This window comes from Oryzias latipes, chromosome 9, assembly GCF_053564925.1.
Source record: "Oryzias latipes strain Hd-rR chromosome 9, Olatipes_Hd-rR_3.1".
Classification (NCBI taxonomy): domain Eukaryota; kingdom Metazoa; phylum Chordata; class Actinopteri; order Beloniformes; family Adrianichthyidae; genus Oryzias; species Oryzias latipes.
Window position 1 is genome coordinate 34260304 of NC_136245.1, and position 141444 is coordinate 34401747.

The following is a 141444-nucleotide window of genomic DNA, read 5'->3' on the forward strand; positions in this document are numbered from 1 at the left end:
TTTAAATGTGGCTTTTTGACCAATTTAGTTGTTTAGCTGTTTTACTGTGTTTTGTAGTTATTTTGTCCTGTTATGTTTAATTTTTTTCTGCACCATGAGTGAGAGGGAGGGAGAAGATGATGAGTTTATATAACACCACTAGTGCTGCACACTGTTGCTAGAACTCAAGTCAGAGTAACAATACCTGAGTGCATGATGTGTGTTGTAACTTCATACTGTATGATTTATTTTAATGTTATAAAAATTAGAATATCTGAGCCTCAAACTTAGACATATGAGAGTTCATGAAGTACAATAAATTAAGATGGAAAAACATTTAATTGAATTGGAGTAATATTACATTTAGTTAGATAAATATGTAAATTTGAGTTGTAAAGAAATATTGAGTTGGATAGACGAAAGAAATTAATACATTCAACTCAATTACATGTTACCAATTGAAGTAATTTATTTAAGTTGGAATCATAATATAATTGGAAATAAGATCAGAAACTCGTGCGTTTACTTTGTCCGTTATTTTTCTCCAAGCAGAAACTCTTTCTTTTGCTGATGATGCAGCCGTGTCACTTTTTTGATGGTCGTATAATCTTCATACGCCATCATTAAAATCTCAGACTCCGTCTCACTGAAGTATAGCCTCTCTTTTTTTCTCCACGTGTTTCCATGGTGACTCCAGAAATCTGCGATCCATTGAGAATGTCTTTATGTATCTGCTGTGCACGTGCATTAACCCAGGGTTACCAAGTGGAGCGTAATTACGTTAACTCATATCCGGTCTTTTGGAACCGACATACCCAGAGTAAGCAAGTTCAGGCGGATTTCAGCCAGAGTTCAGGGTTAAAGTCAGGGGAGTTTAAACGCCTTCTGGAATACCCCCCTGCTGTTGTATTGAATCTGGATGTGAATTTGGATATTTGCAACTGTTCATCACCGAGAATGTTCATATCTACTTGTATATTTAATTATTGCAAGTTTCAGGGGAAAGAAAGCAGCTCCAAAACTATTGTATAATACTCACATTAAACATTAATAATAATTAAAAAGCAAAACAGTAACACATTAATGTTCTTTAGATTCTAAAATGTACAAAAAGGAAAAAGGTTTTCTGTGATGAAGAAGTATTTTATATTATTTTTTTAATGAATTTTTCAAAGTCTAAATATTTCGTGACGACAAAACCCTTTAATCTCCAGATAAATGGTAAAAGTGAGATTTGATAAATAACATTGAATTAACATCTGTAGGTGTTAAGACAGCCAGTAGCAGCAGCAGAATCTGACAGTCTCTGTCATGTTCATGGTTCAGTCGCTCCTCTTAGCCACAGCTGCTCTGCTCAGTCCGTCTGCCCCAGGGCAGCTGTGGCAGACGGACTGAGGTGTGGCTGCCCGCCACCCGGACATTCATACACATTCACACACCAGTGGGGCCACGCTGGAGTCTTGCCCAAGGACACAATGGCAGTTGCTGGAAAGGTCGGATGCCGGCCTGCTCAACCACCTGAGCTACTGCCGCTCAATAAGAGGAGACCCAACATCAAGCCCTGTGGGACTGTTACAGGTGTGTTATTTATTAGTGTCTAAAAGTTTAGTGAGTTTAATAACTGTATAACTGGTCTTGGCAGAAAGCAAAGCTGTGGCGGCCGTGGTGCAGGGGTAGAGTGGCTGGTCGGATGATGTCCGGTTTGGTTCCTGCCCTGGTGTGCCCATGTGTTGACGTGTCCTTGGGCAAAACACTGAACCCCACATTGCTCCTGGTGGTTACAGGTTGGCGCCAGTGTTTGCCATCAGTGTGTTCATGGGTGACTGTGAAGCGCTTTGGGCCTTCAAAGCAGGTAGTAAAGTGCTGTAGACACCATTTATGGATCCGGTCTGGAGGTTTTAGTTTCAGAGTTATTTTGTTATTGTCGTTGTTTCGTTCAGGTAAGCTGTGACCTCTCCTGGATGCCCCGCCTTCTCCTGGGTTCTCCTGGAGATGGTCACAGCTTCCTGGAATATTTTCATTAAGACTTCGACATAAGGAGGTGTCTGCTCCGCCCACTGCACCAATGCATCTTGGGTTTTTGTGATTTCCTTCTGGTATCATGCTGAGTTTATGTTATTTGACCTTTTGCCACACTTAGAGTGTTTTTTTAAGTAAATCTTTTGACCCTCTGGAGTCGCCGACTCCTTCCTGCACCTGGGTTTTCCTTGACCGGACAGCTGCAACAAGGACAGCAAAACCATTTCGTGCTTTCCCATAATTCACTTGGTTTCGGGAGAGCCGTGCTCACACAGGTTCAGGGAGAAAATGCAAAAGTCTTCCATCAAGATTTCCAAACAGAAATCCTCTGGTTGTTTGGCAAAGCCAGAAATGATGAACGTGGGACTGAACGGAGCAGTTTCTTCGTTTCTGTTCAGGCGTCCTGATTCCAAAATAAGGACTTGGAAAATTGGGAACAATAATAATATTTTATTTAAATTAAAATGAAAGATCAAGATTCAAGTACAAAGTACAGACATTTCTCATAAATACATAAATAAATAATTTAAAGCAAAAACATGTCAGTGACAAAGACAGTACATTGACACCACCTTGTGGTGAAATGTGCCCACGTCAACACGTGGACCCTTCCTCTCTCTGTACTTGGTACATACAGGAAGCACGTGCACGTGTCTTTTCAACAGACAGTGGTTGTGCTTGTTCTGGAGTAGAAACTTTTATTCTGAAGATGGCCGAACGTCGGCCTCAGAAGGACGTCCGCGGCTTTAGCTCTGGCGGATGTGGAAGGTCCTGAAGCGGCTGTCGCTCTCCTGGCACATCTCCACGGGTTCACTGTCGATCGCCGCCGTGCTGATGTACCAGCCGGGGAAGCGGGCGGACGCCAGGGTGCTGAGGTTTCCACCCGTGTCCTGTTTGTAGAAGAGGAAGCGCACATTCTCGCTCTCCTGGCCAATTGTGGAAAGGGTGCTGTTGTCCTCCACCTCCTGAGGAGCGAAAACGTCAGCGTTAGAGTCGTAAAGGAAACCGCAGAGTTGACGTATATGAAGCCACAACTTTACCTCCAGAAACAGAGTTGGTTTGTCTCCTTCTTGGTGGCAGGACAGGTAGAGTTTGGTGTCCTTGATGCCCAGAGCCACCGGCCTGGCCTCAGGCGTGCGGTCCCGGTGAAGGTAAGTAGACATGTTCAGCTGGACTGAGGAGAGATTTGAGGGTTAATGTTCGTGACCAGCATCGGCGGTCAGAGAAACCAAAGATCTCAGGCAGGAAGGTTGGTTTTTACCTTTGCGGCTGTCGCTGCCTCCCTGCAGCATCACGGCGAGCAGCTTCATGCTGTTCTTGACCAGAACCAAGCTCCTCTTCTGCTTGTCCGTCACGCTGCACTGATACTCCCCGGTTCTGCTGAACTGGCTGGGAGCAGAAGACCTCTCAGCAACATGTCGCTCTGAAAGGAGAAGAAACCAAACTGATTAGTCGTCGTCGTCGTCGCTGCCGTTTCTCCCGGCTCACATCTACTTTTGATTTGGGTCGACAAAAAAACGTCCTCAGAAGCCGTGAGTACCTTCCAAAATGCTCTCCAGCATGACGCTGAGAAGGTGCTCGTCCCTGAAGTCAGTACCCATCACCTCCTCCATCCTGCCGGCCTTCAGGCGGTCAATGGCAATGATGAGATTGACAACGCTCCTCATCGAGTGAGGATGATGCGAGATCTCCAAATGCAGGCCGTGGGACATCTTCATTCTGTACGTGTCGCTCTTGTGGCACGCCATCTCAGATTCCGTGGTGTTCAGAGAAAAGAAAGACCTGCCGGCAAACAGAGACATTCTTAGTTTCAACAGCAACCTTCTTTGCGGACTCAAACCTGCAGATGAAGGCAGAGAGGTCCCGTTACCTGTCAGATCCTGTGTTGCTGTGTGCTTGCTGTGAGCTGTGCTGCGGTTCTGCCTGCCTGTGCTGACCTGCAGCCTTTTATATCCGCAGACGGGGACGGGCTACCAGCCGCTCTCGCTGCGATGATGAAATGCTGTAATTGCACATGTTGCTTCACTGCAGGCAGCTTCACACTCACGCTTTTTTACTGCAGACAGGTTTCATGGATTAGAAGATCCGGCTTTGAACCACTTTCAGTCAGTTCTTTGGGACAGACGTTAACAGAGAATCATCACAAATGATTCCCAATAAACTGTCAGGAGAGGAAGGTTTCACTGTCAACAAAGCAGAGAAACTGAAAATTCAGACCCTTTAAAAGAGCAGTGAACTCTGTTATGACTCTTTTATGGTTGATTATAATTTACCGTTGGTCACATTTCTCCTTTAACCTGGAAAAACAATCTTTTACGATGTTTGAACTAAAAAAGACCTTCCTGGAATTATGTCCTGGATACGTCCTCCAGTCCTCCCTAAAGCTCCACTCTGTTGGAAACAGTGTTTTTGGGGTTTCTAACACATTCTTGTAGCATTTTTCTGATGACGGAGGACATGTATGAAGAAAATTCAGCTTAAAATCTGCATGTCTGAGTATTTCTTCTTTAAACGGTCTAAGTAATGAGCTCAAACAATATTCAAATATTCAAGAAAATGTAGAAAGAAACTCTGATTTCAGGATATGAAGATAAGAAGATTTAAGGATCAACAGGTGTTTGAATAATTCAAATCCATGTGTGAACTTGATTGTGGTGAAATAATCAAAGCTGTTGTAATTACAACCAATGAGTATTAATGTGTAATGTGCATTAATGATTACTGAAAGGTTTGAATTACAACCAATAACTATTGATTCTCTTTTCTTGATCTGCAATGTGTAGCAATAATTACTGGTTTATTGTGATCATGTGTTCTAATGATAATCAATGATCATTACATAATGGTTACCGTTTACTGAAATCATGAAAGAATGTTTTCTGAAGATCATCAATCATTAATAGCCACCGGATTTTGTTACTTGAAGAGAATCGGATCAGAACCGGATTTAAAACACTGTAAAACTATCAAATGAATGAATGCAGTCGGGGGGGGGGATTATATAATCTCACTTCTTCCCGCTCCTTTTCAAGCAATAAATCAAACTCTACTTTACTTTAGTTAATTATGGCTGTATTTAATTAAGCAAAGTGATTTAAGTGATGTTTTTGTTTTGTTTTTTTCTTTCTTTCTTTTTAATCTATGCATTTCATCATTTCTGTAATGAGTTTGATAAATATGTGTATATTCTTTATTGCTTTGACTACAATGCTTGAAAAAGATCAATCAAATCAAATCAAATCGCTGTGAACCAGGAGCAGACGAAAATAATGCAGTTTGAAAAAGATCGTAGGAAATACTCTGGGCGGGGCTAAAGTCTCCCTGCTCCGCCCTTTCTGATCCTCCACCTGCAGACCAACAGATCCATGATCGTCTTTGTTTTCCTCGTCTGAGCTGGAATCTGGATCAGAACTGGACGGACGGACGGATGGATGGATCTGATATTGCAGCCATTTTTGCTGCACCGCTAATGCTAGCTTGGGGTTCTGAGGGGCTGTAAGCTAGTGGGTGAAAGTTTATGCAGATAGGTGATGGAAAGAGGGGCGGAACAGTCCTGTTCACAACTCAGAGGTGAATTTCTGATAAACTCCTGCCGCTCTGCAGAAACTATGTCCTAAAAAACACCTTTTTTCTTTAATTTTGGCTAAAAACAGCGGCATCATCATCGTGAAAAGACGACTGGGACCGGTTTGGGAAGAGATCAGAAGATGATCGGAGTGGGACTTTAAGGAAGAAACCAATCTTCTGGTGGAAATGTTGCCTAAACGACACCAAGGCGTCGTCAGGTATCGGTGAAGGGGGACCCAAAACTTCAGGAGACTGTCAACATGCATAAACTCGTTTAAATATGAACAAACTACACACACAGCATGATGCTGCCACCACCGCGCTATTTCTCTGGTGATCAGGAGAATTTAAACTGTTCAATCTTTCAAGACTTTATTTAGTGGTATTTCAGAGTTTGATTGGGGATGTCATCCCATTATTGGAACTTTAACAGTAAAGGGAGAAAAAGGTTTGAATCTAGAAAAAGGAAAGTCAAAAACAGGATTCTGCAACAGCCTTTATTTTGGATCACATTTGACATTTGCATGAACACTTTCTTGCCTTTTGCAGCTCATGCTAATGAAAACCTTTCTGCATGGTCTGTGGTGCAGGTGTTTGCACGCCATATGACCTGATCGATGCAATCGTTCGTGGGTGCCTCCAGCAGCACTTATTCCAGAATATTTGAGAGACACAAATGGAACAACGGGATGGAGGGTTTCCAGTGCAGAAAAATGTATGGAGCTAATAGCAAACTCTTTCTAAAGATAAAAAAAGAGCATTCTGGATTTGATTGGTATCCTGGGGCACGTCTTAAAGTTCTTTTACCTCCTGCCTACCACAAATGTGTCCCCTGTAGAGGACATTTCCACACCTGAACATCTCCAACCACCGCAGATTATTGAATGGACTCCTTTTGGTTTCTGCAGAGGACATTTGGGGCTTTTCAAGACTCCAAATGTTAAAGTACGGGATTCTGGGAATTGTAGTGGACAACTTTTTTTTCCATCTCTTGTCGTCAATAAAAAATTTTTTTTTTAACATATATTCACATTTAGTGAGATGATCCATTTGGTCTAAAGGAAATAAAAGTTTGTCAAATGTTTTTTTAGGGATATTTGTTGATCCAGCTGTAGAACTAAAGCTCAGCATCAAGACTTTGAGTAAATCTGTCATTGCAGTTATTTTACTGATGAAAAGCCGAAGGATTCTTTAAATTAGTTTCTGTGTTGATCAAAAAGATGTTTTTTGTTCTGATCGATTGAAAGAAACCCTTTCCATTACTATTGCGTGTAAAAAAAAAAACACTCCAGATCATCTGAAAACACGTCTTGCAGTGAATTTGGAAATGCTCACCTAAAGAAATGAGACTTTTTCTTCTGTTATTTCCAAACTTTTCTCATCTCTTTGGTTAACCCTATGGAGTTTTGTGGTTCTTTTGTTGTGAGAAAAGTTTTCACAAGTCTTCAAAAGCTTGTTTGTTGCACAACAGCGGCTGAATCTCAGATTTCCTCACATCCTCGTTAGTGTGCGACGAAGGAGAACTGCGTCAGCAGCAGAGACCCGGTCTGGTCCAAACGGCTGGATCTGTTCAGGAAGTCAAAGCACGTCACTGATGAAAGTCCTCAGAGCGATGATCACACAAGAGATGCTCATCTGAGTCAACAACAGGGAGGGGGAACAACACGGAAAATACAGAGTTAACCCTTTGATTTATTTTGAGTTCAAAATGTCCAACTTTAACTTTCAGTTCCATGAACCGGATCTTCAGCTGCTCCAGTCGACCACAAGCTGGAGAAGTCGACATTTTAGAAAGATTCAGATCAACAACCTTTTCACTTGTTGATCCTCAGAAGATCCAAATGAAGCACTGATAGGACCATAAAACAAACATTCACACATCGGGGCGACTGGCTTCATGACTGCAAACAGAAACACAACAAAAGACGCAAAAGTTAAACGTTTTCATCCAAAAAAAAGGACAAACAAGTCTCAGGTTCATTTGGTTTCAGATTTATTCTTCTGAATTGTGGGAAACAGGAAGACAAAAACTGCACATTTGTATTTTGAAAGAGAGAAAAACCAAAAAAAAGAAGTAAAAGTGTCACTTTTGTCATGTTTTTCTGGTTTCAGCTTGTTCCTCCGTGAGGTTCAGAATGATGGAAACAACAATAAAGTCACGATATGAAGGCAGCAGAAAGCAGTCAAACTGAAACGTTCCAGTCTGAAGAAGTATTCAGTTTGTTTACTTGGTCTGTATATACTTGCCATACTTATACTCAAGTGTACTTTACTAAATAAACTTCTGGTTTTTGTGAGGGGGGGGGGGGGGGGGGTGTTCCTGAGGTTTTAAAGCTTTTCTTTCCTTTCACAGCTTCAGTCAGACGTTTGATGAGAGGATTTTAGAAAACTGTTTCCTTTAATCTGGGTCAAACACAGAACTGCCACTCAGGAATTTCCCACCACACCTGTGCGAGTTTGTACCTGTGCATCCTCAAAGGCCTGCTGGACAGCAGTCCTGCTTATTTTCTGTTTTTTCTTCTTCTTTGTCACAGCTGCCCTGTTTTCTCTCATAAACGTGTTTCACACCCAGACTTCCACCGTCTGATCGTGTTTGACCTCCATGACCAGGGCGTGTTTGAGCCTCATGGCGTTTGCATGAATTCCTGAGGTTTTAATTGCTCCTGACTAATACCGCACTTCCTGTCGGCTTCAATCTGCAGCTGATTTGAGCGCCGGAGGGACACTTTCGCATCTGCATCGTGCTTCAGGGCGGAGGAGGAAGTCCTGTGACGAAGAGACGCGACTGAATTTACACGCCACTCTGTCTGTGCTGCGCAGTGATTGATTGATTGATTTGATTTATTGATTTATCTCAAGCATTGTAGTCAAAGCAATAAAGAATTTACACATATTTATCAAACTCATTACAGAAATGTTGAAATGCATAGTTTAACAAACAAAAGTCACTTAAATCACATTTTGCTTAATTAAAAACAGTGATCAGTAACTAAAATCTAGTAAAGTTTGATTTATTGCTTGAAAAGGAGCGGGAAGAAGTGAATTTATATAATCTCACCCCCTAATTCATATTACAGTTTTAAAGTTTTTGTATCCGGTTCTGATCCGATAGATTCTTTTTAATAACAAAATGATTATCTTCAGAAAACATTCATTAATGGTTCAGTACTTCACTTCCTGCACGAATGGACAAGTCATCTGGATTTTGCTCTTGGACTTTTTCTTGTAGAAGTCCCTGTTTTTTTTGTAAGGACGCTTCCAGGATGAAACCTCGTAAACTGTGTTTAAAGGAACAAACGGTTTCAACAGCTGAATGAAAAACATCCGTCGCTAAATCTCCGCCCCAGTTTTTCTAAGACAAAATGATCCTGTTGAGATCAGCTGCAGGACATTCAGGTTGGACGAGGCAGGTCCGTGCAGGCCCACGCCGAGGAGACAAAAGCTTCCTCTATTCTCCTGGAGGAGGAAAATAAAAACCTCTGAAGCCACGGCTCTAGACTCCAACATGCAGAGGCCTAAGAACAAAGGATCAAATAGACACTCCTGTCCCGGAAAAAGACAAAGACAGTCTTCTACAAAGACGAGAACATGAGAAGAAAGACACTTTCTTCAACCAGGAAGAGGCAAAAGCTCAGCATTCCCTTTCAAACTGGACCAAATATTCCAGTGTGAAAGTGGCCAAAGACCGAGTCAGAACCAAAGTCCAGGTCCTCATCAGTTTAATGTAGAAATCAAAATAAATCTTCATTGTAACGGCAGCAAAATGGATCTGATCTCAGAAAAAACCCAAAGAGGTCATCTAAAAATCCAAACCTAGTAAAGCCACAAAACAGGAAGAGAAATGAGAAACTTTTCCATTTCCATGACTCAGCAAAAGCGCAATGACGCGTCTGACTCAGTGAAAATGATCAAATACTTTAACCAATCAGAGCGATGCTCCAGAGAGAGCAGGACCACCACCTTAAAGGAGCAGCTTCAACCCGGAAGCTGTAAGACTGCTGACCCCCTCACCCCCCTTTACCCACAACCACGGACCAACACACCCGTTTATATTTATAGTGTTGCTTTTCTACTCTTTTATGGCATCTAGCTCCGTTTTTTTAATCATATTTTTATTTGCTCTGTGATTGGCCGGCCCAGAACCAGAGGGACTCGTTTAGTTTCACCCCAACAATTAAAGATCCTTGAATCTGTTCAGAAATGTCTAAGGAGCCAGGATGTGACCAGAACCTTTGAAACGTTCCTGTTTGGAACTGAATAAATGAACCTTGCAGTGTAATGAAGGCGGGTGGAGTCTGAAATAAGGATCATTTTCCAGGAAAAAAACTTTATAATCAAGAACATTTCAGAAGAAAACAAAAGTCTGCAGCGTTGTCCTTTTTGTCGAAATCTATTTTGGAAAAGTGAAAACAAATGTAGAAAACCAAAATAAGACAACAGCAGACAAAATTGTTTGACTTATATAAACAACAAAAATCTATTGTTCAGTCCAGTTTTTGCAGTTTGGTTCATAAACTTTATTTAACGCCCGGCTGTTCACACTTCTTCCAGATCTGGTCTCAGCAGGATCATGGAGGCCCCCACAGCGGTTTGACCTCAGGGTCACGTCACAGCGTAACTCTTCCGGTGAAACTCCGACTCGGAGCAGAGTTTCCCCCTCAGCCAGAATTCCTGGAACGGAGCCGTCAGGAAAAGCTGTGCAGGTGAGCATCGGCCTCTGAGCAGCACACGCCCTGATTCCCTCCCCGATCCGTTTCAGCCAGAAAAGTCCCCGGTGCGTCTGGGAGGGGCTGCTGTGGAATTTCTCACCTTTGGAATTGAACCCGAGACAAAAGCGGCTCACTTCCGGCTCTGCTCCCGGCCTTTCAGCGTGTCGCTCCCTGTTCCGGTGCAGGCGGTGGGAGTGTCATCATGGTGGCTTTTAGTTCCAACTGGGTTTTATTTTCAGGCCCTCAGAGAATTTTGTTAGGACAAAGGAAGATTCAAAGATGGAGAACACATTCAGAAATGAGGAAAAACTACAAGCAGATAGAAAAGCAAATCTAGAAGAAAAAACTGCTGACAGAGTTTAAAGTAGTAAAAGAAGACCCCCCTCCCCCACACACACATTAGTCAGCTGACTACAGATCATAAATGATTTCTGCTTCCTCCGCTCTGGAACTTCCACTCCTCCTCCTCGCCTTCCTTTTTTGGGCTTTTCTTATCGACTGTGTGTGAGAATCGGAGTGAGTGGCCCCGCCCCCTGGCGTTCCGGCAGACTCCAGGAAGCCATAATCCCACAGACGTCTGTAGAGAAACAAACAGCTGATACTCCGTCTCTCTATTGGTCAGAGGACCGTTCTGGATCTGATAATTTTTTTAAACATCTTTTATTTTATATTTTTTCTGTAGCTCAAGCTATAAACTGACCAGATGCCTCATAAAAGTAGGTGGGGCTTACTGGCCCCCAAATCTAACGTACGAAGTGGTGATTGGAGAGAGCGGTTGCCATAGAAACACAGACTCGGATCAATCACTGCTTACTGACATGGTCTGTCCGGCTCAAACATGGCGGTGCCCGTGTCAAAGAAATGGCGTCCGGATTGACTCGATTTGCTTGGAGCCGGAAGAAACCATTTTCTATGGGGGACACCACTACAGCTCTCTGATACGATTGGTGGTTTTTAGTTTTCTAAGCTTCGGAGGTTTGACGAAAAAATCCTCATGTTTTGTACTAAACCGCATTGGTGGCCTCGTGGTAGAGCGTCTGCCCTGAAACTTGGAGGTTGTGGGTTGGGTCATCCCACAGACTCTAAAAATAGGATCCGGTGCCGCTTCCCTGCTTAACTCAGTATTAAAAGGTTGGGGGGGTTGGGTTAAATGTGGGGAACAAAATTCTCCCCCCCAGGTAGGAGAGTTAGGACCTCAAACACCTGGAATAGTCCGTCCCGTGTCACATCTGTGTTTTCTGGGTCCCGCCTCCAAGCAGTGAGCCAATCGGACAACACCTAGCAGAAATGTTCAGATCTACAAAATTGGTGAAATTGTTTTAAGGAAACAGAAAACCCCTTGAATAATTTTTGGTACCAATAATTTACCATTATTTTTATGTTTTTTTACAGTGTGCGGAGGAGAAAGTCGACTTTTTGCAGTTTTGGTTGCCATGGCGACAAGGAAGTCAGGGCTATGAGCCTAAAGTGTATCAAGTGACATTGTTCAATCATTTTTACATATTCAAGAGGATTTGTTACTGAGGGAGTTGCTAACCTTAAGGCTATGAGGGTTTGAAATCATGTGATCTCATTTTATTTACAGATTTATTGATTTCTATTTTTAATTAAAGTTTAAATCCTGGATCCCTGACAGACTTCAGATTTCAACCACAAAGATTGAACAAAAGCATCGTAGAGAAAATATCTCAACTTTATTAACAACTTTCTTCATTTCAAAATTCATTCAGACAGAAATTATAAAACAATATTTACAGCCTTTGTCTGTCTTCTCTTAAATAAAGCATCAAAGGAGGACATAAGTTTCTCCCAACGTTCCCAAATTCACGCCAAAGAGGAGCGAAAACGGAGGCCTCGTCACAAACGCCGATTAAAAAATGCAGGAATGAACCGTGAAGAAAGCAGAACTGGGATTTACAGGCAGTGAAGGCACCACGGGTGTGAGCCGCAGAAAGCTGCAGCGTCACGTTAAGGAGCGTTTGGAAATCCTGGTCGGACTCCGAGCCGCCAACTTTGACCAACTTCTGCTTCTGGGGGGAAAAAACGGCGCTCCTTCGCTGAAGTGCCTCTGAAGTATGAAGAGGAGTGAGAGCTCCTGTTCACCGGAACGTTCCACCAGGGTTCACTCAAGGTCAAGTCTGAGATTCCCAGAAAATAAACCCAAAGTTCCACCAAAACCTGCAGGAACCTGCGGAGAACCGTCCTGCAGCTCCCGATGCAAAGGCTCCAGAACCGTCCACAGTGCAGACGAAACACCACAGATAGGAGAAACTGCAAGAGAGCTCACTTTGATGCGTTCTCAGTGTAAAATAAAACCACGTGGAGTTTGATGCAACAGTGAAATGAAGAAGCTTGGAGGCAACAGGAAGACACGATTGACGGCGTTTTTCTTTGGCGAGCAGCTGCAGAACAAAAAAGTAGGAAATAAAAGCCACTTTATGATTCAGAGGCCAAAGTGCAGAGCAGATGCTGCTGCTGATGAGCAGAGACGGCCAGGTTCCCGCCCTGAAGATCCACACTCAGAAAAGGTTTGTCCAACAAAAGCAAAGGAAAGAGGGAGGAGCCTGAAGGCGGGCGGCTCAGTGTTTTCATCTGCGGATGATGTCATCAGACTCAAACCAACAACCAGAGAAAATCCCTGCTCTCCTGCGCTGACATTTCCACCGCTCTGAAAATGGAAACGCGGCGGCGGCGTCCTCTGATCAGGCTGGATGAGCTCGGCGGTTCCTCTTTTCGGGGCGGGTGGCGTCCCGCTTTGGTCGGAGCAGCTGACTCAAAGATCTGCCTTCAGTTTCGCTTTCAGCTGATCGTTCAGACGACTTGATTGATCTGAACTGTGAAAACACATGACGGATGGAGCTTTGCATTCTGGGAAACGTAGTGTGGTCGTTCTTATTCGCAGTCTACGGTGAAAGTGAACGTCTGACAGGCCAGAATTCATTAAAAATTCCCTCCCCAGGAGTGAGCGTCAACAGACTCCCGATTTTTCCCACAAAAGTGACGAAGCGTGGCGTTTTTGGCGACGGCATTGCACAAAAAAAAGAGAATTACAAAGGAGGGAAATCACGCCTCCTGCCCCCCTTCCCATCTATAAAAATATTTACAAATATTAAAATGAATAAATAAAGTCACGATTGTTTCTCCCCCCCCCCCCCTGCTCGGCTTTGGTTTCCCCGCCGTGGAGCGGCGGCAGCTTTTGGTCACGAATGCAAACAAACTCTTCATCATCGTCATCCTCCTCTGTGAAATGTGGATGGGGGGGGGGGGGGGGGGGGGCACCGTTCCCATCAGCTGACAGCTCCCGCACCGCTCAGCTCTGGAGGAGGGGGGGGGGGGGGGGGTTGCTACACACGTGCCGTGGGTTTGGTTTACGGGGTGGGAGTGCACCATAAGGGGTGGGGGGGTGGGGGTCGTCCCTGAGTCTCTGAGATGGAAGCAACATGGAGGGAGGGTCTATGGGGGGGTTAACAGTGAGGGGTGCAGAATTCTTCATGGGGGGTATAGAGATGAGCCAAAACATGAAATGATGTCAGCTGATGAAGGACAGAACTAGGAGGGATAGAACTACAAAATATATAGAACTCTGAGGGATGGAATCACGAAGGATAGAATTCTGAATAATAGAATTATTTATATAGAATTTGGAACGACAGAACTATGAAGGATAGAATCATGAAGGATAGAACTATTAAGGATAGAACTAGGACGGATAGAATTATAAAATATTCAACTGTCAATGATAGAATTATAAACGATAGAATTCTGACTGATAGAATTAATAAAACAGAACTTTGAAGGATAGAACCATTTTGTAGCGTAGAGTAATGACAGATAGAACTGTGTCTGAACAAACAGCAGATCTGTGGTTTTAACGACAGAAGCAGGAAACAGAAATGTTCAGAGTGATGTTAATGTTTTCTGAAAACCATAGAGGATCTTTGCTGCATCTGAGCTCCCTTTCAAAATAAAGCTCGGCGGATCAGCTGATCTTTGCCATGTTTTGGCTCATCCGTGGCGGGCGTTACGCACCGCCCTCCTCCTTAGCGCACATGGGGGCGCCGTAGGGCACACGTGCGGGAGCAGCGAGGGCCGTGGCGGCCCCCGGGTCAGATACTTTCCAGCTGGTTGTGGTGATTCGCCGCGTGCGGCGGCTTCTGCTCGTTCAGGAGGAGCAGCGTGGTCTCGTCCGGCCCGTTCTCCACTGGGCCCGAGTCTCCCACCAGGTCTGTGATGGCGGGGGTGCCGGGGGGAGTGGTCTGCTCCAGCCGAGTGGCGTTGTGGTCGTTCTCCGGGGACTGAGGCGAGCTGTCCAAAAGAGACGCCATCAGGCCGTTCTGGTACTGAGCCCGCGTGATCTGAGGAACCAGACAGAACAATGAGGTTCTGCTCAGTGCGCTAAATATGACCCATTTTTCAAAATAAAAGCCTGATTACATTTACATACTTTTTCTTCTAATGAAAAATCGTTCAAGCGCAATGCATTGTGGTCTATATTCCCCAATCCAGTGAGCATCAGTCACAGAACCAGAAACCCGGTTCTTGGTTCTGTTTGGTTCTTTCCAGGTGTGTGTTCTTCTACAGTCTGAGAAGCGTGACGACGCGTAGACGTGCCAACCCTGACCTGTGAGGACCTGAACGGACCTGCAGGAGCTTCAAAGAGGCGACCCGGTCTGGTCCGGTCCGGTCCGGTCTACACACCTTAACAAACTGCAGGTCTGAGAGCGCCCGGACGTTGAAGTCGGGGGTGTACTGCTGCAGCGGCAGGCTGTTGTTCAGCTGACTGTTGCTGCCGCTGACGGACAGACACTCGGACCGATCGGCGCCGCTCAGAGAGGAGGTCCGGTTCAGCCCGCTGAGGTGAGACGGAGACCGGAACTCTGCGTGGGGGAACCAGAGAAAGGTCAGGAGGAGGTCAGGAGGAGGTCAGGAAGGAGATGATGTCACACAAACACAAACACAACAAACACAGACGGAAAACAGACACACAGACTGAAAACACACACACAACATTTACGGACACAACAAACACACACACAACAAACACACACAAAACACACACCCACAGACAGAAAACACACACACATGGAAAACACACACACAACAAACACACACAACAAACACACGCACAACACACACCCACAGACAGAAAACACACACAGACAGAAAACACACACACAACAAACACACACACAGACAAAACCACTTATTTTAAAAACTCACAGACCTACCAAAATACAAAAAAAATTTTTTCCCACACACACAACTTAACACAAGCACACACAAACTGACAAACACACAGGAACACATAAAAACAAACACACAATAACACAGGCACATACAAAAAACAACAAGCACACACCAGTACAAACACACACACTCACAGAGAAGGAAACCATCAACAAGCAAGACACAAAACAAACACACACATAAACAAGGTCTTTCAAAAGTTCATTTTTATTTATAAAACCATAAATTAAACAAATCCTTTAATGATTTTAATGTATTTCACATTAATTTACTAAAGTTTTGACTTTCCTAAGTTTCTAAACTTTGTTTCCGTCATTCGTCCTAAAAATATCTTTTGTTTTTTTTTTTCCATCAACCGTGAAACGGCAGACCCACACAGGTTCCTCACACACACACAAACCCACAACCTTGTTTAATAAGTCACACACAAATACGCAACCTTTTGTAATAACGGATCACACACACGCAACCTTCTTTAATCATGAGTCACACACACAGACGCACAACCTCGTGTCCTGAATCACACGCCACATGCTTCATTATTACCGGTTGGTGTGAGTCGTCCAGCAGGGGGCCTCAGTGAGTCATAGGAAATAGTTTTACCTGCACGGCAGGTAACTGTTAGCGGTCAGGTAATCAGTGAACAGCTCATTCCAGCTAAACTACAGCGAGCAGAGAGTTAGAAACCACTAGAGGGATGTTAGAGCTTCTACGTCCAGAGAACCACTATTCTGTCAAAAGGAAGTTCAAAGGATTTAAAGAAACGTTTGATGTTTTTACAGCATCACTTGGAAAACGGAAATTTGATTCTTCTCCCTTTAAGATTACAAAGATAACACAAAGAGGAAATCTACCCTAAATTCTTATTCAATTTATTTGTGTGGAATAATTGATATAATTGCAGCCATTAAAAGTGAACTATTAACAAACGGACTGAAACCAAAGCTTAATGCTGCTGTTAGAACTAAAGATGAGGTTAAACTGAGATTATGATCAAGCAGCTGAATCGCAGACTTTCCCATGATTCCCTTTTAGTGTCCGGACACGAGTTCGGACTAAAAACAAATATGTGATGAAACGCGGCCGGCGCCCTGCGGCGGCAGATTCTTTGTCTCAGGGAGAAGTCACCGACTGGACGTCTGCGGTGGAGGTTTTTCAGGGAACATCTGCAGGGCGTGAGTGTTTCAGGAGACGCCGCTGGGGACGCAGGAGCTCCGCCTCCTCACGCCCTCTCATCTGTGGTAGATCAGCAACAAACTCCTAGATTTCTTTGAGTTTCTGCAAATTTGACGTCACCAAAGATCCTTTCAAGAATCGGCAGAAATGGATCTCGTTACATCTCAACCAGATCACCTGAACCAGGTCAACTGGGTCAGGTGACCTGGTTCAGGCGTGTTCGTCGCGTGACGCCTGAACGTCTGGCTGCATCAGCTCCAGACGTCTTCCTCACAATGACATGAAGAAGGCAGACGGCGTGAAAGAGTTAACCAGATGAGCGGAAAATGTAGAAGTGCTGCTACAGAACCCTAATCTAAGCCATTTTCCATCTTTAGCTCCACCCACCCAACATTAGCCCCGCCCATCCCACGTGTTAGGAGACCCAGACATGCCGGCGTTTACCTGGCAGCCGAGAGAACAGAGAAAACCTCTTAAAGGAGAGGAGGCGAGGGCGAGGAGCAGCCACTGAGAGGACAGGAGAAAAGGAGGAGGAGGAGGTGAAGGGGGACAGGAGGAAGGACGACCACGCCTCAAACCGCTTCACTGGACGCAACCTTTGACCTCTGCACCGGTTTGATCAATGATGCCAAACACAAAGTCACCAAACGTTTTTACGAAGGTCCTGAGAAACGCAGAAAATCTGTTTGTCCTGAACGACGATCAGAGACGTGTGGTTGGTTTTTCTCAGCATTAAAATAGTAATCTAGGAAAAAAACTGCAATGCCGCTTTTATGGAATTATTTACAAATCAACAGCTTTGTTTCATTGAATCTTTGTCATCTGTAAAATATAAAAAGAATAAGAATCGGCTCATATTTTGAGATTTTTACATTTCTTGTAGCATTTTAATTTACAGAGTCCCTAAAGTGAAACTGAAGAAGGAAACACTAACTAACTGGTGCATCAGTTACTAACATCCATTAATACTTCAGTTTGTCATAAGAATCCATATCCCAAATTTCATTCGGACACTCTGCAAAGTAACTGCGGCGATGCAGACGTCTGTCTGTTCAGAGTTTTTGTCTTCTACACGTTCTGGTAGAAGGAGACGGACATGTTCTGTCCTCACCTGCAGCCCCTTTTCAACACGCATCATCCAACATCCGTGAAGTTCACCGCATGGTCCTAATTCTTCCTGAATTAAAGTGGTAACCTGATCTAAACTGGTGGAACCCCCGCGCCGAAACAACCCACATGACTTTAGAGCTCGCTAAAGACGCCGTTCAGAGACGATGACATTGTGACGGTGAGAAAGCGAAGCTGCAGTCTCTGTGTAGACGAGTCCAAAAGCAAAGTACAACTTAATTGGCTCACGTGATGCTACTTCCAGGTAACTGCCTGGTAACTGCACAAACGGCCGGATGCTCACTGCCATCCAGTCACTAACTGCTATCCAGTATCCTGTTTTTTATTTTGGGTTTTTTTTCTTCAATGTCTGGAACTGGAAATTCTTAGCATTTTATTTTGAAGTTCTTCTGTTTTTAACAGGGAGACAACGTTTCCATTCCACCGTCACCTTTCTGTCCGACAAAAATGGAGTTTTCCTTCAAACTGGTGAAGAAAGGAAGACGTCGTGGATGTTCCTGTTGGGTGTGTGTGTGTGTGTGTGTGTGGGTGGTTGTGCGTGTGTGTGTGTGCGTGTGTGTGTGTGCGTGTGTGTGTGTGTGCGTGTGTGGGTGGTTGTGCGTGTGTGTGTGTGCGTGTGTGTGTGTGCGTGTGTGGGTGGTTGTGCGTGTGTGTGTGTGCGTGTGTGTGTGTGTGTGTGTGCGTGTGTGGGTGGTTGTGCGTGTGTGTGTGTGTGCGTGTGTGTGTGTGCGTGTGTGTGTGTGGGTGGTTGTGCATGTGTGTGTGGTGACGCCTCAAAGGCATCAGACGCCGTTTGGCTGCAGAGATGCTTCCACATGTTCAGATGTTACACCTCTAGATGTTCTCATTCATTCCTTTTTTAACGAAATGTTTCTGGTTTCAAAGTTTCTTTCTGACGACTTGAATACGATTTCTTTGGTTTAAAACAGCAACAAATCTGTAGAAATGTTAACAACAGGAAGTTAAAATTCTGAAACATTGAAACAATGAAGGAAGCTCACCAAACTTTAATTTAAGAAATAAGTGAATGTTCTGGAACTTTTTTTTTGATTTGATGGTTATAACAAATAGATCAATAACATTATTAATAAATAACAAGAAATCTATGTGAAATAAAGGAAACAGTTTAAAAAAATCCTTTTTTTTTGTTGAACTAAAAGCCACCAGATGGCAGAAACGTAAACGTATAGATGTGAGAATGAAGCTGGAGGAAGCTGACTGGGTGATGGGTGGAGTGTGGGTGGAGCCACATGGATGGATGGATGGATGGATGGATGGGGGCGGGGCTTAGACTCACCCAGTGTGGGAGCGCTGAGCGCCATCACGCCATAATAAGAAAACGGTCCCGTCTCAAACTTCATGTTCTCGTTTCCGGCCTCCACCTCCACCCGACCCTGATGGATTTCACGTGCACACACACACAAACACACACACACAGATTTTCACTACAGATGTGACAAAAACTACAACAAACACCTGAACACAGCACAGGTTTTCTCTGAAACCTCAACGGAGACCTTGAAGGAAAAAAGGGTAAATGCCACATATTTGCTCAAGGACACTTCAACACATGGGCGGGAACCGAACCTGTCATCTTCCCATCACAAGTCGACCGCTCTACCTCTGCACCACGGCTGCCACATAAAGCTTTGTCTTTTCCTCATCTGTCTTTATTTAAAAATGTTCACAGATTTTCAGTTTTTAAGTTTTTTAGTCAAAGTCTTGATGTAAAAATGAATTTATAGTTAGAAAAAACCTAAATATCTTCTGATGTTTTCCTGTTACGTGTAGATTAAATATCTTAATAAACATAAAATCTGACACGCTTTCTCTCTAGTAATTTCTGAACATAACAATAGTTACATTAAAATTTTAGATCCACACCTTGATGATATAAATGAATTTTTCCTTTCAATATCTTAAATTCAAGCAAACAAATTATTTTTTGACCCGTTTTAAGACATTTTAGAACTTTATTTAAACTCTGGAGAAATACATTTTTATTTCAACACAAAGAATACGTTTTAAAAGAAAACCTTAAAACAAAGCAAATATTTATTCAAATGAAACTTATTTCAATTAGTAAAATGCATATTTGTTCAAACAGATAATGTATATTATTACTAGATTATTATCTTTAGGGTTATTTTAATGACATATTTTATTGATCTTCTAAAATGTCCTCAAACTTTAGAAATAAAAATCTTTAATTCCAAGTCTTTTTTTAAAACAATGCCTGAACTTACACGTGTCGGCCTCTAGAGGGAGCTACAACCTCAGAGGAAGCAGAAATACTCGGACACCCTGCAGAGAAGCATCATTTCTGTGAGGAACCGGGTTTGAAAAAGGAATAAAAACCTACAGGAGCTTCTTCATTAAACCAATATGAGGGCAAAGTCGGGGTAGAGGGGCAGTAAGGAGCCCCCCCCCGTGTCTGCCCCCCCCCCCCCCCCCCCCCCCCCCGCTCGGCCTGCAGGAATGTGTGAACTGCATCAACAACGGCACAGTTAATCCACGCCGCCTCTCCTCCACACAGGCGGCGTGCCAACATGGAGACACAAACACACAGAGGTCCAACAGAAAGTTCTACGGTTCTGATCGCTTTTTCACACACAGGAAACAGAACTTCTCCCCCAAAACTCAAAAAAAAACAAAAAAAAAAACAAATGGCGTTGACTCTTTAAAGGATCGATGGTATTTTTATTGGGTTTCACTGGCAGCTTGCTGGAAAAATCAGATACTTCTTTACATTATTTTGTCCTAAATCAAACCAAATCAAATCCTGGAAACTTTGGGATGAAATCCTAAACGCTGCAGATGAAAAGTGAGTCTTTCTGTGAACGATGAGATGGAACCAGAAACAGATTCTTCGAAGCTCCTAGAACACAAACGCGAGCAACAGGAAGACCCAAATCCTGTCTCATTTTCTCTGACATAGTGTCTTTAGAGCGGCAGGAGTTCATCACGAGTTCACCTCTGAGCTGTGGTTGGGACTGTGGGCGTGGAGAAACCCCAGCCCCACTTCCCATCATCATGCATCCTCTCCTGCTAGCTTACAGCCCCATGCAAACGTTAGCCGTCCAGTTCTGATCCAGATTCCGGCTCAGACCAGGAAAACAAAGACGTTCATGGATCTGTTGGTCTGCATCAGAAGGGGGCGGAGCATGGAGACTGTAGCCCCGCCCAGAGTATTTTCTACGTCATAAATACGATCTTTTTCTTCTCAGCGATTTGACTAAAGAAATACTCAGAAATGCAGATTTGATCTGAATTCTCTTTATATCTATGTCCTCCATCTTCAGAAAAAGGCCAGAAGAACATGATAAAAACACAAAAACATCATTTTAAAACATCGAATCTTTCAGTCTTTCACCTATTTGTGATGATTCCTGACAGATTTTCTCCATGGCAGTGAGACATGTCAGCTGTAGTGCTTTAGGGTTATTTAGGATGTAAAAATGTTCCCTTAATCATTAAAACCCTTCAAACTTAAATAGAAAGTAAGAAAGTCTTCTTTTTTTTTGCCTCCACATCAGTTTTCTTGACATTTTCTGATTTCCAAAGGCAAAAACCGTTTTAAATGTTTAAAAATCCGCCTTTTTGGTTAAATGTGTCTTTAAACCTGCATCTATTATTCCTCTGTGGTGTTTCAGGAATGTCTTTCTAAGTTTTCAGACTTTTTTTTTCTTCACACACATCCAGACAGTGAAAAAACCCAAACTAACTGATAAACGGAGAGAAATGCGAGTCCAGAGCAGCTACTGAGCCGTGACTGCTGGGATGTCTGGGAGGTTGAGGGCTGTCTGCGTGCGCTCAGGTAAAAATGTGCGCCGTCATGCCTTTGGCCTCTGCAGGCTGGCAGCAGACCTGGATGTGGGCGGAGCTCCGCCGTCTGGATGAAAATGCTGACGTTCCCGGCGCCGTGCCTTCATGTCAAACCTGCGTCCGTCCACCGGTTCCTCCGGGGAACCAAAGCGGCTGCAGATTTACTGCATGTGCACGAGCACGTGCACGCTGCAGCTCAGCTCGCCTCCCAACATGCCTCAAGGTGACTCCCATTTCTGCAGGAGTCTGAATGTTTTCATTCCAGGGAGTCAATGAGGAGGGAGGGGACGGGGGGGGGGGGGGACACCAAAGGTGGTCCAGTCTGCTTTTTTTATTACACTTTTTTACTTACTTTTTTTAATATTTGCTTTTATTTATTCTCTGATTAACCAAATTCATTTTATTTCTTCCTGTATTTCTCTCCATTTCTCCTTGCAAAGCAAATGATAATTACTCTTCAAAAAAGAGGTTATTTACTGTATAGACTATTTGTCTTTTCCATGTCATCACACAGATGTGAATGACATGTCAATATTTCATGCTAAGCTAAGCTGTATGTTCATTTGCTCTAAAGGAAAACAATAGAAAATAAGGATACAGCTGTAGTTGGTCCAGTCAGACCGGTTCTCCCTGATCTGTGCTCAAAGTTCAGGCCGCTAACACTCAGACCCTTCACCTGCAGAAAGCCGGAGAACCAGAAAAACCCAAGAACCGGGTTCTGACAGAGCTGAACTCCAAAGCAGTTTTTACCCCTCTATGCAGGATCTCCGTCTCTGTAACCCAGCTAACAAGCAGGACCTTCACACTTTGACTTCCCGTCTCCCTCAGGGGTTCGTTTGTCCTCAGGGGTTCTCTGAGGCCTGAAGTGGGTCGGCCACAGCGGTTGGAGTTTGCTCCGCCCACCTTAACAAGGTTAACGAATGAATTCATCTTTTGACCAAATCCGAACGACACATTTTATGTTTTGGAGCTTTTGAACACGAGTGAACAGGAAAGCACTGCCTCCAGTGGTCATTTCAGGAACAGCAACATTTCACATTTGGCCACTGTCTTCTGAAGATAAAAGCGTTGATGGTTTATTAAAGAAATACAATTAAATACAATTAAATAAGTTTTTGGCAAAAATTGTTCCGACGCAATGCATTGTGGTCTGATCGGTGGGCCGATCGTAAACGATGAGCAGCTGAAAAATCTGGTTATGAACCAAAGATTTCCCCTCTGTCATTTTCAGAACCACGAGGGGTTAAAGGTCAGTCCTGCAGTTTGCTCCTGAACACACCAGCCTTAAGAAGTCTTCGTACCTGCAACACTCGGCCTTGTGGGAGGAACCGCTCCTGAGCTGGACGTCAGGAGACCTTCCTGTCTGACACACGCTAATTTAATGTACACCTCTGCTCCTTATCTGGTGACCACACGATAAACCACTCTGTCCTCTGTACGGGACAATGTTATCTTTATCAGCTGGGAGTTCAGCGGGGGAGTGGGCGGGGCTTGGCCAAAGTCCAGATTTGGTCGTTAAGACTCAAACAACAGGAGTGAAAACTCTGTTCCCGAGGACCAGCAGAAGCCGCTGGTGCCCTGCAGCTTTTGCCCCCCCCCCCTCTGGGGAGGTTTTCACTCCAGCAGCAACACTGAAGTCAGAAAGGTGGACAGATGAAAGAGCGGGAAAGGGGAGGAGCCTAGGAAAGTACAGCAGCGGGAGAGCAGTGCGGCGATCGTGGGAAGTTAATTCTATTTTAATGATTTTTTTTTCCATTACGTTTTCCAAAGGCATTCGGGGCATCAGAATGACCAAAATAACTCACATTCATGAGATGAGCCGTCCAAGCAGCCATAGAATTTACTTTTCAAAATAAAAGTTGTACAAATCAAGTACATAATGCTGTATTGGAGAATCAGAAAGAGTGAAAATAGTTTGGATTTCAGCTGTGAGAGTGAAGAGGTTTTTGTCTTTTCTTACGTTATAAATTCAAATGTGTCATTTCAGCCAAATATAGGTCAAATGTTCTCAGTGAGTCAAACTAAACCACGTGATTCACAAACCTGATTACTGGATACAAGTATGTGAGAAACACAGAAGCTTTGGAGAATAACTTTCCAAAGGAAACGGAAGGATAAACAATGATACTTTAGAAATCCCCCCTGATGAAAATGGTTTTTTCAAGATGGTCTGTAGAGAATTTTCTGATAATATATATAAAGAAAATTAAGCTTAAAACTGCATTTTTTTAGTATTTCTTAAAAATCGTTGTGAATCAGGAGCAGACGAAAAAATGCAGTTGGAAAAAGATCGTGTTTGTGACGTAGAAAATACTCTGGGCGGGGCCACGGTCTTCCAGCTCCGCCCCTTTCTTATCATCCACCTGCAGACCCACAGATCCATGAACGTCTGTGTTTTCCTGGTCTGAGCTGGGATCTGGATCAGAACCGGACGGATGGATCTGATGTTGCTGCTGTTTTTGCTGCACCGGTTGTTAGGTTTGGGGTTGTGAGGGGCTGTAAGGTAGTGGGAGTGTAAATAGAGAGCTCTCGGCAATGGGGGGGTTGGGTTCGAAAATGCTTTCGGTTGTGCCGCCCACACATCAGAGGTGAATTTGCCGCTCTGAAGAAACTATGTCCTAAAAATGACACCGGTTTTTGGACTTTTGATAAAAACGCCATCATCGTAATGAGAAGATCACTGGGAACTAGGGCTGCACGATATGAAGAAAACTCGCCATATGCGATATTAGAGATTAATATTGCGATAACAAAATCATTTGCGGTATCTAAACAAATAGCAAAATAAACAAAAACATCATTCACATTTCATTGCAACAGTTATAATTATACTCCAAATGACCCTCGTCGACATAGGTGACAAACATCTAACATAATAGGCGTCCATCCGATTGGTCAAATGCATAAAAGGCATTTATTTGATTCGTTAAATACTTCAAGCTGCCATAAGATTGTTTTAGCACATTTAAGGTTACGATTTATTGCGATTTTTGCCGTCTTTTGCGATATGCATATTGCAGAGCTGGATATTGCGATAACGGTAAATTTGCGGTATATTGTGCAGACCTACTGGGAACGCTTTGAAAATCGATCGGAAGACGGTCGGACTGGGACTTTGACTGGGATGAGGTTCTAGTTGGCTGAATTCAGGAGAAACGAGAAGCGACAGACGTAGCAGCAAACAAGGAGCCGTCGTATGAGAACCGCTGGGAGGCCGTCCCGAGGGAGACGTAAAGGTCAAGGTGAGTCCTGGCAGTCGCACGGAGCTGCGAGCGGATTGAGGAAGCCGCCGCCGCCGCCACACCGCGAGCATCTGAGGGAAGCTGTGGCCTGGCGTTCGCCCGGCTGTGTGCGTCAGCCTCCAGTGTTCAGCATTGTGTCAGCGTGAGTCACAAAAACAAACACGTGACGCTGAACTCAAACCCGCGGTTTTCACTGCGAGGGTGAATCAGCAAACAAGACTGTGAAGAGATTTTGGTGTCGGGTCACAAGCGCACAAACTGAAGCTGCCTCCTTTTAAGGAGTCTCTGCTCTCCTCACAGGATCCCATTTTCTCAGCTCTGGTTCACAACAGGAAGAGCTCCTCTGGAGTGATGCGCTGATGTCACTGAGCAGGAATGCAAGTGTTTATAATAAGCTCAACGCAAAAAAAAAATAAAACTGACTAGAGATTTTAACAAACAGAAGCTGATAATGAAACTATGGCTTCATTAATGTAGTAAAAGGCGCAGAAATATGAAGTTTTCTTCTTTTTGTTTGTGTTCCTCTTTCATTTTGACAAAAAAAAACAAGTTTTTATGAAAGACTGCTTTGTTTTTGTCAATGTTTTGTGGCAAATGAATAAATAAACACATGAAGAAAGTACAAATTAAATTTAGAAATTCTGAGTAATAATAATGTAAACACGGAAATGCAGAAAGCCACGCTCAGAGAAAAAGCCTGATGGCAAAAAGGCAAAAATGCGCAGCGAAACGGTCATGTAAGTAGCTAAAAGTAAAGGGAGAAACAAAAACTGCAGAAAAAATTGAATGAAGAAATATAATGATGACTTGGCTGAAAAAGCCCAAAAAACTGCTGAATGTAGATTACGTCATCTTTAGCTAAAATGATCTGAATTAACAAGAAAACTCAATAATACTACTCAATGCTAACATGCTAAATGCTACATTTAATAAAAAATATTTAAAAGAGCCTTTAAGAAGCTTAGAAAAGCTAAGAATTTCAGAATAAAAGCTGATAAATGAAAAGAAGCTCTTCCAAAATAAAAGTTATAAATATGATATTACACAACTAGTGCTGGATTGGCTAAATGGAAACAACAAAAACAGTCCTGGCGATCATGGAACCTTGAAACAGTAGATCACAATATTTTATTTGACTCTTATTATTTGGGGCTCTCTGGTTCTGTTCTGAACTGGTTCTATTCCAGAGATTATACGGGCGCATGCTGCTAAAAAGTCAATGAAATCAATTGCGGGGTTCCTCAAGGATCAATTTCAGGCCCCCTACTTTTTAATTTATATATGTTGCGACAAGGAGGAGTCATCAGGGGGCACTGCGTTTATAGCTATGCTGATGACACACAACTTTACATCACTGTCTCAGTGAACGGCGCTTTACCCATTTTAGACATAAAGGGACGGCAGAGAATGTCTTACAGCTCAACATGGACAAATTGGAGGTTTTACTTTATCATCATCGATAAATGATAATAGCTCTAAGTGTAAAACGAACCTGGCTTTTTTTAAAATGTTGAACATAACACCAGATGCAAAAACACAAAAACAGGTGAGTAAATTGCGAACCAAATCCCATTAACAATGATGACCTGGACCATTGAATCCTGGTTTTGGACCATGATATGAACGCCGTTGCATTTCCTGCTGATTTTCTTCTGTCGTCTCATAAATGAAGTTCAAGAGGAACGAAATACCATGACGCAGAAATGTGACTGTCTAAGAAAGAACAACTGTTATGAAGAACCATTCAAACATGATGAACTCTGGTCTGATGATCACAAACACAAAGGGTCTAAAAAAGGAGGGAAACCAGGACGCTGGCTTTAGTTCTTGTGATTTGACCGGGTGGCATCACACGTGTATGAACCCACATGTTCCCGCAGAGCAAGAACAGGACGTCTTATGACCTGGGATCAGGATTGATCTCATGTGATCGGGTTTCTGAAGGGGATCATCACAAATACTTCACCATAATGTCAGTGAACCGTCTGTACCGTCAATAATACCGCAACGATTTTATCCAGTGTGACCAGAAAATACTCCTTAAATCGCCTGATCATCAAATGTTGAGGGATTTCCATATATTTTTAATGAAACTTAAATTATCAGTAAGATTATTATTATTTATTAGTGGAACTGATATAAAAACGTAGTTGGGTTTAAATTTTAAAACTGACTTAAATTGAGGATTCCGTAAAAACTACATTTCCCACAGTGCAACTCTGCAGCTGAGGAGCTTGTCAAACAAATGTAGTCTCCAAACAGGATTCACCAGGACGTTCCTGTGGTGTGGGGGGGATGCAGGTCTTCCAGGAGGAAGATTTCAGAGCAGCCTGGAGTCTACAGACTCATCTTCCATGAACACTAAAAAACGAAGTAAGACCCCACCGGCTGACTCTGAATTCATCCTCTGCTGTTCCGTTTCAGTGGATCTGTCCACATGTGGGGTCCTCGGCTGCACCCGGCCTCCCAGCGAGAAGATCCCACAGAGGAGAGGAGCGTCTCAGACCGGGATAATGACTGTTTGTGACGGCGCCGGATTACAGGGATTGTTTTCCCACCGTGTGGGATACGAGAGCAGAAAGGAAAGCTCTTCTGATGATTTCTGTTTACGCTGGGTGAAGGAATGTGTGCGTTGACTTCACCAGAAAGTGTTTAAACTACTGCAGACAGGATCTTTTAATACCAAACAGTGTTGGATTCCCAGCATCCCTGTAGATCTGTGCTTTTGCATGAGGAGGTCTGCAGAGAAGAACGTCGGCATTCTGAAGGAGGCATTCCTCCTCGGCCTTTTTAGGCCTTCATGAAACATTTAACTGTAACCTCCTCTGCTCCTCTTAAACCTGTAACACCAATCCTCATCTGCATCTCTGCACAGCAGCTCAGAGTTTCCTTCTCATTTATTCATCTGGGAGGATTTAAGACGACAAATGGAAATCTAAAGATCCCATTTCTCCAAATCTGAATCCAGCAGGGAGAACACGGGGGGGGGGGGGGGGGGGGGGGTTGGGGTGTTACCTGCAGGATGAGGATGAAGTAGTCGACGGGTTTGCCCTTCTGGTAGATGTAGTGATGGAGCGACCGCTTGTCGTTTTCGTTGAACTTGATCTCCTGGACCACATCGGGGTGGCGCAGGATTCGCAGCAGCACTTTGTCAGAGATCTGATTCTGGAGGAACACGCTGACCTCTGCAGGACGACAAAAACCAAATCTCTGTTCGTTACAAAGCCGTACCTTCAAAATAAAATAATGTCTGACATCCAACTTTTATGAGATTATTAAATACGCTTTCTCTCTTCATCATCTCCTCATAAAAACACGGATGACTTTAGTGATCACAAACTCTGGAGGAAGAAACTGAACTCACAGCTTCAACACTAAATAAAAACGTTATCATGAAAAATCTGTGCGGCTCAAGCAGAAATCTTTTCCTTTTCTTATTTGCATTTATTTTATTTTCATTTTATTGGAAAAAAAAATGAGCGTATCCAACATTTAAATAAAGGACAAGATGAAGAACGATCAGTGTTTTCCAAAAAACAAATAAACAGATAAAGAAATAAATAAAACTATAGGACTGGTATCCACTCCAGTCAGGAACCCCCCAGGACAGATGTGAGTTCATACGTGACTTATCCTGATGCAAAAGCAGAAACTGTGTAACTGCTTCTGCTTTAGATTCAACAGACGGACTGTTGCAATCAATGCCCCCCCCCCCCCCCCCCCCCTCCCACCACCACCACCAAAAAACAGAAAAACACCTTTTCCCTCCCAACACCCATCAGAGACCTTCTGCTGTTGGAAACTGCTGCGCTGTTGACGTCACAGCAGGTAACACAGGTGAGCCCCCAGGGAAGCTCCGCCCCCGTTACACGGCGAGGGTGATATGATGCTTCCCCCACCCATCCCGAAACAAAAAACCAACAGAAAACTAGAAAAAAAAAAGGCCCGCAGACGACTGAGGAGACGGAGATTCAAACTGCTGAGGCTCCAAAAAACCACTAACTTCAACTGAATTACAGAACAGAAACATCATTCTTCTTTTTAAAGTCACTTTATTTTTTGTTGTAATTTGAAGTTAGATTCCCTGTTTAGACTGGAGCTTGAGAGAAATGGAATTTCAATTTCTATGTATGTGAAAACATTATAGATATTGACAATAAAGTTTACTTTGACTTTGATAAATAACCCAAAAACCTGATGTTAAATGAAAAAGTAACTACTTTAAATGAAAACATGGAAATGTACAAAAACAAGTCTGAAACTGTTGGAAATAAACAACAGACATGCAGTTAAAGTCATTTAAAATATCATTTATGATTAAAAATGATATGAAAAAGAAGATAAATAGACTATTTTGACATCATCCTGGGTTAGGTGTCTGAGTAGCTGACTGTAATTCACAAAAAGAGCTGCTGAATGTCAGAAGTCTGCTGGATTCTCTGAGGTTCTGAACTCTAAAAGAGCAGAAAGTCTATCCGGTTATTTTCCATGAGCACAAACCGTTTCAAGACCCACTCTTTGGAAAATGGTGTTTCCAACACATTCTGTGCCATTTTTCTGAGGATGGAGGTCATTTCTAAAGAAAGTTAAGCTTAACATTACATTTCTGACATATCATTATTCAAATCACAGTGAATCAGGAGCAGACGGAAAAATGTTGTTAGAAAAAAATTGTATTTGTGACATAGAAAATACGGTGGGCGGGGCCACAAGCTCCCTGCTCCGCAACGGGGAGGGGAAGGGGGAGGGGTTGCTCTACAACTCAGAAGTGAATTAATTTTTTTATTTTTTTAATTTCTAATGAACTCCTGCCGCTCTGCAGAAACTTTATCCAAGTAAACGACAGTTTTTGGATTTTTGGGGAAAGTCTTCATCCTCATAATTGAAACGATTGAATAGATCAGCAGATGATAGGGGGTGGGACTTCAACATCTAAAAAACAGTTAACGTTTTTATATCACCAACCTGCAGAAAAACATTCAAACTAATTTAAAAAAGATCCTGGCTTCTGTGCGTTTCTCTGCGTTTACACGAGTACCTGTGTTTAACCAAAGTGTTGCACCAATGTGGCATCAAAAAACAAAAAGTAAAGTTACTTAACTTTAGCAACTTATCATAAAAACTAAATATAAAAGCTGCTTCCTTACGGAAAACAACCTGGAACCGGGTCAGGAGGTTCCTGCTTCTACAGGCTGAAACAGTAGAGGAGGAGCTTCTTCATGCAGTATCAGCTAACAAACATGCTAACCAGACTGACTTAACAACTGAACCAGATGAATGCCGTGGACACAGATCCTCCCTGTAGCCACAGACTCCAGGTTTCAGTCTGAAGACAGGTGCAAGACAACACCTGTCCTTCCTGATCAGCTGCCTGGGAAACAGCGTCCCGCCTCACCTGTAGCCAGGAAGCGATGAGCAGCCAGCAGCAGCTGAGGGGAGATCTTCACCTTGGACTCGCTCTCGTGTTTGAAGGCAGAAAAGTCTCTCTTGTTTTTATTGGGCGCCACTTTTTTCCTGCTGCGGTTATCGGCTAGAAAGAGAAGACAAACGTTTCTTCAAAACCACAAAGACGATGGGATCTCTGGAACACCCTGCAAGATGAAACTGCATTCTGTTGCAGGTCAGAAATGGGTAGTTTGTGTGGAGGAGGGAAATTCCTAACATGAAAAAACCCCTTTGTGGAGAACCACAGGGTTCCGTACTTGGACCCATTTTTTTATTATCTATTTAAGCTTTTATTACATAACATTATTGATCCAGATTGAATCCCATTTGAAGCTGATGATACTAAACTTTGTCAAGAGGTTCCTAACATTTTTCAAAAACGTGGAAATATTTGCCTAAAATCTGTTCAGACCGAGATTGTTTAGATTATCCTGAAAACTTTGGACCGTTCCATATACCTAGAACGGGTGGAATTATTTTAGCATCAGGTTCTATCATAAAAACATTTTTAAGGCAGTGAGTTCGTCTCTGTAATACATCTTTAAATTGTCCCGTCTAAAAGTGATGCCAGATGTTCTAAAGGTCTGTAAAAAGTCTCAAACCGAACCAAAATGGTTCGGACTCCAGTTTGAGCCTCTTCACTCAACCAAGCGCTTCTGCTCAGAAATCCGGACTTTTGTTTCTGTAGTCTTCAAAGTCTAAAGCGAACAGTAATAAAGCTATTTGGGACCATTTACAGGATTCAGAAAATGGTTCAAACTTTGACTAAATGACAAGATTACAGAGAGAGAAAAAATGAAAAGCAACAGAATGCAGTCAAACTATTTAAGGAGAAAGACAGTTTCAGGACTCGAAGCTTCATGAGACCATCTGCAACCAAAACTTACTGTAGAGGTCAGATTCATCCAGAATCTCAGATTTAATGATCTCCTCAATGACGTCTTCAAGGGTAACCAACCCCAGCACTTCGTAGAACGGATCTCCTTCCCCCTCGTTGTTCACCTTCTGGACAATGGCCAGGTGAGACTTTCCTGAGAGACAAAGACACCCGTCAGTTTTCAACATATTGACCTGAAATTTCAATCAAACGAACAAAAACAGCACAAATACAGCCAAGGAGAACTGTGACAGACAAACAAGAGCTCTTATAGGCACTAAAGGGGTTAATGAATCACTAAAATTCTTCAGAATAACGCGTTGGTCACATCTGTAGACCAGTTATAAAATAAAGAAACCATTTTGTCCACGTCTGAGGGATCTGAACTTAACGAGATTCCAACATTTGGGGTCATTTGCATTTTTGCTTAATTTAATAGTGCTGCACCTTGAGACAGCCTCAGCCTTGATGAATAAACTGAACTGAAGCCATGAAAAGCCAATAGAACCATAAGGAATATTGGACCACTAGAACCATTAAAACCATTGGACCACTAGAAACATTAGAACCATTGGAACCATTAAAACCATTGGACCACTAGAACCATTAAAACCATTGGACCACTAGAACCATTAAAACCATTGGACCACTAGAAACATTAGAACCATTGGAACCATTAAAACCATTGGACCACTAGAACCATTAAAACCATTGGACCACTAGAAACATTAGAACCATTGGAACCATTAAAACCATTGGACCACTAGAAACATTAAAACCATTGGAACCATTGGAATGATCCATTAGTTGGAATGCAAATGTCTGCGTATTGTAGTTAGTTCTAAATCTGGGCTCTTCTGGAATCCATCAGCAGTCTGTAACCATGGTTACAGCAACAGTAGAGTGTACATGTGCAGTTGTTTGTGAAGCTTTGGCGGACTTTTAATAAGATCTACTTCACTTCCAGGTATGCAGAGTTGTTACATCACCTCCACGCCATCACCAGTCGGGCCTGCCTTTGAACCAATAGCTAAATAGCCACTCTTCTACTCAGTCAATCACAAATCATATTATTAATATCTTGGCTTGTATTCCTGCATTGTAAATGGTTTGCTGGTTTTCCTACACATCGTTCTCCAGCTGGAGAATGGGTTGGTCTGGTCCTTAACTGCAGGGTCTAGGCTCTGGGGTCATCCTCCCAGGCACACAAGACCCCTTGGTCCAAGGCCTACCCAGCAAAGATTATGGATCCATTTCCTTCTCATTTTCTGTACAGAAATCTTGCTCCTAATGGCTCTTCTTACTGAAAAGATCTCAATGTTATTAACCTACCCTGCAGATCTACTGTTTGGTTAAGTAGGAATTGAAAAGTCATGGCTATGGTTGAGTTTAAAATAACTTGATAAAACTGAATATCTTTACTTAGAAAAAAAAATGTTGACTCATCAAATCAGATCTATTCCAGTCCAGATACAAAACATGAGTCAGCACAGTCAGATGGGTTGTTCACAGTGGTCTTAGTAATCCTGGTTTAGTGATCTGGTTACACATACTGACAGAGTTACAGCCTGAGGAAGTGCGTCTGTTAGTTCTGGCTCACAGTCAAAGTTTAACAGTTTGCTGGCGCCTCTGTGACTTAGCGCCACTCTTTGGCGTTTGTTTCTTCGGTCTACAGATAAAGATCCAGAAGGGTGGCTGGACTTTGTTCACGAATCAAAGCAGAAGAGTCTGAACCTAAGCTTGGAGAGGAAAGTACAAAGTGAGAAACCAGGAAGGATGAGATACAGCATGCTGTGGTCTCAACCGCCTGTTCTGGGAGACTCATCTGCTTTTTTCTGCCTCCTGTTTCAAAATAAAACATTACAGAAGCCGATTAGAAATGAACCATGCAGCGGAGAGAGAAGAGCTGAGTTCTCCCTCCCAGTGATGCTAGTTAGTCATGTCAGCAGGTTTATTTTAGGCTTTATGTCGTCCTCAGGTCACGTGTGCAAGTAAAGCAAAGAATAAACACGAACTTTGCGCTCCCAGGGCCGTGTGAGCACATGAAACAGCAGGCTAATGTACGCTGTAAAACAATAAACACCACGGAGTGAGGATCATCATGGAGAAAGAATCCACTGTGAAAGGCAGCGAAGGTCAAAGCAGGTCCAGTCCGTCAACGTCGAGGTTGGTATTCAGACTACAGCCGGCATGACCCAACCGAAGCACAGGAACAGACATGAACCGTTTCTCACCGTGAGATCAGGTGATGGTAGCACTGAAGGGGTTCAGAGCATCTAAAAAAAAGGGGATTTTAATGAAAGACGGACAATAACGTTTGGTCATATTCAGGTTTTTGGAGCTGTGATCTTTGTTGACATTGACCCGTACGGGTTCTGCGGGCTTTTGGGCTGTCCGTGGAGCTTCGTAGAGAGGAGCGGCTGCATCTCAAACCAACAGTATATCCTGCTTTTCTCAGCCTGTCAGAGTGAACTATATCCACATATGTGATCATGATCGTATATTACTTTTAACACTTTACAGAAAGCTTTTTTTTTTTTAAATAGTCATTTTCCCTGAGCTCATTTTCCAACCCGGAAGTAAGACGACTCCATCTCTGAGGCTCCGCCTTTCGCTCCTTGTGGGTACCGCCCATTTCATGACGTCATCCTGGACTCGGCCTTGGCAGCGTGTCTGCGTTTCCCCCACCAAAACAAAACAACATCGGAACGGAAAAGATGGAACGGAAAGATGGACGTTCATTTTGTGTAGAAAATGAAAATGTTTAGCCTATCACCGCTAGCTCCACGGAAAAAAAGTGGGTGTGTGCGTTAGCCTGGGGGCGGGACTTGTAGCAGACTCTTCCTGGAAGGGGCTGTTCCTTACTGTGTGATGTCACAATGTGGAAATCCACTCGTTTTCATGGATTGGGAGGAGCTTGTGCTCAGAGAGCAGGGTTTTAGAGGAATGCTCAGAAATGCGTGAACGAATCAAAATACCACTTTAGGGTTGTTTTTAGTGAGGAAGGAACATTAGAAAACACTTAAAAGCTCAAAAAAGTTCATATTGCATGACAAAGGCCCTTTAAGGGAAGTGGTTATCTCATGGGACGTCATATAAATGGAACATACCATTGTCATGCGTGAGGTTTGTTAAAACGTAGCCTGTGGTTTCCCTTTAAAATTAATCTAACAAAACAGAATCTATAAAGGTCAGAGGTTGACCACCCTACTTCTGCACAACAGCCGCCCCGACATGTTTGCTTTAAGTGTTAAAGTCGGGTGTGAAAGAGGATTGTGTTTGTGCAACAAGCCCTCTACTGGTTAGCTGTTGAACTGACCTGGTTACTTTCTCAGTAACTCTCCTTTATAAATTAGTGAGCCTGTGGTTGTTCTTTGGGTTTTGTCTCCAGTTCTGAATTTGACAGGCCCCTGGAACAGAAACTAATCTAAAATGAGAGCCAAATGTGTGCGAGACAGCTTTGACACAACTGGAATGTCTGTGTGAGAAAATATCTGTTCCAAAAACTCTGTGGATTTGTTGCAATCTCCAGCAACAGGAAAACCCAGCTCTACAACCTCATGGGAGCGAGAACGTTTTTCCAGGAGTCTTTAAGGAATTCGCTTTGGCAGGAATGGCACGGTTTGGCAGCGTGATCTCCACGGCACAGAGCAGAACCAGCACAACGCCGGCATTGGCAATCTTTAAGTAAAACGCTAAACAGACTTCGGTCAACGCTTGTTGCTTGATGCTGCAGGTCGTCTCCTGTTCTCACATCACGATTGTGACCAAAGAATCTTGATGACATGAAAAAAAGCCCAGGAGAAAATTGCTTTTGGAATGCATAACTATGGGAATCCTGAGGCTTTTTTGGTAGATTTTTGGAGTGACAGGTGATGATTGGTCACCTATCAGAGCAGATCCAGAAATATTCAAACTGACAGCAGTATTCATGAATGAAGCTGAAATAATTGATGCTATTTGGTTCCAACATGTGCCCCCCCCCCCCTCGTCTGGCTCTACAAACGTCCTGTTAATGATCGCCGGTTATGGTTGACGGGTTGGACCTTTGGTCTTCGGCGTCTGAGCGGTGCAGGAAGACCCGCCCCAGAGCAGAGATGCTCACCCCGCGCTCCAACCTTTTCCACTCCAGACGGACGCCGTGGCGCTCCAGCCCGGCAGCTCTCTGAATTATTAAAGACAACAGTTGAGAGACGCGCCGGAGCCTGTGGGAGGGGGCGGCCCCCCGGTGGATCATTTACTGAACCTGAAAACACTCGTGGTTACAGCAAACATCTGCCCCGCAAATTAGGAATACAACTAAAACAAGATGTCCCAAAAAGGCTTTCAAATCCAGATATGGAGTTGAGACGGAAGGCAGGACAAACAGACGAGACACAAAGAGACGGCCGGGACCACAAAAGGTTCAGCACCTGTCTCTGTTTCCAAAATAAAAGCTGCAGATCAACGGGATTTACAAAGAGCTCATATGACCAGCAGTTCTGTGAGGACCAAAGGATGTCTGCTTGTCCTTGATGTCTGGATTTGTGTCCTGGCTAAGTGAAACCAACTGTGTGTGTGTGTGTGTGGGGGGGGGCTGAAACACACTCAACACATTTCCAGCCTTGACCTCCGCCGGGTTTCATCCCAAAAATAGACTTTAGAAACTTTGAGGAACCCTGTTCCCGCCAGGACGGCTTTCCAGCCTGAAGTGGCGGCGTGGGGAGGTGGCCGCGCCACGGCAAGTATTGTGAGAGTTTTTTATCCACGTCGTAGACACAGAGGATTCTCTGTAATCCAATACACATCAGTAAAATACCTTAAAGGCTTCAGTTTTCCACCAAAGTCCATTTAAACAGAAACAAAGGGAAAACTAGAAGGGAATGGTTTAAACACTAAAGTCTTTCAAAATCTGGTATAAAACCAGAAATATTTTCCAATTAGGTTTATAATGAGGCACAAACTCAGTGAAAAACCACCAAAAGGTGATTTTCAGTTAACAGCATTTGCCAGGAACCACAACCAACAAAAGTTTTTCTTACAAGAACAAAGTCAGGAACTAATCAGTTCTGAAAACAGACATAAATCCCCATTTCTCCCTTTCTCTACCTGATGTAAAGCCGGTGTTTGTACCTGAATCAGCAAGATTTTACTCAGATGCATAGAATTACACCATGAGGTGGAGATAAACTCAGAACTTCACAAGTACAAAAAGGATGGTTGGTTTTTGCTGCTCCTTTGAGCTTAGCTTCATATTTTTACAGTATAACAATTTCAAACGATTTCTAAAGTGCTTTGGTTTGATTTGAAGCCATCTGATCAAAAACAGGTAAACAGGTGGAACAAACGAGGACGATAAAACTAAAGCTGTTTCAGCGATGGTCAAATGGAGAAACGGGACGCTTCTTACCAGAGAAGATTTGAACCAGTTTTTGAAACTTTCCTGTTTGAGTTATTAGTTAGTTGAATTATGAATAAAATTAATTTTTACTTAGGCATTCATCCAGGCGAGACAGATTACCCCTTTCTAACCATTTGTATCAGATTACATACACATATTTCTAAATCTCAGTAGCATGATCCAAACTTTCCACTGGATTAGGCCTGCACAATATACCGCAAATTTATCGTTATCGCAATATCAAGCTGTGCAATATGCATATCGCAAAAGACAGCAAATTTGCAATAAATGGTTACCGTAGATGTGGCCAAACAATCTTATGGCAGCTTGAAGTGTTTAATGGATTGAAAGAATCCCTTTCTGCATTTGACCAATCAGATGGACCCCACGTTGTTAACTAATCGGATGGCGCCCTATTATGTTGTATGTTCGCCTCCTACGTCAACAAGGATCATTTGTAGTATAATTTTTAAGCTGTTGTAATGGAATGGGAATAATATTTTTGGTTGTTTTGCTAATTGTTTATATACCGCAAATTATATCGTTATCGCAATATTAATCACTGATATCGCATATCGCGAGTTTTCTTCATATCGTGCAGCCCTACACTGGATATAACATGTTTTCTGCTCTGTAGTTCATCATCCTTCCACTAGGGGCAGTAGAAGAACCTTTCCTGCTTCCATGAAATCTCAAAGGTACAAATATTGCAAATTTACTACTGCCCCTAGTGGAAGGATGATGAACTACAGAGCAGAAAACATGTTATATCCAGTGTAGGGCTGCACGATATGAAGAAAACTCGCGATATGCGATATCAGTGATTAATATTGCGATAACGATATAATTTGCGGTATATAAACAATTAGCAAAACAACCAAATCCACACATTTTAATATGGTGATCAAATTTGAGACGGTGGGTAAATAAGGTGCTTTTTTCCTGAAAGCTCATGTCAATATTTCTGCATCTTCAACTAACATTATCGTGAACAAAAGTGGACCAAACAGCCCAACGGATCATAACTGATATGATCTCTATCTCATGAAAAAAATATTATATTGCAAACATTTTTGTGGATTTCATCAAAATAACATCTTACCGGTAATTTTTTTTTTAAAGTCAATTTAGGGTTTTTAATTACAATGATGATTAAGACGTCTTTAAAAACTGATTCTGAACTGAGAGGGTCCTGAAGATCCATAAGGGATGGATGGGATTCTGTCAGCTGTGCTCTTAAGGAGGGAAGACATTCCCAGAAACAGGAAGAGGTTTATGGAAAAGTGAGTGAGACCTTTTCCTGCTGTGCAGAGTCAATGCCCCCCCCCCAGTCACTAAGAGGTCCATAGATCTTTTCAGACTCCAGAGGAGCATCGTCCAACACAGGCCGCTCATTCGCCCGTGTCTGCAGCATCTGCGCAGACGTTCAGGACACATGACGGTTTGCCTCACGGCATCATGGGATCAAATCTCACACCGCCACACTACGATCACGTATGGAGTTCCACAGGGCGCTGTTTGGGCCCGCACTTGTTTTCCTGCTCATGTTTCTATTAAGGACGAGTATAAAGCTTGGTTGCAACACTGATGATGGCCTGTGTGTAGAAAATCCTGGATCCTCCAAAAGAAAAAGAAAAAAAAGCAGAAGAGGAACCATCAGAAAAACAGGAACCAAGAACAGATTGACCGTTGTCACGACAGCAAAGCTTTTCAGAAAATAGCATCTTTTTTCAATCTGTGAGCCACTTCCACAACATTTAAAGCAAACCGTCGAGCCTTTTAGACATGAATTTAAACTTCTTAATAAAGTTGTATTTTAAGTGCCTGTTGGTTCTGCGTTCTCTGGCTCTGTTGACACAAAACATCGGTGGCAAAACCACGGAGGGTTTTCATGGGGGAGGAATGCCAAACACATTCTAAACCCAACCCGTCACTGTCGTCCAAACATGAAGGGCAGTCGGAACAAAACCACGCTGCTGCCGGTAGGCAGACAAAAGCTCGGTATGTGGAGCGCGCCCAGCGCTCTGAACACATCTGAACAGTCATGGCTGACAGAAAAGAGCCTGCAGACAAACGGCGCTGTGCCTCATGACGACACGCTTTGTCCACAGACGACCAGGGAGGATTTTCAGGTTTCAGCCGTGGATCTGCAGAACGTGAGAGGAGGCGTGCAGCAACCGACGCCAGCGCCATGTAGAGCAGAGCGTTCACACATCTGCAGATGCTCAAAGCTTGCCTTTTAACTCTACAAATAGTCAAAACTAAAGAGATTACCAGAAGGTTATCCTGGAAGTATAATCAGATTAATCTGTTTCCTCCCCGAAGCTTTGAATTCATTTCTTTTCTCCTGATAAATATTTGCATTTGGAGATAAAATTCCCCCTGAAACTCGTCTTCGGTGATCTTCCACAGAGATGTTCCTCAAGCAACGCCTTGAGGAACAAGGCGTTGGTTTGTACACTACAAACCAACGACCCCCCCTGACAAAATGCTGTTTTTGGTGTTTCTAACATGTTCTTGTGGCATTTTTCTGATGATGGAGGACATAAATAAAGAAAATTCAGCTTAAAACTGCATTTCTGAGTCTTCTTTTTTTTTAATCGTTGTGAATCAGAAGCAGAAAAAAAAAAGCTGTTTGAAAAATATCGTATCTGTGACATAGGTAGTATGTTGGGCGGGGCCCCAAGCCCCCTGCTCGGTCCCGCCCACAACTAGGAGGTGAATTTCTAAAGAACTCCTGCCGCTCTGCAGAAACGATTTCCTAGAGAGCAACACAGGTTTTTGGTTTTGTTGCTAAAAACAGCAGCATTCTCATTAAAAACACTGGGAACGCTTTGAATGTGGTTCTCAGGGACCGTCTGTAGGAGGCGTCTAGACCTGACGCCCCCCCCCCCCACTAAAAATTAAAAGTTGAAGATCGTCATTCGGCTTTCCTGGAAAGCGTTTCCTAGAAGAAAACTTTTCTGCAAATTTTTAAAGTATTTTTTTGAACTACAAACGTTGTAACTTTGTACACTACAAACCAAAATAACCATCCCCCCCACCCCAACCCCAGGCATGAGCCAGGGCCCCCCAAGGGAGACCAGCCCCACGCTCCAGACAGCCACCTTCCCACCCAGCCCACGGTTGGTCCAGAACTTTAAACTGCTGAATGGCTAATCTTTCACAGCTAATCTTATCCTTGTTATTTCCAGCATCATTCATTATTTATCCATCTGGGAGGATCCTCCTCAGTGTCTGACTGAAAGGTCAGATGTGGGGGGGGGGACATCTGCAGAGGCAGCAACGCCGAAACTAACTGCAGATTTCCTCAGAGCACCGACAGCGATGCTGCTGGATGCCGTCGCCGTGGCAACCGATGCCAAGCAGCCAGCCAGAGGAACTCTGGATCCAGGCGGGGAGTCGGGTCAGGGCTGAGGCGGGGGGGGGGGGGGGGGGGGGGGGGGGGGGGGGTCGCTTGGAGGCGACTCGCTGAAACCCGACCGTCTCAGCCGATGTGGGAAAGCAGAAGCTTTAGGACGGCATGAGACAGAAGAGGGACGACCTTTTCAGATGGTTTTCATTTAGCCTCCATTTAGCCAGTTTGGTTCCCAAGAGAGACCTGGTCAGGACCAAAGCAGCAAAGTTACATGAAATATAAACTGTAGATTAAATAAACAATATTCAAAGTAGACACAAAAACTGTATATTTTTCCTAATATTTGGTAATGATTGGTTTTGATCTGTTTTTGTGTTTTGTTTTATTCTGTTATACCATCCTTGTATTATTGTGGAATAACATTTACAAATAAGTCATACATGACTAATTTGAACTCCTTCAGAATAAGAGCCACTTCCAGTTGCTGTTTTGTGACAGACTGAGCATGCTCAGTTTAGTCATTCCTTGTCAAGATAGCCTCAGATGGAGCAGATTAGGGTTTCTGCGCACTTTGACCATTTAAAAGCTGTTCTTCTAAAACACTGAAACAGGAAATCCTGAAAGACCTGATCAGTGCGCCAGCTGCTGTTCATGACGGTGTCATCGGCGTAGAAACAAAGATTTCAGAGCTCTCTAAAGCAATCATCGGATGACTGAAAGTGAAAAAATCTGACCTCACAGGACGTTCCTTCACTCTGCTTCTGCTCTGCAGCCTCAAGTGAGATTATCACAGTTGTGTGTCTATGACTACCAACACGCACAATCATTGTGTATTTAGTTTAAAAATTACAGGGCGTGGAGGCAGTTTTGCATAACAAATGTAGCTTTGAATAAAGGGATTATTAAAGTTTTCCAAAAAGAAAACATTGAGTATTTATTCTGTTTGTATCTGAAAATATAATTGAAAACAAATATGAAAATACTATAGTGGAATAAAAGATAATTATTTCCTTAAACCATATTAATAACCAAACTGAAGCTGTTTAATCAGCTTCAAACATTAATTTATTCAGAATAATTCTTTGAGCAGATAGCTGCTACAGTAAAGGCTAATTTCTCTAAAAATATATTGGTACATTTTTAAAAATTAAACTATACTAAAAAAATTAACTAAAAAAAAGTTACGCTGGATATAATGCCTAAATAAGGCAAAAATAAACCTAAAACGATGCTAAAATAAATGAAAAAGAATTGAAAATGACTGCAAAATGTTGATTTGAAATCGTTTAACAAAAGTTGTCATTAATGCAACGGCGCAACTGTATAGAAAGACATTAAACTTGTCTTCTGATAAAATACGATTTTCTTCTGACCCCCACTTACAGTGAAAGATCTGCAGCATTACTCTATACTTCCATGTTCTTTTCATGCACACGTTAACCATGTTTAGTCCATGAGACTCCCGTCTCGCCAGCCGAGCCCCAAAAGCCCTTCAGAAACGACTCCAGACGTTTGTCACATTTAGTCGGGCCATCAAGCTAGTTTTCATAAAACACAAAAAAGAGACCAATTTCACTCCATGTCGTTTATCTGATTGGATTCAACGACAGCCAGGAGAAGTTCCTGCAGGTCAACAGACACGAAAAGCATTTTTAGTTTTTTATTACTCATTAAAAAAAAAAAACTTTACCTTAAAAATCCTCATTGACTCAGAACATATTCTGCTCCTTTCAAACAAAAAGTTTTAAAAAGTATGTCTTTTACTAAAGAGAGTGTAGTTTGTGTGGACATCCTACAGGCGTCCTACATGCGCTTGCGTGTCACGTGCACACTTGGACGTGCAGCATTTGTGCGCTCAGAATGGAGCCGGTACTCCCACCTTACTAAGGACTAGAGTGTGGCGTAAAGACGCCGTACGCCAGCGTCACCCGCACGCCATAGGTGTGTGAAACCTCCATTATCCTGTCAAATATATCACGACACGCTTAGCACACGCAGGACAATGGCACGCTCCATTACCATGACAACCCTTGAGTTGGCCGTACGAGGCTGAAGAGAACTGTGAGATCCACCTGGAGATGCAGCTGCTCCTCTCTACGACCCTCCGTGGGCCCGGACGACCCAAAAACCCGCACAGGTCTGTACCAGAGCATGAGACTATGGCTTTACCAATTGACTCATTAGCCTTTTTTCTACCTTTACAGTTAACTGTAAATAGAAGGTGAATACATTTATTTTTCACTGAGTAGGACTTTTTTATACCAAAATCCTGCAGCTCTGACACAGCCACACATCATACTACCACCACCATGCTTGACTATTGCTCTGTTGTCATCCTGACATAAAGCCCTCCCTCTAATCAATGTATTCCAAATCCTGAGCTCCAAGAGCTGACTTCAACTCTCCGTAAGAAGACATCCTAAATCCAACTAAAGGAACGGGAAAGGTCTTTGCTGTGTTCACCTAACCGTGACAGCAGAGCTCAGACCTAAGCAGCGTCGCTCAGGAGAGACAAGAAAAACAAGACGCTTGAAGCAAATGAAAAACGCTTTCTTCTACAATTAACAACCGGTTTTCACTTGAGGAGACAAACGAGGGGAAAATGCTGCAACTGACCTTTCTTGAACTCCTCCAGCATGGAGTCCAGCTTGGTGTCGTGGAAGACAAAGTGCACCGGGTGGTTGTAGAACTTGGTGATGGTCTTCAGGGTGGTGCAGTCGTCCGGGTCCACAAAGGCCAGGTCTTTGACGTAGAGGATGTCCATGATGTTGGAGCGCTCGCCCTCGTACACCGGGATCCTGGTGTAGCCGCTCTCCATGATCTCGGACATGGTGTTGAAGTCCAGCACGGCGTCGCTGTGGATCATGAAGCAGTCGTTGAGCGGGGTCATGACGTCCTCCACGGTCTTGGTCCGGAGCTCCAGCGCCCCCTGGATCATGTTGAGCTCCTCCTTGACCAGGTCGTTGTAGGGCTCCGTCACCTTCAGCATCCCCACCAGCTTCTCCCGGTTGTAGACGGTTCCGATCTCCTGGCCCAGGACGCAGTCCAGCAGCTTGCTGATGGGCCAGGACAGCGGGAAGGTGAGCAGCATGAACAGCTTGGTGAGCATGATGGTGTTGGCCCCCACGGCCAGCCCGTGGCGGGAGCACAGCGCCTGGGGGACGATCTCCCCAAAGATGACGATGCCGACGGTGGAGGCGACCACGGCGCCCAGGCCGGAGCCGATCAGGTCGTCCAGGAGGATGGTGAGGGTGGTGTTGACCAGCACGTTCCCCAGCAGCAGCGAGCACAGCAGGTAGTTGCCTTTGCTGCGGATGGGCTCGATCTTGCGCGCGTACCGCTTCTCCTTGTCGGTGCCGCAGCTCTGGACGATGCGCAGCTCCATGGGGTCCAGCGCCATCAGGCCCAGGTTCAGCCCGCTGAACATGCCGGACAGCACCAGCAGCAGGGAGATGAGGATGACCTGCAGCCAGATGGGCAGCAGGGACTTGGCCTCCTCCACCACGCGCAGGCGCCCGTCCTGCCGGTCCAGCAGGAGCCACCTCTGCTGCCGCGCGTCCAGGACGCACAGGCCGAACATCTTCACCGCCTCGCTCTTCCGGAGCTGCTTGATTGTGACGGCCAGAACCCCGGACGTGTTCAGGCTGCTTACCTGCATGGGCCCGCTCACCTTGATATCCTTCGTGTGTTCGGGACAAGTCCTATTGAACGGCGCCGAGGCCGTGTCGGGACTTTCGTCCTCTTCGTCCAGTTCGCCGAACTTAATGAGCTCGGAGCTGTTCGGCAACAAGTGGAGCCCGTAGAAGCGGAGGGAGATCTGGCTGCCCTCGGTCACCTGAATGTCCCCCGTGTCGGTGGTCTCGGCGGGCCTGTCGCTCCTCTCCAGCCTCATGCCGAGTATCCGGGTTTCGTCCGCCGGTTGTGACGCGGCGGCTTCGGCCTCCCGGCCCGAACAGATCCACAGAAACACGAATAAAGCCAGAGTCCGTCCCGGTGTGCAGCACTCTGTCGCCATGTTTGTTTCCTCCTCTGCCAATAGGGGAACTGACGTGAAGTACTCATTTCTGAAGCCCCGCCCACTCAGCGCTGAAACGGAACTCAACCAATCAGAAAGGAGAACGTCACAGGGATTCTCGGACCGAGCCCCCTTTGCCCTCAAGTTTTTAAGGTGGTCTTTTTGTTTGTGTCCTCCTTAAGGTGGACCTAGAATCAGAAGATAAAAGACATTTACCATCGCTTCTTATTTTAGCGTTTTTTCCTTAAAAAACTTAAATTGTTAATCAACAATTTTCCTCTGTTGGTAGAAAAATGTTAGTAGAAAAAGCCTCTTTGTTCAGTTTGTGTTCCTTCTGTCTTAGTCCATTGAATCAACATTCAAACGTTCTTGAAGTCATTCATTTGCACCCCCCCCACACACACACACAATCACACACAATCACACACACAATCACACACACACAATCACACACACACACAATCACACACAATCACACACACACAATCACACACACACACAATCACACACAAACACACAAACACAATCACACACACACACAATCACACACAATCACACACACACAATCACACACAAACACAATCACACACAAACACACAAACACAATCACACACACACACACGCATTCATTCTTCCTCTTACTGTTCTCATGAATCAGTGCATTATGATCAGAGTTTGTCCTCCTAAAACCTCCATTTTTAAATTTACTTTCTCAAAAGGAACTTTTTCGTTCTTTAAAGCTTAAATCACTATTAATGTTTAGTAGCAAACTCATCTCGTGCACTGAGGTCTGCGGATCAGAACCTGTTGATGGAAAACTGGAAGTGGAGTTTTTCTAAGGAAAAGAAAAGATTTTCTCTTAAAAAATAATGACTTCCAACAATAAAAACTCAATTTTAGAAAAATAATTGATGGACATATACAGAAAGTAAATTAGAATTAAAAGATAAAACAAAAAAACATCAAAAAACTTTTATATTTATACCAAATTATCAACTGATATTGTAACGCTCATTCTGCAACAATACTGTTTAAAAAAGCTTCTTTTTTATATTTACAGCAGACCAAAATTGTTGAATGGAGACAGCGCCGTCCTGTGGAAAAGCGATGAACTGCAGTGTCAGATGATTTTTCATGGAAACCCAAAAAGCTCAAGAGCTACATTCTGTGTTACTTCGAACTTGACATTTTCATTCACTTAAAGCTAAAATGCTTTTTAGAAAATTATTTTTTAATATGTTTCTTTAGGCAATAGGTATGAAATAAAAATGACAAAGGTCACTCCAACGGGGTCTTCCAAGCCTTCACTGTTCTGTAGCATTTAAATAGTTATGGCTGTTGTAAAAAAGTGAAAAATGGTTTAATGTTGACAGTTATCCCGTCAAACAAACTGAAAAAGTTCAGTTAAATGTTTAAAGACAATTTCACTTAAACACAAAGAACACAAAATAACTTCTGAATGAGCCGTCTGTGTTGAGGCTAAACATGTTTTTCTTTGCATTAGCTTCTCAAAAAGACCACAGTCCTGCACTTTCATGCCTTAAATCCTGATAAATGTGTCAGTTGCGGCAGACAGGAAGGCCATCCAACATGAAACCGAAGGGAAGTCGATCACGAGAATCAGAAAACAAAACCGGATCGCTCATCAATCGCAGTCTGATTCTGAAAGTTGGAAATGTAGTAGTAAATGTTGTTGGAAGTTTTGCCCTCCAGGCAGGATGTGAGCTGGAGGAAACGGGTTTATACTGGAGGTAGATGGATGAGGAGGTCCAGGTTACCTCCAGAGAGGAGAGACTGGTGATTGACTATAACACAGGCCTGGGGGGGTGAAGGAAACAGAGGAAATGAGGAAGTGATGGAGAACTTTGGTGTTCTGGACAGGAGTGCAGAAGAACAGACGGTGGTGGACTTTGCTAAAAGGATAGAAACATCAGTGGAGACAACATTTTCTAGAAAAGAGAGGAACACGGGGAAGGGAACGGAGGTTGATGACACCTTCTGCAGACGTTGTAATATGCAAGAGATCAGAGTCAGGAAGCAGGACCATGAAAGATGATCAGTTATGTTTTATTTAAGAAGTTATTGTTTTTTTTGTGTACTTTAGTAGTATAAAATATGGTAAATCATTATAATCTACAAGCTAAGTGTCTATTTTTGCAGAACAAAAGCATCAAATTTCGTTTTCCGTTAAATGAAAATTCTCTCTTTTTTAATTTAGATGGATAAAATATTTGAATTTATGATTTTTTTAAATTAGATTTTTGATTCGAAATGGTTTATTTCAAGCAATTAAAGCAAGAATAATGCACAAAACAATACAATCAGCAGTTATACATTTGTACAAAGACGTAGTAACCTTAGGATCATTAAACATTAAATCTAAGATTGCTTTAAAAGGAGTGGAAGGAAGTGAATTTATATAATCCCACCCTGTTCTACCGTAACCATTTGATTACATTAACTATCTTTATCCGGTTCATAACTGTTTCTCAGACAGAATTAAGAATCTTTAAGTATCAATAATCACATGACAAAGATGAATTAGTTAATTATTATGTAAAAATAGACACTATTTTAAAAATAAAATTCTAAAATATCTAGAATATGTGCAGATTATTTTTTTAGAAAGTGATTCTAATATATATAATGATTATTTTTAAAATTTAAATGTTTGTATTCATTCTATAGCATCAATGATCGTAAATGAATCTAAATTGTACAACATTAAATTCTGCTTGAATGTTTGAAGCGTGGTTTCTTCCTCAGCCGCTAGAGGGCAGCGTTGGTCCAGAAACCCGCGTAACGGTCCCGCCCCGTTACTTCTCCTCCACGAGAACTTTTCTTGTTTTCACCTTCAGCTTTCACGACAGTTCCGCCGTCCGACAGAAGAAAGCGATGCGGAGGAGGAGGAGGGAGGAGGAGAAGAGGAGGAAGAGGAGGAGAAGCGCGTCAGACGGAGCGGGGCAGCAGGAGGACGAACTTTAGTCTGGCGGCGGGGAAACTTTGTTCTCCCACAGACGTGGAAAGAGACGCAGGCCACGCGCGGCTCCACCCGACCCACGGTAAGAGAACGCGCGTCACACGGTCAAGGTGAGGCAGGGAGGGGGTCCCGGGTCTGGGATGGATTAGAAAGAACAGGGGGGGGGGGGGGGGTACCTCCCTTTCTCCGCCCTACAGGGAGAAAAGAATCAGCTGGAAGGAAAAAAGTTGATCTGCAGCTTCAGAGAAGATCTGGAGGAGAAACCATCACGCGAGTTAAATCTGTGATGAAGATAGACGCAGAAATGATCTGCTGCCGAGCGGAGATGAGTCCTCTATGGAGCAGCATCTCCTGAATGCTGGAGAGAAGTGTGTGGAGCAGCAGGAAGTAGTTTGAGAACCAAACATCCCATAAGCCGCCTGTCTCTTCCACAGAGAACACGTTCAAACCTGTCCTGCTCTCCTGTTTAGGAAAAGAGCCAAAATTCTTCAGATGAACAGTCACCAAACACACTGCAGGTCTGACGCAACATCTGGATGCTTTCTGGGCCGTTTTCTTTGGAACGTCCCCCTTTTCAGTGATGTAGGAGACGGCTGGAGACACATGGAGATGGTTCCAAAGAGTGCATCCCAACAAGTCAGGGCGGCAGAGGCTGAGCAGGTCGGCCAATGATCAAAGGGTTGGCGGTTCGACCACGGGGCAAGACACCTCAGCCTCCACCGCCGAGGGGCCGTAGGCGCACAGCATGAATGAATAATGGATTCACTCACAGAAAAAGCCAATCCCTCATTATTTTTATTAAGTTAAATCCAGTTGAAGTTCTTTGCTGCACGCGTTCACGCTGTGGGTGACAGCGGGGAGAAAAGACTCCACTTCCAGGAAAAACCAGGAAGAACGACTGTCTTCGGTTGGAATTTAAGAGGATGAGGAGGAAACTTCAAGTCCAGAGACGCTGCACAGGGTGGTGATCACTGACTGTATGAGAGAACTGGACTGAGTGGCCCCGCCCCCTTGGTGTTCCAAACAGGAAGTGGCTCAAAGAAGTCAAAATCTGTCAACGTCTGCCTCCAACATGGCAGCATCCCCATCACAAAAAAAATAAAAATAAAGGTGACGGAATTGAGCATTTGGTTGGAGCCGGAATAAACCATTTTCTATGGATGACATCACACTCGGTCCAGTCCTCAGTCAGTGGTGATGACTCGTTTGGTCTGTCCAGAGAGCGTGACGCATAAGTCACGCATGTAAATGCCTTGAACATTTGTGGCGTGTTAGGCGAGCATCAGGCAGACAAAGAATTTGACCTTCACCTGGACCAAACGACCGTTCTAGTACACAGGTCATCTGTACCGTACTTGAGTACATTTGTTGTCTGGTTGGTTGGTCTGGGACCGTTCCATTCTTAGCTCAGGCCCCGTTTGGAGGCTTGGTCGGTTCCCAAATGTAAAAGCTGAGTTCTGTCAGACTTCTTTTCTTCCACACACTTGCGAACGTTCTTTTCATTTCTCGTTGGATGGTAAAACGAGGAGAAGAGTGTGTCCTGCTGTATAACCAAAGAACAACTGTGCTCCGGATCTTTGTGGCCCTTTGGAGGTTGGGTCAGACAAGGAGAACAACTGAGACCTAGCATGGTTGGGTACAGATGGCTGGGGGTTTATATAAGCTCCTCTCACCTTCCATTTGTGTTAAAAAGAAAAGGTTTTGGTCTAAAACTGCAGCAGGCTCCACCGTGTGCTGGTTTTTTTGGAGCTCTTTCATTTTCGATGTTTTGTGATTTTAGGGAGAAGAAGTCAAGTCAACACTTTCAAAGGGTTGAAATGGAGAAACGTCACTAATTTCAGGGGTTTTCATCAGAACTCTGACTGCAGCCATGAATCTCCTCCGTCTTCACCTCCTCTTTTCATCTTCCAGTTCTTTAAGCTCCATATCAGAGACTATTCGTCTATTAAAAAGCTAAATTGTGTGTCCGAGCCCCCACTGGATGGGACCAGGGGCTGTCTTCAACCAACGGTGCCCGTTAGAGGTCAGGACTCTGGAGCTAACGGGGTCTCGTCGTTTTGGGTCCAGCTCTGGTTGGTAGGAGGAGTCCGGACAGGAGTTGATGTCCTCTACTCTCCCCTCGCCTGAAAGCATCATGAACCTGAGAGTTCAGAGCTATCGGAGGGTTGTGAGGCTGGAAAGGTTTGTCAAAATGTCAGGTAAGATGAGAGGAGGCGTGGCTTTGTGGCCTGAGGGGTCAGGTGAATAATTCAGAGCTTGATTGTGTGCTGAAGCGCTCAGAATTCAAAGTGCAGATGCAGTATTATGTGTTTATGTCATGAGAGCCCCCCACCCCCACCACACACCGGCGGCACGCTCCCCCCAAGGCCAAAGATAACAGCTCGCCGCCCAAAACGCCGGAGCCGGATCTGACTGGTCGTTTGGATGGACTTCACCGCGTCCTATCAGAGCTTCATCCTGACGCTTGGCGCTCTTCTTCAGCGGGTCTGGGTCTGGATCCGGATGGGTCCTGACCCCAGAACTCTGAGTCCGGGTTCTGTCACTGCTGGTTTCCCACCGACTTCTGATTCATTTCTGGACAGTTAGGTCAAACGGGAGTTTCCTTCAAAAACCCCAGAAACCTCAAAAAAGAGTCAAGGCGTAAGCAAACAAAGCCGCCCGCCTGCTTTCTGTTTGTTCAGCCTCGTCGGTTACATTTCATCGATCTTTTCTCTTTTGGCTGAACTTCTGCGTCTTCTGGAGTTGACATCTGTGTCTGTCACGTCCCACCCCCTGTGATTTGCCCCGGGGATTCAGACGAGCAACACTGATTCTTTCTGCGGCTGAATTGCGGTTCAGTGAAATCCGGAGCGACCTGCAGGTAAAGGTTTACTCATTTCTGCATCGCCTGTGTGACGGTTAGCTAAAAAGAACGTCTGCTTCCTGCAGAGACTTCAGGAGGCCAAACCAGCATCCTGTCGTTCTTACGCCACAGAAAAGCCTCCGTTCATCTGAACTGAAACACTTTCACCTTCCCCTGTTTGGATTTGACTTTATTGCCGTCAAACGTTGTTCCTCCTGAAATGCCGTTCTGCTAAAAGATGCAGAAGTTGATCTTCATGTAGCAGACAAAGAACAAAATTTGATTAAAAAATGTCAAAATAAAGCTTGATTTTGATCCTTTTTCCATAAAAACACATAACATTCGACCTTCATGAGCCAAAAATATTTAGTTACTCTTTAATTTAAGAATGTAAAAACAGTTCAGAGAAAAGTGGATTGAGTTTTCAGAGAACAGGCGGTTTAAACAGTAAAGTCTGTTCCCAATTGTTGCTCTTCACGAACCGCCGCCGCCGCCACCACCACCACCGCCGGCGGGTTTGTTCAAACAAGGTGACCGCCACCTCTGGCTGTTTGCGTTTGCAGGTGTTGCAGGGGCAGTTGTCACTGACGGGGCGGTTTGTTTGCTCAGTTCCCATTGGTCAGAAGAGCACATGACGTCACATGACGGTCAGAGCAGATTCCCGTCTCCGTAATCAACAGAAGGAATCATCGGTGAGGTTTTGGGATGACTGATGCTCCGGAGCAAGGATGCGGTTTATTATTAGCAGCAGCGCCGCTGATAAGACGCGAGCCTGTTGATAGAAACAAACCAGAAAATGGTTTCCAGACCGCTGGAGACATGAAAAGCAAAGAGCTTCATTTTTATTTCATTTAAACCTAAAAGAAACTTGACGTTTTGGAAAAAGAACTCGTGTTTTACAGGAGAGAAAGAGCAAATGTTGCTTAGAAAATGTAAAGCTCCACTGGGATCATAAGAGAGAGAGGGAAAGCTTTGCAGACAGGATTGCATGGGGGTGGAGTGGTTAGCAGTGAGGAGGGCCTGGTTCAAATCCCGGCCGTGTCCTCCTCATCCAGGTCCCCCCCACAGTCAAAAACAGGCTTCATAGGTTGATTGATGATTTTCTAAATGATCTCGATGACCTGTGAACCCTGCCAGTATAGCTGGGATAGGCTCCAGCAACCCAGAGAGACAGAATCCTTCTGTCTTCTTTGGTTTTTCCTCAAACAGAAGTTTTTCCTTACCCCCCCCCCCCACCTCGGTTTCACGTCACTGTAATGACTCTGAATGATTGTAAAGGGATGGTTTTAACAGGCAGCGTTTGGGATTTGTTCCTTTGGTCAATCTGCAGAACAAGCCCACATCACTCCCCTTCCACCACCATGCCTGGCAGTGGGAGGAGTACCGGTATGTTGTTCGAAATTATTTAAATCAGGACTCGTTTTCACAATTCCTAAGCGTTGACTCCTGCAGATTTACATCGACTCAGTGGCCCTGTGGTAGAGTGTCTGCCCTGAGACCAAAGCCTTCCTGTTTGACGCTCAGCGTGAAGGGTTGGTTTGGGGGTTAAGCCACCAAATGGTTCCTGAGCACGGCTCACCGCTCGCCCGGGGGAGGCGTGAAAAGTGGAGAACAAGTGTATGCATCCAGGTGTGCGACCGCTATTGAGACTTGAACTTTATTCATCAGAATGACAAAACGTGACCTGGTCCAGGTAATCAGCACTTTAGTCCATGTGGACAAACGTAGCTACTGCACTGGGCCGTTTGGCTTCAAAGGTGTAGCTGATGTGCCGTGTGGCTTTTTGGACAAACTGTTCAAGTCACACGTGGTTCTGGAAACTACATGACACGTGTAAAGGGATTTGTAACTTCATCCTTTACGGTCTTCTTGATTCTTCTCTTTTCTGAGCATTAATCACAAACGTTGCTTCTTTTATTGTGTTTTTATTCAACGTTGTTTATTTTTAAGATCTGTATTCTCATTGAAGACGCTAATCCATCATTTAGCAGCTCCTCCTCCTGCGTGTTTTCACGGTCGTTGTTTGGAACTGGTGGTGCAGAACCCCAAAAATGCAGCTCAGTGGCAAAAACGTAAACGTATAATGAACTTAAACAAGACCCAAACGGTGGCGAAGCAGAGCAGATGACCTGACAAAGACCAACTGAAAACCGGACGCTTAAATAGTCTGAGGACAATGCAGAGAAAAGAAAAGAGATGTGGACGATCATGAAGTAGGACCTGGAGACAGAACACGACCCAAAACATCACCAAAGAAACTAACTAAGCCCTACATCCTCACAGTTGTCGCGGCTTTTGCTGTGAAAATCATCCGTTGGTGCTTCATCATCATCAAGATAATTTCATTTGAAGCAGCAAATCAGCAGGAAGCAGGTTTTTTTCTGGTTAAAAACCAACATTTGAACCAACTGGAACCACCAATGAAGCCAAAAGGACAACAGAAGCCTCTTATTGGTTCTAAGTAGTGTTGGGTTAGGGCCTAACCCATCATCTCATTGTCATCTGTACTCTGTAATCAGCGAGACCCTTAGGGTCCAGGGTGATAATGAGATCAGGTCCTTTAGGCCCAGGTCACAGGTAGACACCTACCCCACCCTTACGTGTTGTATCAGTGTTCATACGGCCTGTCGCCGCAGCATGAACGTGGAAAAAATGAAAATGTTCTCTCTACGGGTTCACTGACCTTGACGCGTCCGGCGTGCCCCGTACAGGTCTGACCATTTTTACCTGCAGACAGCCCGTATTCACCTGTGAGGGCGGTTGGGCGTGTTTGCCTTGGATGGTCAGTGGAGAACAGTGAGAGATCATTATAGAGAGGGGGTTCACTTACTTTTTCTCCTGACTGTACACACATAAAGCCTCCTCAGTGGTTTCAGGACGCTCCCAGCGGCGGGGAGGAGAAGCTTTCTTTGAGCTCTGATAATGGACCAGTGTTCTGGTCTGAAACCAGAAACCACTGGTGGGACAAGAAAGCAATTCATGTGTGCGACCCCTGACCCGCCGAAGGTGATCTGACTCCCAGATACTCTTACCTACTTTGTTTCCATGAAATAACAGTCACGCTTGTAATAGTTAACTGAACTGTAGGGATCAAACAGTCGGGAGGGGGGGGTAAAGCTGGGTTACTGTGCGGACGCGGCTGACTGTGGAGGCTGATCTGAAGCTTCTGTAGAAAATCTGACTCTGAAGTGAAACCAAAGCATCCCTCGGTGGGTCCGGACTCTTCCAGGACTTTGGGTTCTGTTGGTGTTTGGTTCTGCTCCTTCCGTTAAAACGTTAGTCCTTAAAGTCCCACTCCGATCCCAGGAATCTTTCCATTATGATTGTGACCACTGGCGTAAGACGGCGCTCATTTCCTCGTGTACGTGCAAATGCATGATGGGAAACATTGGTGTAAACAATGTTTGCACACACTCTGAACGACCCCAACCTAATATTAGGGGTGCAACAAAAAGGGCGAGCAAGGAGGAAAACAAAGACGTTCATGGATCTGTTTGTCTGCAGGTGGATGATCAGAAAGAGGCGGAGCATGAAGACTTCGGCCCCGCCCAGAGTATTTTCTACATTACAAATGCGATCTTTTTGCGACAGCACTTTTTCATTTGCTTTTGATTTACAAAGATTTGAATGAATAAATACTCAGAAATGCAATTTTCAGGCTCACTTTTCTAATTGATGTCCTCCATCATCAGAAAAACGCCACAAGGACACGCTCAAAACGCCAAAAACGCCACTTTCATCAGAGTGGGGCTTCAGTAAAAGGTTTAGGGGAGGAAAGAGAGTTTTCCGTCCGTGGTGGCGTTCTGCACATGTGCTCCACACTCGTCACTCTGGGAGGGTTTTCCCGCTCTCTGGCATTCCTGTGAAAACGACCCGTGTGCAGATATTTTTAGAGTCGACATGACTTCAGCTTCCTGTTGGAGGGGCAGGTCCTCCGTTTTCACCGCCTCATCATGACTCGACGCTCCTGGTGGAGAAACTGCCTTCAGCTCGTGCGATGGTTGATCCTGAAGGGAGGAACGGACCAGAACCGAGGATGGACTGAGCTGATCCAACCGCTTTATTAGCAGAAACTCATCCTCATCATCATGTGTTTTGTTTTCTGCTTCTGGTCACATGAGGCTTTAGCTTCAAGCAGGTCTTCTGACGCCTGCTGGTGTGTTCATGGAGGTTCCTGGTCTCCTGTTGTTGTTGGGGGTGAACTTCTCCTTTTGTTGCCCTTCACTTCAGGTTTTATTCCAGATTTCTGTTTGGAAGCCTTTCGTTGAACGAACCCTTCCTGTTTCTGCTCTTCTGCTTTTTGCTTCATCCAAGGCGGCTGCTTCTCACCAGCTTTCATCACTTCCTGTAGATCTAAATGCAGATTTTGAAACTGAACAGGTGATTACACAGCCTCTTCCTGGAGGTGTCAGAAGACCCCCCCCCACACACACACACACACTCCCCTTAGTGTATCACCGTCAGTCTGTATAGGAGGATCAGACTCAGAACTTGTTCCTCTCTGGGAGGAGAAGGAGGGAGCCTCCCTCTGAGTCACCCCCCTCCCATGGGAGAACATAAGGTGCAGTAAGGAGCCCTGCACCCAGGTGGTGGTGGGGGGGGGGTTTGCTTTCTCACAAACATGAGGTCATTCTAACTAGAATTTTTTTTCGGTGGTCCTCTCGTCATCTGCTGCTTCCTGCAGTCTGACGGGTTTTCCCCTCACAACCACTGCCTCCTCTCCACAGATGAGTGTGATGGACAGATAGCAGAGGGACGCAGAGGAGGACAAGATGTCGTTCTTCGGCCTGGACTGTGTGAGGAAGAGAGAACCAGGTAGGCGTGCGGCGCCCGCTTCCAAACGTCCCTGTTATTGTCAGATCTGCGTAAAGTTCTGGAAAAGCTGGAATGCTGAAGAAAAGTTTTTACGTGAAAGTTTTCCAAAAATTCCAGTCATTTAACAGGATTTCACTCGAGAAGAGGGTGAAGATGAAACGATTGTCTGGTTAGTCCAACAATTCAGCTGCAAACTTTCACTAACTTCCGGCTGAGCGCTGAATCCAGTCGTTCCAAATGAAACCGGTCAGAGCCGTCCCACTGATCCCAGTGTGGAGCGTCCCAGAAGAGACGCTCCAGGCTGGAACCGGAGCGCCGCGCTCCAGCTTCTCACCTTTAAGGCCTGTTCACACCGGGACGAATTTCGCGCGCGATATTCGCCGACGTTTAACGCCTCGTGACTAAACAAAGGGCACCAATGTGAGTGTGCACACCGACGCGTCACGCGTAAAAGCGTCATTTTTTTAAAAATGCCTCGGGTTCGTTCTTTTGGTTTGCCGCACCGCGTCAAAAGTCATTCGACCAATGAGAATGACGCTTTTGCACACGTGTCTGGAGCTTCTGAAAATACAGTAAAACACAACTTGGGGGCGCTCAAACACAAAACTGTCTTGCTGAGCACACATACGTCACAGCGAAGAAGATAGACGCCAAGTAGCGTCTACACTGCCGTGAATAAATAAGACGAAGAAGATGCACTCACTGACGGACATTCTAAAATATCCCGAAAACGCTCATGATCCATTTTCAGCTCTTGTACCAGTCGATAAAACTCCCCATGTTCTTCTCTTATCGTAACTATGGGATGTACCCAAAATCGGCGTCTTTTCCGGCGTCTTTCATCATCAACAGAACAATAATTTCTTCATCTCTGGAACTGGAGCTACTGGTGCTTGAAATATTCATGTTTTCTTTGTTTGATTCTGACAAGCGCGTAAATACTTGCTCTCTTCTTCTGAGTGAAAAGCGACTTTAAGAAGCGTAAAGTTGCGCAGCGCCACCTTGTGTACAGGAGTATTTCTGTTTACATTAAGCGCCATCTAATGTCAGGGAATGAAATTGCATGTTCGCTCGGCTCATCGTCAGCAAAAATCGCCTGGGTGTGAACACAAAAAACGTAGCGAAAAACGCTGGTGAATAACGTACGCCAAAATTCGTCCCGGTGTGTACGCGCCTTTACTAAGCAAAAACTGAGCCTTTAGAAAGTAAATAAAGCCTTCGGTTTGGAAAGAGAAGGGTTAGCGGGAAAAACCATTTTAGTTTGAGAAAACACGTCTTTGTGACGAGAATCTTTCTCCAAAAGTAAGAAATCATGATGAGACCAATTTTCTTTCCCCATTAGCAGATTTTTTTGGTTTATTTCAAGAAAATCTGCTAATGAGGTAAACATTTTATTTCTTAGACGCCTGTTTATGCAGCTTATTAGAATAAAAACTAGAAAAGAAAGACTCATATTTCTGACAGGACAAGGACCAACACTGTATAAAGTCTATTCATCCATCCATCCATCATATTCAGAACCCACTGAATCCCTTTTAGGGTCGTGGAAGGAAGCCGGAGAAAACCCACACATGAATGAGTAAAACATGCAAACTCCACCCACTGAGGTTTTCGGGTCATCTGTGTCCTTGGAGGGTCATAGAGGACCTTAGGTGGAGCACAGGTGTGCCTCACAGTTTCCTTCAGGCTCATATGACCACCTCAAGGGAATTCCTGAAAATGGAGAGTACCATTGTCGTGCGTTCGGCAAGTGTATCGTGAAGTATTGGTAAGGATAATGGAAGTTCAACGTTCGTATGATGTCATACGGCGTCCTTACGCCACATTCTAGTCTTTAAGGTGCGAGTACTGAGCCCTCATTGGCCCTGCAAATGGTTTGGCGTTGCTCTGATGTGGTTCTGGTCACGTGGTTCACTGGTATCACAAAAGAAAGTCAAACTGTGAGGAAAACGGAGATGTTCTCAGAAACCCCCCACACCACAAACCCAACGGCAGCGCTAGCGTTTTGGGGCCCAGGTTTGTTGTAGCTGTAGCTGGTGTGTCATTCGGCTCTGACAGGCAGAGACTCAAAAGTGAAAACCAAAAATGTATAAATTAATGATAATGCTTCAACTCAAACTAAGTTTTACGGAATAAAACCCCCCAAAAAAATCACAACAACACAAAGTATGTGGCAAGTCAGAAAAGCTGCAGGCAGCAGATTGAGTTCAGCGATACTGAGTCTTGTGGGCTGATGGGGGGTGTCTCTGGCTTGCTCTACAGCCCTACAGCAGGGAGGTACTGGTTCAAACCGGGCTGTCTTTTCTGTGTGGGGGTTCTCCATGTGCGTGTGAAAGTCTAAACGTTGATCTCACAGGTTTGAGACCCTGACGTGACCCCGGTTAACCCCTGACGTGACCTTTCACTGGCTCTGATCGTCCTCCCTCAGACTTCCTCTTCTGTTCCTTCACTTCAGCTTTTCTTGCCATGATTTTGCTTTGCCTGAAGAAAAATAGCCGTTTTTCAAAATAAGGCATCTAAGAAATGTGTGCTTTTATTGTTTTAAAATGTGCTACTGTGTAAAGTGAACCTAATAAAGAGTCCTGGGATGTCTGGCTGCAGCCACTGAGCTGCCTCCTAACCCTGAAGACTTTCACCTCTGACTTTAATGTCTCTTTGAATCAGAGCTGGAGAGGAAACTGCAAGCCAACGACCGCGAGTTCAACCTGTCCTTCAGATACGCGGTAAGCGCTCGTCGCCCTCGGCTTCCACTGCTTTCTGCACATCATTTAACGTCGAGCACACAGGCTGTTGGGACGAAACACCCGGGCCTTTCTGAGCTCTTATTTACAGAAGAGAAGCTCTCCTGGGCCGGGCCTCGTCTGGTGAATGTGGCTGTAATCAGGAGACAGGAAGTCAGCCGAACTGAAGGAGCTGCTGCTCCACAAACTCAAACTTCTGCTAAAAATAGTTTTTACTCTGATTTAGGAGCTCTTAGAAACACGTCAAACAGAAAACAAAGACCGTAGAAAGCAAGAACATGGTCACCAAAGGTGTCACAGCAAGAAGAAAATGATTCTAGAAACATTCAAATGAACCTGTGGGGGAAAAAAAGATGCTTTTCGTCATGCAGTGGAAACAAAGGTCCAGCGCCGCCGTCGTGGTGTAAACACTCACTTTCCTGTCCCTATTCAGGCTTTTGCAGGGAGAACAAAAATGCCGGTGTGGGCGGTGTTGTTAACGAACAGATCAGTGATAACATGGCGTTCAGTTCCAGTCTGGGGGACCAGCAGAGCTTTTGGCTTCACTGCGAGATCCCCCTGATACCAGACCCGCCATGATCTCAGCGTGCAGGAAAGGCAAAAAGCTGAGAGCTTTTATTTCCACAAGCTCCTCCTCCACCGTGTGTCTGTGGTTAAGAAAAAGGTGTTTACTTTAAAAAAGGGACTGTAACTCAAGAAGTAAGGTAAATCCTAACTTTATTCAAGTCGTTGAGTTGAAGAACATGATCACTCCACCAGGCTCCTGACTACACTACCCATAATCCTCCAACAATCTAACAACAACAAACAACTTTCGTGGTTTATCAAAGTCGAACTAAAACGTTTTGACTGACTTTTACCACCAAAAATCAACAAAAGAATTGATTTCACCAGAAGTTGGACCAGATTTTTATTTTTGAACAAATTCAGAGATTTGTTATGCTTCAACAATATGGTGGGATCTCTTAATTAGCTCAGATTTACTTTGACTTTGTTAGATTTATGAATTTCTGTTTGAGATGCACCACAAATGGTAAAAAGAACTTTACTTCTGACATCAGAATTCCTGCTACTACTACATTTACTGCACTGACGTGATCCTTTGTGACACAGGGTGTCTTTTATTTTGAAAGGAAGTCTTCGATTTCTAATGGGTGAAGTCAGACTTTGTGGCTCCGACTGGTTTGTTGTCGGTGTGAAATTTACCCCTTTAAGTGTTTAGGCACTTAAAGGACAAAGACTTATGCGATGAGTAAAATAATTTTAATGATTTAATGAACGATAGGGAAACTGCTTTAGAATTTTTGAAAAGAAATGTGTTTTTTATTCATGTTAAGTGAGGAATGAGGGAGGATGAAGACATGCTAGCATGAAAGAAAAGAAGCGGTGTCAGGAAGGAGCCCTGAGGACCGCCAGTAACATTTTAGATTTACAGTAACGCCGTCTATGAAGATGTTAGAGATACCCGTCACGTCTGAGGAGAAGAGACTAAAACAGCAGTCAGGAGGGGCTTATGGGAATTTTTCATTCAGAAGTTTACTGGGGCAAATGCAGTTTATTGGGGCATCTTTCTGTCTTTGCAAATGTTATTTGGATGTGAAAGAAACCATCTTTAAATGGTCAAAAACATAATATTGTTGTTCTTGTTCCCTTTTTTCTAGACAAATGCCATCAAGACCTCCAAGTACAACGTCTTCACCTTCCTACCCCTGAACCTGTTTGAACAGTTCCAGAGGATCGCTAACGCCTACTTCCTGGTTCTGCTGGTGCTTCAGGTGAGTTCGGAGGAAAAGGCCGGACGTTTTCAAAAACTCCACGATCAAAAAGATTTCAGTAAAACATCTGGGAAAGTAAAGGTAGCCCTAAAGACATAATTTTTGGAGCCTTTCACCTAAAATAATCAGGTTATTTTTAACAGTTGTTGAAGGGTTTTAATTGTCGTTCATTTCAGAAAATGTGAATTTGTTGACAGCGTCACTGTTTCTACAACGTTGAATTTGGCAGATGATAGTTTTTATTTCTGGTAACATTAGTATCTTGTAACTTTACCTGTTTTTGGCTATTTTTCCACTGGAAAAATGAATTTTACTTGAGGAATTCTGCTTACACAGGAACTTTAAGTATTGAGTTTATTCCAGAAATCTAAATCCTAACAGGATCACAGATTTTTCAATTCAAACCAGCAGGAATTAGTTTATTTTTGTTCTTTTGTTTTCAGATTTAAGCCTGAAGAACTAGAAACTATTTCCCTCAGGACTCTTAAAAAACATTTGACGTCTTTGTTTATTAAAAATAACTTAAAGAAAGAAAAAAAAGGTGACAAAACAACTAAAGGGATAAATTTAGTCAAAACTTGTGAGATCATTTCTTTGTGGTTTCTCTAATAATTCAAAATACGTTTTTTTCTCCAAGATAGAGATGACAGACAGATGAAGTCTTCACAGACGAACGGGTGGAGAACAACTTCATTTATTTATTTATTAAAATAAACACAATTTGAAAATTTTAAAACAAAAAAAGCTGCCAAATGTGACTCTGTGAGTTCTCCGGCTTTAAGGGGCTCATCAAAATACTAATTACACAAATTACAAAACACAGTTTAAGGAGGGAGAAAAACAACGTTTTGCCTTTAAATAAATGAATTTTCTTTCCAGAGTTTTTCCAGAAACAGTTTTTTGTGTTTGGTTTGTCAAAGGAAAATACCTAAAATGACTTCATCTTTTGTTTTGTTCCTTTGTGGACGTAGAGTTCCCCCTAAAAACAGGTTCGCTGGACGGATGCGTCCGTTTGCTTGATGGAGGCTGGTGCCGTCCCATCAGGCTTTGCTGGTTCAATTCCTTTGCTTTGCTGATGAAAACATTACTCCTCTCAGCACATGAAGAGCGTTTTCTGAGTCATCTGTTGATCGTCTGCTGTCCGACATTTCAACGACCACAGCATCACGTCCACCCCTGTCACGATGACACCGTTTGCAGCCAAACAGGAAACCGTTGAGTGATGTGTGCGCAGGAATAAGGACGTTTCTTATCCAGTGCCGGAAATTACCTCACTGAGTGTGAAACCAGCACGTTGCACCGTAGCCAACAGTTGTTGCCACGGCGACAGACACACGTCAAAAAAGAAGGAAATATAGTTCACTGTTTGATACAGTCAATGGTTTAAGCTGACAAAGATACTAAGTGGCCCCGCCCACCTGGCGTTTCAAACAGGAAGTGGTTCCAAGAAACAAAATCCCATAGACGTCTGTAGAGAAACAAACAGCTGTTATTCTATCGTTCTATTAGTTCATTCTGGGTCTGATTCCTTTTTTTTTATAACTTCTTTTTGACAATTTCATTTGATAGTTTTTTCGGAATATTTTTTCTTTACCAACTGACCAATCAGATGCCTCAATGAAAAAAGTAGGTGGAGCCTGTTGCCCCCCACATCCAATATTCAAAACGTCTGACTGATTTCATGTAGCCCGCTTTCAAGTGGCAGGGGTGTGGCCTTCCGTCAAGCTCACTCCTGATTGGTGAGAGTGGTTGCCATAGAAACAGTGACCCAGACCGACTCTGATCAATCACTGCTTACTGACATCTGGCTTTGACAGCGCGGCCTTCGTATCACAAAAAAAATGGCGACTGAACTGACCCTAACCCGATTTCCATGGATGACATCACACTGGCTCAGTCCAGTTCTCATATACAGTCAATGGTTTCCGCACATAAATTACCCACAGTTTGACAACACAAAGGGAATATTACTTTCTCTAAAGTGAAATCCTTTTTTTGCACTTGATTTAACTTCTTTGATAGAAAAAGTTTTATTCTTTTGTTGTCTCTCATCCGTCAGTCACATCTGAAGGTTGTCTTTGTGTCGCTCAGGTGATTCCACAGATCTCCTCCCTGTCCTGGTTCACCACGGTGGTTCCTCTGATCCTGGTGCTGTCGGTCACCGCCGCCAAAGACGCCATCGATGACATCGTAAGCACATTCACTCTGTCACCACCTCCCACGCACATGCGGTTTGCATAGAAAACTAACACTAGATAATTGAAATAATGTGACAAAGAATAAATGATGTTTGTCCAGTTTTCTAACATTTTAGTTTATCCATCCAGTTAAATGTATTCTTTGTGAGTCAAAAAATACAAATAAGTGTTAACACAGTCTCGTAGCTTTTAGTTAGGTTTCCACTCATGAGGGACGGATGATTTTTATGCATAATCTGCTGTTTATTCATCTGGCCGCCGCACAGACGGAATGTTTCTCGTCTTATCTGGCCTTTGCTGTAATCATTATTTATTCTGGTCTCTTCAATCCTCATTTAGCAGAACCGTCTGCCGTCACAGCGTGTGATCGCGGATCTTACTGTGGCTTTTTACCATGAAAGAATGACTTTTGGTGCATTTCTGTAAATATCTTTTACCTCAGTCTCATCTATGGTCTTTATTGGATTATCTTAGTCCCTCTTTTTTTTCAGACCCTGTTCTTTGGGGTTAAAACTAAGAAATCACAAAGTCGCCTTTTCTTTTCTCACTAAACTCATGATGACCCGAGCAGAAGTTCAGGGATTTCTGTCCATCCGTCGCTTTTGGGAAGCTGAAAGAGAACGGAATTCCCTTCAGACCAAGAGGAGGAAGTGACTTTTTACTTCTGCTACCGCTGAATGGATTTCCGGTCAAACTGTCTGGAGTAGAACCTCGGGTCAGAGAACAGAAACGAGTCGTTCTGCGGGTCTGGTTGTGATGGAAGCTCCTCCTGAGGCGATGCCCCTCCGTGTTGGTTCAACGTCACTTCACGCTCATCTAAAGACAATAATGTATAGATACTTGAAAGAGAAGACAGACGGTTGGAAAAGGGGGGGGTTCAGAGAAGCAAATACATCTACAAAGGGGAGGGGCCTCAGACCCAGTTTGTCTCCTGGATACCATGTTGACCTGTCATTGGTCCCAGAGAAGACCACCACCTACCGGCGCAACCACACCCTACCACCCTGTGATGGAGCCCCCAGGAATTGTGATGTCATGAAAAAATTGCCGGTGATGTCATTATTTGGTGTTTATAAAAAAGGAAAAGTAGTGAGGATTCTTTTGAATTGCAATAAGATCCTGGGTATTCCTGCAGTAATGAGGGAATTCTGACACGACCTCAGAATCATTTTGGAAAAAGCCAGATTTGCTCCACTTCCAACTGTAGGTGGTGGACACGCCCTAGTCAACAGTAGCAAACAGAGAAGAAGGAGAAGCCCCTCCCTGTTTGTCCAGTATGAAAGAATCTGCGTTTGGCGCATTCAAGAACACGCATCGCATGTTTGGTGTGAACATAGCATTATAGAACCAAACTCCTGGAACAGACCATCTTATTGTTGCTGAGTATTTTAGATCAGAATATTACAGTTAACCAGAGAGTTAAACGCGTTTCTACAGCTTCAAATGTTTCCTGTGGAGTTTTACAAAACTGTTTGACTTTGATGGACCTGCAGCATGATTCAACAAAGCTGCATGTGTTTCTGTGTCATGACGACGGTCACAGTTTATAGGCATGACAAGGATAATCCCTTAGATTAGACAGTGAGCATCAATTATGGAGAGAAGTGAATTACTGGCGGAAAATGTTTGGTTTGAATTCGGCAAAGAGCCCAGAAGGAGTTTTTTAACAAAGACTCTTTGACCTCCTGGGCTTCAGGGATTCTCCATCCGGTTTCTTTCCTTCCCAGGTTTCACCAGAAACCTTCTGCTGGTTAGTTTGACCCGTTAATCAGTAATTTTGCATCAAACAGAACTCCCACATCTCTGTTTTAAAACAAGCAGATAAAGTAGAACATTAACTCTGCTTTAGATATAACTGGGGATGTTTTCTTTTCTGGTGAAAGGAAATCTCCTCCATCTTTTTAAGCTGTGTTTGACAAAAAGGGCCTGAGAAGAGACACCATCTTTAGAATGTGTTATGTTTACTGTTTCAGATAAAATGAAGGTTTTTATTCCAGAGAAGATAAAGTACAGGTGAAGAACCTTGACTCTGTTCTTCCTCTGACTCAGAGCTGTCCTTGTTTTCTTGTTCATCTCTTTTCCAGAATCGCCACAGGAGCGACAACCGAGTCAACAACCGAAAAGTTCAAGTCCTTATTGACCGAAAGTACGTTTGGTTTTTTTATGCTTTCTAAGTTTGTTGTTACTGTCTTTAGGTGGCTTTCCTCACCGATAGGCGTTCCTCAGGGAAGCCCCCTCAGGAATTTTCCACAAAAACCAAATAGGGTTCATTTGTATCTGTTTAAATCGTTTGTGACCCCCAAAGACTGTTGATGCCCCCCATCATGTCAAGATGATCCATAACATCTGCAGCTCTGGACGGACATAAAGATCCTATGAAACCTCAGAGCGTCTCCAACGTTCTAAGACAAACTCATAAATAGAAGAGATTCTGCCTGTTAGTTTGGGAACCAACATTTCTTCTCATCTTGTGATCCATTCAGAAAGTCGACTTTTTCTACAAGATTCTGCCTCCATTCGCTCTGAAAGCCTCTCATGAACACTGAGCCTGTTTGGGTGGAATGTAAACTCTTCCATAGTCGACCCGCCATGGTCGAAATCCGAAAAGTAGTCATTTTTATGCTACAATTCATACAATTTATGCTATAATTCAGGAGTTTTAAGGCTGCACAACTCTTCACTACACACTTTCTACACTTTTCTTAGTCAGACATGAAACTTTTCAAACTTTTCTCTCTTCTTTAAACTCTCAAACTTTGAAGCATTCATGGGAAAATACGTCCAGGATTACTAAATGAAGATATGATTGCATTCTGTACAGGAGACGTGACATGGAGGAGATTAATTGGCGACGTCTACAGCCAATCAGGACACAGAACATAGTGCGTTGTTTAAACATTTTTTTAAAAAAGCATTTAAAATTGCACAAACTTCTGCAAAACAGGGAGACCGTGAGTGGTGGACCCTGACATCCATTGTGCTATCTTGTGGGGTCCAGATGACCCCCCCTTCCATTGAGGTGTTCTCCCTACCATGACAAAGGTGGATAAAGGTGGAAAGATTTCATGTAATCCATGGACACCAGTGAAGATCACAAATCATTGAAGAACAAAGGTTCAGAGCACTGTCTAGTGGGTCTAGATGACCCAACTCCCAAAGTTGGGTCTAGATGACCCAACTCCCAATGATAAAGTGCCTCAGAGGCACTTTATCATTGGGAGTTGGGTCATCTGGACCCCACCAGATAGCACAAGGGAAAAACAGAGGGAACTATGTATTCAGGAAACCTGGAATGTTTTCTTATTATCTTCACACCAACTACGCCAGACTAAATGCAACGACAGAGGACCAAGAAAAAGTCACAGCAGCCATTAAAAGTCTTAAAGAAGTTTGATGGCGGTCATTCTTCTGAAAAAAAGATTCCCGGAGAACTAACCGTTGACTGCATCAGAGAGCTGGGCCGGATCAGTGTGACGTCATCCATAAAAATGGTTTATTCCAGCTCCAACCAAATCAAGTCAATTCAGTTGCCATTTTTTTGCGACTCACGAGGTTTGTAAGCAGTGATTGGTCCGAGTCGGTCCGAGTTTCTACAGCTAGCACTCTCACCAATCACGAGTGAGCTTGTTGGAAGGCCACACCCCTACCACTTGAAAGTGGGCTACACAAAATCTGTCAAACCTTTTGAACGTTGGCCATGGGGGGCCAGTAGGCTCCACCTACTTTTTTATTGAGACATCTGATTGGTCATTTTAAAACTTGGACTACAGAAAAAAGTAAAAAATGTTTTTAAAAAAAGGTATGAGATCAAGAATGAGGTCTGTGGGATTTTGGCTTCTTGGAGACAATTCCTGTTTGGAATGCCAGGGGGGAGGAGTCACTCAGTCCAGTTCTCTTATACAGTCAATGTGAATAACTGAAACCAGATGATGTCAACATTTATGAAGGGAACGTGTAAAACTGAACCCATCTAGAGATGAAGGGGACCCACTTCCACGCTGAGGAACGTTCCAAAAGCTGATTTGAGACAAAAATCGGGTCAAAAAGCGGCACATGGACTCCTGCCATCGCAGAAGGTGCTTCCTGAAATGAAAACAGATCCTATTTCTAGCATTATTCCATTCTTGTTGTTATGATGCCAAACCGTGTCTTTAGCAGCAGGAAGGCCAGAAGGATTAAAGCAGCAGCAGCAGCAGCAACTAATGAAGTTAAACAGTGAGATAAACCTGCCGCTCTGTCACCGCCGGCCTCTCCTCCAGACCAGCCGAGCTCTGACGGCATCAGCTTTCTCATGCTAACTGTCTGGATTCCTGTTCCCAGGCTCTGCAGCGAGACATGGATGAACGTCCAGGTGGGAGACATCATCAAGCTGGAAAACAACCAGTTTGTCACCGTGAGTAACCACAGATTCTACAAACACTCGCTTTTTTCCCCTGTTCTATGTTTAAACATGGTGTTGGACCGAGTCCTCAGTTCTACCATCATTCTGCAGACAGACGCTATCATGTTTGACCATCCATCTCTTCCATACTTTCTCTTTGGGCTTTCAGGCGGACCTCCTGCTGCTCTCCAGCAGTGAGCCGCTCAACCTCGTTTACGTGGAAACGGCAGAACTGGACGGGTTTGTGGAACTTTAGCTCAAAAACAGCTACTTTGTGTTTGGAAGCCTTAAAAAGGAGCCGACACACCCCGCTCATCCCACATCTGCTGTGTTCCTCCCCGTCTCCTCCTCAGGGAGACCAACTTGAAGGTGCGACAGGCCCTGCCGGTGACCGGGGAGCTGGGAGAGGACATCGGAAAGCTGGCGGACTTTAACGGTAGGACCGGAGCAGAGCAGGAACTGGAACACAAACACACACACACACACAAACATACAGGACGCTCAGCGAGTCACGAAAGAAGAACTCAACCGTGTCGTCAAGAACAAACTGTACCGTCAGGCAGGAAGGGGAGCTTTCTGCCAGCAAACAGGAAAATAGTTTTCATTCCTACTAGTAGATCTTTAAACAGAACCTTCATAGAAACCAGACCGCCTCATTGAAACTCATTTGCCGTCTGCCGCTGCAGCTGGACGTCATTCTTCTGCCTTCCTGTGCCTTTGAGCAAAAAATAGACCCATGCCACATACCCAAAAACTCAACAAAATGTGCACACACCCAGGACCCGCTGAAAATGAATTTTGCATATAGTGACCCCCCCCCCCCCTCCCCCGTCCAAGAAATGATGACATCACAACAGCAAAAACATGAATGGGGCCAAAATCTCTTATGGGGCTCAAAAAAACCAAAACCAAAACGCCCCTGGTGGGGATGTCAAAAGGAGGTTTTGAGATTATTATGGGATGGCCACGCGTCCTACAGCTTCACAGCTGTTGTGTCGCAAAGTGTGAAATTTGGGAATCTTAACATTTTCGTACAATAAGGGAAAACTTATTGTACAAAATAAGGGAAAAACGAAACCAAAGTTTCGTTGACCTTTGACCTCAGGGACTAACTGCCATCTTGATTTTACCAAAACAAAACAAAAAAAGTCCCCTTTGGCTACTTCTACCAATTCCGACTGGACACATTTGGTTGTTCACTTTAAGTCAGAACAAGTATTCAGTCTGAACACACCCGAGCGGATTCTGGTCCGGGACCAGGCTGGTTTCAAAAGTTATCTCAGAAAGTCTTAGATCCTGAAGCTTCTCTGGTCTCCTCCTCAGGTGAGGTGCGATGCGAACCCCCCAACAACCGCCTTGACCGCTTCACGGGGACGCTGACCTTCGCCGGGCAGAAGTATTCTCTGGACAATGAGAAGATCCTGCTGCGCGGCTGCACCCTGAGGAACACCGAGTGGTGCTTTGGACTGGTGCTGTTCGCAGGTCAGAGACTCGGAGAGGATCGGCTTTCGTCCCGTCAGCAGATCCTCCCAGCTCCTTCATGCTTGTGTTCCTCCTGGTCAGGTCCAGAGACCAAGCTGATGCAAAACTGTGGGAAGAGCATGTTCAAGCGGACCAGCATAGACCGCCTCATGAACATCCTGGTTCTCTGTGTGAGTGATGGATGGTATTCGGGTTCGGTCCAGATGCTATGAAACTCTTTACTCCTTTAATAAATGCATCATTGACCAGAAGGGACGAGGCAAAATGCAACAAAGCCTTTCCAGCGTTCCCTCACTCATGGTTCACCTTTGGTGGTCTCACTGTTCTGATGACTGATTGGCTGTAGACCTTGTCAATCAATGTCGTATCTCCTGTACAGAACACATTCAATTGTTCTTTTGCTTCAGATTTCCATCCAAAAGTCATAACTGTTTATGAAAAACGGACTTAATTCAACTTTTTTTGTTAACCCCTTCATGCCAGTAGCTCACAACTTTAGCTTCAAATCCAGGACCTCCCTTCATGTCGCCTCTGACTGAGGAATGATTTTTAAATTTAATTTCAAATAAATTCAGAAATGGAAGGCTTTAACCCATAATTATTGCTTTAAAAAGTAACAGAAAAGACAGTTTTTCACTTAGAATACACTGATGGGTTTAAATAAACTACAATAAAAAACTATTGAGTTTAGGAATGAATGTCGCTGCTAATTGGTGACATTTATTTGGAATAAATTCTTTGAACTTTGACATTTTTCACTGTTTGTGTATCTGCTTTATTAGTGACAGTTTTCAGAAAAATGCCAAAAACTTCCCTGCTTTTCATTAGCTGTTCTGGATGTAAACAGTAGGTTTAGGTTCAGACCTTGAGGAGTTTTTCTCTGAGTAACTAACTTGGGAACTGCTTTTTACCTGGACTGGAGCACTTTGAAGTAACAGGCCTCCTGCTGGAGCTGCTGCCTGAGTTCAGGAGCATGACGAAGCTCAGACAGCTCCCGTGTTCTCCCCCTGCAGATCTTTGGCTTCCTGGCCTTCATGTGCTTCGTTCTGGCCATTGGAAACTACATCTGGGAAACCAACGAAGGGTCCGGGTTCACCGTCTTCCTGCCGAGGGAAGACGGCGTCAGCGCTGGTTTCTCCACCTTCCTCACCTTCTGGTCGTACATCATCATCCTCAACACCGTGGTGCCCATCTCCCTTTACGTCAGGTTTGTCGGGTTTTCACCTTCAGACCTGGGGGTGGAGCTCACGCAAAGATGAGTTCTCTGAACGGTGCCGATCCTTCCTCAGCGTGGAGATCATCCGTCTGGGGAACAGCTTCTACATCGACTGGGACAGGAAGATGTACCACGCCAACAGCGACACCCCCGCCGAGGCCCGCACCACCACCCTGAACGAGGAGCTCGGTCAGATCAAGTACGTCTTCAGCGACAAAACAGGAACACTAACCCAGAACATCATGGTCTTCAACAAGTGCTCCATCAACGGCAAATCCTACGGTACGTCGACGACTGAACTCCCTCCACCACTGTTTGGATCGTACCATCAACGACGGTTTTCTCCTCAAATGTTTTGCAGGTTATGTTGGCGACGACCAGAGACCAGAGATTTTTAAGGTGAGTAGATTCAAATCTGTAAATACAACATTCATCACTTTACGTCAACAGGAGCAGCATTTTTTCTTTGCACCAAAAAATCCAAATCTACTTTCAGCAGCTGCTTCAAACCAACTTTATTAAATAAGTTCATTTTTCATGGCATAACTTTTTAACTTCTTTTCTAGAATTTGTAAATAAACGAATCGAGTTTGTTTGGAAAATTGAAATTAACACAATTGAATATAAAATTGTAAATATGCTGTAAGAAAGCAGATTCATAAAAAAATCCTTAGGTTACTTTACATTATAGCAAACCTATTGATGCCTAAAATGATCAATAATTCTTTCTGCAATCGTCGGTTTGAAGTTTATAAACGTTGCACGAGGTCGTGTGAGGCCAATGGAGCCGACCAATCAGAGCAGAGTGGTCACATGTGGACGGGTTCGACCTTTTGGCCTCTAACTCCCACTTGGTTGGTTTGGGTTTGTTCACCACTTGCGGTTCCAGGTAAACGCAGCTCAGGCAGCTGGTGTTGGTTTTTTTAAGCTAACCTTCATTTTCCTACCAAAGTTGTGTCGGAGTGAAACAAAACAAAACAGACATTTACCAGCAATCGCAGTCCAATGTATATTTAGAATAAAGCTTATGTCATGATCGCTCAGTGAACCTGTGGAGAGAAAATGTTCATGCTGCGGGCGACAGGCGGTAAGGGTTTCGAACCAGGGTCCTGTAACTGCTGCTCACGTGATAAGTGCGCGCTCGTGGCGTTTGCCCACTTTTTGACCCCAGACACCTCCTATGTAGCCATAAGGGCAGACGTGACCAATGCCTTACTAAGGACTAGAGTGTGGCGTGAGGACACCGTACGACGGCTTCATCTGTATGTAATAAGCGTGTGGAACTCACAAAATACTTCACGACGCACTTACCACACGCACGACAACAGTACGTTCCATTGTCGACAAGCCTCAAAGAAGGTACAGGAGACATCTGCACCACCCTGACGATACATCCGCTCCTCTCTACGACCTCCACGGACAACCCAAAACCCCCCCATGTGGGACTTTCAGTATTTCCAGAATACTTTTAATGTCAAAGTGTAGAAGAGTCTGAGACCTGCGTATTTCTCCGCTGTGTCTTTTATTTCCTCTCCTTCCTCCACAGTCCAAAAACGCGGTGGATTTTTCCTTCAATCCGCTCGCCGATCCCCGCTTTGTTTTCCACGACCATTCCCTGGTGGAGGCGGTCAAGCTGGAGAGCCCAGAGGTTCACACCTTCTTCCGGCTGCTGGCGCTCTGCCACACCGTCATGGCTGAGGAGAAGACAGAAGGTGAATCAAATGGAGCAAAGTTCTTTCACTTGTCCTGCTGACGCAGAAAACATTCTGATGAAGTGAATGTCTTCCTGTGGTGAAAAGGCGTCTCTCTGCTCCCCCAGGTGAGCTCTCCTATCAGGCCCAGTCTCCAGATGAGGGAGCGTTGGTGACCGCGGCCAGAAACTTCGGCTTCGTCTTCCGCTCGCGCACACCGGGCAGCATCTCCATCGTGGAAATGGGAAATCAGCTCAGCTATGAACTCCTGGCAATCCTGGATTTCAACAACGTGCGGAAGAGAATGTCGGTCATCGGTACGAAACCCCGCCGCTGACAGAACACACACATGTTTCTGTTTTAGGGGTTCTCATGAACACCCCCGGGTCATTTTCCACTCTGGAAATGAAACACAGATGCATTCTGGTCTGTGTGTGCGTGCGTGCTTGTGTTTGCATGTGTGTGTGTGTGTGTGTGTGTGTGTGTGTGTGCACTCATGCCTGTGTTTCTTACAGTGCGGAGTCCAGAGGGGAAGCTGTCCCTCTACTGTAAAGGAGCAGACACACTCATCTATGAGAAGCTGCATCCGTCCTGCAGCAAACTGATGGACCTCACTACAGAGCACCTGAACGTCAGTCATCAACCTGTGTGTGTGTGTGTGTGTGTCTGTATTTTGTGTGTGTGTGTTTCTTTCGCTAATTTTGTTGGTGACATAACAAAGGTGTTGCCAATTTTTTTGTGTTTCCTGAAATCACCCTAATTGCGTTCCAAAACTTCTATAGCAGGAACTGAGTTTTCTGTCATCGAACACTGAAGAGCCACTTTAGACAATCACTACATGTGTCTACACACACGCACGCAAACCTGCATGCACACACACACGTATGCACACACTTACACATGCAAACACAGACCCATGCATATGTGGACACACACACAGATATGCATATGTGGACACATGCACACAGACACACATGCAAACACAAGCGCTCACACACACACGCACACACACAGATATGCACCCACACACAAACACCCATGCATATGTGGACACACACACACACACACACATGCATACCCACACATGCAAAAACACACACAAGTAAGCTCAAACGTATGCACTCATCCGCAGACGCGTGCACGTACATACACAGACACACAGGCTGAGCACATCCAGCAGGTAGCTTTAAATAGATGGAGTGAAGTGGAGTTGGAACGTCTCGTCTCTTTTCCTTTCCTGTATCGTTCTCTTCTTCCTCGTCTGTGTTTTTATTTCCTCCATCTTCACCTCCATGAATGTTCAGTCTTCAGACAGAAGAGCATGTTCACCCTGATCTGCAGGAGTTCGCCGGGGAGGGTTTGCGGACTCTGGCGCTCGCCTACAAGGACTTGGACGAGGAGTATTTCGATCAGTGGAAACGGCGCCACCATGAGGCCAGCACCTCCCTGGACGACAGAGAGGGCCAGCTGGACCTGCTGTACGAGGAGATCGAGAAGGACCTGCTGGTAAAAGAGATTTAGTCTGACGTCAAGTATGGTTGTGTGTCTGTGTGTTTGTGTAGACGTTGAAGTTCTTGTGGTGTCTGCAGCTGCTTGGAGCCACCGCCATAGAAGACAAACTACAGGACGGCGTTCCTCAGACCATTGAGCAGTTGGCCAAAGCCGACATCAAAGTTTGGGTTTTGACGGGAGACAAACAGGGTACGGTGAAAAAGTCCACCTCCGTCTGAGAGGCTGAGGCTAAACTGGACATACAGACTCTTTTATTTCAGCTTTTCGTGGTGTTTGCAGAACTTTGATACCAAAACACCTTTATTTAAACATAGCCAAGTCAAAGGCCTTAAAAATATTTATGAATGTGTTAGCAGCCGTCATCTAAGTGCAGTTTGACATTTCTGAGCTCAGAAAATACCAAAATGCAGACATGTTTACATTTGTTTTCCCATCGTTTCATTTTCTCCAGGCCTTAATGTCGATATAAGCCGGATAACATGTTGCCTCAAAGAGTGGGATGTGAGAGATCTTTGTTTTGCTATGTAGCAGGAAACATTCGACTCTCTGCTGAATAAAGAAATCAAAGAAACAGCTTTTAATGAGACTGAGATGCAGACTTCATCAGGAAGAAGGCTGTGGGCATTTTTGCTTTACGTTGCTACTTCCTGTCTTGATATTTTCTCTTTTGGTTTCTTTTTCCTGAACACACATCTGAAGAGAAAGCTGCTGACACGACTTCAGATTTGTTTGGAAGATCAAACGGATCTCAGATGAGTTTCAAAACTGCAATATTTGCCTGTTTGGAAAAAGCACAAGTTGATGAGTCGATTCCAGTTTCTTTTGTTGTTCTAGAAAAACACTTTTTTTTTCTCATTTTGAAGACAAAACTCTTCAAACCATCAACTTTTCAACCGTTTCTCAACCGTTTCCTATAACCTCTTAGTCCTATTCAGAGATGCTGAAACCTGTAAATCCAACTTCATGTCTTCCTGCTGCTCCCTTTAGGGGGCGCCACAGCATCTGCCTCCATCTCTCCGCTGCATCCTCCTCCTTTCCTGTAGCTCCACCCTCAGCATCCTCCTCCCTGTTCCTCATCCTCCTCCCTGCTTTCCCGCTCTGATCTCCAGAACATCTATCATCTGATCCTCTGATGGGTTCAGTCCTGATCCGATCCAGAACCTCAGCATCTTCATCTCAGCTTCCCGCCTCTGGCTGCTCTCACCCCCGTCTGCTCCATCTTTCCTGTGGTCACACCTGAAACCTTCCTCCACCCGCTCCATCCTGTTCGAACACGCTTCTTGTAACAGACTATAGAGGCTTAAAGCTCCAGACCTGAAACACCTGAAATGACACAAGTGTTCAAAAAAGCTGAAAAGACGTTTTAGTAAATGGAACGAACAGACTCCTAAAGTGAAGCTTGTTTGTGACTTGTTCGTTCTCACTGCCTTTGGTGGTTTGCCCTGCAGAAACTGCAGAAAACATCGGCTACTCCTGCAACTTGCTGCGTGAGGAGATGACCGAGGTCTTCGTCATCTCTGGACACTCGGTGGATGAAGTCCACCAGGAGCTGAGGTTGCTTTCAAAAACCCTGTTTTCCTACAGGTCAAGAGGTTTGCATTTGTTTGACCCGTCTTCTTTAACAGAACCGCTCTGAACGCCATGAAACCAGAAACGGCAGAGGACTCCGTGTTTCTGTCAGAGGCCGCTACGGGCAAAGGAGCGGAGGCGGCCGAAGACGAGGCGGTTAGCGGGGACTACGGCTTAGTCATCAACGGACACAGTCTGGTACGTGGCGGCACCTCTGCCTCCGTCACTGCAGGAGGGGTTTTTGGGAAGCCCTAACGTGGCGTCGTGTGTCAGGCGTACGCCCTGGAGCACAGCATGGAGCTGGACTTCCTGAGGACGGCGTGTTTGTGCAAGGCGGTGATCTGCTGCAGGGTGACTCCTCTGCAGAAGGCGCAGGTGGTGGAGCTGGTCAAGAAGTACAAGCGGGCGGTCACCCTGGCCATCGGAGATGGAGCCAACGACGTTAGCATGATTAAAGGTACCGGCAGAGACCGTGACTGACACGTCTAAGGTTGTGTCTGAATTCCTTCCCTGCTCACTATTTAGTGCGTTCACCATTTTCTAGTGCTGTCTGGGAAAAATCTGTGTGCATCGATGCTCACTAGATTGGCGAATATAGACCACAATGCATTGCGTTTGAACAATTTTTGCCCAAAAAATGTATTTAAATGTATTTTTTTACTAAACCATCAACGTTGTCTTCAGAACACAGTGGACTCATAAATAATCATCACATTTCAGTGCTCTACATAGTGCCGCACTATATAGTTTTTTTAGTAGTTAGGGGTTAGGGCGGGAATTTTGACACAACCATAGACTCAAAAAAATCAGCTTTAATGAGAGGAGAACCTCTGAAATGCTTCTTAACTTTTAAAAAGCGAGGAAACGGCTTCATTTTCATTCTTTTACTGTCAATCTCTTTATTCTGAAGAAACAAAAAAGAGGATTTTTCATTTTTTTGATGCTTTGCTGCCACCTACTGGCCAACAGCTGCAGCGTGTCTGTGGTGGAGTGGATGACAGCAGCTGAACAGAAACGCCTCTATTCCAGTTTGTTGACAGGTTAAAAACAAAAGGTTAAGGAAGCCCCCGTATTTCAAAAACCCCATCAAACCTGTTCAAGGTTTTCGGTACAGTTCTACTGTTAAGCCTTGGTCACATGGACCCGTATGGGTCCAACAGCTTTTGGGGCTGTCCATGTCCGTGGAGGGTCTGCATCTGAAGGTGAGCTCAGGTGTGTCTTTTAGTTCGCTTGAAGCTCCTACGGCCACGTTATGCCAATGGAACGTACCACTGTTGTGCGTGTGGTCAGCTTTGAGAAAGTCTCCTGCATTTCACCGACTTCACCCTGACTTCCACTGAACCTCCACAGTAGAGGTCATCATGCAGAATCTACGAGTTCACAGTCTGGAGTTTGTGGAGATGTTTCCACTTTCTGGAGCAGAGAAAAGCTTTTCTTCTCCACTGGACTAAACGAGGTTGACGGTGATTCAGGGGCCGTCAGCTCGGCTGCTGAAGGGTTAGCATCATAGCATCATGTCACATGACCAAACCGTCCTCTGTGTCGCCCAGCGGCTCACATCGGCGTGGGGATCTCGGGCCAGGAGGGCATGCAGGCCGTGCTGTCCAGCGATTACTCCTTCGCCCAGTTCCGCTTCCTGCAGCGCCTCCTGCTGGTGCACGGCCGCTGGTCCTACCTGCGGATGTGCAAGTTCCTGCGCTACTTCTTCTACAAGAACTTCACCTTCACCTTCGTCCACTTCTGGTTCGCCTTCTTCTGCGGCTTTTCTGCCCAGGTGAGTCAGAAACTTCATTTTATAAACACAAACATTTAAAGTGAAGCAGTTCAAATTAATCTTTTTAGACTTTTGACCCCTCTGACCTTATCAATCTGAAGCTTCTCCATCATTTTATTCAACTTCTTACTTTTAATCTCTTCTCTTAAAAGTTTTTATTAACATTTTTTTATCCATTGAAAGCTTTAAAACAGTTTACCCACGATCCACATTTAGAAGATAAACATAAATCTACATCTATACTGTATGTTTGCGAGTGTGCATGTTTGTGTAGTTTAACAGTTTGTAGTTTTAGTTTGTGTAGTTAGACGTAATAACTTATAACTCTGAACACTGAAGCTGTTTTTGTCATTTCTATTTGTGTGTTCTTATGTTTCTGTGTGATTTTGTCTGTATGTGGCTTTAGTTTTTTGCGTGTTTTTTTTGTGTTTTTAGTGTGTGTGTTTGTGATTTTAGTGAGTGTGTTTGTGTGTTTTTAGTGTTTGTGTTTTTAGTGTGTTTTTAGTGTATTTGTTTGTGCGTTTAGGTGTGTTTGTGTGTTTGTTTGTGTGTTTTTAGTGTGTTTTGTTGGTCTTTAGTGTGTTTGTGTGTTTTTAGTGTGTTTTTAGTGTATTTGTTTGTGGGTTTAGGTGTGTTTGTGTGTTTGTTTGTGTGTTTTTAGTGTGTTTGTGTATTTGTGTTTAGTGTTTTTTGTGTGTTTTTAGTGTATTTGTTTGTGTGTTTAGGTGTTTGTTTGTGTGTTTTTAGTGTGTTTGTTTGTGTGTTTTATTGTGTTTGTGTGTTTTTAGTGTGTTTTTGTGTGTTTGTTTGTGTGTTTAGGTGTGTTTGTGTGTTTGTTTGTGTGTTTTTAGTGTATTTGTGTGTTTGTGTATTTGTGTTTAGTGTTTGTTTGTGTGTTTTTAGTGTATTTGTGTGTTTGTGTATTTGTGTTTAGTGTTTGTTTTTTGTGTTTTTAGTGTATTTGTTTGTGTGTTTAGGTGTTTGTTTGTGTGTTTTTAGTGTGTTTGTTTGTGTGTTTTATTGTGTTTGTGTGTTTTTAGTGTGTTTTTGTGTGTTTGTGTGTTTGTGTATTTGTGTTTAGTGTTTGTTTGTGTTTTTTTAGTGTGTTTGTGTGTTGGTGTGTGTTTGTTTGTGTGTCTGTATTTTGTAGTCTTTAGACTTTTTAACTTTCTTCACTGAACCTGTTTTTGTTGTTTGCATGTGTGTATTCTGCACAGACTGTTGTGTACTCCTGTATCATTTCACATAAACACACATAGATGGCGTCTTCCTCCTCCTCTTCCTCAGACGGTGTACGACGAGTGGTTCATCACGCTCTACAACCTGATGTACACGGCACTTCCTGTTCTGGGGATGGGTCTGTTCGATCAGGTGACCGTCACGTTGTCTCTGCTGTCCAGGGAGCCGGGTCAGAACCTAAAACCCGTCTTGCTCCTCCTGTGCTGTTAGGATGTGAGCAGCAGCTGGAGCTTCCAGTACCCGCAGCTCTACGTTCCGGGTCAGAGGAACCTGTACTTCAGCAAGAGGGCCTTCTTCAAGTGTGCTCTCCACAGCTGCTACAGCTCGCTGCTGCTCTTCTTCATCCCCTACGCCGCCCTGCAGGACACCGTGAGGGACGATGGCAAAGACGTGGCCGACTACCAGTCCTTCGCGCTGCTCACGCAGACGTGTCTGATGTTTGCAGTGAGCATCCAGGTATGAGGGAACGTCCGTCACACGGAGCCAAAGCTGCTGGGGGGTCACGCTGTTTCTGCTCGCACACAGCTGGGGCTGGAGATGTCCTACTGGACGGCGGTGAACACCTTCTTCGTTTTGGGCAGTCTGGCCATGTACTTTGCCGTCACGTTCACGCTGTACAGCAACGGCATGTTCCTCATCCTGCCGGCGGCTTTTCCCTTCTTAGGTGAGTGAAGATCGTTCCAGAAGATCCGTGGTTCTGAGACGGTTCCATGTTCTGAAGGAGACACTAATGGATGGATGGACGGACGGAAAGATGGTTGGATGGATGGATGAATAAGTTGATGGATGGATGGAGGGAGGGAGGGAGGGAGGGAGGGAGGGAGGGAGGGAGGGATGATGGATGGATGGGTGGATAAGTTGATGGATGGATGGATAGATGGATGGAGGGAGGGAGGGAGGGATGGATGGATGGATAAGTTGATGGATGGATGGATGGATGGAGGGAGGGAGCGAGGGAGGGAGGGAGGGAGGGAGGGATGGATGGATGATGGATGGATAAGTTGATGGATGGATGGATGGATGGATGGATGATGGATGGATGGATAAGTTGATGGATGGATGGATAAGTTGATAGATGGATGGATAAATGGATGGAGGGAGGGAGGGAGGGAGGGAGGGAGTGAGGGAGGGATGATGGATGGATGGATGGGTGGATAAGTTGATGGATGGAGGGAGGGATGGAGGGAGGGATGGATGGATAAGTTGATGGATGGATGGATAGATGGATGACGGATGGAGGGAGGGAGGGATGATAGATGGATGGATGGATGGATGGATAAGTTGATGGATGGATGGATAGATGGATGGAAGGATGGAGGGAGGGAGGGAGGGATGGACGGACGGAAAGATGGATGGATGGATGGATGGGTGGATAAGTTGATGGATGGATGGATAGATGGATGGAGGGAGGGAGGGAGGGAGGGAGGGATGGATGGATAGATAGATTAGAGCGACACGCTACATCCGTCAGACTGAGCGACGTGGCGTTTGTGTCAAAGTTCTGCTGCTGATCCAACGTCCGGTCCATCCAGGAACGGGCCGGAACTCTCTGAGCCAGCCCAGCGTCTGGCTGACCGTTCTTCTCACCTCCATCCTGTGCGTCCTGCCGGTGGTCACCTACCGCTTCCTGCTGACTCAGCTCTGCCCCTCCATCAACGATAAGGTAGAGGAACCTCTGAAGGAAGCTTCCAGGGTTTTCTGGCCGATCAAATGAAGTCATTGAAAGAATGTCTCTCTCAGGTGATGTTCAAGGCGAGGCAGGCCAAAGCCACGCCCCCACCTCCTTCGCAGCGCACTCGCATCCGCCGTACCAGCTCCCGCCGCTCCGGATACGCCTTCTCGCACGCGCAGGGCTACGGCGACTTGGTGACGTCGGGTCGATACCTGCGGCGCCCGGCTGTGCCACGCCCCTCAGGCTTCGCCAACATGGGTCGCGCCACCACGGGCTTCAGCCCAATGGGACGGTCTGCCGGGTACAGCCCCACGGGGCGGCCCCAGAACGCTAAGGCGCAGAACGTGGAGGTGACGTCGCTGCAGATGTACAGGACGATCCAAGAACCCGCCCTCTGAACGGCGCCATTTTTTTCTGCTGCTGCAGCAACAGACTTTGATTTTCCAGGAGGAGGGCAGGTCAGAGGTAAAGCCCCGCCCAGTATGGAACCAGTGGAGGGGGGCCTCCGTGACAGAGGGCGGACCCGGGTCATCATGTTTACACAGTTTTGCTACAGAGATTCTCATTTTCTACCTTTTGTGCCTCCAGCTGCCTATCCTAAAGCCCCCCTACAGTGACGGGGGGGACAACCTGCCCCCCCTTACAAACCAACCTATGAGGCTTCTAATAAAATTCTCTTCTGGGGTTGAGTTTAAGCGGACCGCAGACGCGAGCGGCCGTCACGCGACGACAGGAGGAAGGAGAGAAAACATCGTCATCTTCAAAAGCAGCTTCGTCTAAAAGATGAACACCATCCCCCCCCCCCCCCCCCCCCCCCCCCCCATGACCATGACCCCATGAAAGTCATCCGTTAATTATTTACCAAAATTACCAAAAGTTACCAGAAAACAGAGGAAATGTCCACTCTGAGGCTGCCCACGGGGGAGGGGGGGGGGGGGAATGCAGATCCTCGACCAATCAGGTGCTCTGGACAATTAAGGAAAAATCTGCAAAGGTAGCAGGAGAAAAGAAAGATGTTGAATCACGAGCAGACCAAATGGTGACGAGAAGCTAAAGATCTGTTTGTGTCGGAACCGTTAACCGGATCACAGAACTGGACTGACTGTGTGTGATGTCATCCACAGAAAATGGTTTATTCCGGCTCCAACCAAACGTTGATTCTGTCCCAATTCTTTACGACACAAAGACCGCCATGTTGGAGAAAGACGTCAGCAGTAAGTCGGTCTGAGTTTCTATGGCAACCACTCTCACCACTCAGGAGTGGGCTTGTTGGAAGGCCACACCCCTAATACTTGAAAGCGGGCTGCACCACGTCTGTCAACATGGGGGCCAGCAGGCTCCACCTACCTTTGTTAAGGCCTCTGATTGGTCAGTTTATAACTTGAACTGCAAAAAGAGGATTATCAAGAAGAAATGGTTCTTCTGACCAATAGAAAGGAAGCCACGCCCACTATTGTCATTTCAGAACAATCATATCTGTCACTCTCAACATGGCAAAAGATGTTTTTACCTGTGGAAAGGAAACCACGCCCACTTTTTGCATCCACATGTTTCCCCTCTTTTGTAGCTCCGCCCATTTTTCCATGTGTGGCTTTAGTTTTTTTTCCTGACACTTCAGTTTTAGTCACTCAGAGGGAAGAACATTCAAATCAAACTTTATTGACACCAAAGGAACCTTTCAGAGGAAACCGTTGGTTTTACAGAGAATCAAAGGGAAGGTTGAACCTCTTCATCATCCGGAGTCTTCATCACTGAACTGAAGTCTCTGTTTAGCAGAGTGGTGAATGTATCTAAGATCAATATTTTGATCAGCCAAAGGAACCGAGACGGACGCTTTAGAACAGAACCGGTTCCGTTTCTGATCTCTGGGCTTCTTTAGAGGAGAAGGTGGAACTAAAAACTAAAATTTCCTGCTGCTGCTGTTTTCACTTTGAATTTGATGTTTTCATCAGACTTTCCTTTATTTTCAGTCCTTTTTTCTCAGTACAAATGATCCATTGATTGTAAGTGAATTTAGTTTAGATCATATTTTTTCAAGGATAAGTCGTTTAATTTATAACATTTTCCAGATCCTCTTTGTTCTTGTTTTTATTGTTTTTTACTTTACAGAAAGGGAAAAAGCCATTAAAAGAACGCTTCTGTATTTCCTTTAATTAAACTTCAGCTTTTATGTCTAAATTTGTAAAACAAATCCAAAAAAGAAAATATTTTAATATATTCTAGAATGATTTATCCATCTTTGCTTCGTTAGGAGAATGAAAAGAAGAATTTAATATAAGAAGTGGTCGTTTTAAAATGACCTTTGACCCAAAGGAAAAGTCCTGGTGGACCAAAGGTTTACTTTTGCGTTAAAGTCCAGTTGTGGCTTCAGAGCCAAAGTTCTGAGCAGCAGAACCGCATCGGTCCAGGTTCTACACGGACCATAGATGTGCAGCAGCTGGGTTACCATGGAAACGATCCTTCTGCTTTCAGCCAGCAGTTTGTTTTCTAAGGATGACGGTCAGTAAAATACACTTTATCGGATTCATAGGAAAAAGCTTTCCTCTTTTGTTCTTCGTTTGACAAAAAATCATTTTTTGTGCCCCAGAAAAGTGAGGAGGATCCCAGAAATTTCAGATATAATATTTCATATTTGATTATTGATCCTTTAATGGTGTTTCATCAATAGTTTCTTGTTTTTGTCTTTGTTTGCTTCTGAAAGATTGAATGTCGAGTTCCCTCCACCTCTGAGGAGGAAGAGGAGCGTTCCCTCCACCTCTGAGGAGGAAGAGGAGCATTCCTTCCACCTCTGAGGAGGAAGAGGAGCGTTCCCTCCACCTCTGAGGAGGAAGAGGAGCATTCCTTCCACCTCTGAGGAGGAAGAGGAGCGTTCCCTCCACCTCTGAGGAGGAAGAGGAGCATTCCTTCCACCTCTGAGGAGGAAGAGGAGCGTTCCCTCCACTTCTGAGGAGGAAGAGGAGCGTTCCTTCCACCTCTGAGGAGGAAGAGGAGCGTTCCCTCCACCTCTGAGGAGGAAGAGGAGCATTCCTTCCACCTCTGAGGAGGAAGAGGAGCGTTCCTTCCACCTCTGAGGAGGAAGAGGAGCGTTCCCTCCACCTCTGAGGAGGAAGAGGAGCGTTCCTTCCACCTCTGAGGAGGAAGAGGAGCGTTCCTTCCACCTCTGAGGAGGAAGAGGAGCATTCCTTCCACCTCTGAGGAGGAAGAGGAGCATTCCTTCCACCTCTGAGGAGGAAGAGGAGCGTTCCCTCCACTTCTGAGGAGGAAGAGGAGCGTTCCCTCCACTTCTGAGGAGGAAGAGGAGCGTTCCTTCCACCTCTGAGGAGGAAGAGGAGCATTCCCTCCACCTCTGAGGAGGAAGAGGAGCGTTCCCTCCACCTCTGAGGAGGAAGAGGAGCGTTCCTTCCACCTCTGAGGAGGAAGAGGAGCGTTCCTTCCACCTCTGAGGAGGAAGAGGAGCGTTCCCTCCACCTCTGAGGAGGAAGAGGAGCGTTCCTTCCACCTCTGAGGAGGAAGAGGAGCGTTCCCTCCACCTCTGAGGAGGAAGAGGAGCGTTCCCTCCACCTCTGAGGAGGAAGAGGAGCGTTCCTTCCACCTCTGAGGAGGAAGAGGAGCGTTCCTTCCACCTCTGAGGAGGAAGAGGAGCGTTCCCTCCACCTCTGAGGAGGAAGAGGAGCGTTCCTTCCACCTCTGAGGAGGAAGAGGAGCGTTCCTTCCACCTCTGAGGAGGAAGAGGAGCATTCCCTCCACCTCTGAGGAGGAAGAGGAGCGTTCCTTCCACCTCTGAGGAGGAAGAGGAGCGTTCCTTCCACCTCTGAGGAGGAAGAGGAGCGTTCCTTCCACCTCTGAGGAGGAAGAGGAGCGTTCCTTCCACCTCTGAGGAGGAAGAGGAGCATTCCCTCCACCTCTGAGGAGGAAGAGGAGTGTTGACCTCTGAAGTGTGTCTTCTTAGAAGGTGTTTCTCTATGCTGGACGTCCCAGATGCTGAAGATGAAAACGTCTTTTTAATAGATGAGACGTTTGCTGTGATCCGGATAAAACGCGTTGAAGGAAGGATCTTCATGTGTGGCTGTTCTGCAGAAACTATGTATGGATCTGATTTGAATGTTTCCATCAGAATAGGAGGGAATTTTAATCACTTCATCCATATTTAGCACAACTTTTATCACTGTTTCATATCCTTTTATACTTTAAGATGTTTTTACTGCAATAAAAAAATGTTAAGACTTCTAACCGTGATCCTACTCTGTTTATTCTGTTATCAACATTTTGGACTTTAAATGATGGAACTGGACTGTAATCTGTTTAGAAGAAATGAATTTTTTTCAGTTCTTGCTTGATTGCAAAGAGAAAAGTTAGAAACGAGGTTCATCATTTAAATCAGCGTCTTCATTTCTGTGTTTTCTGAGGTCTTTAAGGAACGTTCTGCTTACATTTAATAATAATTATAAGAAACTTTATTTAAACAGCATTTTCAAAATCAATATTACAAAGTGCTGTACAATAAGACAAAAAAACAGTATTGAGGTGTCTGACGGTACGACAAAATAAAACAACTCCCACACAAAACAGTGATGGCGCTTAAAATCAATCGACACAAATTAGTAATATCATAAGTTTGAATTTAAGAATCAATAAAGTCATTAAAAGCGCCCCTATAAAGGTAAGTATTTAAAATAGATTGAAACACTGGTAGGGATTCTAAAGAGGTTGATGGATGGACCAAAGGGACACCATCTCTCCACATGCATGAGCGAGCGAGGAGATATGAACCTCTGATGGATCGTTCACTGCACTGACAAACAAATTCATCCACAAACGTGCAGGTTCACCTCAAAATGTCAGAAGCTTCAGCATGAAGATCCTCCATCAGCTTTCAATGGGCCCGACAGGCAAACTGATAGGAATTATATATATTTTAAAAATGTGTAGAAATGAGAATATTGAATTTTGCAGAGATGGTTTATTACTGACATACCCTTTCATCTGTTTTTGGTTTTAACAATAGGGGTGGGATTATGTAAATTTGATTTTGCAATTCATCTTTCAAGCAAATAACTTTATATGATTAATCAAACTACTTAACAATCGTTATATTTGATGATGTGTGTGTGCTGTATGTATACATGCAAATGTGTCTATGATTAGAAGCAATTATGTCAAGAAGAGAGCGTAATTTCCTTGTGTTTATGTTCTAATATATACACGAATTGATGCCTTAAACAGATTAGATAAATCTATGAAAATTATATTGCTTAAAATAAAACAATCAGTAAAAAAAAACACATTTTCAATAAAAATGACCGTAACGAAATTACCGTTAAAAGTTTTGACGCCCTCTTGTGGACACAGCAGCTCCTGCAACCAGTACACCCCCGTTGCGTTCAAGAGCAAATACAGAAAATCGTTTGTTTCAATCTCTTTTAGGGAACTCGGTTTTTTGTAAAATTATTGAGCATTGAAGTTTTCTGTGAAAAATACATACACGGAATGAATGTTTTATATGTTTTATTTTTTTCTTAAGATAACTGGAAATGTTTTTAACTTCGGTTGACCATCTATTTCTAAAATTACAACAGCCCTTGAAGGCACCACCGTTGCCAGACTGCCTTACATTGTTAACGTTGATTTCTCCCGTTCAAGCCAGCATTTTGTCCTCGGAGAGGCGAACCGGAGCCCCAGCGTCCCTCACTGCGCTCCAAACCGGGACTCCGCTCAGCACCGAGACACCCAGCGGCTTACCGTAAGACGCTTTAACGTTTTTCCCCTTTTAGTCAGTTTTCTGTCCGTAAGGAGTCGGTCCTCAAAGCAAACGAGAGAACGTGAGTGTTGGCGGAAAAGCTGACAGCGGCCGCTCGCGCTTCCTCGCAGCTCACGCGCGCTCCGTTGTCAGGTGGAAGGCGGGTCGTGCCGCGCCGTGCGGGTCATGAAGTCGAGCTAACGATGACTTTCCCTGCAGGAGGGGGGGCGCCGTGTCTCCCAGGGAAACGCCAAGCTTCAGCGTGAGATCGGGGGCGGGGGGCGTCGTGGAGCCCGGTTACGGCGGGGGGAGCGGCCGCCCGGGATTCTTTGTTGCTGAACCTCTCCTCCTTGATTCCCACCCCCCCGTGGGGCAGGAGCATGAGGACGCACCGGGACCCTCCCCAGAGCCGAGGCTGCTGCTGGTAGGGAGGAGCAGGAGGCGCCGCGCGGGGTCCGGAGGAGCACGCGCCCGGACAACATGACCGTCTTCAACCCGGAGAATGTGGAGGAATTCTATGAAATCGGAGAGGAGCTCGGGAGGTGAGTTCCCGAGACAACTTCTGCTTCCCGGGGGAGGGGGGGGGGTTTACAGACTTTTTATGGAGGGGGGGTTGATGTTTTTATGGTTGAAGAATGCATCTGATGTTTCTGCGGCTCCATCAGAAGTGTGTGTGTGCGCGTGCGCGTGTGTGGACAACACCTGAGCTACCATGATTTGTTTGGAAGGTTTCTCCTTGAGAGGAAGGTAGGAGGTTGGAGGCAGAGAGGTGAGCTCTTAGTTTGAGAACCTGACTTACCTGTGCAGGTGAGCCTGTGGTTTTTGGTTTGGTGACTGTCCAGAAAAGTGGACAGAAGGTGGGATTACTTTGGCTGCTGTTTGTCAGAAGATGTTTGGTGGAGGAAGTTCTCCTCTGAACTGCTGTCAGGGCAGGGGGGTATTCCAGAAGGCCCGTTTAAACTCCCCTGACTTTAAGCCTGAACTCTGGCTGAAATCCTCCTGAACTTGCTTACTCTGGGTATGTCGGTTCCAAAAGACCGGATATGAGTTAACGTAATTACGCTCCACTTGGTAACCCTGGGTTAATGCACGTGCACAGCAAATACATAAAGACATTCTCAATGGATCGCCGATTTCTGGAGTCACCATGGAAACGTGTGGAGAAAAAAAGAGAGCGCTATATATGCAAACACAAATCCTAATTTACGCACAAATCAAGAATTACGCACGCACAAATCCGACTGAGTCTAATTTCTCTCCATAGCTATACTTCAGTGAGACGGAGTCTGAGATTTTAATGACGGCTATGAAGATTATAAGTCCATCAAAAAAGTAACACGGCTGCATCATCAGCAAAAGAAAGAGTTTCTGCTTGGAGAAAAAGAACGGACAAAGTTTCTATATACGAGTTTCTATTTCATTTCTATTTTCATTGTGACACATATATATATATATATATATATATATATATATATATATATATATATATATAATATCCAACTTAAGTTAAATTTATTCAACCTAATTTCGTACATCTATCCAACTCAATAATTGTTTTTACAACTCAAATGTACATATTTATCTAACTAAATGTCATATTCCTCCAATTCAATTAAATGTTTTTCCATTTTAATTTATTGTAATTCTTGAACTATTGAATGTCTAAGTTTGAGCTTGCAGATATTCTCATTGTAAATGCAGTGCATTTACAATATTTATATATTTAATGCATCCAGATCCCACGAGTCTGACTGTAACTGCAGTTCTTGCCACATTCAGCATCACTAATGGTGCTAAATTACTTCATCATCCTATCCCTCCCTCTCACTCATGGTGCAGAATAATTAAACATAACTCAGTTCAAATAACTCAGCAAAACACAGTAAAACAGCTAAACAACTAAACACATTTTGTCAAAAACCCACACTTAAATCCAAATCCGTCCAGACAGGCAAAGGGAATGGTATCCCACAATTCCTTGCGGGATACCACAGCAGGAGAAGTTCTCCTGAAGAAACAAACATCTGCAGCTTCTGGAGTCTCAGCAGAGCGGGACCACCATGGAGGGTCCGGCAGGCAGACAGTGCCCCGCCCCTGACCTACATTTGCCCTCTCCCTCATTAGTTGTAGGAAGTCTGGGTGTCGGGAGAAGCCCCCCTTTGAGGGCTGTCGCTCCACACAGCCCGCTCCACCCCCGGACCAGTGGGAGCAGCTGCTGTGCCGCACAGCCGCCGCGCGTCTCCTCCATCGAGGCCTCCTGGACTTCAGCCTTCTCTGATCCTGGTCCTGGTGACCTCCTGGTTCGGATGGTTCCAGTCCAGAGTGGAAGGAACCGCGAAAGTCTTCCGTCGATTAACAACCAGACAGAAACATCAGCAGATCTTGGAGCGATTCCTCGTCACCGTCGACAATCTGGACACGAAAATGTGACACAGTTTCATTATCGATGCATCGAAATACATTGTTTTATACAAAAACTAACAACATAAGTTCATTTTTCTTCTGCTTTGTTCTCTGGTTTCATTCTTTCTATTGCTCAAAGTTCAAGTTATAAACTGACCAATCAAATGCCTCCATAAAAGTAGGTGGAGCCTGCTGGCCTCCACATCCGATGTTAAGAACATTTGACACATTTCGAGCAGTCCGTGGTCAAAAACAGTCAACGATTCATTGATTTAAAATGATACAGCTTGACTCTAATGTGTGAAAGTCCTTTATTTTCTGAATCTTTGATAAAATCTTCTCCTTTTTAGCTTTTATTTTAGATCCTAACAAAGTCCAGTGTAAAGTCAGAGGTTTTTCCTGACATTTGATTGGTTTGATCCCCCAAGAAGACAATCAGACGAAAAAGAAGAAGAGTCTTTATTCAAGGAGACAGTGATTAAAAACAAACCTAAATATGCAGACCCCCCACCCCCCCGCTGCCAAAAAACCTTTTAGAAGAAACCAAAATGTTGGAATCTCGTGGAAAAGTCAAACTGCAGATTCAGTTTCAGGTTAATGGGCAGCAGATTCACCTGGACTATTGACGCTACAGGCGGTCAGTCGCTGGATGGAGGAAGGTGCGACACTGAAATGAAAACAGTCGGCAGGTGAGGAAGAGCAGATTAAGAGGATCAGTCTGGAGAGGAAGACCGTGTTTCAGCAACTATGGATTAAAAGCAAAAGAAACCAAGAAAAGATGTGGAGTTTTGACTGAGATCCAGATGTTGTCTCCATGGAAACACCGTTCCAGGAGGAGAAACTGCTCTGAAACTGTTTGTTTGAATTCAGTTTGATTTAAGACCCTTTCTGCTGCGTCTGGTTGGAGAAAAACAGATACAAGAAGTCCTTGGTCATAGAAGGATGGATGGATTATTCAACAATGAAAACAATCATTTAACATTAACCTTTTTTGGCAGAATGAAGCAAAAACCAGCGGAGCTGAAGTTCCTCAAACTATCTGTGAAGAATGAGTCGTTTGCATCACAGATTATATTCAGACGATCAGACCTGCAGATGAAGGCCGTCTCGCCTGAAGCTTCTTTCTGAAGCCTTCTGCAGCAGCTGCCACGTTAGTTTCAGGCGCCGACGCTTTCAGAGTCGTCGTGGTCGTGAGGTTCGGCTGACCTCCTCAGCGGTCCGTGGGGTTTTTGGGGCGATGCTGCAGTCTTACTCCACCAACGAGCAGCTCAGACGGATGTCTGGGCTGCTATTTGCAGCTAAAGGAGCTCATTTGAATTTCTGCAAACTAGCTGGCGTGCGCTGCCGTTGAAGCAGAGGCCGCGGTCGGTCATGTGCTTCTGCTGCCGGCGTCCGTCCTCCTGCTGGAAACCCTCAGCTCTCCTGCAGAGGCTGAACATCTTGTAATCAGCCTGATTACCGCTCACACCTGAGCGGTTTATGGCCCAAAGGAATGCTGGGATTCTCCGTCTGCCGTTACCGGATAAGATAGGATGGTTACGTAACATCTGTGTGGTACGGTTTGGGACGCCTGCTCTCTGGGGCTGTTCTGTACTAAACGTTGGCTCTAACGGTGGAAAACGTCTGATAAACTCGGTAAAGTAACGGCTTGTCGGCCGGATGAATGTTCTTTGGAGCAGGATCAGTCGTAACTGTCATGTCTGTCATAAAGTTTAACGCCAAGCCAAATGAGGGTCATTAGAGAAGCCCTCTGGACTGGAGCCAGCCGCTATCACAGAGCAGTCTGACGGGGTTCAAACCTGTGCCCTCCCACCGCTGTGGGGGTCCATGGCTCTCTGAAAGGTGTGGGGTTGTCGTGCAGCTCTGTGTCGTGTCATCACAGAATCGATGTGAGTTTTTCAACAGCAGGAAACCCACGCAGGACGGCGCGCTGCTAAAACAACAGCACGCCGCCGCCGCGCATGCGTTCTCCGTCATGCACGGGAGCGCGCACACACACAGGCCTGGGGTGTCAGTAAGAGAGCATCCTCCGGATCTAAAGTGTTTCCACTGCAAACACTGCTGGGTAATCTGCCTCCATTCTGGTTCAGTCAAGCCAGACTTAACACAACGACTTCAGACTCACAACTAAACACAAAAACACAAAAGACGTGAAGATCTGGTGTCACAAACCATAGAAAGACTTTCACCGTAATAACCATACATGCAGTTCAAAACGTCTGACTTTTATTTAAAAAGATTCTTTTTAAAGTTTTGTAGTTTTGTTTGTGTACTCCTGTAACCTTCTGTACTCTGGAGTCAAAGTGCACGTTCGTGTGCACGCCCTGAAGTTCTCACTTCCCTTTACGAGTTTCTAGGATTAACTTTATATTTAGTCTTTTGTCTTTAAGGCTTTAATGTTTATTTTATTACATAAACATTTCTATTATTTATTTTAAAAGAAGGTTTATTGGATAATTTATTGAAATATTTTGTTTAAATTTGACACAAAGTCATAAATCGGTCTGACTGGAGGGGAAGGACTCGACTGAACGCGAGTCTTAGTAGTTCAAAGAACGTCAACACTGCAGCTGAAGCTCCGGGGTTAAAGGTTTAAACCCGATCTGATCTTTTCTAGTCTACCTGGTAAATAAGGATCCGGTCTGCCTGCAAGTGAACTCTGGTACAGTTCACTAAAGTGTGAATGCACAGGCGATCAAACAGACCAGAGAGCCACAGTCCCAGCTGTCCTTACAGGCCAAAAATGGTCAAACCTGTGCGGGTCACCTGGGTGTCCCGCACAAAACATCAAGGTGGTAGAGACCTCAGTGAAAGTGTTCATGCACCTTATACAGGTGAACACTGGTACAGCACGTACTGCTACGTTCACGCTCGTAAACGTGCATTTTCAATCAAAAGTTTATCTAAACACGTGTACATGGGCGTTTCGGGCTTCCGTGTTCAAAACTCTTGCGTTCACGTGTCGCTATGCATTTTTTAAGGGGGTTTTCAGGTTCTACGTGGGCCGCGATTGAACGTGCCGATACCTAAGCCAGTGAAACTCTGACCAATCAGAGACCTGGATTTGGTTCTGATGTATGAGTAGCATCCTTTTTAATCATACAAGTACCAAACGTTTTATCATGATAATTGACCATGAAGGAGAATAATTCATTTCTGTTTTTGTGGAGCTGGAATTCTACGACACCAAGTCTTTCATGTATCAGAATAGAGCTGTGAAAGAAAAACTCTGGAGCTACATTCACCAGATTTACACGCATGTCGGTACATGCGCTAGTGTCATGTCGCAACAGTGCAGTGTGAACTCTGCATGCTAAAAGCGTGTTTAAGAATTTCGGTTTAGCGTGTTCGTAGCATACGTTTCAAACTAAACAGACTATGGAGCAAAGAGGGTTTGGAGGGAGAAGAGCTCCCATTGGAATCCATTTAGTTTGAATCAATCAAAGCTATTGCTGTGATTAGAGAGTTGGAGGACTTTAGGGGTCAGAACTGCTTTAGAAACAGATCAGACTAAATTTGGCTGTGAAGGTTCTCAGCAAACGGATAAAGAAAACAACCTTAGTGCTGAGAATGTCGGGCTTCCACAGGACTCTGCTGGACTTTCCTGGAGTAGAGTCACCATTGTGGTGGAGTGAAGACGGTGTGAAGCATCTCCGTACTCCGTCAGATTTGAAGGATGGAGGATACGGAGACAAACGCTTAAAAACAGGGGCCTGGTTTTCCAGAAAGCCTGCCTTATTTGCTGGTGTGTTTAGCCAATAAGGAGCTTGAATGGTCAATCAGTTGGAAAACATGTAGGACACCGTCCCTCAAGGCCTGGATATGTGGACCCCCTGCTTCAGTGCTTTCTGGAGCTCATTTTGCGGGTCAAGTAGTCAGGTGTTTTTTCTCTATTTGCATGTGTTTTCTAAAGCTGTTGATCTCCTGTCTGCTGTAGAAACAGACTATTTACACTTTATGAAACTAAACATGCAAACATAATATGCAGATATCAGGGGAACTCAGTGGCGCCTCCTATCGGGTCTCCGTCAGCTTCTTGCCTCCAGGTGGACCTTTGCCGGGGAAGCTGTCCCTGCAGTCAACCATCTTTGGTTTCCTTGTCTTTGAGTGTGGAGGCTGGAAAACTGCAGTTTGATCACTTCAATGCCGTCTGCAGCCTTCTGCGACATTAGAGAAGTCGTCTCATGCCAGCGGTTCGCATCAGCACGCATCAACCAGGGCTGCACTCGTGCCCACTTTTCCTGAGTCATGACAATTACCCACTGGAAACTTGCTGAATGTCAGTTTCCCTGGTCATGCGGCGGCGGGTGGAAATACAAGCAGAAAAGGGAGCGGAGACGATGGATGGAGGAGCTTCAGCGACCCCCGTCCCACCCCATGCACTCCCCTCCATTTGTATTCACCGCCGGCGACACGTCGGGCGTATTCCTTCGCCTTTTGTTCCCCCTGCTTTTTTAACACACCGAGCACGTCATCGTCCAGAGAAACGGAACAATAAAGTTAGGACTCGGGAGCTAATAAACGTCTGCTTAAGACTCAGCTGTGATCTGTGGTTTCTACTTGAAGGTCACTTTTGTGGATTTGGTTGTTTTTTTTCTTCTTCCAAACGTTTTTCTTGGAGGGCGGAAGTTTCATGTCCGATTGACCATTCAGTGTCTGCGCGGCGTCATGGATCATCTGTCCGCATCGTCTGTTTGGGCGTGGAACACGCCATCAGAGGTGCCAGCTCTTCATGGCAGATCCATCATGTTGATTCAGTTCTGATGAAACCGATGCAGAGTAGAAGCTGTTGTGACACCAGGAACCACATGACTAACTTCACACATCCATCTTATCTTTACACGTCATGGCGGAGCTCGTGTGTACCGCCGAAACCCAACACCGGTCAATAACCAGACGACCGGCCTGAAAACAAACAAGGATTGTTTTCAAGGCTGTCAAATAAAATGTAAACATGAAAAGCTATTCAAAAATGTACATCTTTTTGTAGTATTATTACATTTACAAATGCAAATTCTATGCCGGTCCCAAGCCCAGATAAATTGAGAGGGTTGCGTCAGGAAGGGCATCCGGCGTAAAACATTGCCAAGTTACCCATGTGACTCATCCTCGAAGGAGAGGTTGTTTCGCTGTGGCCCCCCTGATGGGAAAAGCTGAAAGAGAAAGAAGAAGATTACATTTACAAATGCAGAGAAAATGTTTAAACTAGCGATAATAATATTTAAATATGTTCGCAGTCATATTCATTTCTACTGATTATTGAATTGTTCTTCCACTTGGCACTGAAAACAAATCTGCTTTAGCTCATAGCTAAATCAATTTTCCCTAAACCTTCCTTTAATTTTCAAACGATAAAGTAACATTAACTACGCATCTCATCCTCCTATAGCTCCCAATATTTACATTAAAGCATTCCAGTACAGGCCTCCTGCCCTCCACCACCACACCCCCCTTTAGCTCTCCGGTTGAACCCTCCCACTAGCTAACAGCCCCTCACACCCCCAACCCAACAAAGATGGCAGCAGTATCAGAGCCATCCAGGCGTCCAGTTCCAGCTCAGACCAGGAAAACAAAGACGTTCTTGGATCTGTTTGGATGCATTAGAAAGGGGCGGAGCCGGAAGCTTTTGGCCCCGCCCAGCACTGCATTGTTTTGTCTGCTCCTGATTCACGACGATTGAAAGATATTCAGAAATGCAATTTTAAGTTTAATTTTCTTTATCTTTGTCCACATGTTAAAAACACAGAAAACACCGTTTTCATCAGAGTGGGGCTGTTACCTTTAGTTTGCCCCGGGGCTCTGTCCCGGGGCCTTTTGTCTGTATTATCTACCCCCCCTTCTTTTGGCATTTTCCTGTATCACAATATAGAAACGGACAGGAATTTCCTTTAAATCATGGATAACCCCCCAGCCCCACCAATGTGACCCCCCCTCATGTTATTTGTCTTCCTGAAGTCTGAGGCAGTTTACCTCGGATTCCTTCAAATAAAACGGCAAAATGCAAATCTTTATGGTTAGCGCAAAGTCCTCTGTTTTCCAGCCCCCCTCCCCCAGATAAGGAGTGTGGGTGTCGACCTGCTCGGCTCTTTATCTTTCCACTTTCACATCAATAATTTCCCCCAGTCAGCATATTTCCATCTGCTCAGCATCAATCATCTCATCCCCCCATCCCGATCCACAGCTTCACTCCCCCACCCCTCATTGATTAGTTACCCCCCTGCCTCTCTAACCCCCCCATGGGGGGCTTCCCCTTCGCTGAAAATCCAGCCACCTGCATCCATCAGCACCACGCGCCGCGTGGCACCGGTTCACGTCAAACGCGCAGGAGACGACAGGAAGTCGTCCTTTTTCGTCTTCATCTGTGAGCTTTTGTTTGTCGTTTGTGTAGCTGCGTCTGAATTAAAACTTTATTTAAACTGACGACGGACAATTTACCAAGAGTTGAATGTTGGAGAGTGATTGACAGCAGACACGAAAACAAAGGAAAATATGAATTTAAATCATAGAAATGATAGCGCAGTCCGGACGGGTCACATGGAAAACCCTCGCCGGCCATCACCGCTGGGTCTGTTGGCTGCTTCACTTTATCTGCAGAGGTCGTAAACGAAGCCGTGCCCTTCTGCACAAAACACTCACAGTTTGTCACACCTGGATGCACAGGTGTTGGTGGGGGGGTGACATTCCTGCAGCAGGTTTTACAGCCGCTAACCCGCGAGGCTCACCTTTGCTGCCCCCCCCCGTCAGTTCCTGTCGTTAATCTGCTCATCAGTGCTGCTTATTGCTTCTCTTTATGAAGCTTTCCTCCTGAGTCACAGCTGATTGCTTGTGTAACGCTGACTCACTTCTGATCTGATGTAAAAAAGTCTACAGCGCTGAAGTGCATTATGGTGTGAACCCTACACATCTACAGCACAACACCTCGTTTTATTAAATAAAAGCAGTTTGCTTTCATTTGGACTAGAAAACCTCTGAATGCACGTTTATGGATTTGATTTGTTTTTCAGAGCCAATAGTTCATTAGGGGACATGTCATAAAGAAGTGGGCGTGTCTTCATATGATGAAACGCAGTTCCAGCTCCATCTCTGGTCTGCGGCCGTCCATCAGTAGGCCGTTCCGTGTCTGGCAGGTACGTAGGTGTCGTGTCATTAATGCAGGACATCCTAATTAAATCGACGTATGTACATAAACCCTCACCGTGCGGCGTACGCCCACTCAGGAGCGTTTACCACACTCTCACTTCCTCCGACGAGCTCCGGTGCCTCCGTTTCTGTCTGCGGCTCTCGTTGCCATGGAAACTGTTTGACTGTACACAATGGCAGTGGCGGTTGCGTAATGCTTTTCTGCCAGTGCAGCTTGTGGCCCACGCTACCGCTGAGTGGGCAGAGAGTACTCCAAACCGGCCTCCCACACTCCGCTCCACGCTAATGAAAAGCTGGGCTCAGCGGGGATTCTGAGAGATCATCTGGTTCTTCTGCTTCAAACACTCAGGCCTCCAGAAACCCACAGGTCTGGGCTCCTAAACAGACTTTCAGGTTCCAGGATCAAAAGAAAACAGGTTGTATGGAAAAACAGAACCTCACAGTTTTAAGGCTAAACACAAAATAAGTGGTTCCACATTTTATTATAACATCAACAAGGTGATGTGGCTTTTTGGAGAACATTAGGCTACGAACATATCATGTACTCTGGCAGGTTCTGGTCCTGGCCTGAACTAGGTTTGGTCCCGGCGTCTGACTCAAAACAGTACGGCTGGATAGCTCCAATATTGCTGCCATATTTGTGGGAATGTTAGCTTGGAGGTGTGTAGGCTAGCAGGAAAGAGTGTAAACACAGGGATGATGGGAAATAAGTGGAGGCTAACTCCTGCTGCTCTACAGAAACTATGTCCTGGTAAATGACACAGGTTTTTAGAATTTTGCTAAAAACATCCAAATCGTAATTCAAAGACCGCTGGGAACACTTTTACAACAATGATCAGAGGGGGACTGTAAGTCCTGAGTGGGTGGGACTGTTTCGGTGAGAAGAAATCCCAACACAACCAAGAACAGCAAACATACATGGATGAATTTAGCTGCAGTTCATGAGGATGTCGGCTACACCGTCTTAGCCGGATGTCTTGCTATCGACTTTGGCTTTGGTGGTCGAGTGTGACGTCATGTGACGTAAAGACCATTTGGAACATTGCTGTGTACAGAGAAACAAAAGGTTGATTCTGTTCTTTTCTGCCTTCAGTTTAACATCTCCAAGAACTGACTGGTGCAGAGTTTGAGAAACATTATAAATAATAAATGCACAGCTTAATATTCCATTGATCTGTAATGAGGGCCACAGCCCTCCTTTATTTTGGCTGCGCTCACGTTGATGTGCAATAATGGCGTTTGTCGATTGGTTGTAAACTGCAGTTGAGGCAAAAAGCATGAAGCCGGTTTTGAGGCTCAGTGAGGATGTTTTTGGTTCGTCAGCAGTAAGTAGTTTCTGTTCTGTTTTTATCGGCTCTGTCATCTAAACCAGTCGCTTCCTTCAGCACAAACAATGTGGAGGAACCGCTTGCAGCTGCCTCAACTACAGCGCAGCAAAAGAGCGATGTGGAGAATGTGATAGAAACCACGGCGCTGCGCTCAGAGGAGTGGAACCGAAGTGACCGGCCGCTTCCAGAGACCCGTCACACGCCAAACAAAGACCAAACACGTCCCTGTGCTAACAGAGACGGCCAAAATGTTCATTATGGTGTCATGTCTGGGAAAGGATGGTTGTGTCTATGTAAAGTGATAAACCTTTGAAGGAAAAATGAGTTCTGAGGTGGGTCTAGCTTTTACCTTGTTGCTTTTGCTTCTTATTGTCCCTTCAGTCTCTGCTCTGTGAGGAACATCCAGTGTGGGACTTAATGGTTGGACAAATGGAAGTTTTAGAATGTTGTCATTGATGCTAACCATAGAACTACACAACTGGGCGGAGGACATGTGATGTCACCCAGTAGATTCTGCTTTGCAAAAGTCAGTCCTAAAGTGGGAGGGGCTTGATGACCATCTCTTCAAATATGACAGTTGGGCGGGACAAAGTAAAGTCCAAAGTCCTGAGTTCCTCCATGGCTCTGTCCAACGGTCAGTGAAGAAGACGTGCCCTTAAACACCGTGAAACCTGTACCGGTTCATTTCACCCCCTGCTGTCACCACAAAAAGGACAAATTTCAAAATTTTAAGATTTTTTAAAATTTTGAAACGTTCCTGGAATCAAATTTCTATTTCTTTGTCTTTTTGTTCATTCTGTGTCCTGATTGGCTGCTGACTTTGTCAATCAATGCGTTCAGTGACATAAACCTTCTGTGCCGACTGAAGCAAAACAGTTGACATCATTTAACAAAGGTGCCGTAGAGTAAAAGAAAAAACAGTTCAAAAGATATATAGATTAATATATAGATTAAAAACATGAAAACCTTTAGAAATGAAAGCAATTACACAAAATGAGGAAAAAAAGATCCGGATGTCATGCAGGGTCGAATGCTTGGCTGTAAAAATGGGTTTGAAGACATGTTTAAAAGGGTTTGTCTCATTTTGTTATGGTGCATTTACTTACTGTCATCTGTTTTTCCACACAGAAGTATGTTGTTGGACACAAAAACACAAGAACATTATGTGAATGAGTGTTGGTTTTGATTGGCATTCTACTGTGCTTTATTGACTTGATAGCTTAGCTGGTGAAGTGCAGGACTGGCACATGGGAAATCCGGTTTGATTCCCAAGGGGCGCACTGAATAATTAATCCAGTGTGGGTCCTTGTAGCCAAGCCAAACGTAGGGTTGTTTCACCAAGGGCATCTGGTGTAAAAGTCTCTGCCAAACCACCTGTGCAGCGACCTTTTTGGTGATATGCAGACAGGTGACCAACATCTACAAAGTTTTTATTGGAGGAATTTCTCCTGAACCACTGGTGACGTTTGGACTAACTTTCCTGCCTTAAACATGACTCTGTCTAGAAGTAGCCCCCTCTGGAGGGCAGAATGTCGTAGGTGGGATTCAGACATGTGCCGTCAGATGGGGGTTAGGGTTAGGGTTAGACGGATCAGAGCTTTGAGACTTGTCCATCTGTTAAAATGGTTCGATATTTGGGCAAATCTAGTTAGAATGAAGCCTGAGATTGTTCTGGTACCTTCTCCAAGTCGTGTTGCAACAAAGACACTCCTCAGTTTTTCATTTTTAGTTTGTTACAAAAATGGCAGGGTGTCACTTTAACCCCTTAATGCCTGAATTGATTTCCATCCATCCCTCCCTCCATCTTCCATCCATCCCACCATCATCCTTGCATCCATCATCCATCCATCCATCCACCCCTCCCTCCCTCCCTCCCTCCCTCCATCCACTCTCTGAACCTGCTGAGGTCCTGGCATGGTCACAGGGATGCTGGAGCCTATCCAAAGTTCAAGAAGGCTGCAGTTCATTGCAGAACACAACCAGAGACTTTCACACGCACACAAATGAAGCTATGAAGCATGTTTTTGGTCTGAAGGGAGAAAACTCAGACATGTACCAGGAGAACATGCAAACTCCACACAGAAAGAACCCAGCTTGGATTCGAACCATGACCTTCTTACTGTGAGGTGACAGTCCTGACCCTTACTCCACCACGTTGCCGTGTTTTGGATTCATTGTTGAACAATTTTATGAGCAGCTTCTGCGTTGTCATGGCGACAGACTCTCAGGGCTGTTGTTACTTTGGAAGGTATTTGTCTCAACCTGATTGGTCTCTTTCTCTGTTCAGTCTATTTACAGAACCAGTCATTGGCACAGTGACCCTCTGGCACATTTTGCACTGCAGCTGAACCAAACTGTGTTCTGGTGCAGGAAATGCTGCCGTGGAGCGTCTCTCAGAACCAAACCAGAGCAACAACAGCAACCAAATCATTCACACATTGGAGTCAAATGAGCTCTGATGACTTTCTGTTTTTCCTTTTGTGAAAAATATCATATTGAATAAGGTTTCATAAAAGATCGAATGTTTCAGAGCAGCTTAGTGTTCCTGCAGCACTGCATGCCTCCCTGCTGTGGGGCAGCGGCTCTCCGGTTTCACTGTAGTGGAACGGAGAGCTGATCGATAGCTGAGTCAGAGCAGCGTGAGCGAGGTGATACCTGGTGTCGGATGGACCACTTCACTGCCTGCTGTGGAGTTCTGATGATGGTTTACATTTATTTATACGCAGCCTTTAGGTTTTTGTGGTCACCCGGCCTCTGCCTACCCCAAAACATTGGAGCTTCAGGTGTGAGGACTGTATATCCTGTTTTAGACGAATATTAAGGGTTTAGGTATAGAAGTATCTACTGGTGATTGGATGATGATGATGATGATGATGACTTCACTGGACTTTTTGCTCTTTTTGAATACGGCTCGTCTGTAGTTATGGCAGCTCATTGAGGCTAGTAAAGGCCCGTACACACCAGGACGAATATTCGCCAGGCGTTATCTCTTATGAAACCAATTATCTTAAAACGTGCACGCCGATATTCAGATCTTGTCCTGAATGACCTTGTGTATTAAATAAAGCCCTTAAGTCACCAAAGCCAGAAAAAGTTCATGTCAGAAAGTCATAGAAACGAAGCAGGAGATTTTCCAGAACCTTCTTGCGTGTGAAGACCTTCTCCTTAGCTCTATAAGAGCCTTAAGTCTCCTCGCCAGTGTGACATCACTACACTAAACTCAGGTTTCTGTCATTCATGTCCTCCTCATGCTCCACGCTGAAGGAAGGTGTCAGGAACCCGTTTTGATTGAGGAAAATGGCTGATATTCTGAACAAATGTGCATTAGGATGCACAACAACCTTCAGCTTTAACTGCAGTCCCTGTTTAGTCAGTGTGAGGTGATGGAAGGTCTTCATGGACTTTCTGGACTATTGAAATAACCGTTTCCCACCCCTCTTGTCCGGTTCTTTGCTTATCTTCTAATGTTTGTGCTCTTCTTGAGCTTCTGCTGCCCATCACCGCCGTCCACAGCAGACCTTCAGAGGGGAGCTCTTTCTGAAACATCAGCCAGTTAAAAGCTGTCACACTTGTTCAGTTTCTCATCCATCATAACCATGGAGGAGGAGCTGATTATTTAACGTTTAGACTCTAACTTCACAGTTTTCTAAACTTCATGGTTTCCTTCATAAAATCTCCCTTTTTCTGGACCTGTCAGACAAGCTGCAGTGGATGAAGAGCGCTGAAATCAGGTTTCTGCAGAGCTGCCGTCCCGGCCTGGACTCTGGCCGTGCGACTGGGCGCATCTGTTGGCGAAGCAGCAGCAGCGGTTATCTTCTATCTGTGTCCACGGACCCACGCCGCTCCTGACGTCAGCTCCTGCGCTGCTCTGTGGATCTGCTGCCTTCAGGACAGATGTGTGGCCACGTCTGTTTGCAACCACGCCAGCTTTCCACACATCCCCTCTTCACAGGATGAAGTCATTCGGAGCGCCGCCCGCAGAGCGCGCAGACGCAAACAAACTGCCCCTCGCCTCCCAGCTCCTCTGGGCTTCAGGAGGACGAGGAGGCAGAAAGTTGGAGGCCTGCTCTGTGCTTCCAGCACAACAAAAAGAGCGGAGCAACCTGATCCTTGGGACCATGGGAGCTCCGCCGTGAAAAACAGCCTCTCATTATTTCTGTCTCATTCAGCCCCCCCCCTCAGGAGGAGGACAGGAATCTCCACGCTGGGAAAACTCCAGTTTTCCTGTGCAGGACGCTCTTCCCCCCTCCCTGCTTGAACTGCTGCCATTTTGCATGTTTGTGTGTTCAGCTGGTGTTGTAAATAAAGGGGGGGCTCGCCTTCCCCTCCCTCTGCGCTAACGGGGGGGTAAACAGCATTCTGAGTCGGGCGGTTTTTGTTTCCTGTTGGCGTGCTGCGGTCTAAAGGTGACTCAGGAATAATTGCTCCTAGCTTAAACTATTTTTTGAGGGGGCGGGGGGGGGGTGCTCGGCTCCTGAACAGCCTCTTGTTTTTGTGGATGTTTACCTGTAGCTCTTAAGCTGCCTGAAACTGTTGCAATGCGGCTCCTCTGCGGGGCAACGCAGGCAAAATGTGTGGCAACCGCTGAGCAGCCGCCCATCATGAAGCAATCGCCGCCGTGATGAAAAGCATCAGGAATGTGTTCCAAACTGCTGCTTCGGTTTCCATCCATTCGGTTTGATGTTTTTGTCTATTAAATCGGCTCTAAAAGGGTTTCTAGAACAGCTTTGAGGCCTTCTCTACGTTCAGGTTCATAACAGTAAAGTGTAAACAAAGGGATGATGGGAAGTAAGTGGAGGCTTACTTCTGCACCGTCCAAAACTCAGAGGTGAATTTCTTTTTTTTTTTTAACTTGTCCTGTCCAACAGCTAGGCAGACAGATGAGAGCTGAGGGCCTCTTGGGTTGGACATATTTTACTTTAACAAGAGGGGTTATTAATCTTCAGACAAGCCAAAGGTATGTCTGAATAAACCCCTTTTGTAATTGGGGCCAAACTTTATTAATTTCAAACATGTCTGAAAATCTTTGGTGTTGGACCGGACGGAAAAGGAAAGAAGGGAAGAAGAGAGAGGGACGATAGAGAGAGGGGGGGGTAGGAGGTGATAATAGGAGGGGAAGGGGGGTAAGACCATGAAGCAGCATAAAGCAACAAGTTTACTGGTTGTTAATCATTATGGTAAGGTTTAAATGTAAAAAAAAAACAAAAAAAAGTGCGGAGCCTGTCCACACACACACTCAAATGTTATAAACACACCTGTTAGTTGCAAAAATGTCCACCTGTCGACATGTACACAAAACAGATAATGTTCACACGCATACTTATGCCTTAAAACCAACTAGTGTGAAATATTTCAGTCATTCAGTCTGTTGAGCTAACACCTGTGCTCAGGTGAGTGTTAATGTTCTTCTAAAATGGATGGTGGAACGTGAAAAGAAGGAGGGAGAGTGCCCAGCCATCCCCACCCCAAGACCCCCACCGCACCAGCAGCGGCAGCCGGAATCCCCCCAACGCCACACGGGAACCGGCAGGGAACAACCGCCGCCCGGGCGACCAAGCCCGCCACCCAGGCCAGGGCCAGCAGGGCCGCCGCAAGGCCCCCAGAGCCAGAGAGCAGGGAGGCACGGAGGGAAAGAGGGCGCCGCCCCAGCCCAACCAGGAGAGCAGCCCCCCCGCCGCGCCGGGAGAACCCAGCGCAGGGCCCCACCGGAGAAGGACGCCCACAGCCCCAGACGAGCACCCCACCACCACCCAGGAGTTCCGGGCATCCCCCCGCCCCAACCCCAGGTACGAGCCAGGACCCCCCAAGGGAGACCCACTCCGCACTCCAGGCAGCCATCCGCCCGGCCCACGGTTGGTCCAGGGAGGAGCGAGGCAGGGGCCCGCCGCCCCCGCCCAGGAGGGGGGAACCCCGGGGAAAAAAGAGGGCCCACAAGGGGTGTTGTAAATATGGCCCGACCAGGCTCGGCCACAGTTGGAAATTTGGCGGGGCCCAGCACTCAGGAGCAAGGACCAGAACCCACCCCCCAGGGACACGAACACCCCCGGCTCAGATGTAATGTGAACCCCCCCACCGCGCGGAGAGAGCACCGCCGGGCCCAGGAAGCCGGCACCCCGGGGACACAGCCACCGTTGCAAAGGAGCCCGTACCCCCCACCAGGGAAGAGGCAGGGGACAGATGGTCCTAGGTCCCACCTTCCTTGCAAAATGTGTGTGCGTGTATGTGTGTTTGAGAGAGTGTGTGTGTGCATGTGTGTGTGTTTATGTTGGGATGTATATATTGAGGGGGGAGGGGTGTGTGTACTAAGGGGGGTGCGGTTAAAATTGGCGGGTAGGGCACTAAGGGGACATCTCCTGATTACTCACAGTGACGTCCCCTCACCCTCCCCACAAGGGGCCCTAAATGTCTAAGGTGCGGTTAAAATTGGTGGGTAGGGTGCTAGGAGGACATCCGCTGCTTGCTGGCAGTGATGTCCAAGCACCCCCCTACCAAGGGCCCTACATGTCTAAGGTGCAAATAAAACCGAAAGAGGGGGGGCCCACTCCATACGGCAACCACAGGAGGGGGGCCACTGCCTAGTAAACCCCCCCCAAGGCTCATCGCAGGCTAAGCCCCCCACCCCCTCACCCTATTATGAGGTTATATGAGGAAAGGGGTAAGTTGGGGACAGATGATAGACTGTCCCCCGGTGGTCAAACAGCCGTCCCCCGCCCCCCCCCAGCAAGGGGGCCAGGCCCACCCAGCCCCGGGGCCCCACCCCCGGAGACGCAGACACCCCAGGCCCAGCACCACCACCCCCACACAGAGAGAGGGGAGCCAGAAAGCGCCGGCCCCCCCCGGAGCAAGCCCAGGCCCCCACCCCCAAACGCCGGCCCTAGAAGAGCTCTGGTCAGGCCTCGACGGGACCGAGGCAGCCAACCGGCCGGGGAAACCGCCGATGGCCTCAGCGGAGACCCCGACCCGTCAACCCCCCCTGCCCCGTACCAATAGTGCCCCCCCCCCCTCCCCCAGAATGCCCCCCCACAGGACAGGGCCGACAAGACCCCCACTCCACCCCACCCCCAGACCCCGCAGCCGAAGCGGATGACACCCAGAGCGACCGGGGGCCCCAAGAGGGTTGTCCCGTCCCGCCCCAGGGCCAGGGAAGGGCCGATCCCAGCCCCAGGTGTAGACGGGAAGCCCATCCAGCGCCGCTGGGCCCCCCCCCGAGCAGCGCCCCCCGCCAACCCCCCCCAGCACAGGCAAAGGGACCACCCCCCCAAGCCAAGCCAGACCACCACCTCACCCCCCCACCACGCCCCCCCACACCCAAGCCCAGAGGACCACGCAGCGCCCCAGGCCGCCCCACCCAGGCGCCGGACCCGACCCCCCGACCAACGGAGCCCCCACCACCCCCGGCCAGGCACCGGAGGCTATGGGAGACCAGAGAGACCGAATTCTTTCAAAGTTACTTGAACTTTGGGCTGACATTTTTTCCAAGCTGATATGATCAAGCAGCAGATTTCTGTGTTGACTTATATTTATATTTTTTTTGCTTTTCCAATTTATTAAAATAGTTTTTTTAGCAATGCAAAGAGTTATGAAAATGATAGAGCCTAATCCTCCTTCTACATTGATGGCACTCATGTCACCAAGCACACAAAGTGACGGTGAAGCTGTGATAGAAACCTTAAGCCAGACTGATAGATCGGCACATACCTGCTGCCAGAGAGCCTGGACAGGCGTGCAGAACCATAGTGCATGCATGTAATTGTCGGGTAGATTACTGTCACAGTGCTGACAAATGTCTGAGTTACTGAGACCCATCTTGAACATCCTCTGTCCAGTGTAGTAAATTCTGTGAAGAGTTTTGAGATGGATTAGCTGCAGATTTGGATTTTTTGTCATTTTAAAGGTGTTTAGACAAAGTTCTGACCAAAAACTTTCATCTGTGCTGATGCTCAAATCCGCATCCCATTTTGTTGTCGGAAGTGAAATATTGTTATCTAAATTACATAAAAGTTTGTATATTTTGGAGAGAGTTTTATTCATTGAGAAATTGATCAGAGTGGTAACTACATCTGGTAGCTTTAAATCGTTGTCTCTGTATTTAAACTTTTTAGTAATAATTGATTTAAGTTGCTGATATTCCAAGAAGTTATATATTCCATGTTTGTCTTGAAGTTCCTGGGGAGTTATGAATCTTCTATCAATAATTATGTGCTCTAGTTGTTTTATGCCCCCTGCTTGCCAAGCTGGGAAGTGGATAATTTTTTTGTTTATGAGGATGTCTGGGTTGTTCCAGATGGGTGTCATTTTGCACGGTTGAATTGATGATTTTGATATTTTGAGAAATTCCCACCAGGCTGTTAAAGCGGCATTTATATTAATACTTTTGAAACAATCCTGTTTTTTAACTATTTGACTAATAAATGGAAGATCTGACAGGTTGATCTTTCCACATAACGCCTGTTCCAAGTCTAACCATGAGTTGGTTTCTGGATTATTTTTTAACCATTTTAAGATGTATTGTAATCTATTTGAAAGAAAGTAATTGTGGAAGTTAGGTAATTCTAATCCTCCACAGCTTTTTGCAGATTTTAAAGTTTTTAGACTAATTTTTGCAGGTTTATTGTTCCATAGAAGGCTTGATATGGATGAGTCTAATGTTTTGAACCATTTTAATGGCGGTTGTGTGGGAATCATTGAGAAGAGATAATTAACTTTGGGTAAGATTTTCATTTTAACCGTGGCTACCTTGCCCATAAGGGACAGAGGCAGGTTGGTCCAGCGTGTTAGATCGTCCTGTATGTTTTTCAGTAATGGGGTGTAGTTTAGCTGCACCAGTTCTGATATTTTGGGGGAAAAATAAATACCTAGATATTTTATATTGCCTGATTTAACTGGTATTGTGAGTCCTTGCTCCGCATTACTGTTCAGTGGTAATAAAACAGATTTATTCCAATTAATGGAATAGTCTGATATAGAAGAGAATTCATTAATGATTGTTGCCGTTTCATTTACAGAATGTATATTACTTAAAAACAGTAATATGTCATCTGCATAGAGACTAATTTTATGATGGCTGTGTTTGGTTTTAATTCCTTTAATACTCTCATTCTGTCTTATTGCTGCAGCTAGAGGCTCGATAAATATTGCAAAAAGAGAGGGGGAGAGTGGGCAACCCTGTCTAGTTCCTCTTCCAAGAAAAAACCTGTTTGAAGTCTGTTTATTAGTTCTAACTGATGCATTGGGGTTGTGATAGAATATTTTGATCCAATTGATGAATGATTCTCCAAACCCAAACTTATGGAGGGCAGCAATGAGGAACTTCCAATTTACTCTATCAAAGGCTTTTTCAGCATCCAGTGATAGTATAGTCATTTCCTGGTTTTTGATGGTGGCAAAGTCTATTATGTTAACGAGTCTGCGGACATTGTCATCCGAGTGTCTGCCTTTGATGAATCCAGTTTGATCAAAGTCAATTATGTGAGGAGTGACTTTTTCTCAGAGGTGAATTTCTGATGACTCCTGCCCCCCTGCAGAAATTATGTCCTAGACGGCACAGGATTTTGGCTAAAACAGCATCATCAGAATGAAAAGATCACCGGGAACACTTTGAAAATGGATCAGAAGATGATCTGAGCTGAATTTAAGGAAGAACTCAGTTCTTCTAGATCAGTGTTTTTCAACCTTTTCTGAGCCAAGGCAGACTTTATCCTTGACAAAAATCCACACCAGCATCCAAAAATTGAAAAAGCAGAAACTCGATGGTCTGTATTGATCTACAGTCCCTCCATGATCTCACGTGCATTTTTGTGATAATTGTGGCAGAAAAGCTGGAAGCTGCAGCTATTTTTTCTAAAAGTTGTAATTAAAGTTGAGTTAGTTTTCAGTAATAATTTTCAACTAAATTATTTGACATTTTACCCTGGTGGTTGTTTTATCCTCCAGTTTATTAACATGTAATTTTACGTAACCTAAAAAAAAAACAAATATTCATTCTAAATAGTGATTTATTTATTTTATATATTTTTCAATGTTGGTGCAAAGGCAACTGTAATTTTTAAACAATTATATGATAACAATATGTTTGATAAAATTTAAACAACAAAACTAACATATTTGTTTTCTGTAGTTACAGAAAAAGTGAACATGTTGAAGTTTTATTAGCTTTTCTTTTGTTTGGCTGTTAAGAAACTCAAACCTGGAAGGAGAACTAAACTGTTGACCTCTGACCTCTGATTTCATCAAGAAGATTTATAAACTGGTTGATGTGTGTTTGTTGTGGTTTCAGACGTTTAACAGGGAAGACTCATTGTAGCGCAGAGATGCTGTCACTCTACCACAATGCATCCTGGGAGATATAGTGATGTCAGACAGTCTCTCTTCTCTGAGCTTCATTGTTTTAATCACTTGTTCCACGGTCTGACACCGGATTCTGTGGAAAGCTGCACCGCTAAAGACGAGCTTTAGCTGCTATTTCTGTTGGAACTGAGAGACTTTATGAGCAGAATCAGAACAAGGAAGTGAAGACTTTAACCACTTCTGATTGGTCAGACTGATGATGTGTGATTAAGCCTCCTAGAATGATTGGTGGAGACAGTTAAAGGGGCGGGACTTTTCCTAAAACAGAGCTGAATGGGCAATTTCCCACGGCACACCGGTTAAGAAACACTGAACTAGAGCAACAGCGACAAGCCTGAAGATCAGAAAAACCTTCCTATTTTGTAAAAACATCTCCACATTGACATTAGGTTCCTGAAAGGATCAGAGGTCATGGGGTCAATGGAGCTGAGGTTTTCCGTCTGTGTTGGTGACAATAAGATGGTTCCCTTACATTTACATGTATTTATTTATTTAATGTTTCAAACTGGAAAAGATTAAAAAACAATCTAAGCCGATTCATTTTAAAACTAGTCCTGGTCTGCAGAACATGTAACTCAGACGTCCAACACACATGACCAGACAAACCGAGCGATTCTACAATTGTTAGGGTTCAAAGAGAAGCAGCATGAGGGGAACCTGGGAAGTCAGATCAGTGTTTGCACTTTAACCGTCCGTTAGGTGAAGGATGAATAGACCTAATGAGGTTACAGCCCTGATGTCTTGTGAGGAAAAACCCCGAGGGGTCTTCTTTTTTTCCGTAATCTGTTTTTCCTTACATGAAGGAAGGATGTGTGTCCGTAGGATTTCCTGATGGCAAAAGTCCTTTAGTGGCAGGTCTGGTAGCTAGTTCAGAACTTAAACTGCTTTTTAGCACAGAAAGTGTTGTTGAAGTAGTGAAATAGTTAAATTCCGAGGCCTTGTTCTGGATGGCAGAGCATGAGACCATGACGATACGGAGCCATAGTGAGTCAAGCCTGGCAGCCTGGTATGGATCCTATAGGCTGTAGTAGGAGGGTCAGACCCATTTTCTCTGAGGGCCACATCAGCATAGTGTCTGTCCTCAAAGGGCCAAATGTAACTTATAAATGTAACTTATACATGTAACTAAATGTAATGAAAAATAAATGTAACTACTCCTTAATGATAAATAAGTCATCATTTATTTATTATAACTTTTTAAAGTGACAATTACAGATGCATAGAAACATTTGTTTGCTTGTTACTTTAGCATAAATCCTTTTACATTTGATTCTGTCAGGTTAGGTTATATGGACTGTGTTTAAGTCCTAATGTAAAGATGTCCAGTCCGATATTTCAAATCAGATTTCCCCTAGATATGAATAAATACACACACATTTTTATTTTTTGTTTAAAGAAATGAAAAACTTGCTTTCGCGGGCCACATAACATGACATGGGGGCCACATTTGGCCCGCGGGCCTTGCGTTTGACACATGTGGGCTATAGGGTCAAGGGTTGTGATGGGAATGACCAGACAGGCAGACAGTAGGCCTGCACAATAAAGAGCAAATTTGTCGTTATCACCATATCTAGCTGTGCAATACGCATATCGCAAAAGATGGCGAAAATTGCGGTCAATGGTTACCTCAAATGGGCTAAAACAATCTAATGGCAGCTTGAAGTATTTAGTTGTTTTGCTATTTGTTCATGCATCGCAAGTTATATTGTCGTTGCTATTTTGATCACTAATATCGCAAATCGGGTTTTCTGCATATCGTGGAGCCCCAGCAGACAGTATGACAGAGGAGACATGTCAAATGTGTCAGATCTTTCTATAAAAATACAGGTATGGATTCAGCTTTCTAGTTAGATTTTGAACGTGTTTACCAGAAGTGAGACGAGAACCCCCCCCCCCCCCCACACACACACACACACACACACACACATAGCTGTTGGAGGAGCCCAATGAAAGTCTGCAGGTAGAGGAGGTGATGAATAAATGAAGTAAGAGGCCCATTTAATAGAAATGATGCTAACATCATGTTTCTATCATTTACATTATCAATGTGCCACATAATTCTACTGTTCATGAGGTCAATGATGATGGGAATTAGTTCCAGTTCGAAGACGAAGCGACATTTGTGGATTGGTTGTTAATTAGCATCAAGACGCCTTTGAAAACGCAGACGGTCGGTTTAGTTGGTAACATTTCTGTCAGATCTCCTGAATCCATGTACATCTCTGAATAAAGATGTTTTCTGTGATCGAGCAGATCAAGCGTTCGACCTCTGAATGACCAGAGAAAAAGAGGAGACGTCTGATGATGATGAGGATGAGGATGATGGCAATCCACCAGATTCATAAAAGGATTTTAAAGAGCATTTTGACACAAACGTCTGTAGTTCCTGTTCATGCACTTTGAACTCTGTGTAAGTGTGTGTGTATGAATGTATATGTGCATGTGTGTGTGTGTTCACATGTGAGCAGCTTTGCTTCCTGCTCGGGTTCTCCTGAAGCAGTGGATGAAGTTCTGGACCAACAATGGTTGGAGGCAGACTGAGCGTGGGTGGAGGTGTGATTAGCATGAGAAAGGCTTCTGCAGCCTCTTCAGCGTCTGTGGTTCAGTCACTTCCTCAAACGGCCAGTCGTCCTTTCGGGTCACCTTTAATCCAAATGATCAGCGGAGGGGAGGGGGGGGGGCAGCTCACAGCAGATTCATGTGGTTTTTTTCTAAACAGATCTTCAGATCTCATGTTCACTGGTGGATCTTGATCAACTTTCAGGCTAATGGTTTAAATTTATTGATTTATGGTTTCCTATAATCAGATAATCTTCTGTTTGAAAAATCACCGTGATGTTCAGAGAACAGGGAGAGGAACGTTTGGAATTTTCTTTTTTAAAGTTGAATAAGATGACGCGAGTTTGGCTTTTGCTGTGGAACATTCTGGAATTTTGGCGAACAGAGTTCCTCTGATTGTCCCGTGTTCCTCTGATTGTCTGGGGTTCCTCTGATTGTCCCGTGTTCCTCTGATTGTCTGGGGTTCCTCTGATTGTCCCGGGTTCCTCTGATAGTACCGTGTTCCTTTAATTGTCCCGTGTTCCTCTGATAGTCCCGTGTTCCTCTGATTGTCCCGTGTTCCTTTAATTGTCCCGTGTTGCTCTGATTGTCCCGTGTTCCTTTAATTGTCCCGTGTTCCTCTGATTGTCCCGTGTTCCTTTAATTGAACCATGTTCCTCTGATTGTCCCGTGTTCCTCTGATTGTCCCGGGTTCCTCTGATAGTCCTGTGTTCCTGTGATTGTCCCATGTTCCTCTGATTGTCCCGTGTTCCTCTAATATTCCCGTGTTCCTCTGATATTCCCGTGTTCCTTTAATTGTCCCATGTTCCTCTGATAGTCCCGGGTTCCTCTGATTGTCCCGTGTTCCTCTTATTGTCTCGTGTTCTTTTAATTGTCCCGTGTTCCTCTGATTGTCCCGGGTTCCTCTGATAGTCCCATGTTCCTTTAATTGTCCCGTGTTCCTCTGATTGTCCCGGGTTCCTCTTGATAGTCCCGGGTTCCTCTGATAGTCCCGTGTTTCTCTGATTGTCCCGTGTTCCTTTAATTGTCCCGGGTTCCGCTGATAGTCCCGGGTTCCTCTGATAGTCCCGTGTTCCTTTAATTGTTCCGTGTTCCTTTAATTGTCCCGTGTTCCTTTAATTGTCCCGTGTTCCTTTAATTGTCCCGTGTTCCTTTAATTGTCCCGTGTTCCTTTAATTGTTCTGTGTTCCTTTAATTGTCCCGTGTTCCTTTAATTGTCCCGTGTTCCTCTGATTGTCCCGTGTTCCTTTAATTGTCCCGTGTTCCTCTGATTGTCCCGTGTTCCTCTGATTGTCCCGTTTTCCTCTAATTGTCCCGTGTTCCTCTGATTGTCCCGTGTTCCTCTGATTGTCCCGTTTTCCTCTTATTGTCTCGTGTTCTTTTAATTGTCCCGTGTTCCTCTAATTGTCCAGTGTTCCTCTGATTGTCCCGGGTTCCTCTTGATAGTCCCGGGATCCTCTGATAGTCCCGTGTTTCTCTGATAGTCCCGTGTTCCTTTAATTGTTCCGTGTTCCTTTAATTGTCCCGTGTTCCTCTGATTGTCCCGTGTTCCTTTAATTGTCCCGTGTTCCTTTAATTGTCCCGTGTTCCTCTGATAGTCCCGTGTTTCTCTGATTGTCCCGTGTTCCTTTAATTGTCCCGTGTTCCTCTGATTGTCTGCTTCTTCTTTTTGTTTTTGAATCAGATTAAACGGTTCTGACCTTAAAGCTCAAAGAGCCACCCTGTAACCTGTGTAACTGACCCGGCTCCAGTCACGTATGTTTTGAAACCAGCCCTTGTTGTGGCGCAGAAGGAACCCTGCAGAAATTGAGCGAGATGTTCTGGATGAGAACGGCGAGGCTCCGGTCACGCCATCACACTCCTCTGCCTCCATCTGTGGTCGTCTGGCACCCTCAGTGCTTCATGATTGCTGGGGGGGGGGCATGAGGAGGCATCAGCTGCCCTCAGCCGAGTGTTTTCACCTCCACAGTTGGTTTTCTGGGAGCGGCGGCGGTGGATCACCTGTTGTTCTCCGTCGCAGCGATCGGTTTTTACATCAGCCATGTGCTCCGCGTCCGCGGGCCGTTTGCTTTTCCGCATGAGCAGCTCTGCATCCGGGCAGCGCGGCGGACACCTGAGCAGGTGGAGACAGCTGAGTGAATGCGCCGCAGACAGACGCCTGCTGTGAAGGACGCTAAAGACACCTGAAACCACCAAAACATCTGTTACCCCGCAGGCTGGGACGCTTTTGAACAACAAAATCTTTATTGATCCGATATTAGGAAAAGCAGACAGGGTCAAATCGGGGTCAGATTGAAGTTTTCAACTGAAAAACACTACAATCATTCTGGAAAAAAATAGAATTTAAAGAAATTCTGAAAACTTTAAACGTAAAACGGTTTGTTGGTAACAGCCGCTTTTAGTCATTTTGTTTCCCATTTTACTTCTGGTCTCCATTTACAGTTTCTCTTCAGACTTCTGGTTCTCATTTAACCCATATTTTTTATTTACAAGGAGGCGGGCCTTTGAGCCCATTGGCTATTATGACATGATTGACATCGGGGACGTCTGACGTACAAAACTTTGGGAGAGTACATCTACGACTGTAACCCACATCAGAGGAGGGACGACACAGGCGGCACCAACTCCTGATGTCAATCATGTTCCAGCAGCCAATGGGCTCAAAGCCCCACCCCCACAAAAATGAGAAGCCTGAACTGAGGATGTAAACTGAAAGCAAAGAGCCAGAGAAATAACAAATAAAAGTAAAAAATTCAAAACAGCAGCTGATCCTAAAACCTTTTTTTATTTGGTAACAGTTACATTTTCTTTATCTATGTCATCCATCACCAGAAAAATGCCACCAGAACACGTTAAAAACACTGTTTTCATCCGAGCGGGTCTTGAAGCTGATCCGGATTTGACCCCATGGAAACACGGCGGGAAAAGAGCAAAAAAATAATTACAACGCAGTATTCTCAATTAACAGATAACATTAACGACTAACTACTGACTATCTATATAGGTGTTGTAGAATGAGTGTGTGTGTGTGTGTGTCAGCGCGCTGCGTGTGTTGGCGGTGCGTGTTCATGTTTGTTGTTAGGAGTGAAGGAGAACAGTAATAAAAGGTTTCCCCAGAAGATTGATTCTTCATTAAACCGCTCTGGAGTAGAGCTGTGACAGTGTGGGCGAGCACGCCTGCTTTGCTGATGAGTTTGATTGACAGATTAATTAGCCAATGGTGACATGGTTGACCTGCAGCATGAAGGGAGTCTCAATATTCACCGCAGAGAAATCTCTCACAAATGTGGGGAAATTCACGAATGAGAGCGGGTTTGTGAATGCACATTCTAACATTTCAACGATCTGTGAGTTCATATTACAGGTGTACCTCAAATGATGTTTGTGAAGCATCTATTGTGCATTTCTGATACATTTATTGTGAATTTGTGAAACACAGCGTGCACATTTGTGAGAAACACTCGGTGTGTGTTTGTGAAACAGGTTGTGTGCATTTCTGATTATTGAGCCTGACTGAACTCCATAGAATCCACCTTTATGCCTCTGCAGATGCAGTTTCAGCCGTCTGCACGCTGCAGACGAGCGTGGTCATTGGAGAACCCTGATGCTTCCTCTGTGAAACCTTAGATTCCTGATGTCGCTGTGAACTAGAAGCGCTTAGATGTCTGAATCCTCTTGATGGAGGCGTTTGTCGCCTCGGCAGCATCTTCAGGCGTCCGGCGCTGTAGCCGTTTCTGATCCCCTCCAGCGCCGTTCGGCTGACGGGACCCGGTTCCTCTGAGGCCAGCGTCTGGCCTGCAGCAGACGGTTCATGAGATCTGCTGCTGGTTTTTCCTTCATCAGTTTGTCCACCTGCTCCAATTGTCTGAGCGGTTTTCTATGTTTGTAACATTCACTCACTCCTGCCTCGTTTCCCGCCCGCAGTGGTCAGTTCGCCGTGGTCAGACGATGCCGACACAGGAGCTCCGGGGCCGATTACGCCGCCAAGTTCATCAAGAAGCGGCGCAGCAAGTCGAGTCGGCGCGGGGTGAGCCGGGAGGACATCGAGCGGGAGGTGAACATCCTGAAAGAGATCCAGCACCCCAACATCATCACCCTGCAGGAGGTCTTCGAGAACAAGGCGGAGGTCATCTTGATCCTGGAGCTGTGAGTCCGCCTTCATCTTCAGCTGTTCTCCGTGAAACCTGCTTCTTCTCACTGAAAGGTCAGACCTCTGACTGCATGAGGAAGGAGGCAGAGGATTCCTCGGATCTTCTGACGGGCAGTCTGACTCCGGCTGGACGTTTGTTCTGCTGTTGCTGAGGAGCAGAAGTGAAAAACAAGTTTTTGTCTGGAGGCTCAAAGTGACCTCTGTCTGGACTCAGAAATGCCTCTTCCTGCTCAGATGAGGCTGCAGCATCGCCTCTCACGGGAAATGCCTCGACTGTTTTTCATTTGTTCAAGGAGACGTTCAGGATGACGTGAGAAGAACTTGGAAGCAGAAGCTACCAGTTGGTTGTTTTCCTGCTCTAGATCAGAGCAGGCGAACCTGCTTCAGCTGCTGCAGGTGTTGTCTGTAAACAGCAGCGACCAGTCAGACCAGTAAAACCAGCCCGCGTCAAACTTCAGAGACTTTGTGGAGTCCTGGTTTAGGCTGATTAGAGAGGGGGGGGTTGGCTCAGAGCCTCAAACAGCCACCGGTGGTAGGAGGCCCGTCGAGGCTCCTGCAGCTCCTCCACCCACGGATGTTGTTGCTTTATGTGATGCTAAACTCAGATCTAGACAGACTTCATTCATCTTTGTCATGTGATTTATTGATACTTAAATATTCCTAATGAAACTGTGTTGGTAAAGCATAGAGATCTGATAAAAGTTAGGAACCGGAAATGATAAATCATGTTATAAAATGGTTACGGTAGAACACTCCACTCCATTTCAAGCAATCTTTGATTGAATGTCTAATTATCCTTAGTGTGATACGTCTGGATAACTGCTGATTGTATTGTTTTGTTCTTTATTCTTGCTTTGATTGCTTGGAATAAACCATTTCAAATCAAAAATCACATCAGAACTTTCCGATCAGATGATGTCAGTGTTGTTCTCATCAGAAACCGTGAGGTGAATTTTCACATTTCTAGTCTTTTCTTCATTCATTCCTTTCAGAATTGTGTCATCGTGGTCAGAAAAGGACCTTTAGAGATTTTTTTATGACTGCGGTAACGTGTCTCTGCTCCTCTTCGGCTGAGGATGTTCAGCTCCGTGAATGTGGACTTTGCTCCGGCTCACGCCGTCTCCTTGTCTGTCCTCCTCCAGCGTCGCCGGCGGGGAGCTCTTTGACTTCCTGGCAGAGAAGGAGTCGCTGAGCGAGGAGGAGGCCACTCAGTTCCTGAAGCAGATCCTGGATGGAGTCCTGTACCTCCACTCCAAACAGATCGCTCACTTCGACCTGAAGGTACCGACACGCATGTGATCCATGGCTTCATGATGGGATGTCAATGCAGTCATCAAGTTTCCCTTTAAAAAATTCAACTTTAAGTTATAAACAACAGTTTTAGAGAAATAGTGAAGTAGACAGAACAAACAAAAAACTTTCAATACGAAAAATATGAATTTATGCAACTAAAACCTCATAAATTTTTGCTATAAAAAATAGAAAAAAGAATCAAAATGAGCATTTTTGAAGCTTTAATTGACTTTCTTTATTCTATTTTTGTTTGGTCACTTTGTTTCTCTGCGGCAGCTTCCTGTACTCCAACAAGAACTTTAGTTTACAGCATCTTTCTTCGTTATCTTTTGTTTTAGGTCAGTTTTGACTAAAATGGGAAAATATAAATGAATCTTTGGAGCTTGATGAAGCAAAAATGAGAAATATAAATATAAGTTTATAAATTTGTTTACAAAAAAACAATCATTTAAAAAAAGATTGTTTTGAAAGTCTTTTTTTTCGTTTCATTAGCTTCTTTTTGAATGAAAGGAGGAAAATGGATCAATAATTTTGCCAGATTTCATTTTGCCGGGAGAAATTCCTGAAATGTTCCTGACATAAAAAGTGGGTTGTTGGCCTGAAAGCTGAAGGTTTGGTTTAGTTTGGATTCTTTTTGTTGTAAAAGCTTCACATCCAATCATAAACATGGTTATTGATCAGTGTTTACAGAGAAAACGATCAGAGCATTCAGACCTGCAGGAGTCCCGTCGTTCCTCATCAATGAGCTTTTATTGATCAGTTCAGATGTTGCTGCTGTTTATTTTTAGTGATCGACAGTTTTATCTCTTCTATCTTTATGTCTAAATCCATTTTGTCCCCTTTGCTGCCATGAAACTATTCAGCTCCCACTGCTTCTACCACAGCGGTCCCACATCATCACACTACCACCTCTGTGCATCACATTGATGCTTTTGTCCTGAAAAGCTGGGTTTGAGTCGATTCCTCTTTAGTTTAATCCTTATAAAGTATATTTACTTGTTTCATTCCTGTCACATTTTTTGGGTTATTAAAGGAAGTTGATTTAAGATAAATAGTTAAAAACGAATAATGTCATCTGATGAGAACATGATCGGTGTTTCAGGTGATTCTCAGATGTTTCGTTCTCTGAACCTTCCTTTCTTGGTGCTGTGGAGCGTTGTTGATGTTTGTGTTGTTGTTGTTGTGCTGCAGCCGGAGAACATCATGCTGCTGAACCGCTCGGCGCCTCACCCGCGCATCAAGATCATCGACTTCGGATTGGCCCACAAAATCGACTTTGGCAACGATTTTAAAAACATCTTTGGAACTCCGGAGTTTGTCGGTCAGTATCCCGTGTGCACGTGTGGTTGCACGTGCACACACACAGAGTGGAGACGGTCAGAACCGCCCCGGCCCGCCGCGGTGCTCTCCACCAGCGCTCAGGCCCGGGAAACGATGAAATGAATTCAGTCTTTACTGCTGATTGGACGATCTGACGTCACCTGAGCAAACGCCCACCACTGACTGCAGACTTTACTGTTGGTTTGATGCTTTAACAGCCATGGTTTAGTTAATCCTAATGATCATAAATCCCAGGTTTCTGTAAATGAGGATTGTAATTTCAAATGGGAAACTGTCATATTTAGCTGAGTTCTGACACTTTTGTTTGTCTTTGCAGCTCCAGAAGTGGTGAACTACGAGCCTTTGGGCCTGGAGGCAGACATGTGGTGAGAGCATGAGCGCTGGTTTCAAACCTGCAGCTGCTGCACGTCTGCATGCTGACCTCCTTTCTCCTTTCTGCTCCTCAGGAGTGTCGGCGTGATAACATACATCCTGTAAGTATCTGCAGGGGTCCCTGGGGGCCAGCAGGCTCCACCTACTTTTATGGAGGCATCCTATAGTTTATAACCTAAACTACAGAAAATAATATCCTGAAAAAAATTAGGATTTTCAGGAAGATGTTAAAATGGTTCTTCTGACCAATAGAACGACTGAGGAACAGCTGTTTGGTTCTCTAGAGAAGCCTATGGGATTTTGGCTTCTTTTTTTCCTGTTTGGAATGTAAAGTGGGCGGGGCCACTCAGTCCAGTTCTCATGTACAGTCGATGGTTTCTTACTCTTCATGAAACATCAATGAAAGCTCAGATTTGAGTTTCTCTGACCACAAAGTTAATTTATAGTCCGGAAAAATCCGTGAAGCTCAGACTGCAGCTTCACACAGGACAGACCATAATAACCCAGATGAATGCAGAAACCTCGATTTTTATTTTATTTATTTATTTATTTTATTTTTTTTGTTTTGTTTTGTTTTTGGGGATTCTTTCTTTATCTGTAAGCGCTTTAGACCCTGCAGAAAGCTTGGACTGGGGTGGGGGGGGGGGGGGGGGTTTGTGAAGAGAACTGGTTTGACAATGATTTTCAGGAAGTTAATTTCATTGAAACCATTTCTTTTCTCTTTAACGTTTTCAGGAGCTTCATGAGGATGACGGGTTTTTGTGGAGCTCAGCTCTGTCTGAGACTTTGAAGGAAAAACATAGAAACCGATCCTGCAGAGAAACGAGAACAGAATAAAACAGAAAAGTAGTTTAGTGAAACGACTTTTCCCGTTTCTCGATTTCCGACATTAGTCTCTCTGACAGCTGGCCTGATCTTCAAGAGTATATAATACGCAGGTTAACCGTTGATTCTGGAGCATCTTGAATAAATAGAAAAACAACAGATCCAGAGAAAATTCCGCTTTTCTAGATTAGATGCGGCAGCAAAAGGCAGAATTATTCTGACATGAAATCAACTGAAATGTTCTTTCATGTGATCAGAAAATCAGAGTTTTCTCTGAACAGAATAAGACTTAATGAAGCGCACGTGTCATCAGCAAACATAAAAGGCGGAGCTAAAGTTCAAACCTGTGGTACACAGCTTTGAATGACAACAAAGAAGAAAAATAAATTCATTCTTTCAGTTTGATCCATTTATATCCCAATGTTGTAAGTTAGGATCAATTTAAATAAAGTTCCAGAATCTGAAGTTATCAGGATGTTTGTTTTTTGAAATCTGCTCCGTTTCTGAAGAATCAGGTGTTCAGAGTCTGAAGAGGTTTCTGGAAACGGGAGCAGAATTCAGGGTCAGATTTGTTTTGGGCTGACAGTCACTCGCTAGCCTCCAGCTGGAACCGCAAACATCCCAGAATATGCCCAGTTCATATTTTCCCACATCTGTTGTGTGTTTTGTACCTGAGCAGAAACAGCTGACTTCACCCCCCAGCCCTGTGAAAACTGGCTCTAATTACCATAGCCCCCCTCCATGCGTCTCCCAGCTGGTCGGTAATTAGACGTTGTCGAGTGGAGAAGCTCTGATGAAGAGTCGAGCAGCGTCTGAGGCCTCCCTTGGTTTGCCTGCGAGCTCCCCACCTTTGTAGTGTTCCAAAAGCAGGTGCATAGGTTCAAATCCTGCCCCTGCCCTGCAGCAGCTGCCCTCCTGCACCTCTCTGCAGCTTCTCCTGCATGACAAAAGCCCTCTCTCCCGCCCTCAGGCTCAGTGGCGCTTCTCCGTTTCTGGGCGACAACAAGCAGGAGACGCTGGGCAACGTGTCGGCGGTGGACTTCACCTTCGACGAGGAGTTCTTCAGCAGCACCAGCGCGCTGGCCAAAGACTTCATCTCCAGACTTCTGGTCAAAGATCCAAAGTGAGCCTCAGTCTCATGTCTGTGTTTTTTATTTCTGCTGCAAAGACGCTGAGACTGAAAATCTTTTTTTTTTTTTTTCCTTTGGCTGGAAGAGAAATATTTGAACATAAAATACTCCAAAAACTCTTTAAAAAATCTTTCTGATGTAAACTTTTTTTTATTTAATGGGTTTAATGCTATAAATCCTTCCACCATTGTTTTCCTGTTTCTTTATTCTAGGATCTTCCACCATTTTTGCCGCTTAACTCCTTCTCCAATTTCTCAGCTATTTTATCCGTTCAACTATTCAAATGTTCAGCTCTTTCATCTTTTTCCAGCAATGACTTTTGCTTCTTCAAATCCTTGAACTTTTCCAGATTTTCCAGGATTTCTGCCTCCATTGAAATAAATGGGGAATCCTTGGTGCAGAAGCTCGCTGGTTCGATACCCGGCTCTGGCATTTTTCACAAACATATCTTTTTTGTTATTGTGCTGTTTTCACTTTATTTATGGTCAACTTTGATCATTTCTCTTTCTATTTTATGCCAATTATTCTCCTTCAAGTTTCATTTTCATTCAGCAATACAGCATCAACCTGCAGTCTCTTCTGGAGACGCAGCTCCTTCTAGTTTAATGGCTGATTTATGACTAAAAGGTTTAAAAGACGTCCTTCAGATACGCCACAATGGGTTTGAACTTTAACCCGCCACATCTTAACTGATTCACTCCCGGATACCTGAGAGTTGGACAGGATAAAACTCATCTCAGCTCATGTTTGACTTCAGAAACACGAGCGACGCTCCTCGCTGCCATTCAAACCTGAGTTCTCCTGCTGACAGGAAAACTCCATGTCCTTCTTCAGAAATGACCGTTTTCTGTTCGTTTAGACGCCTTCAATAATCCCATTTTTCCTGCAGGTAGTCTGGTTTTACGATTTTATTATTTTTAGTCCTCCTCCATCCCAGAACCGGGGATGAGGAAGAGGCAGAACTTCTGGTGTTTGCTTTTCCCGACCATCACCGCTCAGATATTTTCTCACAAAATGATGAAAAAAATGATTATGGGATCCAGCCGGTAAGCTGGGTGTTTTTTATGATCAGATGTTTTAAAGTGCCTCTGAATAATGCAGTAATCTGATTACTCCCTGGTTTTGTTGACTGTAACGATGGAGATTGTTTTTGGGCTCCGAAAAGGTTTTGAGTGAAGGACAAAGGATAAAAGACTCTGATGAGGCTTTTAGAAATCCAGACTGAGAGAGAGCGTCTTCATGGAACGCCAAGTTATTGATCCACGTCTGGAGCGGATCCACTCAGACAGAACCAGGAAGTTTAATGAAGAGGAACTTAAAGAATTTAGCGGCAGGAAGAGATTCTCTGGACCGAAGCAGAATCTGCTTTGTTGTTTAGTGGGAAAAGAGCGAGAGAATCAAAGTTAACCCCCCCGAAATAAAACTATTTTACTGAAAATTGGTTTGCATTTAAACCAATCTGTGTTGAAGGTTTCTGAAGCGATGATCTGTTCCGTCTCTTTCTTCATCTTTCTTTCTTTTGGTCCGCAGGAAGAGGATGACGATCCAGGACAGCCTCCAGCACCCCTGGATCAAGGTCGGGCTGGAAAACGCTTCACCTTCTGTCCAGTTTCAGCTGCTCCTCTGGCAAAAATGGATGAATACATGTTTTCTTAACTGCTCTGTTAAAAAAAAAATCAGCCAAAAGACACGCAGCAGGCGCTGAGCAGGAAGGAGTCGGCCGTCAACATGGAGAAGTTCAAGAAGTTTGCAGCACGAAGAAAGTGGAAGGTAAGATCTTTACAGATTTCAATCAACTTCCAGTTCAGTTTATTCACAAAGAACCTAAAGATCAGAACAGAAAAAACAGCAGTTATATTCATATCATTCAGATTATTTCAAGAAAGTGTTTGGATTGGGAAGACAAAACAATGCAGTTTGAAAAATATCGTATTTGTAGCATAGAAAAAACATCATAGACAGCCAAATGCAGCATCACAAGGGGGAACCGCTCCACCACAGCTAAGCGCTGATGCAGGTTCCCATGAGGAACCGTAGCAGCAAACGCTGGCAGGTGAAGCAGAACGGTTGTGTTTCCTGAGTTCAGAGCCGTTCTGCGGCGAGGAAGGACAGTCGGCTGAAGACGGCGACTCAAATAGAGCAGAAAATTGCTGTGGCCCTCACGCGGCTGCAGACTGACAGAACCCTAACACGACTTGGCGTGAAGTGGCTCTCCGTTTTGTCTAACTGTGACTCTGCATCCTTCCTTTTCCAGCAATCCGTCCGACTCATCTCCTTATGTAACCGCCTGTCCCGCTCCTTCCTGTCCAGAAGCAACATGAGCGTGGCGCGCAGCGACGACACGCTGGTAAGACCTCTGCATCTTCCGTCTGCATCACACGACCTCACTTCCTGCCCGATCTGCAGCAGATGAAGGGTGGAGTCATTGTTTCTGGAGTTTGACTGGGTTCTGATCCGACTGTAGGAGTTTTCCTCCACGGCTTCCTCAGAAGCAGATTCAGCTGTCAGGACGTGTAAACCGCGACTGTTTGTGAAGCAGGAACTGTTGCAGAAACAAACGCCGCAGCCTTTGAATGTTGCCTAATCGTTAACAAAACAAGGCTGAAGCAGAGCAACTTCCTGCTGTCTCTGCCGAGGATGCAGGCGGAACAAACTGGCCTCCTGCGGCCTCGACCCCCGCGGGTCTGCGACCTCGACCCCCGCGGGTCTGCGGCCTCGACCCCCGCGGGTCTGCGGCCTCGACCCCCGCGGGTCTGCGGCCTCGACCCCCGCGGGTCTGCGGCCTCGACCCCCGCGGGTCTGCGGCCTCGACCCCCGCGGGTCTGCGGCCTCGACCCCCGCGGGTCTGCGGCCTCGACCCCCGCGGGTCTGCGGCCTCGACCCCCGCAGGTCTGGGTTAGAGAGGAAAAAAAAGGCTTCACTCATGAAACCAGCTGAGTTTTGATTTTTTTATTGAAGCTCCCGTCTGCAGAAAAAACGTCAAATACTTCTGTTTTTGTAGAAGTTAATCGTTTTTAAAGTTCGTCTTGTTTACAGTGTTTAGCTTGTCTGATGCGTTAAAAATGTAAAGATTTTCCGTGAAGAAACGCAGCTAATCAATGGTTTCCTTGATTGACTTGATTTGTGGATCAATGCCTTTATTTTAATAAAGGAAGGGAAAACTGGATTTTATAAACTAATTTCTAATAAAATAAATATAATGAAAAATATTTTTATAAGAATTTAAAGTAAATGTACATAAAAAAATGAAAAGTTCTTACTAATCCTTTTAGTTTGTTAAACATTTTTTGTTTGATGAAATGTTGACGTTTGATGTCTTTGCTTTGATGTCATACTATAAGTAAATATCTGCATCATACATTTTAAAAAACCTGAAAGTTTTCAATCCAAGTATTTCTATTTCCTACAAAGATCCGTCCGTCAGCTTCGGCACAAAGATGCGGCTCTTCGGTCACTTCTGAGTTTTAGTGCAGTGAACGCCGGCAGAACGTTTGTTGCTGTTTTGGGTCGTTTGTGAGAAGTTCTGGGCTGGATTTGGAGCCGGAGCATCACCTGTCAGCTGGGTCTTCCTCCGTCGGCTCCTCTTCGTCTCTTTGTGCATCGCATCGAGCTGCATGGACTGAACACCTTTAACGTGGTTCCGTCTGAGAACCGTGATGGAAACACAAAACCTTTGTTCAACAAAAAACTGACATTTTTCTGTGTCCACAAAACCAGGATGAGGAGGACTCCTTTGTGATGAAGGCCATCATCCATGCCATCAACGATGACAACGTGCCCGGCCTGCAGCATCTGCTCGGCTCATTAAACAGCTACGACATCAACCAACCCAACAAGGTTTCTGATGCCACACGCCTTCACGTCATGATCCAAACAGTCCGCCTTAACTTTCTGATCCGAACAGTCCGCCTTAACTTTCTGATCCGAACAGTCCGCCTTAAATTTCCGATCGGAACAGTTTAGATTAGTTTGGATTGGACCAGGTCCACATTAACAGTGAGATCAGAACCGGTTCCGCCTTTGAGTTTTGGATCTCATTTCCTGTGAAGCTCATCGGGTGTTCCTGATTTCCGACCTGGTTCTGTAGGAGACTTGGTTCCACATTTGAGTCTTTAAATGTGAGACAGAGTCTGAGGCCGTCTGGAAGTTCTGGGAGAAGCCTCAGCCGTAAAAATCCCTCGTTCACAGTCAGCTTTAGTTTGAAGCGGGAACGTTTGAGGAGCCTGAACATCAGAATGTGTGGCGTTACATCAGGAGAACACGGAGGACTGAGAGCGGCGCTCTGAAACAGAACCCGGACCTTCAGCGAGACAAAAATGTCAACAGCTCTGTTTTCCGCCGCATGGAGGACGTGAACCTCCACGAAGGTCACCGTTCAGGGTCGGTCCTCACGGTTCACGATGAGCTGAACGGAAACGCCGCTTAGCATCAAAAACGCAGCAAACTAGAGACTGAAAGAGGAAAATCCGTGTTAGGAAATAAATGTTTATCAAATAAAAAGACCTAAACCTTTAAAGCTTCATCTTCTTTACCTTTTATTAATGTTCTTTACAGTTAAAGGAAGCAGAGTCATGAACTTTGAGGAAACATGAGAATCCTAAAAACCAGGAGGATTAAATGTTCTTAAATGTTTTTTAAACATTTGGTAAACGCCAAATCGTGCGTTCTGGTCAGGGCGGACCAGCAGCCGCGGCGTCCCGGAGGAACTCTCGGTGGAAAATGTCTGCTTTTTTTTTTTTTAAGCCACAGTGAGATAGGGCGAAAATTTTCCCGGTGAATGTTTGTGGCACTCGTGGAAGAGGGGGGGCCGGCGCTGCTGTCGGCGACAACGTTGCCGTTCCCTCCCGCCACGTTGGACACAAACACGCAGCCGCTAACACGTGTGTCTGTGCAGCACGGGACCCCGCCCCTTCTGATCGCCGCCGGATGCGGCAACATCCAGATCATCGAGGTGCTGATGAGGAAAGGCGCGGAAATCCAGGCTAACGACAAGGTAAGGACCGCCTGTCGTCATGGAAACGGGCCTCACATCCAGCCGCTGGTTAACGAGTTTCAGCTGCAGAAAACAACCAACCAACCAGATTTAGTTTGTTAAATCCAAAATATTGATCTTTTTATCGCTGTTTTCTGATTGGTAGCAGCTTTCTTTAGATATTTATTGATCTTTGATCAGATTTATGTTTTTTCAGCAACATTTTTCTGTTTGATTTTTTGGACTTCTATGACATTTTGCACAAACCAACCAAATAGTTCAGATTTCTAAGGTCCAGTTGATGGCGTCGCCCCCTGCAGGTCAGTGCGTGTTCTGGAGTTGGGTTTTTTTGGAGGGGGGGTTGTCATGTAGCTGCAGAAACATGTGAGAATCGGGGCTGAACCTGGAATGTTCTTCTCTCTGGGACCTTCAGAGCGGAGCCAACGCCGTCTACTATGCGGCGAGGCACGGCCACGTGGAGACCCTGAGATTCCTGCACGAGAAGAAATGCCCCCTGAACGTCCAAGACAAGGTGAATGCGGGTCCCCCTCCCTCGCAGAAACACACATCCGTCTGCAGGCGCCTCCACGGGAGCTTTGGCGACGAGCAGAAACACATTCACACCTCACACCTGAGGAGCAGAGCAGGTGCCGAGCCGCTTCATCGGCTTATTTCCTGTTGCTATAGCAACGGCTCGCTCTAGGAAGGATGAGTGGCGTTTGTGGTCCTCATCACGGAGCAGACACAGCAAATCCCCCCCAAATCTTCCGCCTTTGGCCTCTGGCTGTGAAGCAAACCTTCAGGGATCTACTGCTCCGTGATGATGACCATCCATGCAGACGGAGCTCACCGTTGTTATTGGTTATCGCGCAGCGGGAGGTTCGTGTGAAAGAAGTGGAATAAATTCATTCTGGGAGCAGACAAATGAAGGCGGAGTTTGGCTCCGGGAGTCTCTGATCATTACATGCCTTTGGTTTCAACAACCGAAACCTGCAGCTCCTGGAGGTGGGAGGAGATTCAGGATCTCCAGGTCTGAGCGGATGGAGAGATGTTAGATGTTTGAGTTTTCTTCACCTTGACTGGGTTTCTGTAACTCCTCGTCTGCTTCCTTGCAGTCGGGGGAGACCGCGCTCCACGTGGCCGCTCGCTATGGAAACGTGGACGTGGTTAGCTACCTGTGCACCATCCAGGCAGACCCAAACCTGGCCGACAGAGTGAGTGTCCCCGTCGGTGCCGACACGAGCGTGAAGTCTCTTTTACCAGAACCTTCCTGTCTGCAGGAGCAGGAGATTCCTCTGCACTGCGCCGCCTGGCACGGTTACTCCGCCGTGGCCAGGGCCCTCTGCCAGGCAGGCTGCGACGTGAACGCCACCAACCGCGAAGGAGAGAGCCCGCTGCTGACTGCATCTGCTCGGGGCTTCGTGGACATCGTGGAGTGTTTGGTGGAGCACCGAGCCGACCTACAGGCAACCGACAAGGTCTTCACTCTGTCAATGCTGCAGTGTTTTCCTAACAGATGTACCGAAGCGGCGCTTTCATCCGTGTCTGGAGCCTCTATCAGCTGTTTTAGATGCTAATCCTCGGCTGCTAAATGTTTGTGGCAGATTTTTCCTACGTTCTTCTGCAGAACAACAGAATAAAACCAAACTCTTGAGATGAATCGACTCTGGACGGATCTGTAGCATCAGACTCTGACCTGTGCATAAAGCCTGTGGTGGGCTGGGGTTTGCCCCGCCCACTACAACAACCTTATCTGCCCACCTATTCAAAAAACACGTTAATAATGGACTTTAATAAAAATCAAGACCCACACACACCTGTGTGATGACTAACATGAAAAAGCGTTCCGAACCCGAATGTTTGTGCACCCTGACCGTTCTATGGGAGTCAGTGGAGATCTGCTCTCTCCTGCCCCCCAGTGGACTTTGAAGGAACTGCATCAAATTAGAAGGTGGGGGGCCTGGTTAGCATCACACCACCTGCCAGTAAAACCCAACACAAGACTCCGCCCATTGCATGATGTCATCACTGTCAAATCAGAAAGCAGTTAAAACAGGGGTCGGGAACCTTTTTGGCCAAGAGAGCCATAAACGCCACATATTTTGAAATGTAATTTCGAAAGAGCCATACATTAATGTAGTGTCCCTTTCCCACACTGAGGCACGGAGACTTAACCTCTTTTAAGGTTCTTAATTCTGGTGACTGTAGACCACAACAAACGCCGAACAATTAATTCAGCAGCTCCTGAATCTCTCCCGCCGAGACGAGACGAGAGCGCGTCTCCCAACTTTATATTCCCCTGCTCCCGCTGCAGCCCTCCCCTTTCCCTTATTTGGCCCATAGCTGAACCCCATTGGTCCAAACTACCTAACAACAGGCTGAGCGACAGAACTGAGAGCCAATCAGATCTCTGCATGATCGATGCGTTCCATGAACTCCAGAACTTTTAAAGCGGCCCAACAGCCACCCAACTCAGTCCGCGACAATATGTTTAAAACTAAAATACAAGTGAATGTGTGCATTTGATGTAATTTCAACATTTTTAAAGTACAATAAGTCTGTGGATTCTTTTTAATAACATTGTTATGCTGTTTCTAATAAATGATGAGTATTTCTCGTGGTAGTTTTGCTGATGGTCTAGTCTGGTTTACGTGGTGAGTTTCTGCTTCATGCAGACGTTGAGACTTTAAACGTGATCTTAGGTTGGTATGAATGTTTTGTAGATGTGAGACAGACTGCTCACATGCAGACCTGGAGCCAAACACACATTCACACGCTGCAGTGAGTGACAGGCAGTGGGTTTTACCTATTTACAATCCCTGCGCGATTCACCTGCTGCCGGTCCCCACAACACCTCAGCCCCACCCTCTGCTTTCTCCCTCACACATCCCGTCCCCGCAACTGCGCGCTCTTTCTCAGAGACGGGAGCGCGCAGTTTTAGGCACGGCAATTCACAGGTTTCCGGCTGGTACAAACTCTGTGAATTAATAGACAATTTTAAACTTATACTAGTGCTGGCGCAGATTTGTCTCTCTAAGCACCGCTACTACTGCGCGCCTCTGCCATCGCATCGCGCACGAGAAGGACTGGTCTAATGAAGAAAAAAAATTTGAATTAAAGATTTGTCTGCGAGCCACATGTGACCATCAAAAGAGCCATATATGGCTCGCGAGCCATAGGTTCCCGACCCCTGAGTTAAAAACATGACTACCGGTGCGTTCACCCACAGTCACCAAGCTACCCTGCGGTGTTCCATCCTGTGTTGCCATAGCAACGCTGAGAACATTAAAGCCTTGGTTGCTAAGCAAATGCAAAAAGTTAGAGATGCAGGTGCAGATGATAACGGATGTTCCACGCACTTATGGCGTCCTTGCTATGCCGTCGTACGGCGTCCTTACGCCACGCCCTAGTCGTTAGTGAGGTGGGAGTACTGACTCCTTTCTGACCGCATGAATAGAAACGCACTTATCACAAAGAGAAAGCGTACATGAACATTTCCTTTTGATGGGTTGACTGAGCTGTCGAACACCTGCGTACGTCCCGTGACCATTTTCACCTGCAGACAGGCCGGATCCACCTGGAAGGATGTAAAACTTTCAGTCCTACAGTTGGAAACAGAACATTTAGGACGGTTTCTTCATCGTTGTCAGAAACCTTCAGCTGTTTGTGGTCTCCAGAGATCGTCGTCTGTGTCTGCGGCGTTCCCAACTGCTTTCTTTCCAAATGTCAGACTTCCCGGCAGTGAAGAGGAAGATGAAAGAAAAATCAAACCAGTTTGATGAGTTCTAGAGAACAGACTGGAATGTAATGTTCAGCACAGGAGGAGCAAACGTTCCATCAGTGCCTTTTCCAGGGAATACGCCCTTTGGGCGGAGTCTGACTGCTGTACGCCCCTTAGGCGGAGTCTGATCTCTGTACGCCCCGTGGGCGGAGTCTGACTGCTGTACGCCCCTTAGGCGGAGTCTGATCTCTGTACGCCCCGTGGGCGGAGTCTGACTGCTGTACGCCCCGTAGGCGGAGTCTGACTGCTGTACGCCCCGTAGGCGGAGTCTGACTGCTGTACGCCCCGTAGGCGGAGTCTGACCGCTGTACGCCCCGTAGGCGGAGTCTGACCGCTGTACGCCCCGTAGGCGGAGTCTGACCGCTGTACGCCCCGTAGGCGGAGTCTGATCCCTTTACGCCCCGTGGGCGGAGTCTGACCGCTGTACGCCCCGTAGGCGGAGTCTGATCTCTGTACGCCCCGTGGGCGGAGTCTGACTGCTGTACGCCCCGTAGGCGGAGTCTGATCCCTTTACGCCCCGTGGGCGGAGTCTGACCGCTGTACGCCCCGTAGGCGGAGTCTGATCTCTGTACGCCCCGTGGGCGGAGTCTGACTGCTGTACGCCCCGTAGGCGGAGTCTGATCCCTTTACGCCCCGTGGGCGGAGTCTGACCGCTGTACGCCCCGTAGGCGGAGTCTGACCGCTGTACGCCCCATAAGCGGAGTCTGACCGCTATTCTCCCCGTAGGCGGAGTTTGACAGCTGTACACCTGCATTCGCTGCCCTCCATAGCTTCACCTTCAGGCCCTTCTCTTCAGGATGGCCACACCGCTCTGCACCTGGCTGTCCGCAGATGTCAGGTGGATGTCGTCCGATGCCTCCTCAAACACAACTGCCAGCAGGACCAGCAGGATCGCCATGGAAACACTGCGCTACACATCGCCTGCAAAGATGGCAATCTGCCCATCGTCATAGCGATATGCGGCGCCAAGGCCAACCTCGACCTGCCCAACAAGGTGAGTTTGACCACTCCCACCTTCTCTAGCAACTGAAATGTCAAATTTAAAGAAAAAAGATTTTGTAAGGCAGAAGGGCTTTGAAGGAAACATCCTCTAGATCCAGTTGTAGTTCCAGCAGAATCCTGCGATAATCAGAATCTCTGCTCCGGCTCCTAAAGCCGGGACAGAACAGTTCTGCAAACAGGACAGAGATCTCTGCTTAGGAAAACCCCTCAGCGTGTTTCTACTGAAGAAACGTTATATGAAAGGATTTGAGCCTGATGGAGGCTGGCTGTGGTTGATCTTCTCCTGCAGCCTTCATGGTTCCACTTTCTCTGTCCATTCTGTTGGAATCAGTTCAGCCGCTTTTCCAGACCCGGATCTTCAGAACCTTTTAGAAAAACAACCGGTCCCTTCCTGGAGCAGAAAAAATCGATTTAGTAAAATATCGCGATAGTTCATTTGGCGATACATGCATGGGTTCAAAATGCTCTCAGGACGATTTCTATTGAATTATTTCTGAGCGTCCTTCAGTGTCTGACTCTTGTTTTCCACTTCACCCTCCGACCACTAGTTGGCAGCAGAGCAGCGGTCTTTGAGCAGCTCTGCTCAAAACTGCAGGAAGACCTCAGCCAGAGGCAGCTTGTTTCGTTGTTAAGAGACATGAACTTCTTAGATTTTACTGAACAGAAACTCTGTCATGTTGCTGTCAGTAACGTATAAAAACGCAGATTGTTGTGTTTTTTAGCGGCTCAGATAAGAATGAGTGAAGCACAGCGGCTAATGCACGGAGCATCAACCAAAATGCTATCGGCAAAGCGGGTCAAAGTTCTGCAGAACCTCCCAGCAATAGATTTTAGTTTAGCGGCCTGGTCGACCAGATGGATGTGTACAACGCTCTGGAAACAGGCCGACATCGTAGCGATCAGCGTTACTAGTTTACTTCCGCGTGAGAGAAGGCGAGGCTGCAGCTGCAGAGCAGACTGATACGTAAACAAAGCATCTTTGCCACGTTAAAGCATATCCTTCATCCTGTCAGGCTGCTGCATCATCATCACACTTTATTGTACTTTAGTGTTTATTGTGTTTTTTTCTCTGAAGTACCTTTCAGGCTCCTGTTTCACGCTCCGTATGAAAGTACTGGAGAAGCTACAGTTAGCAACATTGAAAATAAACGGCACTTATTTCATCAATCATACTTTAGAACCACATTCATTCAATGTTTTTTCTTGTACTGAAATATATTTTGGTGTCAAATCAAACGTTGACTCTTACCTTTCTATATTTGAAGTCACCAAAATAAAAGCACTATGAATTTTTTGGGTAAAAGCAACTTGTGTATGAAATACAGATGCAGCTTAACATTGTGATCATTAATTAAACTGATTTTAACCATTTTATTAAAGTTGGAATGTTCTAAGTCATATATAAAAAAGAAAGAAAGAAAATGTGTTCTGGTACTATATCGGGATGCGTGTCGTATCGCCAGACTCTTGCAGATACACACCCCTAGTCTGAACGGTTGTGTTGTTGTTGTGTTGTGTGTCCTGTGCAGCACGGCAGGACTCCTCTCCACCTGGCGGCTAAAAACGGGAGCCTGGAGGTGGTCCGGCATCTCTGCCTGGCCGGCGCCAACATCGACGCCGTCACCAACGTAAGCGGTTCTGCAGAAACGGTCCGTGGTTCCAAACCGTCTATGAAAAACCACCTCAAGGTTGTTAGTTTGAGCTTCTAGTCCTGACGGAACAACCCGGTTCTGATCCAAACCGAGCCTTTCATCAGAGACAATGCTGGTTTTCTTTGACATCTTTGTTTGTCTTCATCTTTTCTGGATGGTTGTGGTGTTTGGTTGCACTGCTTGATAGCTTTGGTTCAGCTCGGTTCAGCTCGCAGACCCGTCCCTTCAGGTTCTGCGCTGTGAGAACGGTTCCTCCAGAACGTTTAGGCAAATCTCTGCTGCTGAAGCCTTCAGGCTCTGAAATGAAAGATCACAGTTTTCTGCTGAAAAGGCTCTAAAATGCTTCAATGTCATGTTTTTACAGGTAAAAAACAAACCTTAACCTCATTTAACCTTCATTGTTCTTCCTGCTGAAACTGAAACGTCTTCTTCCTGGTTTTGTGGTTAAATACCTCACATGGGGCGGCGTTTTGAAAGAGTTTTCATGCTTCCAAATAATTTTGCGTTTGCATCACCGACCTGTATTCGAGCAGCTTTTTGTCTTTCTGTTTCGTTGGGGTCACTGGAACATCCTCTGGCTCGGCGCTGCGTCTTAGACGGCGTGCACGGATGACGATGGTAAAAAAAGTCTGAATTGATCCTTTTTGGAGGAGAACAGCTGCAGTTTGCCTGGACGGTGGTCTGTTGGCTTTAAAGTGATGGGGAACTGGTTTAGCTGTGGTTCTGAGTCTTCAGACGAACGAGCGTCACTCCTCGCCCCTTTTTCTCCAGAGGCTAATATTGAATGACAGCTGATCTATGATTCACGTCCAGGCGTCTTCAGGCTCACCTGCTGAGGACAGCGATGAGCCTCAGCAGTTCTTCAGGCAGCCGTTTCCTCCATTTACATGAAATAAAAGGCAGATTTTCAGGAGCTGGGGTTTGGATTCTGTTGGACAAATGACCAACACGTCACAGGAAAACACTGCAGCCAAAATCTGCACGAACGCCACTGATGTTCCTCAGGTTTTTAGGAGTCATGAACAGAGTCACAGCAGCTTCCAAAGCCAAACGTTGCTCCGCTGCTGCACCATCTGGCTGTCAGAGTCACTTCTGCCTGTAGAGATTTCCTCTTTTCTTCCTTTCAGGACGGAAAGACGGCCGAGGATTTGGCCTCAGCTGATCGACACGAGCCCATCGTTTCCCTGCTGTCAAAGCTTAAGAAGGTAAAGAAGCAGAAACGTCCCAAAAGTCTTTTCTGTTGCATTTCTGAGGGCTTCACTGCAGATGATGACGCCACACGGCTGCTCTTTGGTCGCCTTTCTACAGCCACACTCGATCACACGTGAAGCTTTTAGCTTCAAATGTTATGTTTTGGAGCGTCTTCCATGAAGCTTTGGGGCTTCCAGGCTTCAGCCGCCTCGAGCTCAGACGGTACAGGAGCCGACGTCGCCGCGGTTTGATCAGGAAACCCGCCGAGACATAAAGGCGAGCGTGAAAAGCCGCGAGCAGGAGCAGCGAAAACTGTCGTCTTCTGCATACGTTCAATACGGTCAGCTATTGTAGGAACCAGAATCTTCTACTTTCAAACAGAAACAGAGAATTCTGCTTCACCTCAGTTCCAGAATGATTAGAAGATGCATTTTTTGAGAGCAGCTTTGGTTTGAGGAGCTTTTCCTCCCACTCAAACGCTCCGTGTCAGAGGTGGCGATGACTCATTTGGCAGACGGGAGAAGTAGAAACGATGGAGAGTCCACAGCAGAAAGACGTCTCTTTTTGCTTTCTGATGTTTCCTCTCCTTCTGGGCCAGGACAACCTCAAGCTGAGCTTCATCCAGCAGCTGCGGCCCACCCAGAGCGTCCAGCCCAGAATCAAACTGAAGCTGTTCGGGCACTCGGGGGCCGGGAAGAGCACGCTGCTGGAGTCTCTGAAATGCGGCATCCTGCGCAGCTTCTTCAGGAGGAGGCGACCGCGCGGGAACAGCACAACCCGCCACCCCAACTCCCCCGTCAGCTCCAAGCCTGCAGGTACCAGACGCTCCTCTGATGCCCCTCCTCTGGAGGTACAGCAGGAACTTCACAGAAACTTGGATCTGAACCGAAATCCTCTTTTATGACAAATGTGCAGAGAAATGCCTCTTTCTGCTCACAAACATGGCATCTGTCACATTTTTTAAAGGCTAACACTCTGGTTCCCCCTAGTGGAAGTATGAGGAAAAGCACCACAGCGAACATGAAGGTTCATTCAGAAAAGCTGAAAAATCATCAACTTGACTTTAAAAGTCCTCTGTGTTTCAGTCGCACGGGGGACTTTTATTTATGTTATGTTAAGCAGCTTCATTAGAAGACAGACTCCTCCCACCAATGACCTTTAACTTCCTGATTCTGCAATGAAATGAAGAAAGTTCTAATAGAACCTTCAGTCTCTGTTCAAACACGTGCACACCCAAACACCGTGGATATGCAAGCATTAGTGCACATACAAGCATACGCACACTCATGCATTCTATGCATGTGCACACGCTTGCACACATACCCACAAGTACGCACAAACACACACGCATACTAGCAGGAATCCACTCCATGTGTGTGCACCTGCTTGAACACACAGGGAGATTTATGCACACGTGCATGCACACTGTGCACATGCATGCACACTCATACAGACACTGCATTAGCACGCATGTGCAGAGTGGACATGCATGTACTGCATGTGCACACACACTTTGGTGTTTTAATTCCAGTTCTCAGCTTTTCTTGGTTTTAGTTTGAAACAGCAGCAGATGGAGCTTTTTTTCAGGATTGTTTGGTTTCTAGAACCCGCTCTGACCGGCCTGCCTTCCTCCCCTGTCTGAAGTGTCGGTGAGCATCTCCAACTTGTATCCGGGCTGCGAGAACGTGAGCGTCCGCAGTCGCAGCATGATGTTTGAGCCCAGCCTGACCAAAGGCGTCCTGGAGGTCTTCTCTCCCGTCCACAGCGGCCTGTCCACGGCCGACGAACAGGCCACCAAAGCCATCGACATCCAGCACGCCAACATTCACGGTGAGGCGCCGACGGGCCGCTCCCGTCCATCTGCCTCCACGCGTGTTAAACTGCGGCCTGACCTCTGCAGGCGTGGGGGATTTCAGCGTTTGGGAGTTTTCGGGAAACCCCGTGTACCACTGCTCCTACGACTACTTCGCCGCTGATGACATCACGGCGATCCACCTGGTCCTGTTCAGCCTGGAGGAGCCGTACGAGACGCAGCTGGGCCACATCACGTACTGGCTGAACCAGCTGAAGGCGCTGACGCCGCCACAGGACAGCATCGGTGCGTCCCAGAGAAGCCGCTCGTAAAGTGTCGGACCGCTCTTCCCGGCGGTGAGGGTGACGTCTCTGTTGTCTTTCAGTCTTCGGAGGACGGATCCCGCAGCCGCTGGCCGCCGTCCTGGTGGCGACGCATGCGGACCTCGCCGGCGTTCCCAGGGCTTTCTCCGGAGAGTTCAGCTACGACAAGGAGCGGGCGCTGCTGAAGGAAGTCAGGAACAGGTGGGATCCAAAGCCAGGTTCACCTGTCCCATCTATTTCTGAACTATTAGTGGATCTGATCAGCTGATTGATCACAAAGAAGTCTTCCTCAGTTTCTGTTCAGATTCATTCTAAAGCTTCATCCATCAATAAATAAATAAATAAAGTCAATCTCAGGATTTCTTCATTTTCTTTATTTATTTTTTTTTTAAGAAACTTCCTTCCTCAGAAATAGTTGCACCAAATCTCTTCATCTTCACCCTCATCTTCATCTTCTGCTCCTGCAGGTTCGGGAACGACCTGCAGATCAGTGACAGGCTGTTTGTGATGGACGCCGGCGCCTCCAACTCCAGAGACGTGAAGCTGCTGAGGAGTCACCTGCAGGAGCTCCGCGCCGCCGTCATCTCTGTGAGCTCACGCACGCCGCTCGGGAACGCTGTTTCATCTGAAACGTGTGAAAAACCGACTGAAGTAGAAAACGGATCTTTGTTTGTCTAAAAGCTATAAAAACTGAAAGATATCAAACAAACGAACAAAAGGCTAAAAAAGACTTTGATCACAAAGTAGTCATTATTTTATTTCTGTTCTTTTGATCCTCATTCTGTTAATCTTATTTTAACATTAGAATTCAACTTTTGACAAAAGTTAAAAAAGTGAATTTCTTTTGAGTAAAATGCAGCATCCATTCATCCATCCATCTATCCATCCATCCATCTATCCATCCATCCATCCATCCATCCATCCATCCTTCATCCATCCTTCATCCATCCTGCCACACATACATACCACTAACACAGGGCTCCAGACTGCGAGCAATTGGTCGCATTTTGCGACCAAAATTTGAGAGTGTGCGACTGAATTTTACATCCAGTCGCACATGTACTACCAGTAAATTTGCTTCCCCCACCCTACGTATTTTTTATACATTAAACGTGGAAGGGGCACGTCAATGATCAATGAAATAATCAATGAGACGCAAGCCCACACGGACGCAGGCAGACACATACACACTCGCGCACATACTCATGAAACGCGAGCACGTACACACTCGCGTGATACCTGTCTGTGAGGCGGCCACTGCGTGAGAGAAGAATAGGGAAAGCCACTGTGAGTGGCTAAAATGCGTGGAGGGGGAGGGGCCTAGAGATAATCGAGTGCGCGTAAACATCTGTGGGAAGGAAACGGAGAGACAAATATCATCACAAACTGATATGTGCGTCTGAGCTATGGGCAAGTGAACTATTGATTCGTTCTTCCCACCTGCGGCTAGTGTACCAGTGCCAGAGTGTACAGCAGGGGTCTCAAACTCGCGGCCCGCAGGCTATTTGCGGCCCCCAAGATGATATTTTGCGGTTCCCGCCTTAATATGAAGGTTTAATGTTACTGCAGCCCGCCAGTTTGTATGAATGACACTTTCTCATTGTCGTGCGCGGAGCAGACCAACCAATCACAGTGGGGTAAATGACTCTTGGGGGCGTGACAATGACAGGGTTTGAAAGCAGGAAACCTGACAGCCCCCTCCCTCCCCGGACCACATTAAGGAGTTCCTTACTTTCCTTTAGAACGTATTTATTCGCTCGTAATTTTCTAAATACATGCAGCCCGTGCTGAACTTTTCTCTGGGCCGCACAGAACCGGAGGAAGGTTTAGGTTTTGGTTACGGTTACAGCGGCGCATCAAAGCGTTTATGCCGTTACGGCAGCACACCGCTCCCACGGGAGTCGGGTCAGCTGAGGAGAATAAATGTCCCACACCTACATGCGTGACAGCTAACGGGGCTTGAACTTTAAACACGTGCGGGCAAAAACAACATTAGTTTTAGACACACTGAAAATACGTGGGGAAAATGCAACGATAGACGTGTTTGAGATGAACCGGCACCTCGCCTGGATCATTGGGGAGACGAGGCGGGGGGGGGGGGCTTTGAGATGAAGGCGAATCTGCAGCAAGACTGAAAGAGAACAGGAAGTTGGAGTTGTCCTTAACATTCAATTTAGTTTTAATATTCTTCTCCCCCTTAGTGTGATCTGTGTTATTATATATTTTATGATTATTTTAATGTTTTGTGATGTATGTAGCCTTTTTTTGGTATTCTAAATTATTTTAATTAATCACTCCACTACAAAAACCATCAGGTAACATGTCCCATAATGCATTGTTTTGTAGTCTGTAGGGCAGCTTTCAGTCAGTTCAGTTTCCAGCTGTGTCCGGGTAGGTTTGCCCCTTGCTCCCACCCCTTTCTCGCGATATTTTTGTGATGATTGACAGTTGATGTTGGAGCAAAAACAAAAATATACATCTCACACCAGGTGATCTGCGCAGCGTTGAGTTCACCTGGGGGATCTCAAACATGCTTATTGTGCATCTTGGCTGCACTTATTTGGTGTCACAAAGATAAATTCCCATCCGTTTTCTTTACTTATTTGTACTGTCCTGACAGCGATGCTTTTGTCAGTTTACCTGTTGTTGCATCTTCAAAAGTGCAGAATAAAATGTGACACTGAATTAGAAACAGCACATTGTAATTTCTGCATCTATTATTAAAGTATTTATTAGTAATACAGTGGAAATTAGTAGATCTGGTTAGCATGTTGATTAACAGTATGCTGCCCTAAATTTTCTGGTTGTGCCCCTAAAATTTTCAGTTAGGGGCCACTGTGCTCCTAGTGAAAAAAGTTAGTCTGGAGCCCTGTAACAGCTCAGATTTCCTGCAGTCCTTAAAAATTTAATGTATTTTTCTTTCAGATTCACTTTAACGTTGAAGATGTTTGAGCAGAAATGTTTTTGCAGCAAAATGCAAATGAGATGGATCAAATCATAAAAGTTTAAATACATGAAAGTGAGATTTCTCTGCCTCTGCGACGTCTTCTGTTGCTACAGAGGTGCAGTCCGGTGACGCCGCTCTCGGAGCGTCTGCTCGCCGCCCTGCCGGCCTGGAGGAAGCTGAACGGACCCAACCAGCTCATGTCGCTGCAGCAGTTCGTCAGCGACGTCCAGGACAACATCAACCCACTGGTCAGCCAGGACCACCTCCGCTCGGTGGCCCAGCAGCTGCACAGCATGGGGGAGGTGGGTCCGATCCCCAGTTCAGCAGACCCCCCAGCAGGGGGCGCCGCTGCACCGGCAGCAGACCGCGACATTCTCAGCGTCTCCTTCCTGCTTCCACAGATCAGCATCATGCAGAGCGAAACGGTGCAGGACATCCTCCTGCTGGAGCCGCGCTGGCTGTGCACCAGCGTCCTGGGGAAGCTGCTCTCTGTGGAGGCCCCCAAAGCCATCCACCACTACCGGGGGCGCTACCGTCTGGAGGAGGTGCAGGCTCTGGCTCCTGAGAGCGACGTGGAGGAGCTGCTGCAGATCCTGGACGCCATGGACATCTGCTCCCGCGACGCCACCAACCCGACCATGGTGGACGTCCCCGCCCTCATCAAGACCAACGGGCTTCACCGCTCCTGGACCGAAGACGAGGACGAGGACTCCCTGATCTACGGGGGGGTCCGGCTGGTTCCTGTCGAGCACCTCACTGCCTTCCCCTGCGGCCTTTTCCACAAGCTGCAGGTCAACCTGTGCCGCTGGAGCCACCAGCAGAGGCCCGAGGAGGCCGGCGGCGAGGATTCGGATGGAGACATCCACCTGTGGACCAACGGAGCCAAAGTCAGCCAGTCGGGGGTGGAGGCCATGGTGCTGCTGGTCAACCACGGGCAGGGCGTGGAGATCCGGGTACGCGGACACGACTCTGACCGCGCCAAGAGCTACACGCTGCTGGACACCATCTGCAGCATCACAGAGAGCCTGCTGGCCTCCACCCTCCCCGGCCTGCTCACCGCCAGGTACTACCTGAGCCCCCAGCAGCTGCGCGAGCACCACGCCCCCATCATGATCTACCAACCAAAAGACTTCATCCGCGCTCAGGTGCAGCGCGAGAGCTCCCTCACCAACACCATGGGGGGCTACCGCGAGAGCTTCAGCAGCATCCTGGCCTTTGGCTGCGCCGAAATCTACCAGCAGGGGATTCTGGGAACCGGAGTCCCCGTCTCAGAGCTGCCGCTGCTGGCTCGCCGGAAACTGTGCCGCATGCTGGACCCCCCCGACGCCCTGGGGAAGGACTGGTGCCTTCTGGCTATGAACCTCGGCCTCACCGAATTAGTTGCCAAATACAGCAGTGCGACTCCGAACGGCGCCCCCCACCCGGAGGCCCCGGAACTGCAGCCCAGCCCCACGGCGGCGCTGCTGCAGGAGTGGAGCCGGCACAGGGAGAGCACGGTGGGGGTGCTCATGACCAAACTGAGGGAGCTGGGCCGCAGGGATGCCGCCGACTTCCTCCTGAAGGCCTCCCCCGTTTTTAAGGTCAACGTGGAGGCGGTGGGCGGGGCCCAGAACGGCTACCTGCCCACCTGCAACGGAGGGACATCCTACAACTCGATAAGCTCCGTCATTTCCCGCTGAGGGAGTGACGTAACCCCGCCCCCTGCTTTCAGTAGTTAATTACAGTATATTGCCTCGTGAACGAAGCTCCGCCCCCCTGTGTGATGTGGTAGCAGAGCGCACCTGAACCAGGTGTTCCTCGCCACAATATTTCCAACCCCAATCTGAACATCAGAGTGTTTGTGGTTGAGATGGCCCCGCCCCTCTGTGGCCTTCTACCTCCCTAAAAGCACAACAGCTCCTGGCGCCGGTGGCAGTTCGGTCCAGAACCGCGAGGATCCGTGCCTTTTAGACGCCAACATCAAAACGGCGAATTCAGATTCTTGACAAACCCCAAAGTTTCTGTCGAGGCGGAGCAAAAGAAAACGTTTTTTTCAGAATTTTCCATTTCTCTCTTTAAGGTTTTAAAGCAAAGTGAAGCGGGTTTCCGGTCCGTTTACCGTCAGAACTCAACCCTGAAGAATCCGGTGTGTCGGTGACGTCGTGCCGTCTGTCGGACCTTTGGGCTTTCCTGAAGTTTCATACGTGATGTTTACACAAATCCTTCTTTAATCACTGCAGGATCATCTGACCGCAGAGTCACCTGGTTTCCATGGTAACCACCAGCCAGCACAGTGGCGGTTCTCCTTGTAGGGTGGGGGGCCGGGCTGCGGTTTTACGTTTGTGCCTTCAGGTGTCGCTGCAGCCCTGAGGATGGGGGGGTGGGGGGTTGAAGGTTTTTCTCTGCTTCTTTCTGCAGCTGCTGTGAGCAGCTAGTCGCCGGGAAACGGCGTGACGCTGGTTCGAGCCCCGCCTTCACGGTCGGCTCTTTGCACATTTGGCATCGGCGCCGCTTCTGTTAAGCTAAACCTGAGCTCCTCCCGTCAGCGCGGCGTGGCGTCCCTTTCATTATGAAGCCGCAGACGCAGATCCGTTTCATTCTGCTGAGCTCAGAGGCCAAAGCTGCGTGTTTCACGCTACGTCTGCGCCACACGAGGATCAAGAAACAAAAGTGTTTTCCAGCTTTTCCCGCGCCCGAGCGCAGTATTCCCACCGGCTCCTCCAGTGTTAGCGCCTGTTCAGGGGGGCGTGAACGGCTGCTTTTCCCAGCCTGACTCGGCCAATCTGCACAGCAACCATGTAGCTGTGATGTACATACGGCCTCTTCCTCCTCCTCCTCTTCCTCCTCTTCCTCCTCCTCCTCCGTGCCCCAAATTTGTTTGGCAGAAAGAATGTAATATATGGAAAAGAGAAAATCCCAGTTGACGGCGTGTCACGAACTCTAAACGAGGCTTTTTGCTCCTGTGCTTTTCTGAGTCTCGTGTCGACGTTGTGTTGGCGTTGTGGCGGGAACACGCCGCTCCACGGCTCCGTGTCTCGGCTGGACGCTCCTCATCCAGCTGCAGTTTTTTCTGTTGGATGAGGAGAATCGAACCCTTTCTGCTTCACAGTCTTGAAGCTAATTGCACAAATCTTTCTGTGGCTATTTATGTTACATTCCTTCAGCATGTGTGCGAATGCCATGTTCTTAGTACATATGACACTTTATAGTGGAATACGTTTTATAATAAATTCTTGACTCGTTGCTGCCGTCTGTTTCTCCTCGACTTTATTCTTGTTCCAGAATGAAAACAATGTTTAGACAAACTAATATTTGTGTCACTAGAATGAGAGCCAAAGAAAAAAAGTCAAACCTAAAATGTCCTGAACTGCATCAGAAATATTTGATGTTTAAAGTATTAACATCTTAGATGCTAAATGTGTTTTGTTGTTCTTACTTTGCTTTAGCTACAAAATATATTTTTAATTTGGATCCTATTATAAATCTTTTTTATTTGAAATTGTTAGTTCTTTTAGAGATGAGCCTCCTAATCAGCCAATCACAGACGAGCGGGTTCACCCCACCCAATCCGGGCTACTGGTTCTGTTTGCTCAGATTCTTCAGCCCGGTTCTGGTTCGTGCCCAGTGGGTATGGGTCACAGTGTGCATCACTGCTCACTAGATTGGCGAGTATAGACCACAATGCATTGCATTTGAACGATTTCTTTGTCCAAAAGAAAAACTGCATCTACATTTATTTTTCATAATTTTCCAGGTTTTCATCATAAGAACAGTCATTCTTCATAAAATGTTCATGTTTATTAGTTGTTTTTATAAGTCACCATTTTTTCATAATACGGACGCCGCCATGTTGGAGCCAGACGACAGTTGGCAGTGACTGGTTTGAGTTTCTGAGTCGTTTCTATGGCAACCGCCAATCAGCTTGTTGGAAGACTACACCCCTACCACTTGAAAGCAGCTACACCAACTCTGTCAACCGGCAGGTACTTCCTGTTTGGAACGCCAGGGGGGAGGGGCCACTCAGTCCAGTTCTCGTGTACAGTTAATGGTTGCCCCCTAAAGAACCATAATAATCTCATCTCAATCAGATTTCAGGAACTTTCCTGCCTCCCTTTGTGTCATTTATCCAGCAGCTGTGTGTCACTCAAACAGACGGAGATGCATCACCTGCACACCACAGAAATATGCTGGGGGGGGGGTTCAATTTAGCGTGTGACCATGACATGACTTACACTCATAGATCACGCCAGGAAATAGATTTCACTGGCTTCTAGCATCTCACTCATCCATTCAGGATTTTTGGAAATCGCCAAATTCCTGCAGATTTAGAAATAAACTGAAATAAATGCCACCGATAATCAACAGGTCAGGAGTAATTATAAGCTGGAAGCCACAATTAAAGCAAGTCAGAGCTAAATGTGGTAAATTCATTAAATACATTTGTGGTTAAGAAATCAGCTGATCTTCCAAAAGCAGAGACTTCCTGCTCCAAAACAGAAAACGTGTACATCGCTTTTATGGAATGAAGGTAGAATGGATTCAAAAAAACACACAAGACGTCCCTGATGGAGCTCTGCCAGGCCAGAAATGATCCATAAGACTAATGTCTCTTCTGCAGAGGTGCTGCACAGAAGGTACTGAGGTGGAACGTCTGGAGGTTTTGACCTTTGACCTTTACCTCAGAGTTCTGTGCTTTTGCTGACTTTTCCCTTACAAACCTGAGCCGTCAGCATGCGTTGTGTCTTACGTGAATGTGGCTTTAGGAGAAAAGGTGGCGGCTGCAGGTTTCCTCTGAAGGATCCTGATGCTTCTCCTGGGCTGCAGACGTCAGCCTGCAGCCGCCCCCGGCTCACATGACTGCGTCTGCGCCTGCGGCTGCAGGTTTGTCTCAGCCTGCCTGAGCTGCTGTGTCACGCACCTGAGCGTGACACAGCAGCCACGAGACGGTTGCTGGTCTGACGTGGTTTTTGGTTTTTTTAGTCTGCAGGTTTTGAGGATCTTTGTCCTCAGTCTAAAATTAACTTTGGTTTCCTGAAAACCAACAAGAATCTCTATTTATATCAGCGCTTATGAACCGGCAAAAAGATAAAAATAATAAAAATATTCTTGATGTTTTCAGATAATCTGAGGTTTTTCTGTAACTTTGATTCCTTTCTTCCTGTTTCTGCCATTAACGGTCCAGTTCTCCAGAAAACTTTGACTTGTTTCCGTTCTTTTCTTATTTTCTTGTAAAGAATAAAAAAGTCAAACTTCTTTTTTGATCACAACATTTTTCGACGGACGGACGGATTTTTAAAACGCTCTTTGCTTATTACACATTAAAACAGTTTGATGCAGTAAAATTTACGACTAAAGCATAAGTCATTAAAAACATGGATATATAAGACATTAAAGTGTTAAAATTGTTAACATTAAATTGTAAGAAAAGTTTGGATTATTTGTTCATTTTAATTCACTAATTAAAATAACTTCATGACTCTGCCCTGACACACACACAGGGGCGGCCGTGGCGCATAGGTAGAGCGGTCAACCTCTGATGGGAGGGTCTCGGGTTCGGTTCCCGCCCTGCCTTCAGGGTGGTTGTAAGTGGTCATAAGTCGGCGCCAGTGTTCGGCAGGAGCGCCGTCGGTCATTTTACCTTAAATCTGTTCTGTTACTAGAACAGATCACATAACGTGTCTCAGAAAAGAGAAAAAGTTCCTGCTGTTAAATTTAGCCTCTGTTAAAAAGATTCTTTTTTTAAACTCTGGCTGAAATGTAAAAAGACTGACGTAACATTCTTCAGGACTATTCTGCAGCATCAGCGTGCATGATTGACTTTTCCTGATAACATTTTTTTGGAGCTCCTCTGATAACGTTCTCTTCAGGTTTATCTTGTTTTCAGACTCTTCCAAAGGACGATTCGGTGACCAGCTGGTCAGAAAATACTCCTGAATCAATGCAGTCACACTGCTTGAGCAACTCTGTCATGTTGCACATCAGCTCTTCCTGCAGTATTTTTAAGTCGGCTGGAAAGTAAGAAATCATGCCAACTTCAGCACGCTGGCGTGATTCTGGAAACGTTGTGTTTTGTGCGTGACTTTGTGGATGACCGGGGTGCTGAGTCATGTCCCATCATCCGGCTGAACATCTGAGCGCTGCAAAATGCACTTAAGTGACAAAAACGGCTGTGTAGGTAAGACGAGCCGGCAGGGAACTCGTGTTTCACTAAAAAAGGAAAATGTTTTCAGCTTTGCTTGAAATTAAAAAAGCCACCCAAAGAAAAAGGTCCCGTCCACCTTTGTGCCGCATATCCAGGGGTGTTTGGAGGGTTTCTGACCCCGAACAAACGCTGAACAAATCCAAAGCAACATTTCTAAATATTTTCCTTTTTATTTCCAACTATTTCATTATAAGTAAGCAGTAAGAAAACCACTATAAAGATAATAGTAAGGCACAAGTATTTAGCAGCAAACACAATTACAATCAAATTACAGACTCAAGGAAAACTTCCTAATTAGATTCACTTGTTTTTTGTTAAAAGTAATTATATATTCATATAATTTTTTTAGGTTATTTTTTTAACTGAAGAGCCATATATTGCTCTGATGACCGTTATGACATGAAAAGCAATTTTTCCTGTAAATGATCCTGAAATAATTCCAAATTATTTTTAAGTGCAGAAATAAATCTTCTTAATTGTCATATAAATGCTTTCTGATGTGTAACATGTTTGTTTCATTTTATTACTTACAGTGTTTTCTGTATTTGTGAGGCAGAACCTGGATTTCTCCAAAAGACAAAACTCACACAGAGTCAGCAGCACAGATTATCATAAAACATGACGCCTAATCTGGACTGAAACGGCCTCGGCTGTTTCTCAATCGGTCACATGAGCGTCAGCATTGATTAACTCTGGCTCTGATTTACCAGCAGTTCTGGGAAGTTTTGCTCTGATGCGTCTTCAGGGCTGATCAACATAGATTATTGCTGACTGCACCGTTTGTGTTGTTTGCATGTTTAAACTGAAACACATTTCAATTTGGGGACAATGTTTAGCACGTTTTTCTTTCTGTTATTCAAATGAAATAGCAATTTAAAAAAAACTCCAAACGTAAAAGTTAAAGTTTTTATCTTTACTGATGTTGCAAAGGGGCTTTATGTCAGACAATGTAGGAATGTAGACAGATTTTTAAATATTTTTTGGACAAATAAATGTGTGAATTAAACTGTTTTTTTCCAGAGATTGGAATTATTTATTTCATTAATTATTTCTGTTTTTAAAGTTAGGTAAAAAAAAACAATTCTAACTTGTTTTGATCATTCCATAAGGGAACATCACGTGCT

General features: G+C 45.4%; 4 protein-coding genes and 2 long non-coding RNA genes across 13 annotated transcripts; 3 read left to right on the plus strand and 3 right to left on the minus strand.

Annotated features, from left to right (window-relative positions):
• Positions 1-2428: 2428 nt before the first annotated feature.
• On the minus strand, positions 2429-4008 carry LOC101169209 (interleukin-1 beta). The gene is made up of 5 exons (XM_011478737.3): positions 3869-4008; positions 3539-3780; positions 3260-3421; positions 3039-3172; positions 2429-2963 (listed from the first exon to the last, which is right to left on the minus strand). The coding sequence occupies exons 2-5, from the start codon at positions 3744-3746 to the stop codon at positions 2745-2747; spliced, it is 723 nt and encodes a 240-aa protein (XP_011477039.1). The 5' UTR covers positions 3747-3780; positions 3869-4008; the 3' UTR covers positions 2429-2744.
• Positions 4009-6048: 2040 nt separating this feature from the next.
• LOC105354668 (uncharacterized) lies at positions 6049-10945 on the minus strand. The gene is made up of 2 exons (XR_002290801.3): positions 10375-10945; positions 6049-7466 (listed from the first exon to the last, which is right to left on the minus strand). It is a non-coding gene; the product is annotated as an uncharacterized LOC105354668 (long non-coding RNA).
• Positions 10946-11949: 1004 nt separating this feature from the next.
• Positions 11950-44006, minus strand: cnnm4b (cyclin and CBS domain divalent metal cation transport mediator 4b). Of its 2 annotated transcripts, XM_023958140.2 has the most exons (9): positions 42569-44006; positions 31225-31368; positions 30288-30422; positions 27908-28077; positions 19123-19219; positions 17142-17204; positions 16068-16124; positions 14973-15151; positions 11950-14629 (listed from the first exon to the last, which is right to left on the minus strand). In XM_023958140.2, exons 1-9 carry the CDS (start codon positions 43965-43967, stop codon positions 14381-14383), a joined length of 2493 nt encoding a protein of 830 aa, XP_023813908.1. In that variant the 5' UTR covers positions 43968-44006; the 3' UTR covers positions 11950-14380. The 2 variants fall into 2 exon arrangements, with proteins under 2 accessions (XP_023813908.1, XP_023813911.1); XM_023958143.2 differs by lacking the exons at positions 16068-16124; positions 17142-17204.
• On the plus strand, positions 33202-40012 carry LOC111947864 (uncharacterized). The gene is made up of 3 exons (XR_002873813.2): positions 33202-33380; positions 39650-39719; positions 39789-40012. It is a non-coding gene; the product is annotated as an uncharacterized LOC111947864 (long non-coding RNA).
• A 2784-nt stretch (positions 44007-46790) lies between the features above and the next one.
• On the plus strand, positions 46791-82084 carry LOC101162197 (phospholipid-transporting ATPase ID). 4 transcript variants are annotated; one of them, XM_078953381.1, is made up of 30 exons: positions 46791-47029; positions 47418-49587; positions 49690-49807; positions 54517-54604; positions 57269-57327; positions 59007-59120; positions 61212-61310; positions 63403-63464; positions 65639-65711; positions 65869-65939; positions 66053-66135; positions 67023-67181; positions 67263-67351; positions 68195-68388; positions 68471-68679; positions 68759-68796; positions 69944-70109; positions 70217-70405; positions 70604-70719; positions 71430-71594; positions 71678-71789; positions 73049-73154; positions 73226-73367; positions 73443-73626; positions 74720-74943; positions 76231-76314; positions 76393-76638; positions 76708-76846; positions 77715-77845; positions 77923-82084. In XM_078953381.1, the coding sequence occupies exons 4-30, from the start codon at positions 54562-54564 to the stop codon at positions 78250-78252; spliced, it is 3627 nt and encodes a 1208-aa protein (XP_078809507.1). In that variant the 5' UTR covers positions 46791-47029; positions 47418-49587; positions 49690-49807; positions 54517-54561; the 3' UTR covers positions 78253-82084. The 4 variants fall into 4 exon arrangements, with proteins under 4 accessions (XP_078809507.1, XP_078809506.1, XP_078809505.1 ...); XM_078953380.1 differs by having other exon boundaries at positions 49015-49145; positions 49270-49807; XM_078953379.1 differs by having other exon boundaries at positions 49015-49807.
• A 1299-nt stretch (positions 82085-83383) lies between these two features.
• dapk1 (death-associated protein kinase 1) lies at positions 83384-137361 on the plus strand. Of its 4 annotated transcripts, none has more exons than XM_078953373.1 (27): positions 83384-83594; positions 83811-84133; positions 92999-93121; positions 111293-111514; positions 112661-112799; positions 114003-114132; positions 114469-114517; positions 114599-114625; positions 116320-116472; positions 118010-118055; positions 118160-118249; positions 118734-118826; positions 120197-120316; positions 121374-121472; positions 121885-121983; positions 122567-122665; positions 122732-122929; positions 126029-126226; positions 127764-127862; positions 129014-129091; positions 129676-129892; positions 130722-130907; positions 130978-131175; positions 131255-131393; positions 131660-131780; positions 134253-134441; positions 134541-137361. In XM_078953373.1, the coding sequence occupies exons 6-27, from the start codon at positions 114015-114017 to the stop codon at positions 135816-135818; spliced, it is 3894 nt and encodes a 1297-aa protein (XP_078809499.1). In that variant the 5' UTR covers positions 83384-83594; positions 83811-84133; positions 92999-93121; positions 111293-111514; positions 112661-112799; positions 114003-114014; the 3' UTR covers positions 135819-137361. The 4 variants fall into 4 exon arrangements, with proteins under 4 accessions (XP_078809499.1, XP_078809500.1, XP_023813903.1 ...); XM_078953374.1 differs by having other exon boundaries at positions 83968-84133; XM_023958135.2 differs by lacking the exon at positions 92999-93121.
• Positions 137362-141444: the final 4083 nt, after the last annotated feature.

Excerpts from the sequence above, each read along its gene's own strand:
- LOC101162197 (XM_078953381.1), top strand. The coding sequence starts at position 54,562 with ATGTCGTTCTTCGGCCTGGACTGTGTGAGGAAGAGAGAACCAG. Across the intron at positions 57,328-59,006 it reads ACCTGTCCTTCAGATACGCG|ACAAATGCCATCAAGACCTC; the intron begins GTAAGCGCTCGT and ends CCTTTTTTCTAG. Across the intron at positions 68,389-68,470 it reads CCCATCTCCCTTTACGTCAG|CGTGGAGATCATCCGTCTGG; the intron begins GTTTGTCGGGTT and ends ATCCTTCCTCAG.
- dapk1 (XM_023958135.2), top strand. The coding sequence starts at position 84,072 with ATGACCGTCTTCAACCCGGAGAATGTGGAGGAATTCTATGAAATCGGA. Across the intron at positions 126,227-127,763 it reads ACCTCGACCTGCCCAACAAG|CACGGCAGGACTCCTCTCCA; the intron begins GTGAGTTTGACC and ends TGTCCTGTGCAG. Across the intron at positions 134,442-134,540 it reads AGCTGCACAGCATGGGGGAG|ATCAGCATCATGCAGAGCGA; the intron begins GTGGGTCCGATC and ends CTGCTTCCACAG.
- LOC101169209 (XM_011478737.3), bottom strand. The coding sequence starts at position 3,746 with ATGGCGTGCCACAAGAGCGACACGTACAGAATGAAGATGTCCCACGGC. Across the intron at positions 3,422-3,538 it reads GCTGGAGAGCATTTTGGAAG|AGCGACATGTTGCTGAGAGG; the intron begins GTACTCACGGCT and ends TTCTCCTTTCAG. Across the intron at positions 2,964-3,038 it reads AACCAACTCTGTTTCTGGAG|GAGGTGGAGGACAACAGCAC; the intron begins GTAAAGTTGTGG and ends TTCGCTCCTCAG.
- cnnm4b (XM_023958140.2), bottom strand. The coding sequence starts at position 43,967 with ATGGCGACAGAGTGCTGCACACCGGGACGGACTCTGGCTTTATTCGTG. Across the intron at positions 28,078-30,287 it reads TCATCGCTTCCTGGCTACAG|AGGTCAGCGTGTTCCTCCAG; the intron begins GTGAGGCGGGAC and ends GTCGTCCTGCAG. Across the intron at positions 14,630-14,972 it reads CAGACCTGCAGTTTGTTAAG|ATCACGCGGGCTCAGTACCA; the intron begins GTGTGTAGACCG and ends CTGGTTCCTCAG.